At 41.7% G+C, this 142,887-nt stretch overlaps 1 protein-coding gene across 1 annotated transcript; it reads right to left on the reverse strand.

The window, feature by feature from the left end:
• Positions 1-7,283: 7,283 nt before the first annotated feature.
• Positions 7,284-107,239, reverse strand: SAP130 (Sin3A associated protein 130). Its single transcript, XM_070359927.1, is given in 22 exon segments — positions 7,284-30,237; positions 30,463-30,576; positions 31,662-31,765; positions 42,746-42,871; positions 43,055-43,303; positions 49,652-50,010; positions 62,025-62,129; positions 68,819-68,996; positions 69,802-70,104; positions 75,162-75,283; positions 77,439-77,580; positions 82,004-82,108; positions 82,310-82,400; positions 82,567-82,714; positions 90,719-90,843; positions 92,704-92,828; positions 93,858-93,896; positions 93,899-93,968; positions 95,178-95,336; positions 96,049-96,284; positions 105,334-105,451; positions 107,085-107,239. Coding segments are annotated over 21 exon segments (3,171 nt in total). The 5' UTR covers positions 105,446-105,451; positions 107,085-107,239; the 3' UTR covers positions 7,284-30,078.
• Positions 107,240-142,887: the final 35,648 nt, after the last annotated feature.

The raw sequence follows: 142,887 nt of genomic DNA on the forward strand, positions 1-142,887 counted from the left end.
CTTGCAGAATTTTGAGCATTACTTTACTAGCATGTGAGATGAGTGCAATTGTGCGGTAGTTTGAGCCTTCTCTGGCATTGCCTTTCTTTGGGATTGGAATGAAAACTGACCTTTTCCAGTCCTGTGGCCACTGCTGACTTTTCCAAATGTGCTGGCATATTGAGTGCAGCACTTTCACAGCATCATCTTTCAGGATTTGAAATAGCTCAACTGGAATTTCATCACCTCCACTAACTTTGTTCGTAGTGATGCTTTCTAAGGCCCACTTGACTTCACATTCCAGGATGTCTGGCTCTAGGTGAGTGAGCACACCACTGTGATTATCTGGGTTGTGAAGATCTTTTTTGTACAGTTCTTCTGTGTATTCTTGCCACCTCTTCTTGATATCTTCTGCTTCTGTTAGGTCCATACCATTTCTGTCCTTTATCGAGCCCATCTTTACATGAAATGTTCCCTTGGTATCTCTACTTTTCTTGAAGAGATCTCTAGTCTTTCCCATTCTGTTGTTTTCCTCTATTTCTTTGCATTGATTGCTGAAGAAGGCTTTCTTATCTCTTCTTGCTATTCTTTGGAACTCTGCATTCAGATGCTTATATCTTTCCTTTTCTCCTTTGCTTTTCGCGTCTCTTGATTGATTAAGGTCCTTAAACAATCAACTTTAGGTTAATGAAAAGGGGGATCATCCTGGGTGGTCCTAACCTAATCAGGGAGCCCTTTAAGACAAGGGTCTGCAACCCCTGGGCCACCAACAAGTACCAGTCTGTGGCCTGTTAGGAACTGGGCTGCACAGCAAGAGGTGAGCGGTGGGTGAGTGAGTGAAGCTTCATCTGTATTTACAGCCACTCCCTGTTGCTTGCATTACTGCCTGAGCTCTGCCTCCTGTCAGATCAGTGGCAGCATTGGATTCTCATAGGAGCGAGAGCCCTACTGTGCTTGCATCATCCTGAAACCACCCCCCACCTTTTGTCTGTGGGAAAACTGTCTTCCACGAAACCAGCCCCTGGTGCTGAAACAGCTGGAGACCAGCGCTTTACGAGGGGCTCAGGACACAGCTTTGGGCCTCCAAGGAACAAGTCACCAGGAGTTCAGTCCCTGGTGCCAGAACGGCTGGAGACCAGAACTTTAGGAGGGGCTCAGGAGACAGCTTTGGGCCTCGAAGAGACAAATCACCGGGAGGTCAGTCCCTGGTGCCGGAACGGCTGGAGACCTGTGCTTTAGGAGGCTCAGGACACGCCTTTGGGCCTCGAAGAGACAAGTCACCGGGAGTTCAGCAGGGATGAATTCTGCCAAAAAAAGGGAGCCTGGCAGAGGACTCAGAGGATATCCCAGCCCTGGATGATAGCATGATTGTTGCCTTTGAGACCCTGATCAGGCTCCCAGTTATGCGTCCTGAGCTCCTCAATCATGGAAACTGTATGTATCAGTACTTGTATGTGTGTGGTTGTAGAAGGTATTTATAGCTGCCTTCTTCTACGATCCATTCTGTATTCACTTTGCCTTCAGTGAGAACCTCAGCTGGTCCTGGTTCTTTACCTGTTGAGGTGACTCAAACCTTCATTCCTGAAGGGTCTGGGCCATAAGTAGTCATGCCTGGATTGAGTTATAGTTTTCCATTGACCTTAGTCACAAGGCATGGAAATACTGAGATGTCCTAAGAGGACTCCTGTATTCCAGATATATAATTCCTTACCTCCGTCATGGAGTAGTAGTCCGATTTCCTCTGGGCTGTTAGGATCAATCCGTAGAGTAACTTTCTGCCTCGCCAGTTGATTCAGAGTAACGAGGAATGCAGAGATCAGGTGGCAGTCTTCACTTTCAGTTCAGTGGAGCCATTGCTGTCTCTCCTGACGTAAGCATTCCTCCTGCTGAAACCAAGACCTCTAAGCCAGCAGGGCAAAGTCACAGGAATTGAAAGCAAAAGCGTTGCTAGCAGGTCACTAAGGGTAGCAGTGAGTGGGGCCACTTCCATTTCTACCCCTTGACCCCTAGGCCTGTGAGTCTGAGCTGTCAGAGAGATAGCATCATATACTGGACACTAATTCAGGGAAGACTGACACAGTCTTTGGAGAACCTAGACCTAGCCCTGAAAAGTATTGCCATAGCCAGCGCTGTAACTGAGTCTTCAAACAGCCATTCCAAATGCAACTAGAGATGATCACACTAAGTGAAGTTAGTCAGAAAGAGAAAGACACATCCCATATGATATCACTTATGTGTGGGACCTAAAATATGACACAAATAAATCTATTTACAAAACAGAAACAGACTCACAGGCATAGAGAACAGACTTCTGGTTGCCAAGGGGGAGGGAGTTGGGGAAGGGATGAACTGGGAGATTGGGGTTAGCAGGTGTAGGCTATTACATATAGAATGGATAAACAACAGGTCCTACTGTAAGGCACAGGAAATTATATTCAATATCCTATCATAAACCATAATGGAAAAGGATATTAAAAAAGAATGTGTGTGTGTATATATGTATATATAACTGAATCACTTTGTTAGGTGGCAGAAATTAACACATGGCAAGTCAATTATGCTTCAATTTAAAAAAAGTAATAAATAAAAGGGCATTCCACCATTCTATCAAGCTAGCTGCTTCAGGTTAGTGGAAGATTTGGTAAGACCGGTGACTTCTGGGAGCATGGGCCCATTGCTACACTTACTTTGCCATAAAGTGAATTACTTGATCTGAAGCAATGCTGTATAGAACATGGTAACAGTGTACAAGGCATTCTGTAAGCCCACGGATGGTAGTTTTGGCAGAAGCATTGCATACAGTAAAGGCAAATCTGTATCCAGAATATCTACTACAGTAAGAACAAAATGCTACTCCTTCCACTGTACAGTCTAATGTAATCAACCTGTCACCACGTGGCTGGCCAGTCATCCCAGGGGATGGTGCCACTTGGGGGCTCAATGTTGATCCCTGATGCTAGGAGCAGAGCGAGGTCGGCCTTGATGAGTGGAAGCCCATGCACAAAGTTCATCCCTGCCATCATGGCCACTTTGTTCATGAGCTCGTTGGGAGACAATAGTCTCCCCAGTCTCACTGGGGAGAGAGACTGACTGGTATCCATAAAACAGATCTCCCCAGTCTCACTGGGGAGAGAGACTGACTGGTATCCATAAAACAGATCTGCTGCTGCTGCTGCTCAGTCGCTTCAGTCCTGTCCGACTCTGTGCGACACCATAGACGGCAGCCCACCAGGCTCCCCCATCCCTGGGATTCTCCAGGCAAGAACACTGGAGTGGGTTGCCATTTCCTTCTCCAATGCATGAAAGTAAAAAGTGAAAGTGAAGTCGCTCAGTCGTGTCCGACTCTTAGCGACCCCATGGACTACAGCCTACCAGGCTCCTCCGTCCATGGATTTTCCAGGCAAGAGTACTGGAGTGGGATGCCATTGCCTTCTCCGAAAACAGATCTATAGAAGTCTATTTACATACATCCTCCCCAAATTTCTTAGTCACCAATTTTCTAATCATATGCCTTCCAAGTCCCTGATATCCAACCGAATCATTGGCCACAGCCATAAGTGGGTATGTAATCACACATCTGGCCGTTTCTCCTCCCAGGCAAAGTGGAGCAGCCAGGTGCACTATCTGAAGTTCTGGGAGGATTTACCATCCCCACTGTCCTCCAGGGATGTTCCATAAAGGGACTATCATACATCTGTCCACTTTCAGGTGGTGCCTGCAAGTCATATAGAACCATCTTTAGCTCGGACCTGAGACTTTTTCCTGTCAACTGATTGTAGGAAACAGCTCATGAGGCCAAGAGAGAGGTGGCCGTGAAAGGGAAGGCAATGTAAGAGGGGTGGGGACCATTGGCATTTGGGCGACTTCTTCATGCAACTTATTTTTGCCTTCAGGGTCTGCCCAGGCCCAATCACATAGATACAGCACTTTCATTTGATGATGGAGTGCTGTGTGCACACCCAACTTTATGGTTTGGTGTGTCAGATAACACTCAGTTCATGAGGTGTAGCTCAGGTCATATAGTAATTTGGTGACCCATGATCAAGCATTCAGTTTCTACTAAGGCCCACCAGGCAGGCCAAGAGCTATTTCTCAAAAGGAGTGTTTTTATCCATGGAGGATGGGAGGGTCTTGCTCCAAAATCCTAAAGGCCTTTGATGTATTTCACATACTAGTGCCTGCCAAAGGCTCCAGACAGCATCCCTGTCCACTTTTGACATTCGAACATCACTGGTTGTGATGGATCATAGGCCAAGTGGCAGAGTAGCTTAGCAGCCTGGACCTGTTGTAGAACTTTCTCTTGTTCTGGGCCCCACTCAAAGCCAGCAGCTTTGGGGTCACTCAGTAAATGGGTTAGAGGAAAAGACCCCGATGCTGGGAAAGGTTGAAGGCAAAAGGAGAAGAGGGCAACAGAGGAAGAGATGGTTAGATATTATCATCAACTCAATGGACATGAATTTGAGCAAACTCTGGGAGATGATGGAGGACAGAGGATTCTGGCATGCTACAGTTCATGGGGTCACAAAGAGTCAGACATGACTTAGTGACTAGTCATCAAAAACAACAGACCCAAATGAGAACTACGTTGCTTCCGAAGGCTAACTGGTCATTGCCTCTTTCTTGGTTATAGCAGAGGCTTTATTCTTTAATGTAGAAAGGGTATCTTGACATTCTGCATGCAATTGGACTCCTAACAAAGTCACTGAGGTAGAAGGATACTGGATTTTAATTGGCTATATTTATCCTCTGACACACGTCTCACCAATACGTCTAGAGTAGTGCCTACACCTGTGCATGTGTTCTCAGTTGCATCCAACTCTTTGCAACCCCATGGACTGTAGCCTGCCAGGCTCCTCTGTCCAGGGGAATCTCCAGGCAAAAATATTGGAGTGGGTTGCCACTTCTTCCTCCAGGGAATCTTCCCAACCCAAGGACTGAACCCGTGTCTCATGTGTTACAGGAGGATTCTTTACCACTGAGCCACCTGAGAAGTCTGAATAGTGCCTATTTCCTACTTACTAGGTCTAAAGAGCACAGTGTTGTCAATGTAATGGCCCAGTGTGATATCATCTGGAAGGGAAAGGTGATCAAGATCCCTTGGACTAAACTGTGACACAGGGCAAAGAATTGATATACCCCTGCGGTAGGACAGTGGAGGCTGAAAGCAAGCTGCTCTGACAAGCATTATGGACAGAGGGAGAGAAAAAGGCATCTGCCAGGCCACAAGTTGCGTATCAGGTACCAAGGGACGTGTTAATTTGCTCAAGCAATGTGACCACATCCACTGTGCAGCTTCAGTTTGAGTCATCACTTAGATAAGCTTGTGATAATCCTCTTTCATTCTCCAAGATGCATCTGTCTTCAGCACAGGCCACATGGGAGAACTGAATGGGGATATAGTGGGAGTCATCACCCCTTCAACTTTCAAGTCCTTAGTCATGGTACAGATCTCTGCAATCCCTGCTCGGATGTGGCATTGTTTTAATTTACCATTTTCTTAGGGTGAAAGTGAAAGTGAAAGTTGCTCAGTCATGTCCGACTCTTTGCAACCTCATAGACTATACAGTCCATGGGATTCTCCAGGCCAGAATACTGGAGTGGGTAGCCTTTCCCTTCTCTAGGGATCTTCCCAATCCAGGGATCGAACCCAGGTCTCCCACATTACAGGTGGATTCTTTAGCAGCTGAGCCACAAGGGAAGCTTCCTAGGATGAGGCAGTTCTAATTTGGCCTTTCCTACTATAATAGCCCTCACTCTGAAGGTCAGGGAACCAAAGTGGGTATTCTGCCAGCTGCTAAGTATGTCTATTCCAATTCTGCATTCTGGAGCTGAGTAAGTAACCACAGGATGGGCTTAAGGACTTACCGGGCCCACTGTGAGATGGACCTGAGTTAAAACTCCATTGATGTCCAGAACCCCATAAGCTTCTAATTTGGCTGGAGGGCACATGACATTTTGGGTCTCTTGAAATCAATGCCTATTCATAGCCAGTGTCCCTGAAAGGTCTGATTATTTCCTTTTCGTCAATGCATAGATGATCTGGTAAAAGGCTGTAGGTCCCTTTGGGAAAGCTGGGAGTAAGATTAACAGTATGTTTTTGGTGGTGTACTGGGGTTCTTCCTCAAGGGGTCTTGCTTCACCTTCATTCAAAAGATTCTGGGTCTGTCAACTGGCTCGTTTGGGAATTGATTAAGTGGGTGTGACTCTACTTTATGACTTGAGCTAGACCTTCTTTCACTTGACTTAGAACTTTTCTTTTTAATTAAAAATTTTATTTATTTTTGGCTGTGCTAGGTCTTTGTTGCTGTACGCAGGCTTTCTCTAGTTGCAGTGAATGGGCTTCTCATTATGGTGGTTTCTCTTGTTGCTGAGCATGGGCTCGAGGGCACTAGGGTTTCAAGCAGCACACAGGCTCAGTGGTTGCAGCTTGAAGGCTCTAGAATGCGGGCTCAGTAGCTCTAGCACTCAGCTTTGTTGCTCAGGAACACGTGGGATCTTCCTGCACCCAGGACTGAACTGCATCCCCTGCGCTGGCAGGTGTATTTCTAACCACTGGACCACCGGGGAAGTCCAGAACTTTCCTACTTATACAGATCAATTAAGAATGTAGTAGGTTTCCTACCTATTTCAATGTTCAGTAACCCCATGATTAACAAGCAAATGCCACAGATTTGTGCACCAGAGTGAGTCAAACTATAAAGATTGTTTCTTTGTCTCTGTTGTCTACTGAGGTAACTATGCCTACCTGGCTTCTGGAGTTATGAGGCCAGAAAAGCCCGCCTTTGGAGCAAGCCATCATGAGTTCAGTAGAAAACGAATTTTACCAAAAAACCACATGAGACTGAAAGAGGACTCAGATGATATCTACCCCTGGTGGATACTATGACTGCAGCCTCATGAGGCCCTAACCAGGCCCTATAGGGTTGCAGCTATATACTCTACTGGGTCCCTGAGCATGGACACTGAAATAATACTGCTTTTAAATGTTTGTGGCAATTTATCATGCGCCATGAAAAACTATGAAAGTGTGTACAAATGTAATGAGAAGAAAAAGCAGGGATGATTCACATCCTGAATGCAATAACTGTAGCACCCTGATAGCCACACATCCCTGAGAACACTTTAAAAGCACCAATCACATGCTATTAAAATGGTAGAAGTTAACTGATAAGTAAGCCTTTTAAAACACTTTTATGCTAGTTTGAATGAAAAGACTATATACGCGTTCCTTGTAAAGTTTCCATTTCCCCTTTGTAAAACAAAAAGGCAAGCTGTATGTGAATCAAGAATTTTATTAAAATCAGTCAGACCAACAGTCAATCACAAAAGGTGTGGACAAAATTACTGATATACACAAAACTGAAGGAATATTGTACCTTGAGTCCTTCCTGAGGAACTCATTAGAGAACAAGTTTCAGACAACAAAATGAAAAAGACGTTGACATAAGGACTGGAGGTAAGCACTAAATGCATAGTTACTGAACTAATACTGATGTTTACAGGGAGAGTGTAGTATGCCCCCTGCTGTTGATGTGCTCTGACAAGGCAGGAAGAGCACAGCTATTTAAAAAATGAGGGGAGACCCCTCAAGGAGCTGGAGCTTAGTCCCTCATCCCTTGAATGTGGGCTATACTTAGGGACTTGTTTCCAAAAAGTGGCTAATGAAAAGGAGGTGGGGCTAACTTTACAATTACACACTACACATAAAACATGTGTTTGTATACCTGTCTACTTAAAAAGTCCTAAAGACAATCACATACTCAATAGCAATAATCACCCCACTGCCTAGATTGTGATGTTTAAGCACCACTTTCCAGAAACTGAAACCAGGGACTCAGAGAAATGACCAGTTTGAGAAGCAGGAAATATACAAGATGTATTGGGAATATTTTGCCATACCAGAGAGCAAAATGATAACAAAGAGTTAGGAGTCAACCTGAAGATACTCCTACTGCCTGCTAACATTATAAAAAGAGATAAAATTAGGCAGTAAGTAACTCCTATGGAGAGAATACAACACTGCACATAGTCCTACCAAAATAAAAAATCAAATATGAAGTGACCAAGATTCTGGATCCAGAAAATAGAGAATCATGTCTTACTATACTATTAAGCATAACTGGCAAAAATTAGACTATGGAAAACTAAAAATTAAAGAATTGAGTCCCTTAAACAAATTGTAAGAAAAAAAGAACAGAAAGCCCATCTATAGATTGAAGATTTAAAAGGCATATCAAAGACAATAAGAATATAAGCAAGATAAACTGTAATGTTTAGATAGACAAAATTTATTAAAACCATAAACAAATGCAAAACTGTGATTAGTATAAATGTCAAGATAGAGGAGTCCATTAATAGCAGAGTTGATTTACTAAGATAAATCACATTCTGGGCCATAAAACACATGTTAGCAAATGTAACAGAACAGAAACCATATAAAGAACATTTTCAGACTACAGTAAAAGTAAAATAGAAATCAATAACGGAAAGTGAAAGTCACTCAGTCATGTCTGACTCTGTGACACCATGGACTATACAGTCCATGGACTTCTCTAGGGCAGAATACTGGAGTGGGTAGCCTTTCCCTTCTCCAGGGGATCTTCCCAACCCAGCGATCAAACCCAGGTCTCCCGCATTGCAGGATTCTTTACCAGCTGAGCCACAAGGGAAGCCCAAGAATACTGAAAATTCCAAAATATTTTGAGATTAAACAATGTACTTCTAAACAACACATGGGTCAAAGAAATTTCAAGAGAAGTTAAATATTTTTGAACTAAATGAAAATGAAATACAAATTTTCAAAATTTGCAAGATTAAATGAAAATGGTGTTTAGAAGGAAATGTATGGCTCTAAATACATGTAGTAAAAAAAGAAAAGAAAGATTGAAGATCAATAATCTAAGTTTCCACTTTAAGGAACCAGAGAAAGAAAAGCTATTTAAACCTAAATTAAGCAGTAGAAATTATAAAAATAACAACAGAAATCAATGAAACTGAAAACAAGAAATCAACAGGGAAAAACCAACAAAACCAAAAATTGTTTAAGAATAGATATGTAAGAAATAAAATTTGAATTAACAATCAAAGAACTTTCCTCAAAGAAAATCACAGGACCAGATGACTTCACTGGTGTATTTTAAAAAATGTTAAGGAAGAATAAATAGAAGTCCTTTACAAATTCTTCCACAAGGAAGGAGAGTGGGGAACAACTTCCCAACTCATTCTGAGGCCTCTATTTCCCTGATACCAAAATAGACAAACAAAAAAAGTACAGAACAATATCTTTAATGAATATATAATAAAAACCTTAAAAAATTAATAAATCACATCATGATCATCTCAATAAATGTAGAAAGAGAATTTGACAAAATGTAACACCCTTTCATGATTAAAAAAAAAACTCAACAAACTTAGAAGGGGACTTAATTTTTTAAATGGCATCTATGAAAAATCCACATTAAACACCATACATAATGGTAAAAGACTAAACGCTTTACCCCTAAGATCAGGAACAAGACAAGGATGTTCTCTCTCACCACATTTATTCAATAGTTACTGAAAGTTATAGCTAGGACAATCAGACAAAAAAATAAAAAATAAAAAAAGAAAGAAAGGTGTCCATTGGAAAAGGAAGGAAAATGATCTTTCTTTGGATATGACATGATCTTGTATATATAAAATCCTAAGGAAACCAAGGAGAAGGCAATGGCACCCCACTCCAGTACTGTTGCCTGGAAAATCCCATGGATGGAGGAGCCTGGTAGGCTGCAGTCCATGGGGTTGCTAAGAGTCGGACACGACTGAGCTACTTCACTTTCACTTTCCACTTTCATGCATTGAGAAGGAAACGGCAACCTACTCCAGTGTTCTTGCCTGGAGAATCCCATGGACGGAGAAGCCTGGTGGGCTGCAGTCCATGGGGTCGCACAGAGTCGGACACAACTGAAGCGACTTAGCAGCAGCAAGGAAAGCAATGAAAATTGTTAAGGCAAATAAACAAGTTTAGTAAGTTCGTAGGACACAAGATCAATATACAAACTGTATATAGATAAATACAAATTGTGTTGTGGGTGATATTCAGGAAGACGGCAGAGTAGGAAGCTCTAGGAATCTATCCCTCCACTGACCCAACCATCAAATTGCCAGGAACTGTCTGAAGCAACTCCCTTATAGAGTTGCTGCAAGTAGAGCACTTGTAGCATCCAAGAGAGAGCTGGATGAAGAGGCTGGTAGTTTTTGTCAATTTCAGCTTTAATGACATGGTGGCTACTATTACTTATTCTTAAGCCCTGGAGTAGGCAGTGATGGAAAATAGCCCACCCAAACTCCTGGTATGGCTTGCTGGACCCAGAGTGGGTAATAAAGGCTTTGTCCTCCAAAACTTGGAGTTGTCGGTTCTGACTGTTGTTTTTGATCAGTGATTGGCAGCCATGGAGGCTGAATGTTGTTTCAACCCTCAGGCTGAAGTGCCTCCCCGACATGAGAGAATCTGAAGAAACATTTTCTCTCTCTTTCTCTCTGAGAATCATTTAAGGAAATCTTTGTCAGGACACTGGCTGACTGTAGAGACAACAGAAGGGAAACTGCAGTGAACACACACAACAAAGGATATATACTTTGCAAAATATAGTATGGAAAAGCTACAAAAGGATGGCTCCAGCCATGAATGAAGGAAACTCCAGCAATCACTGGTGAGTGGGAAAATCAGATTTCCAGAAAGTTACCACAGCATGACGCTCAGAGTATCTACTTCTCAGCAAAAACTAGAAAATGTATGAAGAAATAGATCAGTATGTTCCAGTCTTGGGAAATAAAGAGCTTGACAGAAACTATTCCTGGGGAAGTCCAGATATTAGAACTATTAGTCAAAGATGTTACAGTGACTGTCTTAAATGTTAATCAGCTACAGGAAACCATGAACAAAGAACCAAAGGAAATTAGTAAGGTGATATCTGAACAAAATGAGAGTATCAATAAAGAGATGGAAACTATACAGGGTAGTCAAAAAGAAATTCTGAAGCTGAAAAGTACAATAAGTGAAAAACTCACAGAGGGATTCAACAGTAGATCTGAGCAAGTAAAAGAAAAATCAATGAATTTCAAGGTAAGACATTAGAAATTACCTAATCCGAGAAGAAAGAAAAAAAGGAATGAAGAAAAGTGAACATAGTCTAAGGGACCTGTGGATACTAGCAACAGAACAATATATACATTATAGGAATTCCAGAAAGAGAAGATACAAATGGGCAGAAGAAATATTTGAAGAAATAATGGCCAAAACTTCCTAAATCAGATGAAAGACATGAATACATACATCCAAGAAGCTCAACAAACCCCAAACAGGGTAAATTTAATGAGATGCATACCTTTGTAAGGGATACATTATAGTCAAATTGCTAAAACTCAAAAACAAAGAGATAATCTTGAAAGTAGCAAGACAGAAGTGACTCCTAATGTACAAAGCATCTTCAATAAGGTTAACAGCAGATTTCTCACCTGAAGCCATAAAGGTGAAAAGGCAATGAGAAGACATTCTTTAAGTGCTGAAATAAAAACCTGTCACCTAAGAATTCTATATCTGGCCAAACTATCCTTCAAGAATGAAGGAGAAAATAAGGCATTATCAGATTAAAAAAAAAGCTGAGGATGTTCATTACCAGTAATTTGCCCTATAAGAAATTCTAAAATGAATTATTCAGACTGAAAGAACACTAGAGAGTAACTCAAAGACATAAGAAAATATTAAAAAACACCAGTGAAGGTAAAACTTCATAGGTAAAGAAAGAAAGCCAGCGTTATTGTACTTTTGGTTTAGTTTATATTTACAGTGTCTCCATTTTCATGTGATTTAAAAGAAACATGCATAAAATAATTATAAATACATGACAATGGGTATATAATATATAAAGATGTAATCTGTGACAATAGCAACATAGCAACATAGAGAGGGAGGAGAGGAGATGTATTGGAGCAGAGTGTATACTATTATAATAGAACTATTATTCAAAACATATTACAATCTATGTTAATTGTAATCCCCATGGCAATTCCTAAGAAAATAACTTTAACAATATGCAGAAAAAGAAAGAAGGGAATCAAAATCAAACACTGAAAAAAACTTACTACAAAAAAGGCAGTAATGGAGGAAATGATGAACAAAAAACATAGAAGAAACACAGAAAACAGTAAACCCTTTATATCAGTAATCATCAGAGAAGGCAATGGCACCCCACTCCAGTACTCTTGCCTGGAAAATCCATGGACGGAGGAGCCTGGTAGGCTGCAGTCCATGGGGTCGCTAAGAGTCAGACACGATTGAGCGACTTCACTTTCACTTTTCACTTTCATGCATTGGAAAAGGAAATGGCAACCCACTCCAGTGTTCTTGCCTTGAGAATCCCAGGGACGGGGGAGCCTGGTGGGCTGCTGTCTATGGGGTCGCACAGAATCGGACACGACTGAAGCGACTTAGCAGCATATTAAATGTAAGAGCTTTAGATTGGATGTTTGTGTCCTCCCCAAACTTGTATGTTGAAATTCTACCCTCTAATGTGATGGAGAAGGAAATGGCAACCCGATCCAGCGTTCTTGCCGGGAGAATCCCAGGGACGGGGGAGCCTGGTGGGCTGCCGTCTATGGGGTCACACAGAGTTGGACACGACTGAAGTGACTTAGCAAGCAAGCAAGCAATGTGATGGTATTAGGAGGTAGGGCCTTTCAGAGGTAATTAGGTCATAAAGTGGAGTCCTCATGAATGGGATTAGTGTCCTTATCTCCATGAGAGAGAGCTTGCTTCCTCTTTCTCTGCTTTCCCCCATGTGAGGATAGAACAAGAAGTCATCGGCAAGCCAGGAAGAGTGGTCTCACCAAGACATCAGGCATGCTGGCACCCTGATCTTGGACTCAGCCTTCAGAACTATGAGAAATAAAAGTTTGTTGTTTAAGCCATCCAGTTTAGGGTATGTGTTACAGCAGCCCAAATTAAGATAGCATGTAAGTGGTGAGGAGACTGAATTAGTAATGAAAAACCTCACAACAAAGAAAATCCCAGAAACAGATGACTTTACTGGAAAATTATACCAAATGTTTAAAGAAGACTCAATATCGATTATTCACAAATTCTTCAAACAAATTGAAGAAGAGGAAACATTTCTGAAACTCACTCTACGAGGCTAGCATTACTTTGATACTAGAACTATACAGAGGCACTACAGGAAAGAAACAACAGATGAAAATCTTTATGAATACAGATGCAAATATCCAACAAAATACTAGCAAGCCAAATTCAGCAGCATTTGAAAAGGATCATCCCAGGATCAAGTGGAATTTATTTCTGAAATCAAAGTATGGTTTGATATATTAAAATTAACCAGTACAGTAAATCACACGATTAGAAAGAAGGAACAAACCCACATGATCGTCCTGGTTGTTGCAGAAACAGCATTTAATAAAACTTAATGTAAAAACAATAAACGAGGAATAGTAGGGCAATTCCTCAACATGATAAAAGCCGTATGTGGAAAACTCACAGATAACATCATACTCAGCTGTGAAAGACTGAGAGCTCCCTCCAAGATCACGGACAAAGCAACAGTGCCAAGTGTCACCACTTTGATTCAACACAGTTCTGGAAGTTCAAACCAGAACGACTAGTCAAGAAAAACAAATACAAGGTATGGAAAGGATGAAGTCAAGTTCTCTCTCACATCATGTCATGCAAATGACATGATATGACATATTGAAAAACCTAATGACTCCACAAAAATCTGTTAGAGCTAATACTAATAAATTAAGCAAATCTCTAGGATACAAAACTAACACACAAAAATCAGTTTTGTTTCTATATACTTGCAACGAACAAGTCAAAAGTAAATTGTAAAAGCAATTCAATTTACAATAGCTTCAAAAAGAATAAAATACTTAGTTAATAATGTAAAATGATACAGCCACTGTGGAAACTAGTTTAGTGGTTCCTCAGAAAGCTAATGCCAGAATCATCATACAATTCATAAATTCCTCTCCTAAATAAATATCCAGAGGAACTGCAACCAGGCATTGAACAGAGACTTTTACATCAATTTTCATTACAGCATTATTTATAATAGGCAAAATTTGTAAATGATTCAAGTGTTCACCAATAGACAAGTGGACAGAATAAAATGTGTTATGTATATTTAACAGAATATTTTCAGACATAAAAAGGAAAGAACTTCTGATGCCTGCTACAACCTTGATGACCCTTGAAAAACTCATGTTAAGCAAAATAATGCAGACACAAAGAGACAAATATTTTACAGTTCCATTTATATGATGGCTTCCCCAGTGGCTTAGGGATAAAGAATCTGCCTGCCAGTACAGGAGACACAGGAGATATGGGCTCAATCCCTGGGTCAGGAAGATCATGTTGGGGAGGAAATGGCAACCCACTCCAGTATTCTTGTCTGGAAAATCTCAAGGACAGACGAGCCTGGAGGACTCCATGGGGTTGCAGAGTCGGATACGACTGAGCATGCAAGCACACACTTAAAACAGGCAAAACCACAAAGACAGAAAATACTTTAGGGATTACCAGGGGCTGGGGAAGGGGGACTGAAGAGTTATCACTTAAGGCTGACAAAAGGGTAAAGAAAATATTTTGGAAATAGGGGTGAAGTTTGCATAACATCGTGAATGTAATTAATGCCACTGAATTGTATCTTAAAATGGCAAGTTTTATGCTATATATTACTTACTACAATTTAAAAATTAATACTTTAATATATAAACAATGAATTATACACTGAGTGAATTGTATGGTATGTGAATTATATTTGTCAAGCTGTTCCAAACTAAATAAGTAAGTACAATATCTAAAAATCAATTGTATCTGTATAGCAGCAATGAGCAATCAAAAAATGAAATTAAGAAAGTGGTTCTAACTATTCCCATTTGCAACAACATGGATGGACTTGGAGGGTATCATGTGTATTGAAATATGCCAGACAGAGAAAGATAAAAACCGTATGATACAACTTACATGTGGAACCTAAAAATTAAAACTAGTAAATACAACAACAAAAAAGACACACTCACAGATATAGAGAGCAAACTAGTGGTTACCACTGAGGAGAGGGAAGAAGAGGCAAGATAGAAGCGGGGGGTTAGGAAACAGAAACTATTATTTATAAAATAAATAAGTTACCAGGATATATTGTACAACACAGGAATATAGCAAGTGTTTTATAAATATAAATTAAGAATAACTTCTAAAATTGTGAATCATAATACAGTATACCTAAAACATATAATATTGTAAATCAACTATACCTAAATAAAAATGATAAAATAAAAAAAATGTTGTCGTTACTGTTCAGTCACTCAGCTGTGTCCAACTTTTTGTGACCCAATGGACTGCAGCAAGCCAGGCTTCCTGTCCTTCACCATCTCCGGGACCTTGCTCAAACTCATGTTGACTGAGTCGGTGATGCCATCCAACCCATCTCGTCCTCTGTAATCCCCTTCACCTCCTGCGTTCAATCTTTCCCAGCATCAGGGTCTTTTCAAATGAGTCAGTTCTTTGCATCAGATGGCCAAAGTACTGGAGCTTCAGCTTCAGCATCAGTCCTTCTGATGAATATTCAGGACTGATTTCCTTTAGGATGGACTGGTTGGATTTCCTTGTGGTCCAAGGGACTCTCAAGAGTCTTCTCCAACACCACAGTTCAAAAGCATCAATTCTTCAGAACTCAGCCTTCTTTATGGTCCAACTCTTACATCCATACATGACTACTGAAAAAACCATAGCTTTGACTCTATGGACTTTTGTCATAAAAGTAACATCTCTGCTTTTTAATATGCTGTCTAGGTTTGTCACAGCTTTTCTTCCAAAGAACGAGTCTTTTAACTTCATGGCTGCAGTCATCATCTGTGGTGATTTTGGAGCCCAAGAAAATAAAGTCTGTCACTGTTTTTATTGTTTCCCCACCTATTTGCCATGAAGTGATGGGACCGGATGCCGTGATCTTCTTCATTTTAATGTTGAGTTTTAAACCAGCTTTTTCACTCTCCTCTTTCACCTTCATCAAGGGGCTCTTTAGTTCCTCTTCACTTTCTGCCATAAGGATGGTGTCATCTGCGTATCTGAGGTTATTGATATTACTCACAGCAATCTTGATTCCAGCTCGTGTTTCATCCAGCTGGCGTTTCTCATGATGTACTCTGCATATAAGTTAAACGAGCAGGGTGACATTATATAGTCTTGATGTACTCCTTTCCCATTTTGGAACCAGTCCTTTTTTCCATGTCTAACTGTTACTTCTTGACCTGCATACAGATTTCTCAGGAGGCAAGTAAGGTGTTCTGAAGAATTTTCCACAGTTTGTTGTGATCCACACAGTCAAAGGCTTTAGCATAGTCAATGAAGCAGAAGTAGAGGTTTTACTGGAATTCTCTTGCCTTTTCTATGATCCGACAGATGTTGGCAATTTGATTTCTGGTTCCTCTGCCTTTTCTACTCCACCATCTTTAAGTCATAAAATAAAAAAATAAAACTAATTGAAGGGGCCTGCCACAAATATTTCTGCTATATGGAACAGATCACATTTTTCCTATACTTACTGATGTCAGCAATTATATGTCAGGGCAGGAAGCTGCAATGATATGAAGTCTCCTATGAAAAGGATTGTATCTTAGACTATAATTTCATCTGAATGTGTTAAATGAGTTGTATAATAAATAGTTAACATTTTTTAAAAAAGCTATTCCATTTATAGTAGCATGAAAAGAATATGTTAGGAATGAGTTTGACAACTGAAAAACTTTTACTCTGAATGTTACAGAACTGAAAGAAATTAAATTAGAACTAAATAAATGGAAAAACAGTCCATGTTCATAGATTGAAAGGCTTAATATGAAGGGGAAAATTTTTCCAAATTTATCTATAGATTCAATACAATACCTATCAAAATCCTAGATGATTTCCTTGTAGAAATTGACAGTCTGTTTCTAAATTCACCTGGGAATTCAAGGGACTCAGGACAGCCAGGACAATCTTAAAAAATAATTGCTAAATGTAGAACTCACACTTTCCAATTTCAAAACTTATTGTAAAGTTTTAGTAAATAAGACACATGTGGTAGTGGCCTAAGGCTAGATCAATGGAATAGACTCAAGTATCAAGAAATAAGCCTTTACAAATACAACTCACTTACCTTTGACATATTTCCAGGACAATTCAAAGAAGTTCGGTTCAGTTCAGCCACTCAGTTGTGTCCATCTCTTTGTGACTGTATGGACTACAGCATGCGAAGCTTCCCAGTCCATCACCAACTTTCAGAGCTTGCTCAAACTCCTGTCCATCGAGACGATGATGCCATTCAACCATATCATCCTCTGTCATCACCTTTTCCTCCTGCCTTCAATCTTTCCCAGCATCAGGGTCATTTCCAATGAGTCAGTTATTCTCATCAGATGACCAAAATATTGGAGCTTCAGCTTCAGTATCTGTCCTTCCAATGAATATTCAGGACTGATTTCCTTTAGGATTGACTGGTTTGATCTTGCAGTCCAAGGGACTCTCAACAGTCTTCTCCAACATCACAGTTCAAAAGCATCAATTCTTCAGAACTCAGCTATCTTTATGGTCCAACTCTTACATCCATACATGACTACTGGAAAAACCATAGCTTTGATACGAACCTTTGTCAGCAAAGTAATGTCTCTGTTTTTTGTCATACTATCTAGGTTTGTCATAGATTTTCTTCCAAAGAGCAAGTGTCTTTTAATTTCATGGCTGCAGTCACCATCGGCAGTGATTTTGCCCAAGAAAATAAAGTCTGTGACTTTTTCCTTTGTTTCCCATCTATTTGCCATGAAGTGATGGGACCAGATGCCATGATCTTATTTGTTTTTTTAATGTTGAGTTTTAAACCAGCATTTTCACTCTCCTCTTTCATCAAGAGGCTTTTTAGTTCCTGTTCACTTTCTGCCATAAGGGTGGTGTCATCTGCATATCTGAGGTTATTGATATTTCTCCCGGCAATCTTGATTCCAGCTTGTGCTTCATCCAGCCCAGTGTTTCTCATGATGTACTCTGCATATAAGTTAAATAACCAGGCTGACAATATATGTCCTTGATATATAAAGGAGTACAATATATGTACTCCTTTCCTAATTATGAACCAGTCTGTTGTTCCATGTCCAGTTCTAACTGTTGCTTCCTGACCTGCATACAGACTTCTCAGGAAGCAAGTAAGGTGGTCTGGTATTCTCACCTCTAAGAATTTTCCACAGTGTGATCACAGTCAAAGGCTTTGGCATAGTCAATAAAGCAGAAGTAGATGTTTTTCTGGAACTCTCTTGCTTTTTCAATGATCCAACAGATGTTGGCAATTTGATTTCTGGTTCCTCTGCCTTTTTTAAATCCAGCTATGTGAACATCTGGAAGTTCTCGGTTCACGTACTGCTGAAGTCTGGCTTGGAGAATTTTGAGCATTACTTTACTAGCGTGTGAGATGAATGCAATTGTGCAGTAGTTTGAACATTCTTTGGCATTGCCTTTCTTTGGGATTGGAATGAAAACTGAACTGTTCCAGTCCTGTGGCCACTGCTGAGTTTTCCAAATTTGCTGGCATACTGAGTGCAGCACTTTCACAGCATCATCTTTTAGGATTTGAAAGAGCTCAACTGGAATTCCATCACCTCTACTAGCTTTGTTCATAGTGATGCTTCCTAAGGATCACTTGACTTTGCATTCCAGGATGTCTGGTTCTAGGTGAGTGATCACAGCCTCTTGGTTATCTGGGTCATGAAGATCTTTTTTGTCTAGTCCTTCTCTGTATTCTTGCCACCTCTTCTAAATATCTTCTGCTTCTGTTAAATCCATACCAAATCCATACCATTTCTGTCCTTTATCGAGCCCATCTTTGCATGAAATGTTCCCTTGGTATCTCTAATTTTCTTGAAGAGATCTCTAGTCTTTCCCATTCTGTTGTTTTCCTCTATTTCTCTGCATTGATCAGCAAGGAAGGCTTTCTTGTCTCTTTTTGTTCTTTGGAACTCTGCATTTAAATGGGTATTCCTTTCCTTTTCTCGTTTGCCTTTCACTTCTTTTCTCAGCTATTTGTAAGCCCTCCTCAGAGAATCATTTTGCCTTTTTGCATTTCTTTTTCTTGGGGATGGTTTTGATTATCATCTCCTGTACAATGTCACAAACCTTTGTCCATAGTTCTTTAGGCACTCTAACAGATCTAATCCCTTGAATCTATGTGTCACTTCCACTGTATAATCATAAGGGATTTGATTTAGGTCATACCTGAATGGTCTAGTGGTTTTCCCTACTTTCTTCAATGTAAGTCTGAATTTGGCAGTAAGGAGTTCATGATCTGAGCCACAGTCAGCTTCCAGCCTTGTTTTTGCTGATTGTATAGAGCCTTCTTCATCTTCAGCTGCAAAGAATATAATCAATCTGATTTTGGTATTGACCATCTGGTGATGTCCACATGTAGTCTTCTCTTATGTTGTTGGAAGAGGGTGTTTGCTATGACCAGTGTCAAAACTCCGTTAGCCTTTGTCCTGCTTCATTTTGTACTCCAAGGCAAACTTGCTTGTTACTCCAGGTTATCTCTTGACTTCCTACTTTTGCATTCCAGTCCCTTATAATGAAAAGGACATCTTTTTGGTGTTAGTTCTAGAAGGTCTTGTAGGTTTTCATAGAACCATTCAACTTTAGCTTCTTCCACATTAGTGGTTGGGACATAGACTTGCATTACTGTGATATTGAATGGTTTGCCTTGGAAACAAACAGAAATCATTCTGTTGTTTTGGAGATTCCACTCAAGTACTGCATTTTGGACTCTTTTGACTGTGAGGGCTAATCCATTTCTTCTAAGGGATTCTTGCCTGCAGTAGTAGATACAATGTCATCTGAATTAAATTCTCCCATTCCAGTCCATTTTAGTTTGCTGATTCCTAAAATGGTGGTTTACTCTTGACATCTCCTGTTCGACCACTTTCAATTTACCTTGATTCATGGACATTGCATTCCAGGTTCCCATGCAATATTGCTCTTTACAGCATCTGACTTCACTTCCATCACCAGTCACATCCACTACTGGGTGTTGTTTTCACTTTGGCTCTGTCTCTTCATTCTTTCTGGAGTTATTTCTCCACTGATCTCCAGTAGCATATTGGGCACCTACTGATCTGTGGAGTTCATCTTTCAGTGTCATATCTTTTTGCCTTTTCATACTGTTCATGGGGTTCTCAAGGCAGGAATACTGAGGTGGTCTGTCATTCCCTTCTCCAGTGGACCATGTTTTGTCAGAACTCTCTAATGGTGAATGAATAGTCTTTTTGGAGGTTGGGGGAGGGATAAATAGGGAGATTGGGATTGACATATGCACACTAACATATAAAATGGATAACTAATTAGGACCTATGGTATAGCATAGGGAATTCTTCTCAATTCTCTGTAATGACCTCTATGGACAGGGAAATAAGGAAAGGAACCTAAGAAAGAGGGAAAGGATTTTCCTGATGGTTCAGTGGTTAAGATTCTGCACTTCCACTGCTGGGGGCACAAGTTTGAACCCTGGTTGGAGAACTAAGGTCCCACATGCCATGTGGTGTGACCAAAACAAACAAAAAAGAGTGGATATAGGTATATAGAGAACTGATTCACTTTAGTGTACAGCAGAAAGTAACACATTACAAATCAATTATACTCCAATAAAAAGTTAAAATATGACAAATAAATCCTCCATAAATTAACCTAAAAAAAAGAAAAGAATAGTCTTTTCAACAAATGGCAGTGGGACAACTGGCTGGGTATGTGCAAAAGAATAAAGTTCGATAAAATCCCTAGAAGAGAATAGAGGCAAAACATTCTCCAACATAAATGGTACCAGTGTTTTCTTAGGTCAGTCTTCGAAAGCAACAGAAATAAAAGCAAAAATAAACCAATAAGATCTAATCAAACTTCTTTGTACAGCAAAAGAAACCATAAACAAAATGAAAAGACAACCTATGGACTAGGAGAAAATATTTGTGAATGAAGCCACTGACAAGGACTTAATTTCCAAAATATACAAACAGCTCATACAATTCAATAATAATAAAAAAAAAACTCTATCAAAAAATGGGCAAAAGACCTAAATAGGCATTTCTCCAAAGCAGACATACAGATGGCCATTAGGCGCATAAAAAGATGATCAACATCACTAATTATTGTGTGTGTGCCAAGTCACTTCAGTACTGTCTGACTCTTGGCAACCTTTATGGACTGTAGACCGCCAGGCTCCTCTGTCGGTGTGATTCTCCAGGCAAGAATACTGGAGTGGGTTGCCGTGCCCTCCTCCAGGGGATCTGCCTGACCTGGAGATCAAACCCATATCTCTTATGTCTCCTGTATTGGCAGGCGAGTTCTTTACCATTAGCACCATCTGGGAAGCCCCACTAATTATTAGAGAAATTAACATCAAAACTACAGTGAGGTACCACCTCACACTGCTCAGAATGGCCATCATTACAAAGTCTACAAATAACAAATACTGGAAAGGATGTGGAGGGTGTGGGTGTGTATACTTTTGGGAGAGAATGTAAATTGGTGTAGCCACTATGGATAATAGTATGGAAGTCCTCAAAAAAGTAGAGTCACCATATGATCCTGAAATCCCACTCCTGGGCATACTGGAGGAAACTATAATTCAAAAAGATATATACACTCCAATGTTCACAGCAGCACTGTTTACAAAATCTGAGACCTGGAAATGACCTAGATGTCCACTGACAGATGAATGGATAAAAATGATTTGGTATACATATACAATGGAATGGACTTCTCTGGTGGCTCAGATGGTAAAGAGTCTGTCTGCAGTACAGAAGACCTGAGTTCAATACTTGGGTCAGGAAGATCCCCTGCAGAAGGGAATGGCAATGCACTCCAGTATTCTTGCCAGGAGAATTCCATGGAAAGATGAGCCTGGTGGGTTACAGTCCATGGAGTCGCAAAGGGTCGGTCACAACCGAGCAATTTTCACTCATCCAGTGGCATATTCCTCAGCCCTCAAAAAGAATGAAATAATGTCATTTGCAGCAACATGGACAGACCTAGACATTATCATACTAAGTCAGAAAGAGAAAGCCAAATACCATGTGACATCACTTATATGTGGAATGTAAGATATGACACAAATGAACTTATCTATGAAAGAGAAACAGATTAACAGTCATAGAGAACAGAACTGTGGTTGCCAAGGGGGAGGGGGTTGGAGGAAAAATGAATTGGGAGTTTGGGGATTAGCAGATGCAAATTACTATATACAGTATAATATACAGTATACTTGAATAAACAAGTCCTACAGTATAACACAGGGAACTGTATTCAATATTCTGTGACAGAAATATGAAAAAGAGTATGTATAAATGAATCACTTTCCTCTACAGAAGAAATTAACATATCATTGTAACTTAATTAACATAATACTATAAATCAACTATACTTCAATTTTAAAAAAAGGAATGAAGCTGGACCCCCTACTTCATTTCATACATAAAAATTAACTCCAAACAGATTAAACACCTCAATAGGAGTAATGGTTACAGGCTGCAGGGTTTGTTTGGGGGGCAATGAAAATATTCTAAAACTGATTATGGTGATGCTTGCACAACTCTGTGAATATAGCAAAAGTCACTGTATTTCACACTTCAAGTAGGTGAATTGCATGTTATGTGAGTTTTATCTTAATACACATTTTAAAAAATGAAACCAAAGATTATCACTACTGTTCCCACAGACAAGGAAAGAATAATTAAGGAATACCAAGAACACCTCTATGCCCACAAATTTAATAACTTAGATGCAATGCTCCAATTCCTGGAAAGATAGAAACTACCAAAGCTCACACAAGGAGAGATGATCTGAATAGGCCTATGTCTATTTTAAAAATTGGATCAATAATGAACAAATTCCCCCAAAAGAGAGTATACCAGGGCCAGATGCTTTCACTGCTGAGTTTGACCAAACATTTGAGGAAGAAATTGTATCAATTCTCTGCAATCCTCTCTTGAAAACAGAAGAGAGAGAACATTCCCTAACTCATTCTATTACCAAGACATTGATATAAGACTAAGACGTACAAAAAAGAAGCACAAACCAGTCCTTCTCGTGAACACAGATGCAATGAATTGTTGGCAAATTGAATCTAACTATGTGTAAAAAGAATTATACACCATAACCAAGTGGGATTTATTTCAAGTATGCCAGTTTGGCTGGTTCAATAGTAAAAAATTAATTAATGTAATCTAAGATACCAACATGATAAAGAAGATAACTCATATGATCATATTAGTGATGCAGAAAAGAATGACAAAATCCAACATTCATTTTATAACTGAAAACTTTCAGCAAACTAGGAACAGGAATAACTTCAACCTGATAAAGAACATCTACTAAAAAACCCTACAGCTAATTTTATACTTAGTGGTGAGAAACTGGACCTTTACCCTATGACTGAGAACAAGGCAAGCATATCCCCTTTTACCACTCCTACTCAAGACCTCACTGGAAGACCTCCTGGAAGGAGGGCATGGCAACCCATCCAGTATTCTTGTCTAGAGAATCCCCATGAACAGAGGAGCCTGGAAGGTTCATAGGGTCACAGAGTTGGACATGACTGAAGCGAACTAGCATAGCACAGCAGAGTATAAGGAAATAAAAACTATACAAACAGAGAAAGAAGAAATAAAGCTGTATTTGTTCAGAGACAGAATCACTGTTTATGTAGAAAGTTCTGAAGAATCAACAAAAAAAATCTGTGAACATAGCAACATCACAGCACACAAGGTTGCTGCTACTGCTAAGTCGCTTCAGTCGTGTCCGACTCTGTGTGACCCCATAGACGACAGCCCACCAGGCTCCCCCGTCCCTGGGATTCTCCAGGCAATAACACTGGAGTGGGTTGCCATTTCCTTCTCTAATGCATGAAAGTGAAAAGTGAAAGTGAAGTCGCTCAATCGTGTCTGACTCTTAGCAATCCCATGGACTGCAGCCTTCCAGGCTCCTCCATCCATGGGATTTTCCAGGCAAGAGTACTGGAGTGAGGTGCCATTGCCTTCTCCGGCACACAAGGTTAAAAGTAGATAAATGTGGATTGCTCTCGCACATACCACCAGAGAACAATTAAAATCTGAAACAGAGAATTCCCTGGAGGCCAAATGTTTAGGACTCTGTGCTTTTACTGCCAAGGGCCTGGGTTCAATCCTAAGCTGGGGAACTAACATCCCACAAGCCATCCCACTGACATCCCACAAGTGTGGCATAGCCCCCCCCACAAAAAAAAAAGTGAAATAAAAAATACAGCACCATTTACAAAAGCACACACACAAATGAAATACTTAGGTATAAATCTAATGAAATATGTACAGGCTGTACATGAGGAAAACTACAAAAGTGATTAAAGAAATCAAAGATCTAAATAAATGAGGAGATAGTCCAAGTTCACGGACCAGAACATTCAACATTATTAAGACAGCAATTCCTTCCCAACTTGATCTATAGAGTCATGTAATACTAGTCACAATTTCAGCAAGCTTTTTGTAGGTATTAACAGATTCTAAGGTTTATACGAAAAGACAAAAGACCTAGAATAGCCAATGCGATACTGAAGAACAAAGTTGGAGAACTGATATTTCCCACTTTAAAACTAACTGTAAAGCTACAGTAATCAAAACAGAGTGGCACTGGCAAAGGAACAGACACGTAGGCCAATGGGACCGAATACAGAACCCAGGAAAAACCTCCACAGTTACAGTCAACTGACCTCTGGCAAAGGAACAGGGGCAATTTAATTAAGAACAGTCTTTTCAAGAAATGGTTATGGAACAATTGGACATCCATGTGCACCCCCCCATACCCAAACCAAAACACTCCACACAGATCTTACAAATTTCACAAAAATTATCTCAAAATGGATCATGATAGCCTAAATGTAAAACACAAAACTATAAAACTACTATATCAAAACACAGGAGAAAATCTAGGTGACTGTGGGTTTGGCGATGAGTCTAGATATAACCCAAAAGCACAATTCATAAAAGAAAAAACTGATGTTGTACAGCATTAACATTAAAAACTGCTCTTCAAAAGGTACTATTAAGTAAATGGCAACATAAGCCACAGACAGGGAGAAAATACTTGCAAAACACTTACCTGAAAGAGGACTGGTATCCAAAATACACAAAAAAACCCCTTAAAATTCCATCAGAAAACAAAGAAGCTAGTTAAAATACAGGTAAAGATGTGAACAAATACTTCATCAAAAATGATATAAAGGTGGAAAATGAGCATTTGAAAAAAATGCTCAACATCATGTCACGAGAGATCACTACACACCTGTTCGAATGGCTAAAATGCAAACAGTGACAACACTAAACGTTGGTGAGGATGTGAAACAACAGCAACTCTTACTCTGCTGCTGGGAATGTAAAGTGGTACAGCTCCTTCAGAAGATAGTTTGGCAGTTTCTTATAAAACTAAACATAGTTTTACTTTATGACCCAGCAATCACATTTCTAGGTTTTTACCCAACTGATCTGAACACTTATTTTCACATGAGAACCTGAATTTGAATGCTCACAGCAGCTTTACTCGTAATAGTCAAGAGCTTGAAGCACCAAGACGTCCTTCAGTGGGGTAACAGGTAAACAGACTGTGGCCTAGTCACACAGCAAACAACTCAGGATACACTTAGCAGATGGAAGAACCTCCAATTATGTTGATCAAAATAGCCAGATACAAATAAGTACATGCTGTATGATACCATTTACATGAAGTTCAAGAACAGACAAAACCAATATATGACAAGGGGCAGCAGATCAGTGTTTACCTTGGGGGTTGGGGGTGGGTGCAGAAGTGCATGGACTACAAAGGAGCACTCTTTCTACAGTTATACAGTAATGCCATGGCTCTTTATTTGGATCTTCGCCATGGTTTAATGTATGTGTCAAAATACACAAAACTGTAAATTTAAGATGCGGGTATTTAACTCTCTGTAATTATACCACAACAAAGTTGATTATTTTGGAGTAAAAGTTAAGATGGTTATTTTAGAGGGAAGAAGAGGGCTGTGATTGGGATACAGCAGTTTGTGACTAGCAAACTTATATTTCTTACCCTGGGGGATCATTTCAAAGTTGTTGATCTTACAAGGCTATATATTTGTTTCCCGTACTTTTATCTATGCTGTCAAAGTGAAAATGAAGTCGCTCAGTCGTGTCCGACTCTTTGTGACCCCATGGACTGCAGCCTACCAGGCTCCTCCATCCATGGGATTTTCCAGGCAAGAATACTGGAGTGCATTGCCATTTCCTTGTCCAGGGAATCTTCCAGACCCAGGGATCGAACCCAGGTCTCCTGCATTGTAGGCAGACACTTTACTGTCAGCCACCAGGGAGAATTTTATAATAAAAAAGTACATCCTTTCAAAGGTGTCCCTTTCATCACAGGTTAGGTTGGACTATATAACCTCTAAAGTAACTTTAAACTCTCAAACTGTGACTTTTAATTACTATGATTAAAAAAATAAGGTATTCTCTAGTTAAAGATCTTTTGTAATACTCAGGTTTAAAAAAATAATATGATAAACTTGTGAGTAATAGTTTTCTGGACCATGAGCCACTGGGTGTCTGGACTTATCAGCACCATCTCTTGGTCATAAATCCCTGGAAAATACAACTAAGATAAAATCACCAGTTAAGTTGTATACCAAAATTTGTTCATACATCTGTAATAATGAAAATCTAACAACCTGAATGTCTTTCTACAGATGGACAGAGAAGCAACTTGTGGAAGGAATATACATATTCAGATGACAAAATGCTTGCCCTTTAGCAATAAAAAGCAACGAACTATTGAAATAAGCAATAGGAGTAAATTTCAGCATAAATTTCCACCATACTAAGTAAAAGAAGCCAGACTCCCTCCCTCAAAAAATAATGTATGATTTCACTCATATAAAATCACAGAAAATGCACACTAGAATGGCAGAAAGCAGATTAGTGTTTGCCTGGAGAGGGGTGGATGGCAGGTAGGGGTGAGAGGCAAGATGTCACAGAGGCACAAGAAAACTTTTGGGTCTGATTTCTTCCCTCTCTTGACTGTGGTAAATGTTTCATAGGTATTTACATAGACTAAATCTTATCAAGTTGTATCCTTTAAGGTGCTTAGTATGTCAATCGGTGCTCCATAAAGCTGTTTTTAAGTAAGTGTATACACAGATGATTCACTCCCTCCTCCATCCCTTTCCACCTTCTGATCACAGTCCTCATCAGGTGAGGGAAGACAGAAAACACCACTGTTCTCACCTGCCCTGACATCAAAGCTTGCACTGACAAGCTTCCTTTGACCAGGGTTATCGAAGTATTGAAGTTTTGTTTAAAGAGAAGTAACATTCCAGCCATGAAATTAAAAGACGCTTATTCCTTGGAAGGGAAGTTACGACCAATCTAGATAGCATATTCAAAAGCAGAGACATTACTTTGCCAACAAAGGTCCGTCTAGTCAAGGCTATGGTTTTTCCTGTGGTCATGTATGCATGTGAGAGTTGGACTGTGAAGAAGGCTGAATGCTGAAGAATTGATGCTTTTGAACTGTGGTGTTGGAGAAGACTCTTGAGAGTCCCTTGGACTGCAAGGAGATCCAACCAGTCCATCCTAAAGGAGATCAGTCCTGGGTGTTCATTGGAAGGACTGATGCTGAGGCTGAAACTCCAATACTTTGGCCACCTCATGTGAAGAGCTGACTCATTGGAAAAGACCCTGATGCTGGGAGAGATTGGGGGCAGGAGAAGGGGACAGAGGATGAGATCACTGGATGGCATCACCAACTCGATGCACATGAGTTTGGGTGAACTCTGGGAGTTGGTGATGGAGACGGAGGCCTGGCGTGCTGCGACTCATGGGGTCGCAGAGTCGGATACGACTGAGCGACTGAACTGAACTGAACTGAAATGAACAAGTCCTTGGGGTGGCAAAGAATCAGACACAACTGAGTGATTGAGCACACACACAATACTTGTAGAGAGACGAGATCTCTGATGTAGGATCCCAAATACCTGGGTCCTGTCCTTCACAAGCCAGTGCACCAAGCATCGCTAGGCAACATATACAATGAGAAACAGAGGCAAAGAAGCCCTGTTCTAACATCATCACTGGATTACATAGAACACTACTCTGGAGTCTAGCACACATCAGCAACGGCTTCAGGTCAGAACACTCTAGTGAAGCAGCCTTGACTGTTCTGAGGACCTCGTTAGCCTAGACTATGCAGACCATGCGGCCACACCGGAAGAAGGCAGAAAGCCTGCTTCGTTTCTCTTCCCCAGTCCTATACCAGATGAGAGTTTACCACTCCAGTTCAAGGAAAGGCTGTCTCAGGAGAGCCAGACTCCAGTTGTGGTGCACAGGCTTAGCTGCCCTGTGATAGGTGGGATCTTAGTTCCCCTGCCAGGGTTCTAGAGATTGTGCATCTCAATGAAGATCCCCCGTGCTACAAGCAAGACCTGACTCAGCCAAAAAAAGCAGCAAGCAAGCCTAGGCTACCTTCCCACTCCAGCGAGTTCACAGAAGGTAACCTCGTAAAGAAAATCCACTCTCCTGGAAGTCCTTCCCCCATTACCACAGCCTTAACTCCTATAATATGACCAATTTATAACATTGGTTCCAAAGACTGGATCAAATTTGGCATAGACTCTCAGATTTGTTTAGGACAAGGCAAAAAGCCAGCCTGGGGACTTTACTGGTGGTCTAGTGATTAGGAGTCTGCCTTCCACTCCAGGGGATGCAGGTCAGGTCCCTGGCTGGGGCACTAAGATCCCACATGCCACAGGGCAACTAAGCCTGTGCACCACGACCAGACTCTGTGCACGACAACTAGAGATCCCCCGTAACAGAGCCCCCGTGCTACAACTCAGACCCGACGCAGACGGAAAAGGGGAAAGCAAGCTGGGCTGCCTTCCCACGCCAGCGAGGTCACAGAAGGCAACCTCGCAAAGAAAATCCACTCTCCTGGAAGTCCTTCCCCCGTCACCACAGCCGTATTTTTTGTACTATAAAATGACCAATGTATATTTGCAATGAGGTACAATGTAGTCTCATATTTAAGATAATCAAAAGCCCACAGGCTTCACCATCTGCGACATCTTCAAGATACCAAGGTAAGTGGAACCTGTGTGGAGCAACCAAACTGTCAGAGTAGACTCAACAACGTGAGAGAAAGGCCAGAAGGGTAAACACTCAAGTGATGTGCAGTGTAGCACAATGAGCTTCATAAAATGATGCAAACTGCTTATGTACAAAACCTCTTTGAGTCCTTTATTAACATTTGGGGATGTGCCATACGTATAATTAACAGCATCACACCAGCTACAGAAGTACAGATAACCAAGAATGTACTTCGGAACAAGGATCTCAGAGCAACTTACGGTGTTGCCTGCTCTGCACCTCCACAAAAACCCAACTCTGACACACGCAGGACAGACAATATAACAATTTCACTTTGAAATGGTTCTTTAGAAAATGACAAGAATTGGCAGTTCAAACCCTTTAGAGTGAGATGTGGCAGGTCTTTCAAGTGCCATGGCACTGCTTTAGAAGGCCAGCGTGGGCATCTGAAGGTCAGACAGAGTTAAGAACCGACTAGGGCGAGGGGAAGAGGTTTGATTTTCAGTGTACAGAGAGAACAGATGGTCCAAGTGGATACTTTCAGTTCAGGCTCAGTATGGGTCCTGCAGGAATTCATCAGATAAATAGTTTATCAACTGGAAGGCTGAAAAACGCCAGCCTGTCACCTGTGTCACTGATTCCAACCGGGAGACCCTGTTGCAACAGGAGTCAGGCACGATGCAGTAAGCGTAAGAGGGAGACGCCTGAAAGAAGACTGGAGTCCACTGTCGGATCAGTTCTGACCCTTCCACATCACTGGATGTTCTGGGTCCCTCTGCTTTCACGTGTGAACTAAGGAACGCTTTCCTTCATCTCAATGTTCCACTTTGAAAATAACCAACCCTTCCCCCACCCCCAACATCATTCTCCATAAATTCTTTTTCCAAAGTCCTGATTCGGGGTCTAGACTTTTTCCTTTCGCTTCAATTTTGACACCTTCTTGACAGTCCCATTCTTGTTTAGAAGCTTCAGGACACGATCTTTATGATCTAAAACTTTAAGCATGGAGTCTCTGGCCTCACTGATTTGATCCATCACAAGTTTACACCTCTGCATATTTCCCTGAAACAAAAGACATGACACCATCCATCAGCAATCTTCAAGACAGCGTGGCTTTTAAAGAGCTTCCCACCTTTGAACTGAGCCATTTTGAGGCTTTCACATAGGAAAAAAACACTTTACTGTTTCTGGATAATGCAGGCTGAAGAAAATAATCGGTTTTTACCAAAGATATTAGTGGAGAGAGGGGAAGGGAGAAATAAGGGGAGGGAAAGGGCTCCTTCAAACCTGTATTAGTTCATTTATTCGGTGTAAATCATCATCAGTTGCTGCTTTTTTCTTTGGGATAATCCCTTCCTGCAGGTTGGTGAGTCTTTCATAAACATCATGTTCTAGATTTGTCTGCAACAAACAAGAAGGAGGGAATCATGACCTCAGAAATACTTTTCTTCATCAAACGCAGGCAAAAAACCCACCTTGAATCACCTGTGTAAACTGGTATCAGGTCTGTCTGGGTTATAAAATCATTTCTCCCAATGACTAAGATACAGTACAGTAAGGAAAGTTAATCAACAATTTACATCACAATTGGCCATAATTCAGAGTATCTTCTAGGATAACTCTTTTTTTGGCTGCACCACGCAGCACGTGGGATCTTAGTTCCCTAATATATCCAACCTGACCTCCTTGCAGTGGAAGCTCAGAGTCTTAACCACTGCACCACCACGGAAGTCCAAGGATGGCTTTTAAATTCTCCCCTAAATTCCCAATTTCTCTGAAAAACATGTCCATAAGTTCCATAAAAATATGCTTTTATGCTAAATTTAAACCTAGCCATGGCACTACTTAAAAAAAAAAAAAGACCATGTTCTTCAGATCATGGCTACTCCAAAGACAGAAAGACTTCGTGAGATTATTTTGCTCGGCTCCTCTTTACCTTGCTGAAGGAAGGAGTCTTGCCCAGGGGTTATGGAAAGGGCTGAACACAGAGCGCACTGGACAGATGAGATCAACAGCAGTTTACTCTTCAGTATGCTCGCGGCCCAGGGGAGGAGGACACTGCATGTCATGCTGAACCACAGGGGGGTGCCCTCCATGACAGAGAGAGCAAGAGGGAACAGGTAGGGGCTGCAGGAGGCAGGCTCCGTAGTGCAAGAGTACGTGGCGCCCCCTGGTGCCCCCCAGGAGGACATCACTGGCTTATCTGAGTGTCTCGAGCTGGAGGAGAACTGAAGCCCACTGCTTAGGGAGAAGTGCTAATATGCCTTACTCCCACAGTGAGGAGCAGTCAGAACGGGTTGACAGGCCCCCTCTGTTTCAGATGTCACAGCAACACATAATATGAACCTTAACTGTAGGTCTTGCACACATAAAAACTCCACCATGATCCATGTTAACTGGGAACGCTTCACAATCACCCCTAAAGAAAATGCTCTATGAACTCAGATGTCCTCAGCAGGACTAACAACTGCTAGAGTGCCACCTACCAGCTGTAGCAACTGGGCTGCACAGAGGTGAACCTTCCAGCCTTGAGCACGACACGATACTCCTTTCTGATTAGCTATTTCCTGCAGCATAGCTTTCTTCTCCTCTGGAACCATAAAAAAAAAAATAAATAAAAGTCACTGAGAATGTAAGTCACAATATCAATAAAAGCTCTTTTGGTTCACTCCAGCAAAATAAGACTTACTTTGCTAATCTAATGAGTTCAAAAGAGAGTAAGCTACTACTCTAAGGTTTTAAGTGAGGGAAACAGTTTTTAGTGGGTTGGAGCCTTGCTCATGCCTGATGTCTCCAAGCATGTGGAGAGTCTGGGCATTAAGCTTAAAAGCTCTGTGGTGTTATCTAGATCTTGGAAGAAATCATAGGACTCCAACTTGAGTAACATTTAAATTCAGGTGGAAAAGTCCACAAATCAGCACTGTAGTAAAATAAATATGAACTTTATCATTTAGACTGGGGAAAGACAAACTAGGACTGAGGGGCACCTGTCAGAGGTGAGTTTAGACGTATCTGTGAAGTTTTAACATTACTGCTCACCAGGACTTAAAATGGATTTACACATTACATGGATAATCACAAACTATTTTTAAAAAAATTACCTTATTGAAAAAATCAATATTTTTTTCTGTTTAAAATTTTGGCTGCACTGGATCTTTGCTGTGGCACTCAGACTTTCTCTAGTCGCAGAGCATGGGCTCTAGAATGCGTGGGCTCGGCTATCGTGCTATGTGGGATCTCAGTTCCCCACTAGGGACTGAACCCTCATCCCCTGCATTGGAAGGTAGATTCTTGACCGCTGGTCCACCAGGGAAGTCCCTAAAAAATTAATCTTGACAAAATCCTATCTATATATTTGTCAAATGCATAAGACCAAGACTGAATCTTAATGTAAATGATAAGCTCCGGGTGATGATTATTTCAGTGTAGGCTCACCAAATGTGCCACTGCGGTGAGGGACGCTGAGAGTGAGGGAGGCTGTGCGTGTGTGGGGACAGGGGATGGGGGGCAGACACGGGACATCTCTTTACCTCCCGTTCAATTCTGCTGTGAACCTAAAACTGATCAACTTTACTTCCTAGAATAATTAACAACAACATAAAACCCCCAAACTTATCTGGTAGGCAAAGATTAGCAAGAAAGTAATTTAAAAATCTTAAACTTTTTGAGATAATTATTGATTCATATGCAATTGTAAGAAATAATACAGAGAGGTCCTATGTATTCTTTATCTGGTTTCCCTCAGTGGTAGTATCTGGCAAAACCGCAGTGTAACATCACAACCATGCTACTGACAAAGTCCACTGACTCTCTTCAGCTTTCATCAGTTTTACATGGTCTTGTGTCTGTTGTTACGAGCATTACAAAAAAACTTTTCAGCTCAAAATAATTAGATTCACAGAAGCTGCAAAGATAGTATAGAGATATATCTGGTAAGAGACCTGTATTTAGAACATAGGAAGAATTCTTACCACTCAACAATAAAGACAAATGAATTAAAAAGGACAAAATATCTAAACACACATTTTTCCAAAAAACATATACAAATTGCCAACAAACATGAAGATATTCAACATCATGAGGCATTGCTGCTGCTGATGCTAAGTCACTTCAGTTGTGTCCGACTCTGTGCGACCCCACAGACGGCAGCCCACCAGGCTTCCCGGTCCGTGGGATTCTCCAGGCAAGAACACTGGAGTGGGTTGCCATTTCCTGTTTCAATGCATGAAAGTGAAAAGTGAAAGTGAAGTCGCTCAGTCATGCCCGACTCTTAGCGACCCCATGGACTGCAGCCTATCAGGCTCCTCCGTCCATGGATTTTCCAGACAAGAGTACTGGAGTGGGGTGCCATCGCCTTCTCCGTCATTAGGCGTTAGGGAAATGCAAATAAAAACTGCAGTAAGTACCATTTCAAACCCCTTAAGATGCCATAATAATAATAAAAAAAGAGTAAGTGTTGGTGAGGATGTGGAAAAATCAGAAGTCGTATGCATTCCTGGTGGGAAAGTAAAATGTATTTGCTTTGGAAAATACTCTCAGAGTTCCTAGAATGTTAAACATAGTTACCAAACAGCCCAGAAATTCCATTCTTAGGTGTATGTACAAGAGAAATGAAAACAAATGTTCCCACAAAAATGTAGACACAAATGACCATAGGAACAGTATTCATGATCAAAAAGTGGAAACAACCCAAATGCCTACTGAGTGATGAATGGATAAATAGTATGTGGTATACATCCATAAAATAAGAGTATTATTTGGCAGGAAAATTGACTGAAGTCCTGATACATACCATACGGATGACTCTTGAAAACATTAAATTAAGTGAAATAAACCTGTCACAGAAGACTGCATGGTATATGATTCTGTTCATAGGAAATGTCCAGCAACGGGAAATTTAAAGAGATGGCAAGTAGATAAAAGAGGTTCCTAGGGTTGGGTGTAGGGAGGAGTGAAGACGGCAGGACTGGTGATGACAGCTAAGGGTTGTACTAATAGTTAAGGGTTGTACTTGTTGGGCTAATGAAAATGTTTTAAAATTAAATGTAGAGATAAACACGCAACTTTGTGAATACACTAAGAATCACTGAATTGTACATTTTAATAGGTTAATTGCATGCTACATGAATTATAGCTCACTAAAGCTTTTGTTGGGGAAAAAAGATAGTAACGAGAGGTCCAGTATTCCCCTTTACCCAGTTTTCCCTCACTGTTTACATCTTAGTAACTGCAGTACAGTTATCACACCCAGGAAATTGCCACTGATGTAAAGTGAGTATATGTCATATATCACATGTAAATTTATGTAACTGCTATGTCAATCGAGGTTTAGAGCTACTCACCACCACAAGAGACCTCCTGTGCCACACCTTCATGGTCACACCACCCCTTGCTTACGATTAACCCTTGATCCACTCATTTCTTCTCTATGTGTATAACTTTGTCACTCTGAGATTATATAAACAGAGTCGCACGGTATGTGTCTTTTTTCCGGGGAAGGGAGAGGGTGCATGTTTTGAAAATTGATTTCCCCGTAAGCCTAAGCACAATGCCTAAGCTGCTGCATAATCAATAGTTCTTTCCTGTCCATTGCTGACAAGAGTCAACGGCTCGTTTGTTTAACTGTTTGATACCATCTGTGTTGTTTCCAGCTCTTGGCTAATACCAGAGATGCTGCTATGAACACCTCTATCCAGATTTCTGTGTGGACAGAGGGTTTTCATTTTTCTGGGATAAATGCCCAGGAGGGCAACTGTCAGGTTATATGGTAAGTGTATGTTTAGTTTTTATGAAACTGCCAAACTGTTTTCCAGGGTAGCTCAGTAATGTATAAAAGACAGCTGAATTGCAATACGACAATGTTCTGCTAAGCAGCTTCCCCAGTGGAACTGGAGAAATTAAAAAAAACCCTTTAAACCTCTGGAAAAAGGTCCTAAGGGCAAACAGCAAGGCAGAAACATCTATTCAAACAAATCTACTAAAAGGTGAAAGACCAGTAGGTCTGTGGCATTTGAACCAAGACTGATCCCTATCTCCTCCCTCTAGCTTGGAAGGTGGAGACTCTGTTCCAGATTGCTATAGCCCCAAGCACAGGGTTCCCTCTTCCCCAGTTCCCAAAAGGAACAGGGCATTTCCCATCCTGCTCCCTGTTGCTGAGGCTAAGTCTCAGGTCCTGAGTCTAGTCGACATGTGGGGGTTCCCTTCTTTTGCTTAATCCCCACTTGTAGAAGGGAGACTGTACCTTAGGCAAGGTGAGCTGAGAACACTGGGGCCCAGGAGCCCTTCTCCTGGCTTGTGAAGTGGTGCATCACCCTAGGAGAGGCAGGCCACGTGGAAGACAGGCTGCTCCCCATCTCCCCTCCAACGAGCACTCACCTGCTAAGTTGCCATTGGCCCACCCCCACCTCCAGAACCCTAGGCTCAGAGATTCTGCCTGGAGAAACAAACAGGCCATAAAACAGGAAGCTTCTAATCTCTTCCCAAAGGAGCTGGCTCCAATTTCAACAGAGTGTGAAGTTCAAACCTAAAGGTGCTCCCATGAGCAGTGGAGGGTGTAGATAAGGCAAGTGGGAGGAAATGTGCAGACACAGTGAAGACACAGCCTAGACTGTGGGCTGACCCATTTGCAGGAGAGAACAAAGAGCAAGAGAGCTGGCAGGAGCTCTCCTTGGGGTCAGAATGATTATCAAACACTGACCTCAGAAACCATTCTGGCAAGGAGCTACAATATGACTGGATTAGTTTGCAGAGGAATTTGTGTTTAAGGGCAAATTCCAGCACTGTGTTCTTAATAGATCAAATGGCAAGCAATAAGTGGGGTTTATCAGTTGAACGTGGTCAGGGGAACAGGAGGAGAGAAGCCTGCCCATGCCACTGTCCTCCCACGGTGGCTGTGGGTATACTCAAAGCTCTGTCTCCCCAAGGAGTAACATCAGAGGCTTACCACTTGGTGGTGCTGGTGGGGTGGAGCTGATCAGACTTCACTAAAAGAATCCAGCCAGTCACTAAACAGCTAAAAACGCAAATAACTATAGCGGGTCTTTGAGGAGGCAGCGAGACCAGTACCTGGAGTCGCTACATTATCTAAAACGTCCAGTTTCCAACAAAAATTATGAGGCATTCAAACAAACAGGGAAGTATGACCCATACATGGGGAAAAAGAAATAGGCAGCAGAAAATGCTCGATAAGAGTGACCAGATGTCATATTTAAAAGATTTCAAAGTAGCCATTATGAATAAATTCATAGAATGAAAAGAAAGTATGAGTGAAGAAGTAAAAGAAGGGATGATAATCATGTCACATTAAACAGAGTATCAACATAGAGACAGAAATTGTACACCGTTAAGAGCACCAACAGACTGGTTCCAAATAGGAAAAGGAGTACATCAAGGCTGTATATTGTCACCCTGCTTATTTAACTTCTATGCAGAGTACATCATGAGAAACGCTGGGCTGGAAGAAGCACAAGCTGGAATCAAGATTCCCAGGAGAAATATCAATAACCTGAGATATGAAGATGACACCACCCTTATGGCAGAAAGTGAAGAAGAACTAAAAAGCCTTTTGATGAAAGTGAAAGTGGAGAGTGAAAAAGTTGGCTTAAAGCTCAACATTCAGAAAACGAAGATCATGGCATCTGGTCCCATCACTTCATGGGAAATAGATGGGGAAACAGTGGAAACAGTGTCAGACTTTATTTTTTTGGGCTCCCAAATCACTGCAGATGGTGACTGCAGCCATGAAATTAAAAGACGCTTACTCCTTGGAAGGAAAGCTATGACCAACCTAGATAGCATATTCAAAAGCAGAGACTTTACTTTGCCAACAAAGGTCTGTCTAGTCAAGGCTATGGTTTTTCCTGTGGTCATGTATGGATGTGAGAGTTGGACTGTGAAGAAGGCTGAGCGCTGAAGAACTGATGCTTTTGAACTGTGGTGTTGGAGAAGAATCTTGAGAGTCCCTTGGACTGCAAGGAGATCCAACCAGTCCATTCTGAAGGAGATGAGCCCTGGGATTTCTTTGGAGGGAATGATGCTGAAGCTGAAACTCCAGTACTTTGGCCACCTCACCTCATGCGAAGAGTCGACTCATTGGAAAAGACTCTGATGCTGGGAGGGATTGGGGGCAAGAGAAGGGGACGACAGAGGATGAGATAGCTGTATGGCATCACTGACTGGATAGACGTGAGTTTGAGTGAACTCCGGGAGTTGGTGATGGACAGGGAGGCCTGGCGTGCTGCGATTCATGGGGTCGCAAAGAGTCAGACACGACTGCGTGACTGAACTGAACTGAACTGAAGAGCACCAATGCATGTATAATGGGGTACCAAAAGGAAAAGAGATAAAGGAGAAGAAATATTCAAAGAAAAAATGACTTAAGATTTCTCACATTTACTGAAAAACAGTAATGTATATATCAGGAAGCTCAAGGCTAACTCCAAAGAAGATACATGCATACAGATGTATCAAAGTAAAAATGTTGAAAGTCAAAGCTAAAAATATCTTCAAAGAAGTAAGATAAAACATGATGCATCACTTACAATATAATCCCATTAAAATCAACAGCTGACTTCTCAGGAGAATCAGTGGCGTCTAGAAGGCAGTGGGGTAACAATCAAAATGCTCAAAGGAATGTATAAGAAATTTAGTTTCTCTACATCCTCAGCAGCATGTGGCATTATTAGTATTTCTAATACTGTATTTCCTTATTGATTTTGTCTGGATGATCTGTCCATTGATGAAAGATGAGTGTTAAAGTCTCCCACTATTATTGTGTTCCTGTCAATTTCTCCCTTTATGGCTGTTAGTATTTGCCTTATATATTGAGGTGTTCTATGTCGGGTGCATGTATCATTTACAATTGTTACACCTTCTTGGATTGATCCTTTGATGATTATGTAGTGTCCTTTGTTTTCTGTAAGTCTAATTTTGCCTGGTATGAGTACTGGTACTCCAGCTTTCTTTTGATTTCCATTTGCACAGAATACCTTTTTCCATTCTTTCACTTTCAGTCTGTATGTGTCCCTAGATCTGAAGTGGTTCTCTTACAGACAGCAAACTCAGGGGCCTTGTTTTTGTATCCATTCACCAGTCTACGTCTTTTGGTTGAAGCATTTAACCCGTTTACATTTAAGGTAATCATTGATATGTATGTTCTTACTGCCACTTTGTTGTTTTGGATTGTTTTCCTAGTCTTTTTTCTTCACAGGTCTTCTCGCAGGTCTTCTTTTGTTCTCTTGTCATTTAGTGACTAACTTTAGCGTTGTGTTTGGATCCCTCTTCTAAGCGTGTATCTACTGTCGACTTTGTGGTTATCCTGAGGTTTTGATACAGCAGTCTATATACAGACAAGATTGTTAATAAGCTGCTGGTTTGTAAATTTCAAATGCATTTCCAATATCCTGTATTTGTGGTCTCCTCACAACTGCTGGTTGTGATATAATATTTGTGTGGATGTGATTTCCTACCTTTATTGTACATTTGCCTTTGCCAGTGAACTTTTCCATTAGCAATTTCCTTATTTTTAGTTGTGGTCTTTTCCACTTAGAGAAGTTCCTTTAGAATTCGTTGCAAAGCTAGTCTGGTGGTGCTGAATTTTCTCAGCCTTTACCTGTATGTAAAGCTTTTGATTTCTCCATTGAATCTGAATGAAAGCCTTGCTGGGTAGAGTATTCTTGGTTGTAGGTTCTTTCCTCCTACACTTTAAATATATTGCACCATTCCCTTCTGGCCTGCAAAGTTTCTGCTGAGAAATCAGCTGATAACTTTATGGGAATTCCCATGTATGTTACCTGTTGTTTTCCCCTTGTTGCTTTTAATGTTTTATTTTTGTCTTTTTGACAAAAATTACTATGTCTTGGTGTGTTCCTCCTTGGGTTTTTCTTGCCTGGGACTCTGCTTTCTGGAGTTGGGTGACTATTTCCCTTCCCATGTTAGGGCAGTTCTCAGCTATTATGTCTTCAAGTATCTTCTCAGGTCCTTTCCCTCTCTCTTCTGGGACCCCTCTAATGTGAGTGTTGGTACATTTAATGTTGTCTTGAGCTCTCTCAGATTGTTTTAATTTCTCTTCACTTGGTTTTCTTTCTCCTGTTTTACGGCAGTGATTCCCACCGTTCTGTCTTCTAGATCACTCATATGTTTTCCTGCTTCAGTTATTCTGCTATTGATTCCTTCTAGTGTAGTTTTCATTTTAGTTACTGTGTTGTTCATCTTTGTTCTTTAGTTCTTCTAGGTCTTTGTAAAACATCTCTTGTATCTTCTTAATCTATGCCTCTATATTTTTTCTGTGCTGGATCTTCTTTACTATCATTATTTCAAACTCTTTTTCTGGTAGGCTGCCTGTCTCCACTTCACTTGGTTGTTCTGGGGTTTTATCTTGTTCCTCCGTCTGGGACATGTCCCTCTGCTGTCTCATTTTGTCTAGCTTCCTGTGATTGTGGTTTCCATTCTGCAGGCTGCAGTACTGTGGTTGTTGCTTCTGCTATGTGCTTGCTGGTGGATGAGGCTAAGAGGTTTGTGCAGATTTCCTAATGGGAGGGCCTGGTTCCTGCCAAGGGGTGGGTGGAGCTGGGTTCTGTCTCTCTGGTGGTCAGGGCAGTGCTCAGAGACTTAAGCTGTCTGCTGGTTGGCACTAGTGGTAAAGAACCTGCCTGCCAATGCAGAAGATGCAAGACAGTCAGGTTTGATTCCTGGGTCAGGAAGATCCTCTGGAGTAGGAAATGGCAACCAAATTTAGCATTCTTGCCTTGAGAATCCCATGGACAGAAGAGCTTGGAGGGCTATACTCCATCAGATCACAGACAGGACTGAAATGACTTAGCACAAGCATGAGCTGGTGGGTGGAGCTGTGTTCCTGCCCTGTTGGTTATCTGGCTTGAGGCATTCCAGCACTGGAGCCTAGAGGTTGCTGGGGGTAGCTAATGGCAGCTTCTGGGAGGGCTATCCCAATGAGTACTCCCCAGAACTGCTGCCGCCAGTATCTTTGTCCCTATAGTGAACCACGGCCATCCCCATGTTTAATTCCCATGGGTTGAAGGTTTTTCTGTTATCTGTTATTGGTTTCTAGTTTGAGTCTATCATGGCCAATGAAGATACTCTGCTGCTGCTGCTGCCAAGTTGCTTCAGTCGTGTCTGACTCTGGGCAACCCCATAGATGGCAGCCCACTAGGCTCTGCCGTCCCTGGGATTCTCCAGGCAAGAACACCAGAGTGGGTTGCCATTTCCTTCTCCAATGCATGAAAGTGAAAAGTGAAAGTAAAGTCACTCAGTCCTGTCCGACTTTTCACAACCGCATGGACTGCAGCCTACCAGGCTCCTCCATCCATGGGATTTTCCAGGCAAGAGTACTGGAGTGGGGTGCCACTGCCTTCTCTGAAGATGCTCTACATGATTTCAACTCTCTCCAAATTGTTGAGGTTTATGATCCTAAATGGAGAAGGCAGTGGCACCCCACTCCAGTACTCTTGCCTGGAAAATCCCATGGATGGAGGAGCCTGGTGGGCTGCAGTCCATGGGGTCCCAAAGAGTCGTACATGACTGAGTGACTTCATTTTCACTTTTCACTTTCATGCATTGGAGAAGGAAATGGCAACTCACTCCGGTGTTCTTGCCTGGAGAATCCCAGGGATGGCGGGGCCTGGTGGGATGCCGTCTCTGGGGTCGCACAGAGTCGGACACGACTGAAGTGACTTAGCAGCGGCAGCAGCAGCATGATCCTAAATAAGGTCTATGTGCATCTTGAGAGAATATGTATTCTGCTGCAGTTCAAGTGTCCTATAAATGTCTACTAAATGTTGGTTTGTGGTATTCACTTCTTGCATATTCTTGCTGATTCTCTATCAAGTGCTTCTATCAATTGCTGAGACGAGTATGTTGATGTTCTAACTATAACCACATATTTGCCTACTATTTCTTTCAGCTGTTTTTGCTTCATATTTCTGAAGCTCTTGGGTTTTGCTGACTATTTTTTAAATCAGTATGTAATGCCTTTCTTCATTTCTGGTAATTTTCTTTCCTCTGAAGTCTATTTTATTTGATATTAATATAACCACTCTTTTAAAATCAACGTTTGCAACGTTTGGTCTTCCATCCTTTTACTGTCACTCTATGATACACTGTATCTGAAGCTTCTTACGGACAGAGTATGGTTGCATCTTTTTTTCATTCTCTCTGCCAATCTGTGTGTTAATTGATATGTTAGATTATTTACACTTAAGATAATTACTGATATGTAAGGCTAAGTCTGCCAGGTTATTATTTGTTTTCTGTTTGCTTCCTGTGCTTCTTGCCATTTCTTTTTTTCCTTTTCTTCAAGTGAATTACCTGTTTTCAGTATTCTGTCTTTACTTGTTTATACGAATATGACTTTACAGCTTAGGCAAAACAGTTCAATTAAAGTTTAATAGTCAAGAGACTTGGCACAAAGTGATTAATACATACATATTTGAACAGCAGATTTAGGAATCATCAATATTTTCAGCTGTCAAATTACCTTGAGATAGCTTATGAAGAGTGAATTCCAATAAGCAATAGGTATTTTCTTATAAGCCTTAAAATGTTACTAGGGAAACTGTAAATATTTTCCTGCTACAATATGGAATTCTGTGGTGTGAAGAAATGTTTGGTGGCTCATATCCTACTTTCACCAAAGGCCCACAGCCTCTGATTTCTCTTTGGAAGTCTCACCCTCTTTTCTAAACTCAGGGTACACTCACGAGGAAGAAAAGCAGGGCAGTGCAGCCACCTCTGTGCTCCCATTCAGAGACTGAACTGTCAGGATCTTCACTCCTGCTCATGGGCTTTAGTCTGCACCATCTAACTTGGACTCATCTTGAGGCTTCAAGGGAACCCTCAGAGAAGCTTCTAAATACAATTTATTTGAGGGAATAGGAAATATGGCAAATTCTCTGAAAACTCACACTTCTCTATGCAATGATTATATTTGAGACTAATAACACTTAAAGTCTATCCACAGAAATATTTGCAGATTCAAGCAAACTGCTATCATCCATTTTCACTGTAAGTGTGTTTATTAGAATGTTATTCTCAAGTTCAACAACCACAAAAACATTTACTGTGTGCTCACACTAGATCATCCCACATATGTTTGAACAAATGTTGAACAAAAGATCTTTTGTTTCACATATGTTAAACAAAAGGCCTTTTGGAAAATACACTTTCTAGGGCTTATGCTGAATGTACATCTGAGCAGCCCGGGACTACTGTGGTCTATGTCCCATAACAATCTAGTATAGCTCCTCCTCAACTACTTTAGGGGCTAAGGAGGTCATCTGTCACTACCTGGGGAGTGGCAACACAGTAGTCTTATTCATTAGACTGTGTTCTCAGTAAAGTACATATAGCTTTCTACAGCAAAGGATAATTCTCCAAATTTTATGCTCAACTGTATATTATGCTTAAGAGTAAACAATAAATTTATAACAAAACTGACGGGGTTCTTTTTGAAGCTGGAAAACTGTGATTCTGTCTTTTCATTCTACTGTGACTTTAACACAGCTGAATGAAAAACCAACTGCATGAGTCAACACTAACCATTTCTGGCAAAACTGACCTTTGACCCGGACATCACTGTACCGCTGAAAGTGGTGGTAAGCAGCTTTCCAGGGGTTCCGATAGTGACGGAGCAAAGTAATGGGAGGTCTTGGACGCACTGGGACATACCTTACACCTTCTTCATCTATTTAAACCAGAAGAAAAAGAAAACATTATATAGCTTACTATATATTTGCAACAATATTTCCTGGTACAATTTCTGCAGATGAGCTGTAAGTGAAATAGTTACTGTAAACAGCCTCAGGGATAAACTCCTAGCTTAAGTGGGAAGCTTTCCATGACCAAAGTTAACTCAAGTGAGCATTACCAATATACTCCTTGGGAGGAGACTTGCGCTTCTCTGCCTTCACCAGAAGACTCTTGGCAGTGGACTTCTCGTCATCAGTGCTGTTTGTCTCCATCATATCCCCTTCTTCTGTTGAAATCACATGCTGCTGCTTCCGAGGCTTTTTCCTTGGCGAAGCACCAGGGGGTAAGTCACTTGTAGGCATGGACAGGTTGTTAGCCAGCAATGCAAGAGACGGAGACACGGTGTTGGTAGCCAGAGGAGGAACTGCTGTCATAGGAAACAGGGTGCACGTGTATGAGAACCCAAACACGGTGGAGAGTGTCAGCTGACTTCCATCAGAGAGAGCGTTAACAAAGACAGAAAAGACAGCCAATATCTACACGTGCCCAGGACGCTGCTAAAGCACGCTAACTGCGGCAGAGGTTGCCTGCTGCTCTCTGACGCCTCACACCTTCATCTCCCTTAAGGTACAAGGTGCTCCTCACCCTGAAATGGGCACACTGCCACTCAGCTGAAAGACTATATTTACTAGTTTCTCTTACGGTATGGTATGGCTATTTGAAATTAAAATTCTAGTGCTTTGCAGAAATTTTAAGAACTTTCCTTAAAAGAACAAAGGCTTTACCCACTCCATGTCTTCTTCCTGTGACCCTGGAACTCAGATGGGATAGCTAGAGTTCCAGCAGCTATCTTGAGTCAAGAGCATTAGGGTCAAATTCTAGGGGTGGTAGAAGGCTGGATCCCTAAAGATTTTATGGAATCCACATAACATGGCTGGACTGTCTGCCCCAGGATTCACTTCAAGAGAAACAATAAAAACTTACATGTTCAAGCCACTATTTTTCAAGTCTTTCAACAGTAATTTCTAGGAGATAACCCATCACCTCATATAGGCTTCAATAATAATCTGGGTAAGCGGACAGTATTGCCCCTCAACTTAATGATGGGAAATGCGGCACACACCGCACAGAGAGTGATGGAGAGCTGGGTGGTGAGAGAGGCGGTGTGGCTTCAGAGCACAGCCAGTCCAGTGCCTCCAGACAAAGAGCATGCTAAGCACAAAGCCAACAGCGTTTGTTTGGGCTTGTATGGGTCATCTATCTGGTGACTTGCAATTCATGATAAAAGCTCACCTCAACTCTTCTACTGTATCCTTGGTCCGTCCTTTCCTTCTACCATTCCTCAGCCATCCATTCCCAACAGTCACAGCCTCAACTCTGTCATCTAATCTCAATCTCTAACATCTGACTTTCCAGTCAAAAGCAACTCTCTTTCCAGGTCATTTCTCTTAGCAACTCACCTCCAACAATTCTTATACACCATTAAGAACTATTTTCCATTAACCACAGTAGTTTTTTTGCTGTCATTCATCCCTCTAATATCTTCTCTTTCTGATCATTGGGTTTTAGCTCTCCTATCAATTTTATTTATTCACTTACTGTCCCTTCTCATGCTATACTGCACTCACTGAACAAAAAGCACAGCAGGTTAAACCCAACTCTCCAACTAAGTCTACAACTATGCAGCTGAGGGCAGCCAGAGGAAAACACACAGCAATGCAAACAGGCCTCCTGACAGCAGGCCGGCACTGCTGCTGGAAGATCCTCCTGCATCTGCCAAGTCCATTTGCCCTCCACACTTCCCATACTGCCCTTTCCCTCAGCTAATGCCTATGCTTTCTATTTGACAGAAAAACACAGAAATCATCAGAAGGAAACGTCCATAAATTCCCACCACATATACCCACTCACTTGCACGGTGACCAGGCACTTCCTTTCTCTCTCTGTGCTTTCAGGAAAGGCAGATTCCTTCACATTCAAGGTAGGTCCCACCCACTCTCATCTCCTCAGACATCGCCGCAAGAATTCATCTTTTTCCTGCATCATCAGTTCTTTCCTCTTTATTGGCTCATTCCCATTAACATACAAAACTTATTTGTCCTGTCTTAAAAATAACTTTGGGGCTTCCCTGGCGGCCCAGTGGTTAAGAATCCACCTGCCAATGCAGGGGACATGAATTCGATCCCTGGTCTGGGAAAATCCCACGTGCCACAACTACTGAAGCATACACGCTTAGAGCCTGTGCTCCACAAGAGAAACCACCACAGTGAGAAGTCTGGGCACCATAAGGAAGAACAGCAACCAGAGAAAGCCCACGTGCAGCAACGAAGACCCAGTGTAGCCAAAAAGAAAACTTGGCATCATTTCCCTTCAGTTATTGGCCTTCCTTTTTCTGGTGCTTTATAACAAGTCCCTCAAGTGCTGTTTATACTCAATGTCTCTCACAGTTATCTCCCAGCTTTCTCCTGAACCCACACCCCACCATGCTGTGACCCAATATGATTACATGGCAAATGCTCTTCTCAAGATCTGCATGACCTTCATGTTGTTATACCCAATGGTTGCTGCTCAGTGCTTACCTTACTCTATCTCTCAGCAGCTGCAACCCTTGTCCTGGCTTTCCAGGACATCACACACTCCACGTTTTATTCCTATCACTCCAGCCTGTCCATTTAGTCTTCTTTGCTGGTTTTGGACTCCTCTCCCTTCTGAAAACGGTGCAGTGCCCCAGGGCTCAATTTACAACTACTTCTGTTTCTTATCAGCACTCATTCCTCAGATGATTCTATCCATTACCCAGCCAGACTCATGGCTTTAAACATAATTCATACATATAATGGCAACTCCCCAATTTACACCGGCAACTTAATTTTCTTCTAAAAGCTAGGCTTACAGATCAGACTACTTGATGTCCACTTGAAAGTCTAACTCAAACTCACCAGAGCAAAAACTAACTCCTAATCTCTCCCTACACAATGGAGTCCCCCTGCTGTACTGAAAATGAGGGTTTCCAGTTTTGTGTTTGTACTCGGTCTCTCAGTCATGTCTGACTCTTTTGAGACTCCACGGACTGCAGCCTGCCAGGCTCCTTTGACCATGGAATTTTCCACACAAGAATACTGGAGTGGGGTGCCATTTCCTACTCCAGGGGATCTTCCTGACCCAGGGATCGAACCTGTGTCTCTTGCGCTTCCTGCAGTGGCATGTGGATTCTTCACCACTGTGCCATCTGGGAAGTCCTATGCTTCTAGTTACTAAGATCAAATCTTTAGTTTCCTCTGATGCTGTTCCTCATGCACAATATCCCTCTTTAAAGAAATCCTCTCAGTTCTTCAATAAAATATCTATACTCTCACCACGTCACACCACTGGTACTGCTACTTCCTTGGCTGAAACCTTCACTGGTCCCTGCTGTTAAAGCAGTAGCCTCTAAACACATCTCCCTAATTCTAATCTTGTTCCCAGTCTTTTTTTCTACAGAGTAACCAGAGTGGTCTATTAAAAACAGAAGTGAACTCAAGTTCCTCCTCTCCTCAGAACCCTCTCATAGCTCCCAGCTCCCTCAGCAAAGTTAAAGTCCTTCCAGAGGCTCCTAAGCTCTCACAGTCCTGACCCGTATCTCTGGCCTTCTCTCTCCCACTGCCCTCGCTTACTCAGCTCCATCTGTCAATGCCTCTGTGCTATGTGTTGAGCACAAGAGGCACGTTACTATCTTAGGCTTTTACATTTACTGCTTTCTTAGTCTGAAATGCTTTTTTTCCAGATACTCTCATGGCCAGCACTTCATCTCTTCAATGTCTCTACTCAAAGATCATTTCTTCAGTAAAGCTTTCCCTTTAAAACTCTTAAAAAAAAAATCACACCTCCAGCCCTAACTTTCCCTTACATTTTGTCCTTTATTTTACTTTTTACCACAATAAACTGTGGAAAATTCTGAAAGAGATGAGAATACCAGACCACCTGATCTGCCTCTTGAGAAACCTGTATACAGGTCAGAAGCAATAGTTAGAACTGGATGTGGAACAACAGACTGGTTCCAAATAGGAAAAGGAGTACGTCAAGGCTGTATATTGTCACCCTGCTTATTTAACTTATATGCAGAGTACATCATGAGAAATGCTGGGCTGGAAGAAGCACAAGCTGGAATCAAGATTGCCGGGAGAAATATCAATAACCTCAGATATGTAGATGACATCACCCTTATGGCAGAAAATGAAGAAGAACTAAAGAGCCTCTTGGTAAAAGTGAAAGAAGAGAGTGAAAAAGTTGGCTTAAAGCTCAACATTCAGAAAATTAAGATCATGGCATCTGGTCCCATCACTTCATGGCAGATAGACGGGGAAACAGTGGAAACAGTGGCTGACTTTATTTTTCTGGGCTCCAAAATAACTGCGGATAGTGATTGCAGCCATGAAATTAAAAGATGCTTGCTCCTTGGAAGCAAAGTTATGACCAACCTAGATAGCATATTCAAAAGCAAAGACATTACTTTGCCAACACAGGTCTGTCTAGTCAAGGCTATGGTTTTTCCAGTGGTCATGTATCGATGTGAGAGTTGGACTGTAAAGAAAGCTGAGTGCAGAAGAATTGATGCTTCTGAACTGTGGTGTTGGAGAAGACTCTTGAGAGTCCCTTGGACTGCAAGGAGATCCAACCAGTCCACACTAAAGGAGATCAGTCCTGGGTGTTCATTGGAAGGACTGATGTTGAAGCTGAGGCCACCTGATGCGGAGAGCTGATTCATTTGAGAAGACCCTGATCTGGGAAAGACTGAGGGCAGAAGGAGAAGGGGACGACAGAGAATGAGATGCTGGATGGCATCATTGACTCGATGGACAGGAGTTTGAGTAAACTCCGGGAGTTGGTGATGGACAGGGACACCTGGTTTGCTGCAGTCTGTGGGATCGCAAAGAGTTGGACATGACTGAGCGACTGAACTGAACTCTTACTAGAATGTAATCTTCAAGAAGATGGGAGATGTGCATGATCTGTACAAAGTGCTTGGTGAAAAGCCTGACAGAACCAAGGCTGGTGCTGAGCCCTACAATTTGAGGAAGAACCAGGGTCAGATTCCTAGTATGGAAAGGTAAGAGGAACTGTCTAGAAGGGTGACAGAGCAGATGAACAGCATTTCATTTCCCCTCCGGGGTGACCCATAGCATCTTTCAACAGAAGTGCTGAAGTATCATAGGGTGTTACCATAGGATGTTTCATGGCATTATAAATGAAAATAAATAAGCAAATAAATACACAGCAGATTTACAAACTGTAGGCACAGTATGACTACGCCTCTTAACTGAACGAATGTTATGGGAGGTGGGGGCCTTCATGTCGAAATGGTAGAGGGTAATAGTAGGTAACTACAGCACAAAGTGACTTGCTTTTCACTTTGGCTTTGTCTGTATTACATAAATTTCATACACTGAATGTTACTTTTATAGTCAGGAAAAATAAGACTCCACAATAAATTATGAAAAAAACAGAAAACAGGGACTTCCCTGGTGGTCCAGTGGTTAAGAACCTGCCTTCCAATGCAGGGTACATGGGTTTGGTTCCCTTGGCAAGGAGCTAAGAGTCCACATGTCACGGGGCAACTAGGCCATGTGCTTTAATGAAAGATCTGGCAGGCAACAATGAAGACCCTGAGTGCCACAACAGAGATCTCGTATGCCTAACCAAGGGTCACAGCCAAAAACCCGCCCCAAAACAACAAAGAACCCAACAAACAAACAAATGCCTAGAAAATCAAGCAAACAGAAAGCAAGCCTCTCAAGTGACCTGCCTTTCTACAAACTGGAAGTTTAGAGTTGAGAAGAAAACAAAAAGGGATAGTGGTACTTTTGAGATTTTACTAATCATAAATGTTTATCAAGAGACTAATTTTAACAATGCAAATCTTACTTTATTGCATAAACAAAGGCAAAGCATACTGGGAGGTAATCAACCATAAATTAATCAGCATTTAGCTATAATCACACTGAGAAATGGAGTATCATCTGCCTTATCAATCAACAAGGATGTCACACTCACCTAGCTCTCCAAGATAACCAGGAAGGAGAACTGTATCTGTGGTTTGGCAGCCGTCAGGCTGCAGCCACTCCCTGTGGTGAGCACTGAGGAAAAATGAAGGATCCTGGCCAGAGAGAGCTGAGATACATATGAAAGGAACGATTTCAGTGAGCCCAGACTCTCTGATCTTCCTACACATAGAAAAGCGCTAAATTCCTTAACTTGAGATATCTGGTTTTCTTCAATTCACAAAAATATTTTCACAGTTCAGACCACCTGTCCCGTGCTGCAAACTTCTATATAACCCGACTCCTCCCCCTGCCTCCTTATAGCAGTTCTTTAAGGGTCACTTGAGATGCTGTCTCCCAGGCTAAAAGTCCTAAAAATTTCCACTGAATAAAACATAAATCTCAATTTTTAGATTATGACTATTTTTTAAGTTGACAGTATTGTGATCCTCTTTATATGGTAATACTTCCTTAATTAATACAAGAAGCTATGTTTAAAAATACTCTTGGGGAAACAATCTTTTCATTGATTTGGGTGAGGAATAAAATTAGTTACAAAAATGGCAGCAATATGGTTTTAAGTTTGGAAAAGGATGCTTTCTTCTATTTATTAAAAACTAATGAAATGGAAATTTCAAATGGGAATCTAGGAGTCAGGCTTCCAGACTGAGGGTCATACAAGAGTTTGGACTCTTGAGGAGAGTAAGAAAAGGGGAAGAAGCAATTGCCAGCAAAGAGTATCCTACAAATGAACTTACCAGAAACTGGCCTCATGATGTCCATTGGTTCCACTTCTTCTTTAACTTTTATCTCTGGTACAGGAGGGCCCAAAACAGAAGATAGACTGCCACCCACGGCTGCTGACGGTGGAGGGGCAGCGGCAATGGTAGTGATGGGTGGAGTGATGGGAACTGCTCCAGGAATGGTTGGAAGGGCGACCGCTGGTTGTGATGGGGGACTAGCTGCTGCAATCATAGTTGGAATGGCTGGTGGAGGCTGCTGAGTGGTGGGTGGGACTGCAATGGTGGGCTGATCACTATTTTGACTGGACATGGTCTCCATAGACACAGTGACTGGAGTGGCCATTGATACGTGGATTTCTGACTTGGGTTTGGCACTGAAAAATAAAAGCAAAGATGATGTAGCAAACAACAGAAAATTTACTTAACTTGGATCATCTCAGACGTGAATATTTGTCCAACACACAGTACAACTAAAACTCTATTCCTTGATTTTAGAAGTTGAACTTTAAGGTAACTTTTACAGGGAATTCAAGTTTTAGAACCATTGCCATCAAGTTTTTATAGGCAGTAATAAAATTAACTTAGAAAACAAAGAGCAGTTTAAACAAATTACTGAAAGTCACTTCACTGAAAGGCAATCAGTTTTCATCAAGGTAGTGTATTTTTCCCTCCAAGAATTTGTTACTGTGTATGTTGCCTTGGGAGCTTCAAAAATTGAGTAGATGCAAAACAATACAAATTGAGAATAACTTCCCTCCACTTTGCATACCCAGCCCTCTACCCACAGGCACCACTCTTATAACCTTCCAGTATATGTTTCATCAGAGATACTTCAGACATCTACAAATATACTGTTCAAAAATGTATTGATTTTTGTCAGCTTTATACGACAAAATTAATGTCCTTACAAATTCTTCTCAAACATTTTTTTAAGTCAAATATTTCATTTAACAGCTGTAAAAGTTTGCCTATTCATATTACTACTACTGAAAATGCAAAAGTATCAAAAGCAACACAAGATAATACACTCAAGCTCAAGGCCAAAAACAATTGGACTTGTATAGGCAAAAAATTCAATATTGACTGAGACCTCAGAAAATGAACTAAACAGGAATCAGAAATCTAAATGCAAAAATGTAAAACCATGAAACTTTCATGATCAGAGTTCTTAGACATGATACTAAAAGCATAATTCATAGAAGAAAAAAAAACAGATAAATTGGGCATCATCAAAATTCAAAAAGTCTGCTATGCTAAAGACCATTACAAAAGGTTGAAAAAACTAGGCACAGATTGAAAAAAAAAATACCAAAAAACCATCTGAGGGGTGCATTTCAGGACATTGCATTAAGTAAAATAAGCCAATCACAAAGACAAAGACAGGTGGCACTCTATATACCTGGCAGGTTCCACATCTGCGGATTCAACCAGCAGGAAATGGAAAATATCCAGGGAAAAAAAATTCCACAAAGCAAAACTTGAACTTGCTGCATACTCGCTATGACTTACGCAGCAACGACACTGTATGTATTTAAGTAATCCAGAGATGCATAGGTTACATGCAAAGACTGTGCCATTTTATATAAGGGGCTTGAGCTTCTATGGATTTTGGTATCTGCAGTGGTGTGGGTTATGGAAACAATGCCCCAGGGATATCGAGGGGTGATTGTACTGTAGGACTCCATTTATATGAGGTACCTAGAGTAGTCAAATTCATTGTAAAAGAAAGCAGAAAGGTGATTTCCAAATGTGCACTCATCTCCTGGGGGAACACCAAAATCACAACTAGCTGCTGAACAACCACTGACAAGAGGATGTTTGCATCAAAAAAACGATACCCCATGTCCAAGGACAAAGGAGAAGCTGCAGCGAGATGACAGGAGGGGCGCAATCATGATAAAATCAAATCCCATACCTGCTGGGTGGGTGACCCACAGACTGGAGACCCACAATACCAAAGAAGTTCTCCCATTGCAAAGGATCTAGGCCCCACATCAGACTTCCCAACCTGGGAATTTGGCAAAGGGATGGAATCCCCAGGGAATCTGACTTTGAAGGAAAGTGGGATTTGATTACACAACTTCCATAGGACTGGTGAAAACGGAGATGCTTGTAGGGCACAAACAAAACAATGTGCGCACCAGGACCCAGGGGAAAGGAACAGTGACCCCACAGGAGACTCGAGTCAGACCTGCCTGTGAGTATCTGAGGGTCTCCTGCAGAGGCATGCATTGGCAGTGGCCTGCCGCAGGGACAGGGCACTGGCAGCAGCAGTCCTGGGAGGTATATGTTGGGGCAGATCCTTTGGAAGGTAGCCTTTAGCCTTACCATAGAGCCTGTCTGACTCCAGGACTGGCCTGCCTCAGGCCAAACAACTAACAGGAAGGGAGCACAGCCCCACCCACTAGCAGACATTGGATTAAAGATTTAATGAGCATTGTCTTGCCCATCAGAGTAAGACCTAGTTTTCAGGAAGGTTGCACAAGCCTCTTATCCTTATCCATCAGAGGGCAGACAGAAGAATCAAGTGCCACAATACCACACCTTTCAGAACAAAAACCACATCACAAAAAGCTAACAAAAATGATCACAAAGATCACAGCGTTGTCTAACCCAATGAAGCGATGAGCCATGACATCCATGCAGGGCCAACCAAGGTGGAGAGGTCATGGTGGAGAGTTCTGACAAAACACAGTCCACTGGAGAAGGCAACAGCAAACTACTTCAGTATTCTTGCTTCGAGAACCCAATGAACAGTGTGTAAAGGCAAAAAGATACGACACAGGAAGATGTGTGTGTATATATATATATACACCCCAGGTTGGTAGGTGTCCAATATGCTACTGTGGAAGAGCAGAGAAACAGCTCCAGAGAGAATGAAGAGGCTTGGCCAAAACAGAAATGGCACTCAGTTGTGGATGTGTTTGGTGGTGAAAGTAAAGTCTGATGCTGTAAAGAACTATACTGCATAGGAACCTGGAATGTCAGGGTCATAAATCAAGGTAAACTGGACATGTCAAGCAGGAGATGGACCAGAATGGGCAAATTTAATTCAGATGACCATGATATCTATTACTGTGGGAAAGAATCCCTTAGAAGAAATGAAGTAGCCCTCATAGTCAATAAGAATCTGAAATTCAGTACTTGGGTGCAATCTCAAAAATGACAGAATGATCTTGTCTAATATCCTTGGTTATATCACTGCTGGTGCTTTAATTTTGCTTCTCATAATCATTCTTCCTTGTATTGTCAGGATTCTTCGGCAGAACATTCAGAAGCTCATGACTGAGCTGCATCTGGCTGTTTTAAAAAATAAAAAAGGGGGAAATGCCGGTGGAGCTGGCGGTGAGGAGCTCCACTCATGGCAATGGTCATGAGGAAGGAGGCTCGGCATACGCAAAGGCAGGATCAAGCCTCAGGAGTTCCCCCCTGGAAATTCTCGAGCATCTACCCCCCAAAACCAGAGTCTGCCTACTTTCTGCTTTGTGCTCTCACCTACACCTCTGACTTTATGGGGGGATGTCCCCCACTACCTCTCTCTGAGGTTAACTTACAGCTCCAGTTAATAAAGTTCCTGGGTGTGATAGTGTTTCAACCTACAAACTCCTTTGGAAGTCCTCTAGCCTGCATGAATAGGTTTTTCTGGCCACATGTGATTGTTCGGAGCCTCCCAACTGTGAGAGGCATGAGATGTTCTAAACTGTCTAAATACAGATTCCTTTGAGCAGTTAAAAGATTGATTAGAAATTGTATTGGTGAAGGGATTTTCACTTGTTGGGCCAATGTTTGCTGCTAAGTTTCCATATCCCTTACCTGTCCCTGGCAGTGTTTTGATTTTGGTGTAAGTAGTAGCTTTAATGTTTGTGACCTTGGACCCTTGAGTTAATTCTTTTTCTTGTTATAGCCCACCACACCTTTGCCCTGTAAGAATGCAACTTTATCTAATGCTTTTGGAGGGTGGTGCTTGACTAATCACCTTTAGAGAAAAATAAGTTTTCTGAAGAAAGGGTCTTAAAATGTTAACAGGCCTCTGGGCCAGAAGATGATGCAAATCACCTAAACTTTTGCATATGATAAGTTTGCAGGAAGAAAGCCTGGCATACTGCATGACTCTACCCCTTCCCCCATTATCCTCTATGCATAACTTAAGGTAAAAAACTACTTTGGAAAATAAAGTGCGGGCCTTGTTCACCGAAACTTGGTCTCCCCATGTCGTTCTTTCTCTCACATTCTGGCAGAATTATTCAGCCTCTTTTCTCCACTGAATTTCCTCACTGAGCTATCCTTATTTAACCACTCTTTATATCTTTAATTAACATTTAAGTAAGCTATTGTTTCCTGATCGCTGAAGCCGTCTCCCCTTCGAAACCCCTGGATCCACCGGGGCTGGACCCCGGCAGTAAACCATTCAATATCACAGTAATCCAAGTCTATGCCCCAAATACTAATGCTGAAGAAGTGAAGCTGTACAGTTCTACAAAGATCTACAAGACCTTTTAGAACTAACACCCCCCCAAAAGTCTTTTCATTGTAGGGGATTTGAATGCAAAAGGAGGTAGCCAAGAGATACCTGGAATAACAGGAGCTTGGCCTTGGAGTATAAAATGAAGCAGGGCAAAGGCTAACAGAGTTTTGCCAAGAAAAAACACTGGTCATAACAAACACCCTCTTCCGTCAACACAAGAGGTGACTACACATGGACATCACCAGATGGTCAATACTGAAATTAGACTGATAATATTCTTTGCAGTCAAAGATGGAGAAACTCTATACACTCTGCAAAAACAAGACATGGAGCTGTCTGTGGTTCCAATCATGAGCTCCTTATTGAACAATTCAGGTTTAAATTGAAGAAAGTAGGGAAAAACCACTAAACCATTCAGTTCAGTTCAGTTTCAGTTCAGTCGCTCAGTCGTGTCCGACTCCTTGTGACCCCATGAATCACAGCATGCCAGGCCTCCCTGTCCATCACTAACTCCCGGAGTTCACTCAGACTCACGTCCATCGAGTCAATGATGCCATCCAGCCATCTCATCCTCTTTCATCCCCTTCTCCTCCTGCCCCCAATCCATCCCAGCATCAGAGTCTTTTCCAATGAGTCAACTCTTCACATGAGGTGGCCGAAGTACTGGAGTTTCAGCTTTAGCATCATTCCTTCCAAAGAAATCCCAGGGCTGATCTCCTTTAGAATGGACTGGTTGGATCTCCTTGCAGTCCAAGGGACTCTCAAGAGTCTTCTCCAACACCACAGTTCAAAAGCATCAATTCTTTGGCGTATGACCTAAATCAAATCCCTTATGATTATACAATGGAGGTGACAAAGAGATTCAAGGGATTAGACTTGACAGACAGACTGCCTGAAGGACAGACTGCCTGAAGAACTATTGATGGAGGTTTGTAACAAGGTACATGAGGTGGCGACCAAACCATCCCAAAGAAAAAGAAGTGCAAGAAGGCAAACTGGTTGAGGTCTTATAAATAGCTGAAAATAGAAGAGAAGTGAAAGGTAAAGGGGAAAGTGAAAGATACACCCAACTGAATGCAGAGTTCCAGAGAATAGCAAAGAGAGATAAGAAAGCCTTAAGTGAACAATGCAAAGAAACAGAGGAAAACAATAGAATGGGAAAGACTAGAGATCTCTTCAAGAAAATTAGAGATAGCAAGGGAACATTTCATATAAAGATGGGCACAATAAAGGACAGAAAGGCAAGGACCTAACAGAAGCAAAGAGATTAAGAAGAGGTGGCACAAATACACAGAAGAACTATACAAAAAAGGTCTTTAATGACCTGGATAACCATGATGGTGTGATCACTCACCTAGATCTAGGCATCCTGAAGTGTGAAGTCAAGTGAGTCTTAGGAAGCATTACTATGAACAAAGCTAGTTCAGGTGATGAAATTTCAGCTGAGCTATTTTAAATCCTAAAATACCATGCTGTTAAAAAGTGTTGCACTCAATATACCAGCAGATTTGGAAAACTCAGCAGTGGTCACAGGACTGGAAAAGATCAGTTTTCATTCTAATCCCAAAGAAAGAAAATGCCAAAAATGTTCAAACCACCATACAATTGCACTCATTTCACATGCTAGCAAAGTAATACTCAAAATCCTTCAAGCTAGGCGTCAACACCACATAAATCAAGAATTTCCAGATGTACAAGCTAGATTTAGAAAAGACAGAGGAACCAGAGATCAAATTGGCAACATATGCTGGATCACAGAAAATGCAAGGGAATTCCAAAAAAAAGTACTTCTGCTTCACTGACAATGCTAAAGCCTTTGGCTGTGTGGATCACAACAAACTATGGAAAATTCTTAAAGAATACCAGACCACTTCACCTGTCTCCTGAGAAACCTATTTGCAGGTCAAGAAGCAACACTTAGAAATGGACATGGAACAATGGACTGGTTCAAATTTGGGAAATGAGTACATAAAGGATGTATAATGTCACCCTGCTATTTAACTTATAGGCAGAGTACATCGTGCAAAATGCTGGGCTGGATGAATACCAAGCTGGAATCAAGATCTCTGGGAGAAATACCTCACATAGGCAGATAATATCACTCCAATGGCAGAAAGTGAAGAAGAACTAAAGACCCTCTTGATGGAGGTGAAAGAAGAGAGTGAAAGAGCTGGCTTAAAACTCAACATTCAAAATATTAAGATCATGGCATCAGGTCCCATCACTTCATGGCAAACAGAGGGGGAGAAAGTGGAAAATAGTGGCACAGTTTATTTTCCTGGGCTCCAAAATCACTGAGGACAGTGACTGCAGCCACAAAACTTAAAGACACTTGTTCTTAGAAGGACAGCTGTGACAAACCTAGACAGTATATTAAAAAGCAAAGGCATCACTTTGCCGACAAAGGTCAATATAGGCAAAGCTATGGTTTTTCCAGTAGTTATGTATGGATGTAAGAGTTGGACCATACAGAAGGCTGACACCGAAGAACCGATGCCTTCAAAATATGGTGCTGGAGAAGATTCCTGAGAGTTCCTTGGACTGCAAGGAGATCAAACCAGTGAATCCTAAAGGAAATCAACCCTGAATATTCACTGGAGGGACTGGTGCTGAAGCTGAAGCTCCAATGCTTTGGCCACCGGATGCAAAGAACTGACTCATGTGAAAAGACCCTGATGCTGGGAAAGACTGAAGGTGGGAGGAGAAGGGGATGACAGAGGATGAGATGGTTAGATGGCATCACCGACTCAATGGGACATGAATCTGAGTAAACTCTGGGAGTTGGTGATGGACAGGGAGGCCTGGAATGTTGCATTCCATGGTGTTTCAAGAAGTCAGACAAGACTTAGCTACTGAACCAACAATAGAATCATATATATTGATAATTGCCTTAGAGTAAATGGATTAAATGCACCAACCAAAAGACAAAAGCCTGGTTGGATGAAAATAAAAACAAGACCCATGTGAGACCTAGGGACACTTACAGACTGAAATTAAGGAGATGGCAAAAAGTATTCCATGCAAATGGGAATCATAAGAAAGGTGGAGTAACAATATTTGTATCAGACAAACTTTAAAACAAATATTGTTATAAGAGAAAAAGAAGGACACTGCATAATGTTCAAGGGTTCAGTCCAAGAAGACAATAGAACAACTATAAATACATATGCACTCAACATATGAACACCTCAGTATGTAAGGCAAATACCAACAACTATAAAGGGATAAATCGACAGTAACACAACAATAGTGGGGTAGTTTAAAACCCCACTTTCAACAACGGACAGATTATCTGGTAGAAAATTAATAAAGAAACTCAGGCTTTAAACGACACGTTAGATCAGATGGACTTAATTAATATTCATAGAACATTCCAACCAAAAGCAGCAGATACACATTCTTCTCAAGTGCACATGGAACATTCTTCAGGACTGACCACTTGCTGGATCACAAGGTGAGCCTTGGTAAATTTATGAAAACTGAAATCATATCAAACATCTTTTCTGATCACAACTGCTATGAAATCAGAAATAAAGTACAAGAAAAGAACTATAAAAAACACAAACACATGGCAGCTAAACAACATGCTACTAAACAAGCAATGGGATCACTGAGGAAATTTAGAGAAAATAAAATAATACTTAGAGACAAATGCAAACTAAAGCATAAAACTTATGGGATGCAGCAAAAGGAGCTCTAAGAGGGAAGTTTATAGCAGTATAATGTTACCTCACAAAAAAAGAATAATCTCAAATAAACTACATAACCTTACACCTAAAACCCCTAGAGAAAGAAGAACAAACAAAATCTGAAGTTAGCAGAAGGAAAGAAATCATAAAGATCATAGCAGAAATAAATGAAATAGAGACAAAACAATCGCAAACATCAATGAAATTAAAAGTTGGTTCTTTGAAAAGATAAAATCGATAAACTTTTAGTAGGACTCATGAAGAAAAAAAGGGAGAGGACTTACATTAATAAAATTAGAAATGAAAAAGGAGACATTACAACTGACTCCACAGAAATACCGAGAATCATGAGACTACTATGAGAAACAGTGTGCCAACAAAACGGACAACCTGGAAGAAAAGGACAAACCAATCAAAAGCAACGAAATTGAAATTGTGATTAAAAACCCCCCAATAAATGAAAGTTCAGGACCTGATTGCTTCACAGGCAAATTTAATCAAACATTTAGAGAAAAGTTAACATCTATCCTTCTGAAACTGTTTCCAAAAACTGCAGAGGAAGGAACACTTTTAAACTCATTTTTGAGGTCACCATCACACCCTAATACCAAAACCAGAAAGTGGGCAAAGAGGGTACATATCTTAACATGCTGCTGCTGCTAAGTCACTTCAGTCATGTCCGACTCTGTGTGACCCCATAGACGGCAGCCCACCAGGCTCCCGGTCCCTGGGATTCTCCAGGCAAGAACACTGGAGTGGGCTGCCATTTCCTTCTCCAATGCACAAAAGTGAAAAGTGAAAGTGAAGTCGCTCAGTCGTGTCTGACCCTCAGCGACCCCATGGACTGCAGCCTATCAGGCTCCTCCGTCCATGGGATTTTCCAGGCAAGAGTACTGGAGTGGGGTGCCATTGCCTTCTCCGATATCTTAACATAATAAAGGCCATATACGACAAACCTACAGCTAGCATCACATTCAGTGGTGAAAAGCTGAAAGCATTCCCTCTAAAACCAGGAATAAGACAAGGATTCTACTCTCACTTCTTTTATTCAACATAATTTTGGGAGTCTTAGCTACAGTAATCAGGAAAGAAAAGGAAGTAAAGGGAATCCAAATTGGAAAAGAGGTTGTTAAACTGTCACTGTTGACAAAATGACATGATACTATACACAGAAGATCCTAAAGATGCTACCAGAAAACTACTAGAACTCATCAATGAATCTGGTAAACTTGCAGGTTACAAAATTAACACGCAGCAATCTGCTGCATTTCTATACACTAACAACAAAAGATTAGAAAGAGAAAATTCAGGAAACAATTCCATTTACCACCACCTCATAAAGAATGAAATACCTATGAATAAACCCACCTAAGGAAACAAAAGTATAAGTACTCAGAAAAGTATAAGATGTTGAGGAAAGAAACTGAAGAAGACATAAACAGATGGAAAGATATACCATGATCGTGGATTGGAAGAATCAATATCGTCAAAATGACTGAACTACTCTAGGCAATTTACAGATTCAATGCAATCCCTATCAAATTAGCAATGGCATTTTTCACAGAACTAGAACAAAAATCTCAAAATTTGTTTGGAGACACAAAAGACCCCGAACAGCCAAAGTAATCTTGAGAAAGAAAATGGAGCCGGAGGAATCAAACTCCTGACTTCAGATTATACTACAAAACTAGTCATCCAAACAGTAAGGTCCTGGCACAAAAACAGAATTACAGATCAATGGATCAGGACAGAAACCCAAAAATAAGATCACGCACCTGTGGTCAATTAACCTATGACAAAGGAGGCAAGAGTGCACAACGTTGGAAAGACAGTCTCTTCAACAAACGGTGCTGGGAAAACAGTGACACACATGTTTAAAAAATGAAATTAGATCATTCCTTAACTTCATACACAAAAATAAGCTCAAAATAGGTTAAAGACCTAAATGTGAAACTGGACACTATGTAACTCCTAGAGGAAAACATAGGCAGAACACTCTCTGACATAAATCACAGCATTATCTTATTTGATCTGTCTCCCACAGTAATGGAAGTAAAAACAAAAATATACAAATGGGATCTACTTAAACCCAAAAGTTTCTGCACAGCAAAGGAAACAACAAACAAAATGAAAAGACAACCCTCAGACTGGGAGAAAATATTTGCAAACGATGCGACTGATAAATCGCAAAATTTACTAACAGCTCAAAACACCTAACAGCCTAAATACACATTTCTCCAAAGAGAAATCTTTATCTGCACTAGCAAGGATAAAGATGCTACTATGAAATGTGCACACAGATTCCAAGGATTAGTTAAGGTAGATAAGCTATCCCTGTAAGTGATACTGGCAAAAACCTCACATTAAAGGAACTCATGGAGAAAATTTACAATACTGAAAATACAAAAGATAAAATGTCAGGGCAGATCCAAATTTAGAAAGCAATATGACAATTCACTAAAGCATAGAAGGACTCTTGCACAAATTATATAATGTGAATAAGGCAAGCACTGTTCCAATTAAGTTGAGTTCCAATTAAGTCCCTTAGTACTCATCCCCCAGGGGATATGAAAATCCAGATACCAAATTTGTGGATGCTCAGCATGTGTTTATACCCTCGGATACAGAGGGTGAACTCTTGATGAGTTTTTACAAAGAAATAAAACATTTTAATGTTCTAATGTCTCAGTGCTTCTGATGTTCAAATTACAGTGTACTAAGTAAATTTTAGTTTTATTTATTTATTTTTTTTTCTATTTCCCTATATATTATAGGCTTTCTGGATGGCATCACTGACTCGATGGACGTGAGTCTGAGTGAACTCCGGGAGTTGGTGACGGACAGGGAGGCCTGGCGTGCTGCGATTCACGGGGTCGCAAAGAGCTGGACACGACTGAGCGACTGAACTGAACTGAACTGAACCGGTGGCTCAGATGGTAAAGAAGCTGCCTGCAACACAAGAGACCCAGGTCTGATCCCTAGGCCAGAGAGATTCCCTAGAGAAATAGGAAGAGCGTTTTTAATATTTTCACAAATGTTTTTAAGGTCACAAAAAAATTATAAGTAACCATGTACAGTTTCTGATTACATGGTTATTTGTACATTTTTGCACTAATGTACAAAATGGTGACTGCAAGTACTCCTACATCAAAGACCAGGTCTCGGCTCTTTCCTCTGCCCAACACAGTCTTACATCAGGGAACACGTGGCTCTTAAAACCTATGCTCAGAGAAGCCTTCCTGTAAGTCATCACCCCTTCTCCCATCACTTATATTCCTTTTACATTGGTTTCTTTTTCTTCACATGTTTATTACTTCTCTACATTCACTAGACGGCAAGCTTAAGGAATGGACCCTTTGTTTCAGTCACTTTTATTTCCCTGGATTCTGAAATGATACTTAGTACACACACGGCATTCATAATTTTTTGAATGAGTTTTATGAAGAAGTAGATCTAAATATATTAACACAGTAAGATATTACTGATATAAGTAAAAAATGCCATATAATAAACAATCAATAAAATCTTATTTTTAAGAACTTATCAGCCTATCTACACACGTATGTGGAAAGATACTTAACAAAACTTTAACCAATTAATATTACTCTGGGGGTGCTTTCCAGGTGGCTCAGTGTTAAAGAATCTGCCTGCCAATGCAGGAGATGCAGGTTCAATCCCTGGGATGGGAAGATCCCCTGGAGAAGGAAATGGCAACCCACTCCACTATTCCTGCCTGGAAAATCCCATGGACAGAGGAACCTGGCAGGCTATATAGTCCATGGGGTTGCAAAGACTCAGAGGCTAAAACAGTAACAAATTACTCTGGGGAGTGGGACTAGAGAGGTGAGTGGAGAATGGGACAAAGATTTTTACTTTATACTTAAATTTTTATATTGTCTCATTTTCTTTTCCAAAATACTACTTTTAGAATTAAGAAGATAAATAAAATAGCATGTATTAACTGTCATCATAATGCCGTTTTTGATAGCAACAGGAACTGGGTGCTTACTATGAGGCAGGCTCTATTCTAAGTGCTGTGAATACACAGGAATCCTATGAGGAAGATGTTATAAGTATGCCCATTTCAGTAAATAAGGAAATTAAGGACCAGAGAGGTTGAGAAATGTGTCCAGATCACACAGCTTAGAAAATGGGTTTTTCAGATGCACACAGACAAATTATGTGAAGTTTGTCGCATGTTACTAGACTGTCCTGTCCTCAATTATGTGCTCACCCTGCAGGCCTGGGCGACCCAGACGTACTCCGCATAGAGCTCTCCACGCGAGGGCTGGCCACGTCAGGAGGCTGAGGGGGAATGAGGGTTTTCCGCACTGCCATTCTAGAAGAGACAAGAGACAAACCCAGAATACAAGAGTCTGAGGGCATTCGAAGGATAAGAATGACACATCTGCTACATGGATCTACGGTAAAATTAAAGCACTATGTTGTCAGGTACTTTTTAATGGATTGAAAAGTTTTGTCAATGTAGTAAAGGCACATTATTTAAAAAGTCAAATAGTACTAAAGAGCTTTTAACAAAACACAGCCGATCTCTTTCCCATCCTTCATCACTTCCTGCTTGTCTCTCTTCAGGAAGCAACTATTTTGACTCTTACCTGCTTCTTCTACTTTCTACCTACACATTTCCTTTGTACTTAAAATTTAAATTCGTTTAGTATTCACAATCATTATTACACCTATGTATTCATACTGACCTAAGCAAGTTAATGGAAGCTGAGTGAAAAAAGTCGATTAAGATAGCTAGTGATCAAATGTGTACTGTAGTAGAGAGGCCACATGCGGCTCAGACCAGAGCTTAGTGCTGTGGAAATCATCAATGATCCTGATGTGTAATTCTGGCAGAGTGGTAGAAGCAAATGCTAGAAGAGAACTGGTTTGAGAGAACACGTCTAGAATGAGAACATACCATTCTGCAATGCAATGAATTCAGATACTGATCATCAAGACTGTTAATATCTCAAAAAAGGGTGAACAGCAGACAGCATATTTCTCCTGGTATAATACTAACACCAGGTTTCCCAGGTGGCCAGGGACAAAGATCCACCTGTACACAGGATATGTGGATTTCATTCCTGGGTCGGGAAGATCCTCTGGAGAAGGAAATGGCAACCTATTCCAGTATTTTTGCCTAGGAAAATCCATGGACCGAGGAGCCTGGTGGGCAACAGTCCATTGGGTTACAAAAATAGTTGGATGTGACTTAGCAACTAAACAACAAAACACTAAACTGCCAACTTATGAAGGAATTTTGCTAAACGGGGGGAAAAACCAAGCCTTTAGATTAAAGTAACAACTTGGAAAACGCAGAGGAGAATAAGTGAAACTAGCGATGGGAGAGGGGGGCATGGACTGTGTTCCCTAAAATGAGCCACTGGAGTCCTAATTTCTGGTGCTTGTGAATATAAAAACATAGGGTCTTTGCAAATGTAACTAAGTTAGGGATCTTGACATAAGATCATTCTAGACTTAGAGTCTTTTAGAAAAGACCCTGATGCTGGGTAAGACTGTAGGTCAAAGGAGAAGGGGGAACAGAGGATGGGATGGTTAGATGACATCACCTACTCAATGGACATGAATTTGAGCAAACTCCGGGAGACAGTGGACGTCAGAGGAGTCTTGCGTGCTGCAGTCCACAGGGTCACAAACAGTAGGACACAACTTGGCGACTGAACAACAAAAAAGTTATAGGGCTGGTCCTAAATCCAATGACTGATGTAACAGAAAGGAGATGGAGATCTGAGACAGACAGAGGCAAGGGCATGTGAATATGGAAACAGAGACTGGAGTGGTGCATCCACAGGCAAAGCAACGCAGAGGCCTGCCAACCGCCAGCAGACACTGGGAAGAGGCAGAGTGGATTTCCCTGAGGAGGGACTTCTAGGCATCGTGCTGTGAGAATAAACTTGCGTTGTTTCAAACCACCAAACTTGTGATAATTTGTTATAGCAGCCCTAAGGAAACTAATACAATGGGGATACAACTGACAAATTCAGGGAAAGAGATGGCGGGGGAAAGGGAAAACTCCACGGGACAAAAGAGCCGGTAAAAAAAGGGAGTGGATAGGCATACAGATGAAACATGGACTAAGTTAATAACTGAAGCTGGATTATGGGAATAAATTCTTATGTTCAAATTTGTATTATGTTTAAACTTTCCACATAAAAATAAAAAAGCAAGACCAACTCCACTCACCCCAGAAAACAAACAACTCCCCCCGCAAACCCATAAAGAGATATACTATAAATGTACAGAATGCCCAAACTTACAAAGGGTGCCAAATAACAAGTGCTGGTGATGACAAAGGCAATGATTCCACTGCTAGTGAGAGTGCAAATGGGTATAAAACCTCAACAAACTGCTGGCGTTACCTGTTAGATCTGAACATGAGCACAGACTGCTGCTGCTACTGCTGCTAAGTCGCTGCAGTTGTGTCTGACTCTGTGCGACCCATAGACGGCAACCTACCAGGCTCCCCCGTCCCTGGGATTCTCCAGGCAAGAACACTGGAGTGGGTTGCCATTTCCTTCTCCAATACATGCAAGTAAAAAGTGAAAGTGAAGTCGCTCAGTTGTGTCCGACCCTCAGCGACCCCACGGACTGCAGCCTTCCAGGCTCCTCCGCCCATGGGATTTTCCAGGCAAGAGTACTGGAGTGGGGTGCCATTGCCTTCTACATCCCAGCAAACCCTTTCTGGGGTACCACATTTATGGACACATCAAAGGTGATGTACAAAGATGTTGGGATAACATTACAGCCCCAAACTGGAAAAAACCCAAAGATCCATGGATAAATGATGCTATTCTTATATAAGGGTATTTTAAACAACAATGAAAAGTTACAATCACATGTAGTAACATGGATGAATTGTCCAAAACCAAGTGAAAGATGACAGATCACAAAAATATATATACGATTCTATGGGAACTCAGGAAGAGGCAAAAGAGGGTAAGAAGAGAAACTGCTTAGTAACCTCTGGGAGGAAGTACTAGTAATCACACAGATGTACATTGGGTTCCCTTTGTGCTAAGTCATTACACTGTACATACATTATCTGCACAGTTTCCTATACATCACTGAAAATGCTGAAAGAGAGAGAGAGAGACTGGAAGAAGTAGTGCTGGCAAACAGAGACAACTCCTTTATTTTCATTGCAAACAGGAGAAATAAAATGGGGTAGAGAATGGAGGAAAGTGGCCTAATAGAAGAATTTTTTTTTAAGATGGAAGAACAGACAGCAAGATTATACTTTTTATGTGAATAACCCACTTGCAAGAAAAAACTGATGAAGGAAGAGAGAGAACTGGAGCTGGAGTAGGTAAGAAAGGTTGTGATCAGAGCTCTGAAGAGGCACCCCTGGAACTCACCTGTACTGGGAAATGGAGGTGGAGCGGGGAAAAGAGGCTGGTAGGTGGGATGTGCAAGAAAAAACCAATGAAGGAGGAGAGAGAGAGAAGAGCTGGAGCTGGAAGAGGTGACAAAGGTTGTGACGGGAGCTCTGAAGAGACACCCCTGGGGCCCACCTGTACTGGGAAATGGAGGTGGAGTGGGGAGAAGAGGCTGGCAGGTAGGATGTGACAGCTAGTTTATGAAGTTCTCTTGCGCTTGTTGCCATTTTCTCAAGAAAGTAGGTGGCACTTTCATTAGCTACTAGTGAATGTGGGGAGAAGCTGTGGAAGCCTGGAAAAGAACAGAGATACCTGGTTGTCTGGAAGGGCGGTGGAAGAAAGCAGACAGTGCTGGTCCACCATGAGATCCCAGTGGAAGTGTGTGACGTTAGGCAGGACCAGGCGGTGTGGTGCTCCCTAACACACTGCTGCACATATGCAGGCAGCCTAACACAAATCAGGACTTAACTCTGGTTTTGACAAAGCGAAGAGGAGGGTAAGGAACCTGAGGATGGATGCAAGGGAATGACTGCAACGGACCACAGACTCTGAACCAGGGAGAGCAGACAAAGATGTCAGGAACGGCAGTTAGAAGAGTGAAAAGGTGGTTAAGGACCAAGAGGCTGCAGGCTCCCAGCTGGGTCTTGTTGAGTCACAGTTCTGCTGCCAGGGGCGTGGAAGGAGGCAGGCTGTGGGCCACTGGGGTACAGAAAATGCTGCTAAACTTCTGAGCCGTGGAATGCTTGCGCTCCTGGGGGTGCTCTGCTACGGAAGGGTGGATGCAAGAGACACATTCAAGCAACAGAGAGGCCACAGAGCTGGGAAATGTCAAATTTCTCTTTATGTTAAAAACAGTATGACAGCCAGCCAGTAGGTACCTTCTGAAGGACACACACAGTCTCTAAATCAAACCTGACTCTGTCCCAACAAGGTGGCTGCCAGTCACATGGGGCCACTAAACACTCGAAAGGCAGTAAATGCAAGTGACCAGCAGGACTTTTAAGAAAGTTTCATTTGGGGCTTCCCTGGCGGCTCAGACGGTAAAGAATGTTTCACTGAAGTTAATTTGAATTTAAAAGCTGGTATTTGACTAGAACAGTCAAATTCACAGAGTTAGAAAGTACACTGGTAATGCCAGGGGCCAGGAGGTGAAGGCACTGTAAGGGTGAAGGGACAGGGGGAATGGGGAGTTAGTATTTAGTGGAGACAGAGCTTCAGTTTAAGAAGGTGAAAATCTGGGAGGTGGATAATGGCGAGAGCTGCACAACAATGTGAATGTATTTAATGCCACTGAAATGTACGTTAAATATGGTTAAAATAGTATGTTTTATATTATGTGACTTTTACCACAATAAAAGAAACATTTAAAAAAACATAAAAAATTAAAACTGGTATTTGATCCACTTATTGGAAAACTTTTCAGTGTGTCTAGATGAACTTATGTGAAACTACTTTTTCAATAGCAAATTTTATGAAATTTAAATACAGACCTGGAAGCATATCTGCTGATGAGGAGTGGACTGAGGCTGGCGACGAGGCGCCAAGAGGACCGTCACCCCATCTCCAGGCACAGCGAGCGACAGGGAGGGATGGGGAGGAAGAGACAGCCACCCCTCTGGGGAGAGTCGAGGAAAAGGCCACTGAGACCCCAGAGAAGAGCCAGGACCCAGTTAGAGCAAAAAGCCACGCTCAGAGAAGCCAGGCCGCAGGGGGCTTGGATGGTAACAGGTCATCACGGAAGGTGCAGCAGAAGGGCCTTTGGACACGACAAAGCGTGGGAGAAAGGCAGGTCTCCTGCGTCCCGTGTTATGAAGCTTCTAAATATTTTATCCTGGAGCCAGTGTGTGTCTACTGCACATACCGCGCCAAGCATTTTGTGGTTTGTTAAATCAGGAAACGCTTACTCTTCAGTTCTGGTAATTTACTATGATCCCTCCTCTTCCAAGGCAGGATTCTCCTCAACTGGTGCTTTAATTTTTTGGTATTTTCTCCTCTTTTGTCTTTTTGTTCTACTGAGAGATCTCCTCAGTTTTACATTTCAACTTCTCTACTGAGTTTTCAATTTCTGCTCTCACACTTCTAAGTTCAGGACACACTCTTGTTCTCTGACTGTTACCTTTGAGAATCATGGCCTTCCCGTCTGATGGATGCAGTTTTTTTTTGTCCTTTGAAGATGGCACTGACGGTGTCTGTCTCTGTTCATGCTTTCTTAAGTTTTGTTTTTAGTTTTATTCTCTTTGCCTAGCCTTTGCATCTTTCAAACTGCCTTTTTCAGTGGTTTCTATCTTGTATTGTTAGAATCCCCAGCAGGCACCTCATATGCTGGGCTGCATGCTCATGATGAAGGAGGACTAAAAAGCTGATGGGATGCTCTGAGCTTGTGGCAGGGTTTGTCTACCTTAAGGGTGACCTGATCCCTGTCTGAAGGGTCCTTAAACCCCTAGTGTAGGTATTTTTAGATCCTTCCCATTGGGCTGATGGGCCCTAGGAGAGTAGAGTCCTCGTCTCAATTTCTCTTTAATTGCCAGGGTTGTGGCAGCCAAATGGGAGAAGTGGACAGGCAGTCTCAACACGCCATGCTGTCCAGGCCATCTAGTCTGCTTCTGGTACAGTGCCCTGTCCTCTGCTGTGCTGGCTGATCCTAGCGGGCCACCTGCAGAGTTCCCCGGGGCTGGGGAGGACGCACAGCACAGATCCGCTGTGTGGGCAGACAAGGCAGGGCCCTAACCACTTTTCAGGAGATTTCAGCCGAGCTTCCTTTCACCCTCAGTTCTTCCTGTTTCTGGTTCTTCTGAAGATTTACAATTTAAATGAGGATGGTTCTCAATTGTTCTCTGCAGACTTAATATCCACCATTCTCACTGCTAAGGGAGTGAGTGAGTGCTTGCCTATCTGCTTTCTAGCCTCCAAGTCTTATTGCTGTTGAGTCTTCTCCTATTCTCCCCATCCCTATATATTTATGATCTTTCAAAAAAGCCTCTTTACTAAAAGTTCTGTGGGGTTTTGACAGGAGGAGAAATTAAGAAGAGCATGTTCAATTTGCCATCTTCATTACAGGCTCTGCCTTGCATTTTCCTTGATAAGGTTACTTTATCATGAACAGACTTAGTATTTATTAAAAGACAGAGACTTGGATCTCTGTTTCACAGCAGAGCACGTATCTTCTGGCCGACGACCCATCAACTCAGAAGCTTCTATGACAACACGGAACACTATCTGCTACTAAATCTGACCCTTAATACACTTACTTGGAACACTGCTTGCATGAAGCAACAATTCATTTAGGATAACGAGGAAAAAACAGACAGCACACATTACTGTGCCTAACTAGACAGGCCCGAAAAATTCAGTACAAGCTAGGGGTTCCAGCATTAAACTCTCAGAACCACAGAGAACTCTCAAAGTAATTAATATGCAACAGATGTTTACAAACTGACACCCAACTGAACCCTGGATTCTTACCATCTTACAGTCTGAGCTCAGTAAGGCTCTACTGAACAACCTGGTTGGCAAGTTATTTTGGCAGAAATTGAGTTTGCTACAGCACTGGATTAGTGCCTACGGTTTATACCAATGATATCCAGAACTAGAGGTGTCATTTGACACTTCTGAGTCTACTCACCCATCTGTGGCAGGTTTCTTTCGGAGTATGCTTGGCCGTGGGGATGAGCCCTGGGCTGGAGCGTTGGTGCTCACGCTCTGGCTGTGAGTCTGCACCACAGTTGTTGCTGCTGGAGCAGCACTGAATGGGTTGCTGATAGGGTTGGCTACAATTGTGGCTCCATCCGCCAACACCACTGCTAGAGGACACAGAGGGGGCAGGAGAACAAGGAGAAGGAGGAAACAGAAGTAACATTACTAAAATGTCACACAAGACAAAGAACAATGATTAGACTACCACACTGAAGAGTACCCATGTGAGGACTTTCCAATTTCAAGCAGAGGGATAAGAACAAAAGCAGATGGCAAAATGGGAGAAGTTATAAAGCCTACTGATCAAAAACCACTTTTCTTTGCTCTACAATCATAATTACTAATAAATAAGATACATAAAGTACATACCATACTTCAAGAAATGTTCTCCTATAGATTTTTTGTAAAATATCACCGCTTCTCAATTCCTTAAGGGTACTAACATTCCAGTCTATCTTAACTTTATGCTTTACAAACAACTCCAAAAACAATCTTAGGAAATTCCTTGGCTGTCTAGCGGTTAGGACTCTGTGCTTCTAATGCTAGGGCCTGAATTCAATCCCTGGTTGAAGAACTAGATCCCACAAGCTACACAGTGACCCAAAAATATTAAAATGAAAAAGAAAATCCTAAAAGGGAATGTAAATACTACCTTTGTAAGGGTGAATGTACCCTCTCAACTAAGAGCGCTTCTCCCCCTATGCAAATGCGTATTAAGCTATTTACATATGTAGTTTCTAATGCTTACAATGATCCTGACAGGTAAGTTCTAAGCAACTCACATTCCAAAGAGGAAACTAAGATTTAGTGAGGTTACTTGAGACCACAAAACCAGCAAGTGGCAGAACCATGATATAAACCCTATGTATCTTTTCTCTCCATACCAAATTCCATGTAAAAAATTAAAAGTACCTGAAGTCTTTCCTTCCGGCTGAGGCTGCTGGGTCCCTATTGGTGCAGGCTGAAGTCCTTGGGTGCTGATGGGGGTTGCTGAGTGAATTCCCTGTGTCCCGATGGGGGCTGGCTGGATCCCCGGGGTGCCAATGGGGGCTGGCTGGATCCCCTGTGTACTGATGGGGGCTGGCTGGATCCCTTGGATATGTCGAGCGTGAGATGCATCCACTGTCATCAACTGCATGGGGTTCAGGTGGACTGTGGATGCCACCCCTACTCCAGTCTGAGCTGTGATAGCAGAGTTTGGAGCCTGAGCTGAAACTACAAATGATGCAGAAAGTGACAAGAATGTTAGCTCTGATCGACCTAAGGAGAAAAACACTCAAATCAAAACAATTTTTCCACGTTCAAGATCTAAACTCTCAATTAAAAAAAAAGTGCTATATAAATCTCTAAACACTGACGTTTTCTCCACCTTACTTTCTATTAATTTGAGATGATCTTTCTATAGAAATAGCATTAAAATGAGAAAAAAGCAATCATTTATTAAAAGCCAAATGTGAGCCAGGCAACTATGTGAATAATTAATACAAACTTTTGCGATCTATCCATGCCTCCTAGTCAAGAATCTTTGCTTTAATTGATAGAAGAACCACTATCAGAGGAATTTCTGAAATATAGTAGTTATTAATTTTAAATTCTAAAATATGCACTTAAGAGAACAATCAACCTGTCCTTTTTCAATCATCTACTGTGTACATTAAAAACTGACTCAACAACAAAACTGAAAACACAAACATTCCCAGGAAGAAACAAAAAAAGAAGAGATTTCTCACTATTTGTGGAAAGAAAACAAACAAAAGACTTTTCTTCTCAGAAAACAAATCTGGAAAAAGATGTATGTATCTTCCATGTTCCCTGCAGCATTACTCACAATAGCCAAGATACGGAAACAAGCCATGTCCACTAGCGGATGAGTACATCAAGAAGACATGGTATATACACACACTATGGAGTATTACTCAGCTATTAAAAAGGAAAAAAATCTGAAATACTGCTATTTGTGACAATATGAATGAATCGCAAAGGTATTATGCTTAGTGAAGTCAGTCACACAGAGAATGACAAACATCATCTGATCTCACATACATATGAAATCTAAAATGCAGAAAATCACAAACTGAGCCCCTGGATAGGGAAAACAGACCAGTGGTGCCAGAGGCAAGGGCAGAGGGCAGGTGAGACAGGCTAAAGTAGTGAGAAGGCACGAATTTCCAGTTAAAGACATTAAGTTATGGGGATATTATGCACAGCATAATGATTATAGTTAAATATACAGTATTGTAAATCTGGAAGTTCCTAAGAGTAGATCTTAAAAAGTTCTCATCACAAGAAAAAAACCAATCTGGAACTGTATAGTGACAGATGCCAGCTAGACCTGTGGTGATTATTCTGCAATATAGATTAAGTAATGAATCATTATGCTGTACATGTGAAACTAAGGTATGTCAATTATATCTCAATTTTGGAATTTTAGAATTTCTTGGCAGAAAAGCTACGACAAATCTAGACAGCATATTAGAAAGCAGAGACAACACTTTGCTGACAAAGGTCCATCTAGTCAAAGCTGTGGTTTTTCCAGTAGACATGTACAGATGTGAGAGTTGGACCATAAAGAAGGCTGAGTTCCGAAGAATTGATGCTTTGAAACTGGTGTTGGAAAAGACTCTTGAGAGTCCCTTTGACAGCAAGGAGATCAAACCAGTCCATCCTAATGGAAATCAATCCTGAATATTCACTGGAAGGACTGATGCTGAAGCTCTAATACTCTGGCCTCCTGATGTGAAGAGCTGACTCACTGGAAAAGACCCTGATATTAGGAAAGATTGAGGGAAGGCAGAGAAGGGGATGATAGAGGATGAGATTGTTGGATGGCTCAATGGACATGAGTTTGAGCAAATTCTGGGCAATAGTGAAGGCCAGGGAAGCATGGCATGGCAGTCCATGGGGTGGCAAAGTGTCAGACACGATTTAGTGACTGAACAACAAATACTTCAATTTTAATAATATAATTAAAAATGTTTTATAAATGACAAATAAAAAGGTAAATTATTATTATGCATTAAGAATAATGAAGTGATAGAACATGTAAACTTAGAAGTCACTGTTATAGTACAATTCTTCCTTTGTAGAATACACACATACACAATTTCCAGAGCATTACAGTTTCTTCCTGAGAAGTGTACCCATGTTATTTCTGTTACACAATAGTTTTTTGGTCATTTGCCTGCTGTAGAACCTGTAGTCTAGTTACTACTACAAGCCTTTTTAAGACCCAATCTTATTTCACACTTTATATTCTCACCCACACCATGTGTGCGTGCGTGCTCAGTCGTGTTCGACTCTCTGCGACCCTATGGGCTATAGCCTGTGACCCTATGGGCTATAGCCTGTCAGGCTCCTCTAATCATGGGTTTCTCCAGGAAAGAATACTGGAGTGGGCTGCCATTTTTCCTCCTCCAGGGGATCTTCCCAACTCAGGGATTGATCCTGTGTCTCCTGCATGGGCATTAAGGTTCTTCAGTACTGAGCGAGATCTAATCTTATTCCACACTTTGCATTCTTACTCACACTATGCTTCCACCAAAACAAAACCACTCTGGTTTTTCAAGCACATATTTTAGTTAATACTTTATTCACAGACAGAAATGTGCTTTTCTCCAGTCCTACCATGGCTCTGCCCTATCCATTCTGAAAGATGCTTCCCAAATGTCATTTCTTTTAGGAAATCATTCCTGACCTCCAACCCGACCTTCTCAAGTAGAAGTAACCTCTTACCTCAGAAACAGCGTGGCTTTGCTCAAGTCTCTCTTGTGAGCTTGAGCATATTACAGTATCTTTTCACATCTTATCTCCTTACTAGACTCTCAGCTTGTTGAAAGCAACATCTGTTTATAAGTCAATTTTAAAACAGAGCTAGCATAGGATCTTACATAGAATTTCAATAAATATTTGTGGAATTAATAAATGCATGAATGAATAAACGAATGAATGAAACGGAAAACATCTCTACAACAAGTGAATTTTCAGGAACAATATGAGAGGGATCAATTCCTTGCAAAATATATAGATTATATACCTATAGTCACACACATATATATACAGTTACATATATGTGCCGTCACTTCAATCATGTCCTAATCTTTGCAACCCTACGCACTGTAGCCCTCCAGGCTCCTCAATCCATGGGATTCTCCAGGTAAAAATACTGGAGTGGGTTGCCATACCCTCCTTCAGGGGATCTTCCCAGCCCAGGGACTGAACCTGATCTCTGGCATTGCAGGCAGATTCTTTACCACTGAGCCACTGGGGAAGCCCTATAGTTACATATAGTTATATATCTAGACTTATATATTCATCTTTCCACCTAACTTATAATAGACCAAAAAGATCTCATCTGTAAAAGCAACCAAGACCACGAACAACTGTTCTAATTACTATAAACTATACAGTAAAGTGATCCATATTTGGCAAGATCAGAGGCTATTATATACAAATTTTCCTGTTCTGTTCTTGACTTAAAAATATCTGTTTTAAAATAAGCTAATAAATTCATGATCCTTGAAAACAGGATACTGTCAGCTGGTTTCTAAATGACTTATTCATCTGTGTCCATCCATGTGCAGACTTACACGTTTGACAAATACTACACTACCTCGCATCTGCACCAACAAGGATGGTTTGATACTGGAAGAAACAAAGTACTGATTGTGCTATTTATTTTTCTGTGTTAGTGTCCATCAAGGCTACTGCAGGGGTGAAAAAAGAATAATGTAGACACAGATGACTGGCAGGTTCCCCAATACTTCAGACAGTGTTCTTATGAAGGATTTTTACAATAAAAGTTTATACATAAGTGATAGTGTCTGCATAGTCAGCTCTAGCTCAAGAGAGCCTGCATGCTCTTTTCAGTTGGTTAGCGTTCAGAGAAATATATAGTGGTCATGAATGATTGATGCCTTCTCCAGAAACGTGAAACAACCACACTGTTAGGGAAGTATCAATGGGCTGAGCTAGTGGATGAAGGAAGGAACCTGAAGGCAAGTGATATTACTGATAAAGAGACTCAAAGTTTTCAGCAATCAGTGTAACACACAGACATGCTTCTACAATACTTTTAGCATTCCACTTGTGGCAACAATCAATTAAACAAGATTTTACTTTATAAGATTGCTAATAAAGAACAGTCATGAATTCCTTTTAAAAAGAAAATTTTTAAAAACAAACATTTCCTCCCCCACCCTCAGCAAAAAAAAAAAAATCAAAGCACACACACAAAAAATGTAGAGGTGGAGGAACCTGTTTTCAAAGCTGTTTAAACATCACAGTGTTTGAAAGCTTTAGATTAGCGCTGTCCAACAAAAATATAAGTAATACACGCAATTTTAGATTTTCCAGTAGCCACATTAATAAAATATAGGCCAAATTAATTTTTATGACACATCTCGTTTAACTCAGTATGTCCAAAAAATGATAATTTTAAAATAACAATCTTACTAAGAGTTATTAGTAACGTGTTATAAATTCTCTTTTCCATATGTTTTCAAAATTCAGGGTATATTTTACTCTCAAATCACATTTCAATTCAGAGACTAAATTTTTATCAGAAATACTTGATTTCTATTTTGATTCCATAAAATCAACAATTTTGCAAAAAGTAGCTTCATACTGCTAAGTTGTTCCAAACATATTTGAAATTTCTCTCATTTTAATTTAAAACAAAAAATTCAGTTCTTCATTTGTGCCAGGTCGGCTTCAAATGCCCAATGGCCACAGGCAGCCCTGGCTGCAGCCCCAGAGGCACATGAGAAGGACAACGGCCATAGTCTGACAACCTGGCTTTCTCAGGCCTAAAGTGAGCAGAGGGTCTCACGGCAAAAGATTATACAAACCTTGCAGTTTAAGCATTGTTTACTTTGGATTGGCAAAAAGAACGCTATTAACAAGACTGGATGGTGAATGTTGAGCATAACTGGGCTAACATTAAAAATACAACAAATAACCCATGAAACAGATGACCCATAAGAGTACAGCTTTATTCATTTTTAACTGCACTACCATTTTAAGGGATAACAAAACTTACCATAATTATCCTCAGGGTGGGATAAAATCATGCTAATATCACTAATAAGTAACAACCTTTTACAGTCATAGAAATAGTGATTTACAACCTTAAAGCTTTAGATTTCAGCCTTATCTGACTCTGAAAATTGAAGCCAGAATCATTAAATTCATACTAGTAATACCCACTGATCAATTTCTATCTCATTGCTTGCAAAAACTAAAATGTTAAGTCACCGTAACAGTGGGGTTCATACCTGGATACTGTCGAATGGTGGACACAGAGCTGGTGATTGGGGTGTAGGTGTGAGCAGCCAGTGGGTATGCAGAAGGTGGGTACGTTGGGAGAAAGTACTGGAACTGAACAGGAACAGATGGTCTACAGACGGAACACAGATAATATGAACCAAAATGGTCTACTTCCTTCTTTCCCTTCAAATGGTCGTGTTGCCTACAAACTCTTCATACTTTTAACTGCCTTACCAACATTTCTCAAGTTGTGTCCCAAACAATTATATCAAAGGACACAGACCTAGAGAAAGTAGTATTTTAACATTGATGGACCTAGAGATTATCAATATTAAGTGAAGCAAGTCAGAGAAGACCAATGTCATATATCATCGATATTTGGGATCTAAAATGATACAAAGGAGCAAAACAGAAACAGGCTCACAGAGGCAGAAAACAAACCTGTGGTTACAAAAGGGGCAAGGGGTGAGGAGATGTAAACTGGGAGTTTGGCATTAGCAGATACCAACTACTATATACAAAATAAACAACATGGCCCTACTATGCAGTGTAGGGAAACATATTCAGTATTCTATAATAAACCATAATGGAAAATATGGGAAAAAATGTATACATACACATATAACTGAATCACTTTGCTATATACCAGAAACTAACACAACACCGTAAATCAACCATACCTTGATAAAAACAAACAAAATATCCCCAAGCTGATAAGCGTTTCTAGGGGTGGGATGGGGAGGGAGGTGGGAGGGAGGTTCAAGAGGGAGGGGACATATGTATGCCTATGGCTGATACATGCTGATGTTTGCTGGAAACCAACACAATATTGTAAAGCAATTATCCTTCAACTAAAAATACAAAAATTTAAAATATAAAAAAATAAGCATTTCTACACACCATAATAATCAAACACGAGTATTTAAAAAGGATCCAATCATGAAATCACTGCATACACACTCTGCCTGGTTTTCACTGTGAGGCAGGAGACGTGAACCACAAATACAGAACGTGGGAGGCAGTGGGGTTGAACCAGAGGCACCCGGATGCACTCGTGTTAAAAATGCTATCTACTTCCTACCTCTCCTGCTAAAGGGCCTAGAAGAAATGACAATCCAGTCAAGATAAACAGATCTAATGCCTAGATCTTGGTTCTAAATGATGAAAAGGAATCAGGGCTCAGAGAGATCAAGTTCAAGAGGAGCTACAAGTATTTTGTTGTGGTGAGAAGTAAGGAAGGGCTAGAATGACCAGGACAGTAAAACCCACAGGAACTAGTCCGAAGGGGCTCCCAAGGACCAACCTGGAGACAATTTGAGCATTAATACAGGTGACAGTAATGGATTATAATTATGATAAACAAAACCAAGTCCATGAGCCCATGTGGATTTTTAAAAAATAAAATACAAAACAAAAGAAATAAATGAGGATTGATAAAATTTCTCTACATGAGGATGCCAATCGATAAACATAAAGGAAATGATAGAAAAAAAAATCACTATCTTGCAACCATCATATTGCAAGCATCAACACATCCAGCCAATAATCAACAGAAGCAAAGACTACCGTGTAAAAGTTTACTGGGGAGTAGGATGTCTATAGTCTCAAGGTATTTCCACACAAATTAGTTATTTACAAAGAAGAAAGATATACCTTTACAGTAGAAAAATCTGACAAACATCAACTTCATGAAACAGTGTCGACACAACCAATAATGGGAGAACAGGAGAGCATGAGCCCTGTGGTATACAGCAACGAGAAGAGCTTATCCCCTAACGGCATTCAGCCCCAAAACGCACAGGCTGAATCTAACTATGCGGAACAATCCAACAAGCGCAAACTGAAGAATATTCTGCAAAAACAACTAGCCAATCCATACTCTTCTAAAATGTCAATGTATGAAAGAGACTGGAATGCTAAAGGATCATTTCCGATGCCCATACTGTGGTTAAATAAGAACAGTTTTGTTCTCTGGAGGAAAATGGGAAATTACACTTAGGTATAAAAGGGTCATGATGCTGTCACCCTTACATTCAAAATGGCTCAAAATAAATTAAACCGAGAAATACACAAGGCAAAAAAAACAACGATACTAGAACATTCATCAGAAGGAGAATGAGTAAATACAGCACAGCTTCATTCATAAAATTAAAGAAATCATATACTGTATTGGATTTTCAGGGGTAAATTTGAAAATAAGGAAATATATGCCATATTTGTGGGATAATTTGTTTTACTGAAAAATCAAAACAATTGGTGACATGATGGGGTACATTCCCTCCTACCTATTATCACTGCGGGTTTCCATGGCCACAGGATTTGGAGAGGCTCGATGTCCTGAAATGGGAATCAGGCTACTCCTCTCTGCAGGGTAGTCAGGCTGGATCCGAGGAGACGTGTGTGTGATTTGCTGAGGCACCACCTTAGCTACAAAAAAGTATCGTCCAATTACATTACTGCTCAAATGCTTCTACTGGCATGCTGAAACATTCTCGGTCAGGAACAATCTTAAGAATGCAAATGTTAATAAGAAGCCTAGATATTTAATCAAAATAAAAAATGAAAAGATGAGTACCTATGGGTTCAACTGAATTATTTCAATCTGATAATACACTGATACATTCACAACTGTTACTTGTCAAAGCAGGGTTCAATATTAATCAGATCAGATCAGATCAGTCGCTCAGTCGTGTCCGACTCTTTGCGACCCCATGAATTGCAGCACGCCAGGCCTCCCTGTCCATCACCAACTCCTGGAGTTCACTCAGACTCACATCCATCGAGTCAGTGATGCCATCCAGCCATCTCATCCTCTGTCATCCCCTTCTCCTCCTGCCCCTAATACCTCCCAGCATCAGAGTCTTTTCCAATGAGTCAACTCTTCACATGAGGTGGCCAAAGTACTGGAGTTTCAGCTTTAGCATCATTCCTTCCAAAGAAATCCCAGGGCTGATCTCCTTCAGAATGGACTGGTTGGATCTCCTTGCAGTCCAAGGGACCCTCAAGAGTCTTCTCCAACACCACAGTTCAAAAGCATCAATTCTTCGGCACTCAGCCTTCTTCACAGTCCAACTTTCACATCCATACATGACCACAGGAAAAACCATAGCCTTGACTAGACGAACCTTTGTTGGCAAAGTAATGTCTCTGCTTTTGAATATGCTATCTGGTTGGTCATAACTTTCCTTCCAAGGAGTAAACGTCTTTTAATTTCATGGCTGCAGTCACCATCTGTAGTGATTTTGGAGCCCAGAAATATTAATACTTTATTACAAACATCAGCAAGCGGGCCCTTTCCCCCTGACCTGGCTTCCTGGAAACTTTTTTTTTTTAAAGGAGAAGACTTAAAAAAAAAAAAAAGTGAATACAGAAATGGCAAATACTTTTGATTCTTCTCCAGGGCCCTTAACCAATTAGTAATAATGTAGCTAATTAGTAATGAGATTATTTCAAGCTCAGTTTTCTCATCTATGAGGAAGTCTTCTTTAGATGACCACTTTATTTTTAAAGTCTCTTGAGTGTCCTGTGATTTTGCATATTTTATGGCAAAAATAAAAATAATAGTTTTCAATTTAATTCCACCTGTATAAAGACCCAACCACAGCAATGACAGGCACACAAACAGCGGAGACTGGGCTGGCATCAGCACATCACCCAAAGAACAGCACACTGAGCACCAGCTCCCCACCCCCGCACCCATGCCCAACTAGCTTCCAAGGAAGGCAGCTGGGGAGTCTCTGCAGGAAGACGGTGGGATGCCCAAGTTCACCACTGAGGATGGCCCTGATGTCTAATGCAGACAGAAGTTGGCACGATGCGCTTTTCATCAGTAATAAGTAGAGTCTGTGCTGAGTAAAAAGCAATTAAGCCTTGTTTTGTCAGTATGCCCATAAAAGGGAGGAGAAAAAATAATGCTTCCAATAGGGAAGTACCTGTCATTTGGTAGAGTAGCTAAGCAGAGGTTGGTTACCACAAACACACACATGAAAAATATTTTTACTTTTTCCTAATTAAAAATGTCTTCAATTATTAAAAAAAAAAAAAAAAAACCCTTCAGGAAAATCACAATGCAGAATTCATAAATTGGGGCTATTTTCAAAGATGATTCCTGTTTTCTGAACACCATGATCACCTAATCTGAGACGACTGTCATGTGTAGAGAAAAATAAGGATGTCATTCCACTGGAAACAGGCATTTATGGCAGGAAGGAACCCTATGCTTACGGTTAATCAGACTTTTTCCCCTGATCCAATACTTTCCTAGTAATAACAATGGCTGAATCCAATACTTAATCTCACCTGGAGAAAGCAAGTGACACAGAAAACACTCAGGTGGCTTTAATACACCTCTTATGCCCCTAACTTGAAAATCAATACTCCGAGGGTTCTTATCAGGTATCCCTTCTGAATCGAGGCACTTCTATACAGGGATCCTATTATGATGTAACAAATATTTGGATTATTACACAAGAGGAAAACAAAACTAGAGCAAAAATCCTGATGGAACTTAGACAAAATCACATTAAGTGGCAGATGTTTAAATCTGTTTGGACACGTCTGTCAAATGATTTTCATATCTAGAATTTAGTAAATGGTGAAACATCGAAGATAAATGAGCTAGAGAATATAACCACAGACTACAGTTAGAGAATGTAACTGCAAATACTCAGAAGAGGCAGAATTGGTAGGTTCAGCCAAATGAATGAAATTTGTCTCCTAGTACTTTTGGTGAGTTTACTTCCACAATATTACTCTTAGGAAGATAGAGTGACATTAATAAAAACTGATCTCTAAATAATTCTTCACAGAGAGGGTTCAAGACACAACCAGAGAGCCCCTCCAGGGTACACAGCTCCTCTTTACTGGTCTGATTTTCTTCATAGCTACACATTCCCTAGTGAGACTCTCGACTATAAAATGAAAAGAAAGGGCTTGGCTCTGACTTTATACAGTGCTGAGGATGACTGATGACACTGTTAGGTGCAGCCAGAAAATAATCTGAAATGGCAACATGGAACAGTCAGCGATCTTCTTCAATGTAAGCGCTTTAATGCTAGATACGCCACCCCCAAACTTCACAGAAGTGATGTTAAATTCAGAGGGGTGGGAAAGAAGTTTGGGCTCTCTAATGCCAAGCCACAGTGAGCAGGAGCGTGAGAAAGACCACAGTATCCTCTCGCTAAGAGCGTGCTGTGGGGCTGAGCACCAGTTTAGGGGCTGGCACTCTGGCTTCTCTGAAAAACGGAGCAAGTTTCCTGGGTCCTACCGATATTCTGGAAATGTGCCCTCAAAGTTTGCTACGAGGGCTGTGGAAGCTCTAGCCTGTCACATGCACAAAGGAAGGACGCGGGGAGGGAGGGCCAACCTCAGAGCTGGGACACAGCAGGCTAGGGAGTCACCCTTGTGTGTCTGGTCACCAGGTCTCTACTTTGAAAAGCACAGCATGTTATAAATACAGCAGCTGTCTCGTATCTTTAGGAGTGAAGGAAGTAAGACGGCACACTCACTGTTACAGAACCAGGGCCCAGTCAACACTACCAACCTGAAACCTGTGACTTGTGGGTTAAAGAGGGGCGTGTTCTGCCGCACACACCACAGTTTCTGCTTTGGAAGCTCTGAAGTGAGCTATCAGCTCTGAGGACCGGTGTTGGCAACTCGCGGGCCAAACCTTGCTGTTGCCTGTTTTGGCCCATGAACGAACAATGGGTCTACATTTTTAAACGGTTGGGGGAAAATTAAACAGAAGAATATTTTGTGACAGGTGAAAATGATATGATATTCAAATTTCCATGCCCATTAAACGTCTTACTGAAACACAACCACACTCTTTTGTTTACCTAGGTGGCTTAGACGGTAAAGCGTCTGCCTGCAATGTGGGAGACCCAGGTTCGATTCCTGGGTCAGGAAGATCCCCTGGAGAAGGAAATGGCAATCCACTCCAGCACTCTTGCCTGGAAAACCCCATGGACGGAGGAGCCTGATAGGCTACAGTCCATGGGGTGGCAAAGAATCGGATACGACTGAGCGACTTCACTTTCACTTGTCTATAGCTAGGTGGCTGTACACACTTATGAGGCCTGCAGAACCTGAGGCATTTATGATCTGGCCCTATGGAAAAAGGCTGCCAATCTCTTCTCTCATTCACTCAAGTCTGGCTGCCAAAACCTTAACAGATGTTTTTCCTGGCCACACTGAATGGCTTACAGGATCTTTATTTCCTGACCAGGGATCCAACCCAAGCCCTGAGAGTGAAAGTGCTGAGTCCTAACCACGAGACCACCAGGGAAATCGCTCAAAGATTCTTAATAATGAAAATATACACATATTTAAAGGGGGAATAAACAAAGCCTGGAAGGAATTTTAGGGTGGTCATGAAGTACTCTGGGTGTCACTCAAGACAAGAATCTTGGGGAAGTGACTTGAGGTTTACCATTCTTCCCACTGTTGCATCACCCAGAGATTTTTCCCGAACAACCTATTAGTGTACAAGTTCCTTCCATTCCTGATTTTTGCTTCTTTCTTGCTTTTCCTATTGTTCCTCTCAAACTTTTACCAGTGAAGTTAATTTATTTTTTTAAAAGGTACACATAGAAGAGGCAAAGTTTGATGAGGAAGTCCAAAGTGGAGTTAAAATAGTTTATTTTGAGCTCTCAAAGACTGTTACCTTTTCTTGCTCTACCATCAAAATGCCAAATCTGTATGTCAAATAATATTCAAAGTTAAAAGTCAGCGTTGCTTTGAAAATTAACAGTAAAAAAAAAAGTCAACACTAACCATCTATATGAAGACCCAGTCAGATGGGCTGAAAAATTCCTTGTAAGCGTCTGTCTGCACATTGCATGACACTTACCAACTGGTATGTTTGAGGTGGTCACGGCAGTAGCATGTGACGAATGTGAAGGCATTGTCATGGTAACAATTGTACTTGTTGGAGCTTGTGTGTGTGATACTGATCCTGGAACAAGAGAGAAAGGGAAATTCTTCAACAATGGCCTCTGTGCATTTATTACATACTCTCAAAATCCCAAGATTTTGGGAAAAGTTAAGAGAATTTTTCTAGCCTAATTCTCATTCTCTGCCTGAAACTGAGAAGTAAAAATGGAACCCACAACTTATGCCTCCTTACCTGGCAGAAAGAGCAGGGTTGCTGACTTACCGGCCGTGGTTGCAGAAGGAATGGTGTTGGTTGCCAAAATAGGAGCTACTGTTGCTGCAGCCACTGGTGTGCCAGTACTGAAGATCGTTTTCTGTGTGTGGAACAGCCCATAACACAATTATAAACAAGAACTTCTCCCACTCAATCTCCTTTAAAAGCAACCATTCCCTTCAATATTGCCAGGCTTTAAGCCAGACTTGCACAATTCTGGTTTTAACCCACAGAGTATACAGATGGCTCTTCACCTCTGGTTTTACCTGCGCCATGGTATGCAGCTGCTGTTTTGGTGTTCCCAGCGCAGGGTGAGATGGCAGTGTGATTCTTGTTGTCACATCCCGTGACTGGGCAGGACGCTGAATACTAATTGCTGCAGACGGTGGATGCTGGAGAGACAGAGTTGGCCGACTGGGAAGACAGAAAAGACATGACAATCTATGACTTTTCTCCAGACATAATGCAGGCAGTCTTGTGTAAGATCAGTCAGAGTTTTACTTTTTCACACGTCTATGAAGTCCACAGGTGAACCAATAAACTTAACTGTCCATCGATTTTCTCTCTTTAAACTGCCATAACCTTTCATCTGGAAAGGTATCAAGATGTGTGCGATCTAAGTCGCTTCAGTCGTGTCCGACTTTTTGCAATGCTATAGACTGTAGCCTGCCAGGCTCCTCCGTCCATGGGACTCTCCAGGCTAGAATACTGCACTCAGTTGCCATGCCCTCCCTCCAGGGGATCTTCCCCCTCCCAGTAACCAAACCCATGTCTTTTATGTCTCCTGCACTGGCAGGTGGGTTCTTTACCACTACCACCACCTGGGAAGCCCACGAACCAAATAAATTAATCCTTAATCATCTGAGTATCTTCAACATTAATAATCAACACTCTCTGACAATCTCGAGCAAGTATTATTATAATAAACACACTTCACTCTGTGAACAAAGTGAAGATAAGGTTCTAACTGTTATGAGGGAAGATTACAGAAAACCCTGATTAAAAGTTTAACCTTGATCCCTGAAGCACTTCTTTCTTCCCCCAGTTTTATATCATCCCTTACCATATGATAAAGTTACAGTTATGAATGCCTAATTGAAAAGGATATCAACACAGACAGCATGTCAAATTAAGTGGCAGCAAGCTACTGAAATTACAAAAATGGTAAGATAATTGAAGCTGAATTCCAATTAGAGAGAGGGAGAATGGGCTATTTAATAAATGATGCTGGGAAGACTATGTAGTCATTTGAAAAAAATAAGACTGAATCCCTACCTTCACACAATACACCAGGATAAATACGAAAATAATGAAAGGTTTAATGGAAAAAAAACATACACATGAAAAAAATATAGAATTTTTTTTATAGCCTTGGAGTGGGGGAGAGCTTTCTAACAATCTAACAAAAATTTGAGATTTTTGGTCTCAAAATCCAAAAGCTATAAAAGATCAATGAACTTAACTCTAAACAAATAAGCAAAGTTCCTGAAACACACTACAAGCAAAGTATCATAAAGACTCATAGATGAAAGTGTAATCTTAATATACTAACAACTCCTAGAAATCCAAGAGAAAAATAACAGTCCAATAAAAAAAGAGGCCAAGGATATGAGTAGGCAGTTTGCTAAAAAGAAAACAAAAATGGCCCCTTAACAAAGTGCAAAGACTCTAAGTCTTAATCAGAGGAAGAGAAATGTAATTTAAAAGACACTGATATAGCATCATTCACCTATCAGATTGGCAAAAATCCTCAAAACTCACAGTGTACTCTGTTGTTTAAGCTGTAAGGGAACGGGAAATTTTAAATATTCTGGAGGCAGTGTGAATTGGTACAAACCCTAAGGAAGGCAATTAAGACACAGGTATCAAAATTACAATCACATTCATTTTGTGATCACTTTTGGGAATTTATCCTACAGATTTCTTGCACACATGCATTAGGACCTAAGTATAAAGTTATTCACTGTAATATGATTTATGATAGTACAGGACAGGAAACAAACCTCAAATCCTTTTATACAATGGATCATCATATTGGTCCTAAAAGAACAATGAAATTCCACATACTGAAAAGAAAAACTTTCAATATATGTTGCCATAAATATATATATATATATATATATAATATATATATAAAAACCAACCCAAAGAGGAATATATGAATTATGAGACTCACACGCAGCTAGCTGCAGTGAGAGCAGCTTAGGAATCCATGAATTATACAATTTTGGGGGTAAAAGGATAAAAGTTAAGCACTGCATTTGAGTTCAACTGCAGTTATGAAACACTAGAAGGATACCCCCAAAGCTATTAACATGTTACCTTACAAAGGCAAAGGGAAAGGATCACAGGAACCTAGCAGACGGGGGATAGAGGAGTGATACTCCTTACTGCACACCTTTTTATGCTTTTGGAACCATGTGAATATAGATTAGGAGGAAGAAAACATGAAAATTTAAGCTGTAAAGGTGATGTGACTGGGATCTCATGTATCCAAACTAAGCAATGGTTTCACCATAGGGATCCTCTCTCAAAATGCTTTAAAATCAGACCTGGTGGGATATTAGTGAATGGGTTTACAAACTGAATTTAAGAGATAAGACCCAGTATAGTTCTTCAAAGTGAGGAGTATACTCTGACCCAGTAAACCAAAATGGTCTGTAATAGTGGGAGATGACATTAAAGTAGAACCTGGACCCTGACCAGTTTCAAGATCCAAGAGGCAAGGCATGAACTAGGACTTGCACAGATACAGATAAGCTCCACAGGGCAACTGTGTGGTGAAACTCAGGAAGAGAGAAACTGCCATTTTCAGCAGTGCATTTTCATTGGCAAGAGAGAAGTAATGGCCAAAACCCCTCAAAACAGCATCCCGAGTCTTCAGGAAAACTTCTAACCCAGTACAGAGCTCGCCTACAAGAACCAACTACAGACGGTTGGTTGGTCCAGAGTAAGTTCATTCAAAGATTAGGATTCAGAAAAGCAGCAGCACAGTATCTACTTAAAGATGGTGCAAGAAAAAAGGTGGACAGAAGTGAGGGTGTCCACTGTAAATGTTCTCACCAGGCAGATGGAAACTGTGCCATGAATTAAGGAAGTGAATGTCATTCCTGCTTCTATGGAATGAAAACGCAAAGCAGAGACCTAGGAGCTCACTTGAAGTGACAACGAGACAACAGAAGACAAAATAAAAGGGCAGCACTTGAGAGAGAACCAGAAAAAAAACATTCAGCTGTGTCAGGAATGAAGGCAGAATTAGCAGTAGAGCTTGAGACACAGTCCTGAGGGTTTGGTAAGGGGCAGAAAAACCATGAGAAGAGTAAGCAGTCAAGAGAGGAAAAAAATAGTTTAAAAGGGTTAGACAAGGAAGTCATGCAAAAAGATCCAACAAGCACATCATCAGATGTTCCTCCCCACCCCAAAAAATAGAACAAAATTGAATAAATATAAAAAGATACAATTCACAAAAACTTTCATAAATACAGTGTTATGGTGTAGATTAAAAAGGCACATCATATTCCAGAACAAACCGATACATAATGGTAATGGTGAAACATGTCCTAATAAAGTTCTTGAAATTCAAAGACAAACAAGGTTAAAAAAAAATCAGGCTATAGACTATGCAGCTCTAGAAAGCAGAGGGAAAATATCTCATGAAAATACTCATGGAAAAAAATACAGAAACCAGGACTTCCCTGGTGGTCCAGTGGTTAAGAATCTGCCTGCCACTGCATGAGAAACAGGTTCAACCTCCGCTTTGGGAAGACTGTACATGCTGCAGGGCACCCAAGCGCATCTGCCACAACTACTGAGCTCACGCTCTAGAGCCCAAGAGCCGTAACTACTGCAGCCCGCACGCTCCAAAGCCTGTGCTCGACAACAAGAAAACCCACAGCAACGGGAAGCCTGTGCACCCCAACTAGCGAGTAGCCTCTGTTAGCCCCAACTAGACAAAGTCCATGTGTAACAATGAAGACCCAGTACAGCCAAAATGAATAAACAAATAAAATTTAAAAGAAAAAATAACACAGGAACCAAAAAAGTTCTTTATCTGCCAAACTATTTTTTAAGTGTAAGGATATTCATCTGGGAAACAATTTAGAGCATGTGAAAATTCAAAATATTGGATCTACAGATACAATATCCTTTCGGCCCTTGGCAAAAGAGAATAAATTTTGTTCCAGTAAGTGATGAAGAACAACAAAAAAATGATCAAAGAACTGGCAGACAGGACTGAATTTATTTAACAGATGAAGACATACCACTTAAATTTCTTTGGAAATTTCCTTTCTTTTTCCAGTTCTTGAACTAATTTAATTATCTTCCGTTTATTGGATCTTTTAGAGTGCGGTACAGTTCAATGAAATCATCTGGGCCAGGTGATTTTCTGGGAGATAGTGCTTTGAAATTTTCTATGTTTTTCTATGGAAATCGGTCTGTTTAAACTTTCTGTCTCTAGAATTTAAGTTTATTTGGCTGAGTCGGGTCTTAGCTGGGGCACGTGGGCCCTTCATTGCATCATGTGGATCTTTCATTGCCTAGTTATGGCACACAGGCTCAACAGTTGTGGTGTGCAGGCTTAGCTGCTCTGAAGCATGTAGGCTTCTAGGTCCCTGACCAGGGCTCAAACGTGCATCCCCTGCATGGCAAGATGAGTTTTTAACACTGGACCACCAGGGAAGTCCACCATCTATCTCTAGAATTTAAAGGGAATTAGACATTAGAATTGGTTTTACAAAAGGCAGAGGAACCAGAGATCAAATTGCCAATATCCGTTGGATCATCGAAAAAGCAAGACAGTTCCAGAAAAACATCTGTTTCTGCTTTATTGACTATGCCAAAGCCTCTGACTGTGTGGATCACAATAAACTGTGGAAAATTCTGAAAAAGATGGGAATACCAGACCATCTGACCTGCCTCTTGAGAAATCTGTATGCTGGTCAGGAAGCAACAGTTAGAACTGGACATGGAACAACAGACTGGTTCCAAATAGGAAAAGGAGTACGTCAAGGCTGTATATGTCACCCTGCTTATTTAACTTATATGCAGAGTACATCATGAGAAACGCTGGGCTGGAAGAAGCACAAGCTGGAATCAAGATTGCCGGGAGAAATATCAATAACCTCAGATATGCAGATGACACCACCCTTATGGCAGAAAGTGAAGAGGAACTAAAAAGCCTCTTGATGAAAGTGAAAGAGGAGAGTGAGAAAGTTGGCTTAAAACTCAACATTCAGAAAACTAAGATCATGGCATCTGGTCCCATCACTTCATGGCAAATAGATGGGGAAACAGTGGAAACAGTGGCTGACTTTATTTTTGGGGCTCCAAAATCACTGCAGATGGTGACTGCAGCCATGAAATTAAAAGATGCTTGCTCCTTGGAAGGAAAGTGATGACCAACCTAGACATATGAAAAAGCAGAGACATTACTTTGCTAACAAAGGTCCGTCTAGCCAAGGCTATGGTTTTTCCAGTGGTCATGTATGGATGTGAGAGTTGGACTATAAAGAAAGCTGAGCGCTGAAGAACTGATGCTTTTGAACTGTGGTGTTGGAGAAGACTCTTTAGAGTCCCTTGGATTGCAAGGAGATCCAACCAGTCCATCCTAAAGGAGATAAGTCCTGGGTGTTCATTGGAGGGACTGATGTTGAAGCTGAAACTCCAATACTTAGGCCACCTGATGCGAAGAGCTGACTCATTAGAAAAGACCCTGATGCTGGGAAAGATTGAGGGCAGGAGGAGAAGGGGACGACAGAGGATGAGATGGTTGGATGGCATCACTGACTCAATGGACATGGGTTTGGGTGGACTCCGGGAGTTGGTGATAGATAGGGAAGCCTGGCATGCTGCAGTTCATGGGGTCGCAAAGAGTCGGACATGACTGAGTGATTGAACTGAACTGAGACATTTGAAATTTATCATAGTTATGGATCATTTAAACAGAAAAAAATCATTTGATCATTACAGTTTATGTCTGTTTAACTCCCTAGTGCATTTCTAATGCCTAGAGTAGTGACTGGCTCAGAGGGGGTATACAACACATATTTGTTTTATGAGTGAAGAGATAGTGTTATATGCTGAAAATATATCTGACAAAGTTCAACATCCATTTTTTTAGTAAAAACACAATACACTGGAAAAGAGATAATTCAACATAGTTTAAAGAAAAAAAACCTAACCCTGAATTTCATCACACCATCTGAATGTATTAATTTTTTAAAGGTGCTATAAAGTTAACATGAATAACACAGTCTATTTTATAGTGGGCAATTATATCTCTTTGTACCTCAGACAATATAGTCTATTACCAAAAAGTAAAGTGTCTTCATTTTATTGAAAAGGAGACTAAGGATTAGATTAACTTTAAAACTTGCTGAAGGTTACACATGGAGAAGGAAATGGCAATCCGCTCCAGTGTTCTTGCCTGGAGAATCCCATGGACAGAGGAGCCTGGTGGGCTACGGTCCATGGGGTCACAAAGAGTCAGACACGACTAGTGACTAACACAGAAGTCACTAGTAAATGACACAACTAGCAAATGACAGAGCTAGTGGTTGAAGTTAAGTCCTAGGCACTTTCCTGCATTTAAGTGTCACTGTCTTCAGAGTTCTGTTCCAGGCCCTCTTCTCATTGTATTTATTCCCCCTGGATAGACTCAGTTACCTAAAGCTTCACTACAGCCTGTATTAATGACGTCAAAATCCTGTATCTCAGGCAAAGACATCTCTTCAATAACCTGTTGCCACAGCCACTTGATTAATCATTTCACAGATAAACTCAGTATCCCAAAACTCAACCTTCTCTCTAAAATCTGCTTTCTTTCCCTTGCCTTCTTTTCATTTACTTGGTCAAACAAGGAAGAAACCAAGAAGGCACCTCAGACTGTTTCCAACTGATAGACAAGTCTTACAGATGGTCTCTAGTTCTTGACAGCTCTGCTCTACACGTCCACTACCCCTTCTTTTGTTCAGCGAATCATTTCTTGTTTACACTGCCAAAAGCCCCTTCCCTGGCACCCACATAAGCAATGGCAAGAATCAAGACAGACCACTAGAATTCTGCATGCTCCCAGGAAGACTCACCCTGCTGCCTTCCCCCATGGCCCTCCAAGCATATTAATGGTGAAGGCTGTGAGGACAAATAACATCGTGTCTTATCCCTACTGAGTCATTCACAAAAAACACTGGTGGGCATCCCTCACTGACCAGACTCTTTCCTGTATGGTCTGTAAATCAACTGTACTATCTTCATTTTTCAAACATTCAATCTTTCCGCTATACCCTCTGGACTCACAATTGGTCTTTATCGAAATCCCCTATATCCTCAACCTCTTCTGTGAATATATCCCCTATCTTCCTGCCCTAATGAATCTTGGTCTTCCCTTGAGAACACCGCCTCCCTCAACAGACCTCTCAAGTGGAAGCCATTTTCTCTCTCAAAAACTTCTTCCTTATCCACGCTTTCTTCCTAAATTATATCGTCCAGAACTCTTCCATGGACCCCAGATTCACATGTTAACTTTTCTCAACATCTCCACTTGGGGGGCTCAGAAGTCAGCACAACCATAAAATGCCCCAAATCAAAGTCTGGAATTCCTGCCCCAAACCTGCTCCTCACATTGCTTCTCATCTCAAGTTAAGGCAACTCCACTCTCCCAGCTGCAGAGCCAACCAGTGCTGCCATAATCCTTACTGTTCTCATTCTCCCATAACCCCATACGTAATTCCTCACAAACCCTCTTGACTACCTGCAGAATTCTATTCAGAATCTAACTATGTCTTCTCACCTCCAACGATCATCTCTCTGGATTCCTGCCATCCCCTTCTAAACAATGTTTCTAACTTGGCCTCCTCGCAGCCTACTCTCTCCAGCAACCAGGCTGATCCAACTAATTCAGATTATGGTGATGCTTTGCTCCAAACTCTGCTAAGGCTTCCCTGTGCTGTCTCAGGGCCTTTGCTTTTACTGCTCCCACTGCCTAGAACACTCTTATCCCAGACGGCTCATTTACCGTATCTTTCCATTTTCTGTTCAAATGTATCCCTATCAACAAAGCCCTCCCTGATCACCTTATATGAAATAGTAAGCCCCTTTGCACTGCCTACCTGTCACTCCAAATCCCATTTGCCTTACCTAATTTTTTCCCAAAGCACTCTCTGCCACCTGAAAAAACATATATTTTTCAGTTGCATGTCTCCAGTCACAGTTTCAAAAAGAGAAACTCTATAAGGGCAGGAATTTCTTTTTATTTGTTCATGGCTTTAACCTCAGTATGGAGAACACTACCATGGCTCATTAAAAAAAAAAAGCACTCAATAAATATTGAGTAGAATGAAGGAATGAAAGAAGGAAGAGAAAAGAGGAGATAAGAAGGGAAGATGACAAGATGGCTGATCTTCAGATCCCCAAATATACCTAAGTGTGGAATCAGTGGCATGGGCTGCTGTCGTAGTAATGACTGGAGACTGAGCTCTGGTGGCTGACACGGTTGCTACCACAGCAGGAGGGATGGTATTAGAGGTGGTCACAGGTGGACGAGACTACCAAGAGAAGAGAAAAAAAAAATACTTCACTTAAAAAGCGAAATAAAGTATGCCAAACACTACAAGTATAATGTGAACCCTGGGCCTCTAATAAGTGTGTTTATACCCAAATGAAAGTAAACTCTAACCATTCTCATTAAGGAACTCTTTTTAAGAGATAGGCTGTTAGAAGGCAAAGAGTCAGAATTGTCCAAAAAAAACCAATTCTGACTGGACAGTACACAAGTCCCTCCTTTTCCAATATGACCAGATTCAAAATTCTGTCCTACTATTAGTACAAACTGGAAGCTAACCCTTCAGCTCTGGTTACCACAGATCTGGTGCTGGTCCGAGAGTAGACACTTTTCATGACTATGCAATCCTGCACAGAACTAGATGGAACTGCTGGCTCGCACGCTAAAAGTGAGTACCTGGAAACAGCATTCTTTACCCAAGGAAGATGCAGGTCCCAGATGCTCTCATGTGGATATACTTCCCTCACTCCTACGTCCGAGTGTCAAATCTTCACCTGCAAACTAATTCCACACTGGACTGCCCTTGTCTGCTGTCAGCTCCATCAGCTGAGCTCTAGAGCAGTCCCTCTTTCCCGATCCTGACACGTGCAGGCAGCCAGGCAGGCTCTGTCCACTCCTGCTCTGCTCCTCACCTGCAGACCTCTGCCCACTGCACTGCTCTTACGGTCTGTCATCTCACACTGGGTCTGCTGCACTGTCTTCTCACTCCTGCTCTGCTCCTCACCTGCAGGCCTGCGCCCACCGCCCTGCTCTTACGGTCTGTCGTCTCACACTGGGTCTGCTGCACTGTCTTCTCACTCCTGCTCTGCTCCTCACCTGCAGGCCTGCGCCCACCGCCCTGCTCTTACCGTCTGTCGTCTCACACTGGGTCTGCTGCACTGTCTTCTCACTCCTGCTCTGCTCCTCACCTGCAGGCCTGCGCCCACCGCCCTGCTCTTACCGTCTGTCGTCTCACACTGGGTCTGCTGCACTGTCTTCCTCACTAGCGAGCGCCTTACCTTGGTTCTCTTCTTTTTCCAATCCTTCCTAACATATACTTCTGGGGCCCTAGTCTAGTCTCCAAATGTTTTTCATTAGCCAGCAAGACCTTTTGTTTTAATGTGAATGCTCTAGGCTAGATATCGCTTACTCCACCTTCTAATCAGCACTTTCCTGCACTATCTTAAAGCTGTTTCACACATGCTGCCAGCCTTGCCCCTAAAGGCACTGAACTTCCATGTTCTGTATACAGTTCAGCCAGATTAAACTTTCAGAGATATTTCTTTGATCATCTATCACTGTATTTAAAAAATGAAGTAGCTCTCTACCATGTAAAAAACCAAGTTTATACTCTTAAGAGTCTCAAATTTAGAGACATGGTACCACACAGTATATTTCAGTAGCACTGAGGCCACAGATTTCCTTGAAAAAAGTGGAAAGGCATGAACCGTCTTCTTCAAAACAGATACATATGTGCATAAAAATGTGCTTAAAAAGTTTACAGGTTCATATATCCCTATCCAAATTAGAATTACTTAGTTCTAACTAGTGTTTACTCCACACTGTGTACAACCAACCACCAGCTTTCTTGCCTTGTTCAGAACACTGCTCTCTTCACTCCCTCTTCACTTCTCTGAATTCCCACTGCCACACCCATCCCAACAGAAAGCCTGGCCTCCCTACCTCTCTCCTAAATTCTCACAGCAGACCACATGACACTGTATATAATTCAGCCTGCTCTACATCCTGGCAACTAGATCGGAAGTCACTTAAAGTTTAAGGACTCATGCAGTGCCCAGCAGAGCGAATAGCTCAGAGCAGGCCCTTAACACTTGCTGGCTGACTCCCCGCAGCCCCGGCGTGCCTGGATGGGCTGGTGGATGATGTGCTGCACTGCTGGCTGAGCTGCAGCAGCGTTTGGCAGCTGCGAAGTGGGTCTCAGGACCGTGGTCACTTTAGAACTGGACATCACTGCAGCAGCAGCTGCACCTGGAGAAAGAGCAGTTTTTCATTAGTATGGCGTCTGGGCTCACAATTTAAACAGCTGCAATTATATCCCCCAGAAGCTCAGTATGTCAGTATTTTGAGTGTTTTATGTGTATTTCCCATTTCATCACGTAGGAAATTAAGAAATTAAGAAAATGTGCAGTCAAGGCCCGAAGTTGAGGTTAACAATCTGTATTGCTTCTTTGAGGATGTTCTTCAGTGAAACCGGCTTTTTGGTCTAACTACAGGTGTTCAGCAGTGCAGCACAGCACAGTGCTGCTGCCCTGGTTTAGGCCGAGGCTCCGGCAGGTGCTGCTGCCCTGGTTCAGGCCGAGGCTCCGGCAGGGAAACCACCGGGCAGCTGCATTTGCGTGAACCACGACCGCCCTGCACCGTCAGTGCCCACGTCAGCACAGAGAGGGCACATGTATTAGTTTTGACCTCACCAGCCTCCCCTGCAGTATCTGAACTTCATCCTGAGAACCACTAAGGTATGTTAAGAGAGAGCATCCACTAGCATGCTTCTGCCAAAATAATTTCATCCTCTCTCATAGGTGGTGACAATTTCTGACCAAGTAGTTGAAAACTCTCACTAAACTTAATACTGTAGAAACTATTAGAATGTAATGGTAAGAACAAATTCAGCTTATTGCCAGATGAACAAAGAGATCTGAGTAACCACTTCCACTAAACTTCAAAAATGCTCAGTATTAACATTTGTGAGTTATTTATTAAAAAGGAAGACCATATTTAGATTACCATAGCTTTTAGGAGCTCCTCATTACTAAAGGACAATTTTTAGACCATACTAAAAACCTGAATTGCTTTAAGTTTACACACAGACACATACTTGTTATTACTATAATAAGCAACTATTAGACCATGCTAAAAATGTGCATTTATCTAAGTTTATTTTTCCTGTCCTGCAGCTTCAAAAAGCTCATTCTGGATATGCTTTGTGTTACCGTATTTTTTACCAAATGTATACCTGTCATTGCCTTTCAAGAGTTTCAACAAAACACGCAGCCTTACCTCGAGGTAAATGAGAAGCTCCAATGTGAAGAGGGGGCCCGGAGCATTGCTGCGGATAATAGACATCTGTACATTTGTGGTCATGATGTGATGCAGGTTACTGGGGTGTCCCTTCAAAGAACAGGATGGGATGTTATTTCCAAGTGTCTGGTCTTAGCCATGAGTGCTTAGGCATTGCTTCTGGGAAGCCAGCTACCTCTAAACGTGGGTTGGGTTGCTCCTTGTAGATAGTGAGCACCCAAGGGATAGGACGTTAGCTTTCTTTACGCAGCACACTGCACGATGGCCTAGGCCAGCAGGCATGTGGTGACGGGGGACCCATCGGCTGCCTCGGGTCTAGCTGCTGCTACATCCCTGTCACTGATGACACACCTGACCAAATCCCTGCAGACACCCGCGTTGCCAGCAGTAGTCTTTCTCTATTTGTTTTCTCTATCTTGTTCTATCTTCTCTATCTTGGCCAATAGCTTACTTCTTCTTACTCTCACTATTTCCTCTGCATGCCACTAAATTCACGCATTCTTTATGCCAGCCAGGATTTCTAAGTAAATTGAGTCAATATCCAATGGGCATTCCCCTGCGAGTTCTTCAGCTCAACCCTCAGTGTCCCTTCCTCCCACTCGCCCAACCCTGATGCCAGTGCTTCTCAGGTGGACGTTTCAACACTTCTGGGAGTATTCAGCAGTGTGACAAAATGAAAAAACCACAGTGCGTCTTTTTGGAATACCGATTTTTTTCTCGTAAACTTTAAGGAGAAGTTCTGAGATTCAGTTTTCATTGGTAATTTAAAATTTTTAAAGAAATAAAATGCATATCATGGAGGAGGATTACAATTTTTAAAAATGAAGCTAAATATGAGACTTTAAAATAAATGTTCACGACTGGTAGGCTGCTGAGGGAACCTGTTAGTTCCCCAAAAGATACACATTATGCTCCTCAGAGAATAACCTAGAGAAGCACTGCTACTGTGAGGCTGTTCTTAACCCACTACAGTTCTGTACCTGTAAACCAAGCACAAATGGACTCTGAGCTCAAAGTCATGGGCTGTCTTATCTAGGTTTGTTTCTCACACTGCGGATGGAACCTTGCACAGAGCAGATACTCAATACATATGGGCTAAATGACAAGACCACTGTGCGTGTTGGCCTTACTCCCTATGCCATCCCTCTCTGTCAATTCTACTCTCGTCCTCTTGCAGATACTGTGACTAGTTAATTTTTTAACTTAGTCCAGGGCCTAATGTACTGCTGGCATTCAATAAATAATGATCAACACTCTGGCATCTCAGTTGGAAAATCAGCAAATTAAGAGGAAGAAAACCTGTTGTCCACTGATTGTTGCCACAGGAATGGCTGAAGCTTGAGGGATGCTACTCTCCATGGTAACGGTAACCTGCCCTGGAACCTTGGGGGGAAGTGACAAGGCAGAAGGTGGAGCAGGAGCAATGGGACGGCTAGGCATGGTGGGCTTCGGGGGCGGCTGCAAACAGAAAACCACATGAAACATATCAATAGCTTTTTACTAGTGATGCGTTTCATTCTATATACGCACACAAATCAAACCTGGAGAATGCCACGAAAGATGCTAGAAGCCTTGTATATTTTATCTCTTAGCATCACAGCCTTTCCATTGAAGTACTACCGTTTCCATTTTACAGATGTGCAAACATACAAAGCAAGGCTAAGTTCCTTGCTCAGAGCCACACAGACGGTAAAAACGAGAAATGGGAATAAAGCCCAGATCTGTATGGCTCACAGCCCACATTCTTTCTTCTATACTGTGCTGCCTCCCCAAGTCTGGATGGAAATAAACAAAACTCCCAGTAACTAAAACATATCCACAAGGTAATACACACAAAGCAATGTTCTCAGATATCCCCAAATTAGCAAATAAAATCTTGGAAAAGAATGCCACTCCAAGATAAAAGCTACACTAGTATGCCCATAACTTGTGAATAAAATTTATGTCAATATGGATACTAGAAAAGATCCTGTGATGCCAACTGCCCTGCAGCAGGGCACTAGGCACTGCAGAACGGCGAAACTCTGAGTTACAGGCAGGAGCTGGACTGATGGGTCAACAAGAAAAGGCTACAATCCAAGGCTCTAGCCTAAGACTTTGTGAGCATTGTCAGAAATACTAGCCAGTCTTTAGCTGCGGTTCAGTGTGAAATTTTAAACCTCTCCATTACCTTCATAAGTCCCTCCGAAAATGAGAGTGGCACTGCTGGCGTCAGGTGTGCTGGTGGGGCTGACACTGTGACAGGCGTGCCCGAGGCGACAGCATGGTGTGTAGACAGCATCTGCACCTGCGGGTAGGGCCTTACCACAACAGGTTCCTGCTTCTCTTCACGGGACTGTAAGGAGCTGCTGGAACCCATGTGCTCCCTGGCAGCGACTTCAGCGTCTCGACTAGATTCATCGTTGACTAGTGAAGACATGAAGGAGAAAGAATGAGCTCAAGTAGCTGAAACTGTAATAGGAGACGTAAGACAATTTCATTTAAAATATTTATTTAAAAAGTTATAAAAACTTAATATTAAAAAGATTACTTCAGTTCTTAAGTCTAAGAACATACAATATTTAAAAACAAATTTCCCTACAGAGTGAACAAGTAAAGCTCTACTGTTACTATAATGCATGCACTCTTTGAGATTCAACATTTCAACTTGTAGGGATGTATCTTTTTTTTTTTTTTGGGTAGAGGGCATGAATATTTAATATACGGTATATTCTGAAATAACTACTACAGTGAAGATAGTTAACATATTTATTAATTTACATAGCTATCATTTTGAGTGTGCATACCATGAAACAAACATATCTTATAGATATAGAACATATATATAAAATGAATTGCTGCTGCTGCTAAGTCGCTTCAGTCGTGTCTGACTCTGTGCGACCCCACAGACGGCAGCCCACCAGGCTCCCCTGTCCCTGGGATTCTCCAGGCAAGAACATTGGAGTGGGCTGCCATTTCCTTCATCCAATGCATGAAAGTGAGAAGTGCAAAGTCGTGTCCGACTCTTAGGGACCCCATGGACTGCAGCCCACCAGGCTCCTCCACCCATGGGATTTTCCAGGCAACAGTACTGGAATGGGTTGCCGGGTACAAGTTATTTGTTTCAACATTTTTATACCAGGAAAGAAATTGAAAAAACCTACATGTCCATCAACAGTGATCTGGTTATGTAAATTATGGCATAGTCACACACTACACTAGCATGCAAATATAAAAACAAAGCAGGAAAACTTTTTAGGTACTCTTATGGAAAAAATGTATAATATCTATTATGAAAAAGATACATGAAAATAGCCAGGTATAGCACAGAGAAATAAAATACGCACAAACATAAACACATTTATATTTGAACAGTGATCATGTACCTCAGCAAGCGGTGAGTGGGGGACAGGGAGAAGAGATACTCTTTAGTGTATACTCTTTTTCTTTTGGAATTTTGGACCATGAGAACTTGTAACGTATTTAAAAGTTAAAAAAAAATCAAGGAACTAATGTAAATGAAAGAGGAGAGACCGTGAAGATATTAATTTGCACTAACATTTTCCTAAAATAATGCTGTTTTTCTGAATATAAAGATTACACTTAAAAATTTTTTTTTAATTATTTGGAAAACTATACAGAAAGTAAAACTGCTCCCAAAGTCTATCGCCTAAAAGCTCCAAGTTACTATTTTGGTAAAACCTCAGACACTCCTCGGCTCTTTAATTTTAGGTGGGTTTTTATTTATTTTTGGTGTGCCGCACTGCATGTGGGACATTAGTTCCCTAAGCAGTGACTGAACCCGTGAACCCTGAAGTGGAAAACAGATCTTAGGCACTGTGCTGCCAAGGAAGTCCTTATTTAACTACAACCTTCATAAGACAAGTGTACAAATACTAATGTTATAGCTTAGTGAACTTTCACAAACTGAACACACTTGAGTTACCAGCACCTAGATCAACCAGCAGAATCCTACTGGTTCCCCAGAAACCCCCTGTTCAGCCCAATTCCAGTCACTGCTCCTCCCAATGATACTTACTATGCTGACTTCTAACACTACAGGTTACTGCTATCTTATTTCTGAGCTCTATATAAATACACTTATACCAAACGGTTGTGTCCTGCCTCTTTCACTTACAGGTATGAGACTTCATCCATGTTACTCCACGTAGCTGTAGATCTTTCTTTCTCAGTACAGTATGCCAATTCTTGAATAAATCACAAATTATCCATTTTACTGCCAGCAGGCAGTTAGTTTTCAGTTCTTTCACTATTGATGAATAGGAGTGCTAGGAATATTCATGTACGTCTTTTGGTGAACATTCATATCATTTCTATTAAATACATATATATACCTAAGAGAGAAATCACTGAGTAATAGATATATACTGTATCATTTTAAAAGGGCTAAATGCCCACTGTATAGTTGTACTATAGTTTTTTAAACCCTTATATCACGGACGAGCTTTTAGGTTATTTCCAAATTTCTGCTATTATCAATGACTATGGAATAAATAACCACATGCACTCTGAGCCCTTATTCGATGACCTGCTCAGGAAAAAATTAGAAATTTTTTTCTTGTAGGAAAAATGTGCTAGGAGAAAAGATTCAGTTCAGTTCAGTCGCTCAGTTGTGTCCGACTCTTTGAGACCCCATGAATCGCAGCACGCCAGGCCTCCCTGTCCATCACCAACTCCTGGAGTTCACCCAGACTCATGCCCATCGAGTCAGTGATGCCATCCAGCCATCTCATCCTCTGGCGTCCCCTTCTCCTCCTGCCCCCAATCCATCCCAGCATCAGAGTCTTTTCCAATGAGTCAACTCTTCGCATGAGGTGGCCAAAGGACTGGAGTTTCAGCTTCTGCATCATTCCTTCCAAAGAAATCCCAGGGCTGATCTCCTTCAGAATGGACTTGTTGGTTCTCCTTGCAGTTCAAGGGACTCTCAAGAGTCTTCTCCAACACCACAGTTCAAAAGCATCAATTCTTCAGCGCTCAGCCTTCTTCATAGTCCAACTCTCACATCCATACATGACCACTAGAAAAACCATAGTCTTGACTAGACGGACCTTTGTTGGCAAAGTAATATCTCTGCTTTTGAATATGCTATCTAGGTTGGTCATAACTTTTCTTCCAAGGAGTAAGCATCTTTTAATTTCATGGCTGCAGTCACCATCTGCAGTGATTTTGGAGCCCAAGAAAATAAAGTCTGACACTGTTTCCACTGTTTCCCCATCTATTTCCCATGAAGTGATGGGACCGGATGCCATGATCTTCGTTTTCTGAATGTTGAGCTTTAAGCGAAGTTTTTCACTCTCCACTTTCACTTTCACCAAGAGGCTTTTGAGTTCCTCTTCACTTTCTGCCATAAGGGTGGTGTCATCTGCATATCTGAGGTTATTGATATTTATCCTGGCAATCTTGATTCCAGCTTGTGATTTAAGGGCCTAGATCTGATAGATTAGAGTGCCTGATGAACTATGGAATGAGGTTCGTGACATTGTACAGGAGACAGGGATCAAGACCATCCCCATGGAAAAGAAATGCAAAAAAGCAAAATGGCTGTCTGGGGAGGCCTTACAAATAGCTGTGAAAAGAAGAGAAGTGAAAAGCAAAGGAAAAAGGAAAGATACAAGCATCTGAATGCAGAGTTCCAAAGAATAGCAAGAAGAGATAAGAAAGCCTTCCTCAGCGATCAATGCAAAGAAATAGAGGAAAATAAGAGAATAGGAAAGACTAGAGATCTCTTCAAGACAATTAGAGATACCAAGGGAACATTTCATGCAAAGATGGGCTTGATAAAGGACAGAAATGGTATGGACCTAACAGAAGCAGAAGATATTAAGAAGAGGTGGCAAGAATACACAGAAGAACTGTACAAAAAAGATCTTCATGACCCAGATAATCACGATGGTGTGATCACTGACCTAGAGCCAGACATCCTGGAATGTGAAGTCAAGTGGGCCTTAGAAAGCATCACTACGAACAAAGCTAGTGGAGGTGATGGAATTCCAGTTGAGCTATTTTAAATCCTGAAAGATGATGCTGTGAAAGTGCTGCACTCAATATGCCAGCAAATCTGGAAAACTCAGCAGTGGCCACAGGACTGGAAAAGGTCAGTTTTCATTCCAATCTCAAAGAAAGGCAATGCCAAAGAATGCTCAAACTACCGCACAGCCCCACTCATCTCACACACTAGTAAAGTAATGCTCAAAATTCTCCAAGCCAGGCTTCAGCAATACGTGAACCGTGAACCTCCTGATGTTCAAGCAGGTTTTAGAAAAGGCAGAGGAACCAGAGATCAAATTGCCAACATCCGCTGGATCATGGAAAAAGCAAGAGAGTTCCAGAAAAACATCTATTTCTGCTTATTGACTATGCCAAAGCCTTTGACTGTGTGGATCACAATAAACTGTGGAAAATTCTGAAAGAGATGGGAATACCAGACCACCTGACCTGCCTCTTGAGAAATTTGTTGCAGGTCAGGAAGCAACAGTTAGAACTGGACATGGAACAACAGACTGGTTTCAAATAGGAAAAGGAGTACATCAAGGCTGTATACTGTCACCCTGCTTATTTAACTTATATGCCGAGTACATCATGAGAAACACTGGACTGGAAGAAACACAAGCTGGAATCAAGATTGCTGGGAGAAAAGATTAAAGTATATTTTATATTTTGTTATATATTGATTTTTCTCCTAGATTTTTAAAAATTTTGATTAAAAAAATTTTTTTAAGCATTTTATTGGGGTATAATTTGCATACAATAAAACAGCTATTCTAAGAGAGTTCAGTGTTTTTTTTTTAAACATTCTCACCAACATCTGGTGGCACTAGTGGTAAAGAACCCACCCGCCAATGCAGGAGATGTAAGAGAAACGGGTTTGATCCCTGGGTCGGAAGATCCTCTGGAGAAAGGCATAGCAACCCACTCTAGTATTCATGCCTGGGGAATCCTATGGGCAGAGGAGCCTGGCAGGCTACAGTCCATAGGGTCGCAAAGACTCAAACACAACTGAAGTGATTTAGCACGCGTTCACCAACAAATCAGCAGATTGGTTAGGTCAAATAGTAAACTTTACACGAAACTGTCAAATTACTTTCCAAAGTGGTTGACTCATCTGAAGTTTCCACCAGCAGCATATTAGTAGTCCAGTTGCTCCTCATCCTCACCAATTCTTGATATGCAGACATTCTAGTGGGTGTGTACTGGGTATCTTATTGTGGTTTTAAGTAACATTTCCATGTTGAAGTTCGTTTTATATGATCACAGGTCATATTTCACAAAGGGAAATATATGTTCATATCTCTAGATCTTTTTTAATCAATCGGCCTTACTGAGGTATAATTTACATATAAAATCTACTAATTTGTTCTATAAAATTAAATGCACATAAACGTATTCAGTACTGTAATCACAACACAATCGCAACATAGAACATTGCCTATTACTCTAACAAGTTCATTCATGCCCCTCTGCAGTCAATTCCCTCCCCGCCCATCCCTACTCCTTAGAAACCACTGATCTGCATTCTATCACTATTATTTGGTCTTTTCTGGAATTTCACATAAATAGAACCACACAATAAGTGGTCCTTTGGGTCTGGCTTCTTTCTTTCAATAAAATGCTTCTGACACTCCTCCATTTTATTACATGTAATGCTAGTTTGCTTCTTTTTATTACTGAGTAGAATTCCACTGTATGGATCAAACCAAACTTTGCTCATCCAGTCACCAGTTGATAAAATCTGGGTTCTTTCCAGTGTTTGGCTATCATGAATAAGGCTTCTATGAACCACTGAGGAAATCACTGTATGTGTGATACATATTTTCATTTATCTTGGGTAAATACCTAGGAATGAGATTGCTGGGTTGTATGGTAAGCTCTTGTTTAATTTTTTAAGACACTGTATCAAACTGTTTTCCAAAGTGGCTAAATTATTTTGCATTCCCACCAATATATGGGTTCTACTTGCTCCACAAACATGTCAAAACTTGGTATTGTCAGTCTTTTTTAGTCATTCTGGTGGGTGTACAGTGGTTTCTATTGTTTTTAATTTGCATTGCCCTGGGATTAATAGTTTAATTTTTTTAATGTGTTTATTTGGCTTTTATACAGCATCTTTGATGAAGTGTCTATTCAAATATTTTGCCCATTAAAAAAAAAAACCAAACCGGCTGTTTGTCTTTTTGCTTTTGTGTTACAGGAGTTTTTAAAATATTTGGGATGTAAGTTCTTTGTTGACACATTTATCACAAATGTTCTCTCTCATTTGGTGGCTTGCCCTTTTATCTTACTTAATGATGTCTTTTGCAGAGCAGTCATTTTAGTACAACATATTAGTTGTCTCCTTTATAATCAGCATTTTTTGTGTCCTAAGCCATTTTTACTTACTCCAAAGTAACAAGTAGTTTCTTCTATGTTTTCTTTTATAAATTTTAAATTTTATATTTAGGTTCACAATTACACATTGAGTTAATTTATATGCATGGCGGACATAGAGGTCAAGGTTCATTTTCTTTTCATATGAATATTCTAGGGTTCTAATACTATTTTTGTCAATACCCTATTGAATTCTCTATGTACTTTTATCAAAAATCAATTAACCATTATGTGGTTAATAAACCATTGTGGTTTATTTCTGGATCCTCTAGTTAGTTACAATGATCCAGTGATTTATGCCAATTTAACAATATCTTCATTAGTGCAGCTTTATACCAAGTCTTGAAGTAAGGCAGCAGAGAAAAGGCAACTTTCTTCTTTTTTGTCCAAATTGCTTTGGCTATTCTAGATCCTTTGGTTTCTACATAAATTTTAGATTCAGCTGTCAGTTTTTGGAAAAGTACCTGATGTGAATTTGAATAGGATTTATATGAATCTACAGGTCTCTCTGGGTAAAAGAAAATACTGAGTTTTCCAATCTATAAACGTGACAGATCTTTTCTTTACCTAGATCTTTAATTTCTCTCAGCAATGTTTCACATAGTTTTCTAACCCCAGGTCATACACATATTTTGTTAATTTATTCCTAAGTATTTTTTAGGTTTTTTTTTTAATGCCACTGTCGGAGAAGGCAATGGCACCCCACTCCAGTACTCTTGCCTGGCAAATCCCATGGACAGAGGAGCCTGGTAGGCTGCAGTCCATGGGGTCGCTAGGAGTAGGACACCACTGAGCGACTTCACTTTCACGCATTGGAGAAGGAAATGGCAACCCACTCCAGTGTTCTTGCCTAGAGAATCCCAGGGACGGGGGAGCCTGGTGGGCTGCTGTCTATGGGGTCGCACAGAGTCGGACACGACTGAAGTGACTTAGCAGCAGCAATGCCACTGTAAATGACATTTTAAAAATTTCACTGTTCATTACTAGTATTTAAAAATATAATGATTTCTGTACACTGAACTTTTATCTTGCAACTTTACTAATTTCACTTATTAGTTCTAACAGCTTTTTAAAACATTCTTTAGTATTTTCTGTATATACGATGACTGTGATAAAGACCACTTTACTTCTGTCTTTCCATTTTCAATTGATTTTTAACCTTCCTGACTACCCAGATTTTCCTCTAAGTAAAATTTTAAAGAAAATGGACAATTTCATAACTTTCTTCCAAACCTATTTGTCCAGGAAGACTTTGATTTTTAACACTTTTATTAAGTTATAATGCACTGATCATTTTCCATTAAGCTCTTTTTGAAACCATTTATTGTTTCCTTCCAGGCATTTGCAGTTATTTTCATCAGAAAGAAAAAAAAAATCTTCAAGCAGTAGTTAAGACAACTGATTGTAATCTATACTTTTGAACTGTGAACATGTACTTAAAATCCTGACACGCTTAGGATCCCAAATTACTTCTTTCAATAAATGCAACAGGAACTACAGAAAGATATCTAACCACGTAAGGAAAACTTTTGTTTTCTTTCTTAGACCAATTGAAGGAAAAAAGATACACGTTTCAGAAGTAAAATTACACACAATTTTGGCCTAAGTCAATGATTTCCTTCTCAACAAAATCTGAGGGCAATTATTGCTAATTGATATCCTTCTTAATGAGCAGTATAATTCTTACAAATTGATGTTCAAAACTATTCTCTTCATTATGCTCCTTTAAATTATTCTGGTGCGGGAATTCCCTAGCAGTCCAGTGATTAGAACGTAGTGTATTCACTGCCATGACCCAGGTTAAATTGTTGGTTGGGGAACTAAGATCGCGCAAGCCACACAGCTCGGCAAAAAAAAAAAAAAAATTCTGCTGTGAATTTATACCAGAGAAAACACTGTCAAAATATTTGTTAAACAGTAAATAACTTGAGGCAGCTCTATAATAATTTGTTGATGTCTACACTGTAGCAAGAATAGCACATGCAAAGGAATATGGACAGATAAGTCCTGGCTTTCTTTCGAGGAGGAGGTCCTACCCTGAACTGCTTGCTGTGGATGATGAAGTCAGTAAAGACTTCCCAAAGAAGAGTGATATCTGAGATGAAACCTCAGGAAAGAACAAAGAATATCCAGATAAGTAAGTGTGGAGAGGAAAAAGTAAGACTGTAGCCAAAAAAACACAAAAAACAAAAAGCACAAAAACCAGACTATGTAAAGTCCCAAGGTCAAGAAAATTGGGAACTTATTGCTTATTCAGAAAATGTCAGCAGCTACTCTTAAGTAGGAGTAATACCATGATAAGGAGCACAGAAATCAGGCACTAAAGAAAGGAATAGAAAAAGGGAGTACTTTATTTCACTTTGCCAACACAGAAGTAATAATACTTTTTACTTGATATATATAATATACAGATTATTTGAAGGAGTAATCAACTTCAGTACTGCTGATTAGACTGATACTTTGTTGGGGGTGGGGAGGGCTGTCCTGCATAATGTAGGATATTCAACAGCATCATCCAGGGACTCTAAATAAATATCAGATGCCAGTAGCACCCCTACCTGTGACAACTAAAACTGTATCCAGACATTGCCAAACATTCCCTGGCCAGCCAAATCATTACCAGCTGAGGCCACTCACTGATCTACAGCACTCAGAGCATACAGTTAAAACCCAAACTGCATATATGTGTGCATACACATTTTAGAAAAATCTCTTTTCCTAAACAGTAAGTTCCTAAAAGGCAAGTTTCTAAAAGCTAAGTTCCTATAAGTTCCTATGCCTCTGCCCACCCTCATGGCACTATTATTATACTTCTGGGCCTTAGTTAAATAACAACACATTGATACATTTAAAAAATGTATCTTATAAGCATGCTTTAAGTTTCACCTATACTCTGGCACATGTGAATCAAGTGATTAAAACAGGATGGAAAAAAAGCCTTATGTACATTAGTATTGTAATATATCCTTTCTTCAAATTCAATAACCTAGTATTTACTAAAACCCCACCAAGAATTTGCTAATTTTTAAGTTGGAAAACCTGCAATATTTTAAAAGCAGAAAGCAATGCAGAAAAATATCACACATCTCACCTGTTGCAGCCGGGTTTATCAATCCTGCAGAACCACTGTTGGCTATCTGTGAAGGAGCCTGGCTTAGCCCGGTGGAAGGGGTTCCTAACCGAGGAAACTGTTGAGAACTCATTTCCACCTGCAGTGCATAGTCACATGGTTATTACTGGATTCTGAGATTAGAACCAATAATGAGAAATTAAAACATTTTTAGTACCTATACCTTCTTTTAGGAAAGCAAATGCAGCATCATTGATTGAAAATAATACTTGTGTTCAATATACAGTGCAGAAATGGTCTAAATTGTTTAAGTTTTCCATGTACATAGGTTCAATTAATGGTAAAATCACTTATATGATACTGAGGGATATTATGACTCCCCCCCAAATACTTGTGAATTGCCAAACGGAAAAGTCGACACTACATCGTGCGCAACAGCCACATGACATGTATTAACACAATACATATATTTCTCTGTAAAGTTTCATGACAAATGGCTTGTGCCTTTGAAAGCCAAGCCTCACACCAAGGTGTACAAAACTGTCATCAGTGTGTCAAAGGAGGAATCGGAGGCAGATGCCCTGTCCTAAGAAAGGACCAGAAACCTTACATCAAGACCGGATCCAAAAGGAATTCTCATGTTTTTCTGCACAGGCCTTCAGTGACGGATTTCATCCCACCCCTTTCATAGACGGCCATCGAGCCAAAGGGAACCGAGACCTTCACCACCTTCCCTAAAATTGACCCTCACTTTCCTCTCAGGAGCCAAGCAAGCTCTGCCGATATCCTCGATACACCCGCAACCCTACCCCCACCCAGAAGCCCATAGCTAAGATCGGAGAACATGGGTCTCCAGACACATGGGGTCTCTAAGACTTCTCCGGAGAGGGGTTAGGCATTCTGAGGAGCTCAGGACCAGTATGCCTCTTTACCTGAAGCCGCCGCCCGCCGCCCGCCCCTCCCGACTCCACCTCGCCAGGCTGAGAGGGCCGCGGAGGACCCATCTCAGTGGCAGCGCTGGGGTCCGAGGTCGCCGGGAAGGCTTGCGCCGCAGCGCGCCTCGAGCCCGCCGCTGTCCAGCTCCTCTGGCCCCGCTCACCCGGGCCAGCCGGCCACCGCTCCGCTCCAGTCCTCTTCCCCCGAACCTGCCCCTACCTCCCCAGTCTGCCCATTGGCCCCACGCCGGGCGCGTCACTCCAGTGCCCAGACCAATCCACCGCGGTCTGCCAGCTCTGATCCCGCCCCACCCTCCCGCCGACTGCCAGCCAATCAGGCGCGAGCCTCGCCGGGGCAGCCCAAGGCCCTCGAGGCTGAGCCAATAGCAGAGGAAGACAAGCGCTGCCGGCAAAAGGGGCGGGGAGCTAGGAGGCCCCGCCTCGGTCGGGGTCTGAAAGCGGCGGGCGCAGGGCCCGGATGTGGAGAGTCACTTTAAACTGCTCCAGGAGCCAAACTCCTTGGGCCGCCCGCCCGCCCGCGCTCCCCCGGCCTCTCAGCTTCCCCGCCAAGGCCCACGCCCGCCACGCCCCCACGCCCGGATCAACCCAGCCCTCCCGACGCCTCTCCTTTCCTTGCCGCAGGACACCGGGCCTTTGCCGCCGGGCCAACTGCCATGCTCAGCTCGCGAAAAAGCCCAGGTCTACGCCGCAGAGACGAGGCACCGCTGCCCTTCCCCGGGGACGCGCAGCGGGACGGACGCTGCAGCCCGGCTCGGCCGCCCCGCCCCCTCGTCTCCTCCCCTCCCCTTCGCTCCCGGGCGCCCGTCCCGCCATTACTTGAGTGCTGCGCCAAGTGGCCGCCGCGCCACTTCGAGCTTGCTTCCGTGCGCTCTCCGCCTGTGGAGCCGACGTCCTCGGGCTCCGGGACCCGCCGCCACCGCCGAGGCGCTAGCACTCTGCCCCCCACCCCTCAACCCAGCGCCGCTGCTTCCGCCGCCGTAACGAGCCCCTCACCCATTGGCTGGATTAGGCCCCGCCCTCCTCCGAGGAAGCCAGTCACCGCGCAGTGTGAGCGGAGAGCGGACCGGCCAGCCCCTCGGGGCCGCTGAGGCCTCTGGGAAATGTAGTCCCTGATGCGTAGAGGGCGGGCCTGGGCGGGGCGTCCTGGTGACCCGGCCGGGCAGCACACCCCTTTGCTGTCTGAAGTCGATTCTGCCTTTTCCGTGTGCCTAGTAAAAAGGTCCCACCCTTTTGCTTCAGCTGATGGCACCAGGTTTCATTTTCTCGAGGGAGGTGCCTCGCGGGAAAAGAGTAATGGAGGCCGACTACAGTGGGCCGAAGGAGCTGCAGGCAGGGCCGAGGGGTTTTCTAACTGTACTTGATGTTCGCACCGAGGCCATGGCCCGCGAAGCCTTAGCGTCGTGGGAGGATCAGATGCAAGAAACTGGAGCGACTCTGTTGGGTTTACGCTGGACTCTTCGTCAGGAGCTGCTCATCGGGCCGGACCCACCAGAGAGCTGAGCTGAGCACTCTCAGGTTTAAAGCCGGCTCGGAGAGGCGAAGGACTAGGACACGTTGTACCTGCTTGGTTTTTCCAGATTACGAAGAAGCGGAGGGAGTGGTGGTGGTTTGTTGTTTTATTTAGAGTGGAGGGATGGCGTTTATACGGCTGTGCAAGACTTAGACAAAACTGCCGAAGCAAAATCTAAGTCTGATAAATAGAGATCATGTTTCCCTCCTTCCTTCCCAGATGGTAATTTAGGTCTGGAGTTTTGTGTTAAGAAATAAAAAGGGCTCACATCCTTCTTCCTTTCATGCACAGCTATGTTCTTGCTAGGAAGAGCGTAGCTTGTGGCTACAAGAATGAACCTAAAATACCCCTGTCCTTCCTCAAGCCACTTTCGTTTCTCACTCTCTTCCCTTCTCAAATTTCTTCTAAAAGTAACTGATGTGATATACCTTAGCCTCCTCTCCTTAGGCAGTTGATTCTGCTTCTGCCACTGCTTCTCAAACTGCTCCCCCTAAGTTTCCAGTGACCCTCTCACCTCTCAGCTTGTCTAGTTTACCAACAGTAGTTCCTCCTTAAAATCTTCTTCCCTATGGGGAAAGAATCCTGAAGAATAGATACATGTATATGTGTAATTGAATCATCTTGCTGTTCACCTGAGACTAACACAACATTGTAAATCAACTATACTCTAAAAAAAAAAAAAAAAAAAAAATCTGACAACACTGTAAATCAACTATAAACTCCTTTGGTCTCCAGAAACACACTCTTTCCTGATACTACTTCTGTCTCTATTAAGCTCCTTTATGCCTTGTCTTTTCTCACATGTACAGCATTCTCCAAGGCTCCAGCCCTCTATCAATGCTATGCCATCTTCCTGACTAGTTTAATGCACCCTTACAGTTTCAAATATCATTTTGAAAAATGACTCAGTTTGATTGACCTGGTGACCTCTCTCATGATTTGTACACCTACAGTTCGATAAATATGTCTTACAAACCCCTGAGACTTAACATATTGGACACTTTTGTTGATTTGCCTCACCTCTGTACTCCTCCTGATTTCTGGGTTTGGTTAATGGCAATGGCATCACCATCCATCCTTTCTGCCTTTGGTTTTATTCTTGTTGGTTTCCACTCTTCCATCTTCCAGAGTCAGCCTGTGGATTTCTGTACTTCCTTTCCTGTTGCATTCATAGACTTGGCTCAACGTTTCATTAATTCCTGTCTGGACTTTACTAGTGTTGCCTCCACTTAGATCTCTTCCTACCCCCAACCTGTCCTCCATAGAGTTCTTTTTCTAAAGCATTCCTCTGAATCTGTTATGCCTATCCATGATGTTCCAGTGACTTCAGAATCTATTAATATTCCAAATCCCTAAACCCAAATCAAAGGCTGAGTTTAGTCCCTCCTACCTCTCACATATGGTTGAGTACTGTCTCAACCATAATTTCCACTTGTTCTCCACACAGCTTGGCTTCCAAGCTTTTGCTCAAGCTTTGCCTTCTGCAGGCCCCACGTTTCAGGCGGCGTATAGCAGAGTGCTGCCCATTTTACAGTGCCTGAGTGGGAAAAAAAAGGATTTATCTTCTCCAAGAAATCTTCCTTGAATTCCTCTCTTTCCCATACACTACGGGATACTTCCTTAGATATTTCTTCAGTACCACTATTATAGCACTAATATATCTACCCTGTCTTCTTCCTGGATTAGGCAGAGAGATAAATTATTCCTCTTTATATCTCCCATCAACAGGAAGGATTCAATAAATACTTGCTAAGTATAATCCCAAACACATCCATAGTACATGAATGAAATCCAGATTTTCATTAGTTACTGCTTTATTCATTTATGTCTCTGGCCCTTCACATAATGGATACTTGAAGGAAAATAGATGTTTCACCCCTGGTTGAGTTGCTAGGGTTTAGGATTCCCATTCACTGAACTTGGTGTGCTGAAAACAGCCTCTGTGTAGCACATCCAGGTTGAACCTTCTACACTTTGCAGGTCTTCAAGCACCCCCTGCCAGTTGCAGGGGCTTATTAGTATCTTGGGTTCTTGAAGAAAGTAGTTTGGATGGATTAAACAGAGACACCATTAGGCACCACATCTGCTGGGTGGTTCTCTGGTAACAAAGAAGGAAGATTTTCAGTACAAGTGTTCTGTAGTGGTCAGTCAAGTGTCAGTGGGTGATCTGCACCCTCTGGTCTGCAGGTACTGGTGAAGCTGTCTTTGGCCTCTGCCGCTGAACCCCGTTGGCTCTCAGTCCACCCTGTGGGGTCTGATGATATGACTCTTTGGTTCCTGTAGGTCTAGATACTCTCTTTGGTCCAACCCCCCAGCCAATAAAGTATAGTTCTTCCAGTTAACTCATCTGAAAAATGAGAGTATCGTTGTTGTTATTTGATCACTAAGTCGTATCCAACTCTCTGCGATCCCATGGACTGTAAGCCTCCAGGCTACACACATAAAGGACGTGAAGGATGTGAGCTTACTCCCAACCATTGTTTTTATTACCTTGATCTGGTTTGTTACCCAAGCCAAACTCAGACTCTGTCTCCTCCAAAGTATGGTGGACAGATGCTAAAAGTGAAGTGAAAGTTGCTCAGTCATGTCCGACTCTTTGTGACCCCATGGACTATACAGTCCATGGAATTTTCTAGGCCAGAATACTGGAGTGGAACCCAGGTCTCCTGCACTACAGGTAGATTCTTTACTAGCTGAGCCACAAGGGAAACCCAGACAGACTCTTGAACGACCTCTAATGATCCCACTGTTGGCGTTCATGTCCTTTTGTAATCTCTTTCCATTGTATGTGGCAGGACCTGTGACTCTTCTAATAAATAGAATATGGCAAAGGTCACTTCCTTTACTGTGTTACATTGTAGAAAACTTTCTCTTGCTGCAAAACAGTCTAGGGGTTCTCATACCTGGCCTGAGGAGGCAGCTGTGCAGCTCACATGGCAAGGAACCGTGGGTGGCCTCTAAGGACTGCAAGCAATCTCTAGCGGTTGAGGGTGGCTTCCACCCAAACACCTGCAAGAAGTTGGACCCTCAGTTCCACACATCAAGGAAATGAGTTCTGCCGACGACCTGAGTGAACTTGGAAACTGATTCTTTCTTCATTGAGCTTCCAGATAAGAACCTAGTCCATATGATACCTTAATTGTAGCATGTGAGGCCTGATCAGAGGACTGACCTAAAGCATGCCTGGACTCCTGACATACAGAAACTGTGAGATAATCAGTGTGTGTTGTTCTTAGTGCTAAGTTTGTAGTGATTTGTTATGCAGCAATAACTAACTAATACACCCAGAGTAGGATGGCATTTGATCCTAGGGCAGCTGTTCTTACTACAGGCTGTCTGGAAGGAAAGTTCTGTCCAAACTAGAAAGGATGCAATTAACCAACCTTCTCAATTCTCTCCAGAATGGGATTACTATCTTCTGCTCTGCCAAATCTCACCTACTGCCTCATCACCCAAGTCGGCAGCAGCAGCTCCAGCCATCTATTCTGCTTCCACTCTAAATGGTCTAATGCTGAGTGGACTGTAGTTCAGTCCTGATACTAACCACCCAGAGTTAGCACAGGCCCAAAGATTGAGAACAGAGTTCTCCACAGGGTGCCCTTCACTTCAGGTGTCAGCCACAAGTCTCAGGGGCTCCCCAGGCCATCTATACTTCTGGCTCACTGGCTGCAGCCATGAATCTGTTCAATAGTTCACCTGAATGACTCACAGAACTCAGGGAAGCACTATACTTACTATTACAGTTTTATTATAAAGGATATGCATAGGGTGAGGTCTGAGAGGGAGCATAGAGCTTCCATGCCTTCTCCTCATAGAACTGGGTGCGTCATGCTCCCAGCACATCAGTGTTTTCACCATTCCAGAAATTCCTCTGAACTTATAGAGTCTCTACTGGAATTTCACTTTAGGCATGATGAATTAAGTTATTGGCTATGTGACTGAACTCAATCTCCAGCTGTCGTTTCTTCCCTGAAGGCTGGGCAGCTGAAAGTCCCTACCCCTCATTCTAAAGGTATCTAGGTACTATATATAAAAGAGATAAATAATAAGGACTGACTGGGGCTTCCTGGATGGCTCCATGGTAAAAAATCTGCTTGCCAGTGCAGGAGACACGGGTTTAATCCCTGGGATGGGAAGATTCCCTGGAGGAAGAAATGGCAACCCACTCTAGTATGCTTGCCTGGAAAATTCCATGGACAGAATGGCCTGGCAGGCTACAGTCCATAGGGTTGCAAAGAGTCAGATATGACTGAGCAAGTGAACCTGCAAGAATAGCCAATCAACAGTGTTGTGATAGGTTCTGGTGCACAGCAAAGGGCCTCAGCCATACGTATACACGTATCGATTCTCCTCTAGACTCCCCTCCCATCCAGGCCGCCATATAACATGGAGCAGAGCTCCCTGTGCTATACAGTGGGTCATTGTGGGTTGTCCATTTTAAATATAGCAGTGTGTACATGCTGATTCTGAACTCCCTAACAATCCCTTCCCCTGATCCTACCCCCAGCCCCGGGTAACCATAAATTCATACTTGAAGTCTGTGGGTCTGCTTCTGTTTTGTAAATATGTTCATTTGTGAAGATATTATTTTTGAGAAAGGAGGGAAGATTTGCTATTGAGTAGGCAACCAGTCGGAGAAGGCAATGGCACCCCACTCCAGTACTCTTGCCTGGAAAATCCCATGGATGGAGGAGCCTGGTGGGCAGCAGTCCATGGGGTTGCTGAGGTTGGACACGACTGAGCGACTTCACTTTCACTTTTCACTTTCATGTATTGGAGAAGGAAATGGCAACCCACTCCAATGTTCTTGCCTGGAGAATCCCAGGGACGGGGGAGCCTGGTGGTTTGCTGTCTGTGGGGTCACACAGAGTCGGATACAACTGAAGTGACTTAGCAGCAGTAGCAGCAGCAGGCAACCAGTAGTATTTGCATAGACCTTACCTAAGGTGAAAGTGAAGTCGCTCAGTCATGCTGGACTCTTTGCAACCCCATGGACTGTAGCCCACCAGGCTCCTGTGTCCATGAGATTTTGCAGGCAAGAATACTGGAGTGAGTTGCCATTTCTTTCTCCAGGAGATCTTCCCAACCCAGGGATTGAACCCAGGGTCTCCTCCATTGTAGGCAGATGCTTTACTGTCTGAGGCACCAGAGAAGTCCAGACCTTACCCAAAGGATAGAATAAACACAAAAGGTAGAGAGTTCTTTGACGTTATGGGAAGTTGAGATATCAAGGAACCACTACATGGGAACATTGTGTCCTGGAGCAGCGTCCTGGGACCCATTCCCAAGAATGGCTGCCAGATCAGAGCCGAGCGTACCCACATCAGAGCCTAGGTTATTGCCTGTGGTATGAGCAGGGACAAGAAAGATTATCCTAGCAGCCAGAGGTGAAGACAATGGCACATGTCCCATGGAGCAGACAGGAAGAGTCACCCACTCACTGTACCAATAGACTGAGCGGCAGGGATTCCACAGAGGCTAGGTGTGCAGAGCCCAACAAAACAGGTCCATTGCCACCCTTAGGAACCATTACATACGTACAAAAACCTGCCCTACAAAGAGGTGAAGCCAGACTATAAGAACTAATAATTCATGACCATTACTATAACAATGCTTTTATTCCCAGGCCTGTGTGGACTTGGAAATCTCAGTTAAGAACCATGGTTGAATGTTGCAGTGAGCAACTGGGGTTTCAGACTGATCCATATTCCTTCCTGTTAGAAACTACTCATCTTCACAACCCTTGAGTGTAATTCTGACCATCACTTGGCCCTGGCCCCTGACCACAAGGAGGAGTGTGGGCCGCACTGGAAGAGTGAATCCTTTCTCATGAACTGGAGACTTGCATGGAGCCCAGTCACTCATGGCAACCCCTCAGGGGTACACAGAAAGCTGGGGTGCCTGGGCTCCTGCTCCCACCCCCACCCCTCTGCCCCATCCATGCCTTCAGCTCTTCCTTTGGTTGTGTGCTCTCTAGTATGCATCTAGTTTTCTACTGCTGTTAAAACAAAACCCCACATTTACTATCTCATTGTTCTGCAGATGATCCAGGAGGTACCAGTCAGGCTGCTTTCTCTTCTGCAGAATCTAGAGGAGAATCCATGTTCTTGATCCCTAGGACATATACTACCTGATACCATGCCTTTCAAGACCTTACTATAAAGCTACTGTAACCAGGCCCATGCAGCTGCTGCTGCTTAGGCACTTCAGTTGTGCCTGACTCTGTGCAACCCTATGGACTGTAGCCTGCCAGACTCTTCTGTCCTTGAGATTTCTCTAGGCAAGAATACTGCAGTAGGTTGCCATTCCCTTCTCCAGGGGATATTTCCGACTCAGGGATTGAAGCCTGGTCTCCTGCATTGCTGGCAGATTCTTTACCACTGAGCCACCAGGGAAGCCCGATCAGTACCATATGGTATTTTATCTCAGTAAGGATGGATGTGGGGGCTTCCCAGGTGGCGCAGTGATAAAGAATCTGCCTACCAATGCGGGAGACACAGGGGATGAGGGTTCAGTCCTTGGGTCGGGAAGATTCCCTGGAGCAGGAAATGGCAACCCACTCCAGAATTCTTGCCTGGGAAATTCCATGGACAGAGGAGACTGGCAGGCTACAGTCCATGGAGTCACAAAAAGTCAGACATGACTGATCCATGGATCAAGTATGCAAGTTTAAATGTGCCATTTGTGGAACAGAATAGTCTAGAAATAACTCCCTCTAGTATATGTTTAATTGCATTTCAGAATGGTGCAAAGATTATTCAATGGGGATATATTTTGGTTGGCCAAAAAGTTCCCTTGGTTTTTTTAAGTAAAAAAAAAGACACATTTTTCATTTTCACCAACAATTTTTTTAAACTACATATTTACCATTTTGTTCCACTACCTTATGCCATTTTGCAGGCAATTTCATAATTGCCTCTTCCCCAGACTTTTTATCTTTTGAGCAAAGAACTGTTCCAAGTGCCTTTTATAGTCTTCCAGGGAATTGAAATGTTTTCCATGTAGAGAATTTTGTAAAGATCAAAAATAACTGGACACCTGAAGGTGCAATGTCTGGTGAATATGATGAATGAATCAGAATTTCCCAGCCACATTGCAACAGTTTTTGCATGGTCATCAAGGAAACATATGGTCTTGCGGGATCCTGATGGATCCTGATGGAAAATTATGCATTTTTTGTTGACTAATTCTGGACGCTTGTAGTAGAGTGCTGCCTTCAATTGATCTAATTGGGAGCGGTGCTGGAACAAATTATTTGTTTTTTCTGGAAGAAACTCATAACAAAGGACTCTCTTCCAATCCCACCATATACATAACATCACCTCTTTTGGATAGAGACTGACCTTTGGTATGATTGTGGTAGTTCATTTCACTGGCTGCACAATCTCTTCCATTCCACAGTGTTGTACAATATCCACTTTTAATCACCCTGCACAATTTGTTTTTAAAGTGGAATTTTTACATTTAAGTAGAGAATCATTGGCAGGAATACAATCAAGAAGGTTTTTTTTTTTCACTTAACTTCTGTGGAATACAAACATCAAAGCAATTAACATAACCAAGCTGGCACAAATGATTTCCAATGCTTGATGCCGATATTTTGAGTATGTCAACTGTCTCCCTCATGGTATAACATTGATTGTTTTTGAGTACTGTCTCAATTTGATCGCCATCAACTTCAACTAGCTTATCCCACCATGGAGCATTGTCCAGTGAGAAATCTACAACACGAAACTTCACAAACCACTGTTGATGTGTTCAATTATTCATAGCACCTTCTCCTTACACTGCAAAAAACATTTTTTACATTTCAGTTATGTTTTTACCTTTCTTGAAATAATAAAGCATAGTATGCTGCAAATGTTGCTTATTTCTTCTATTTTCAATATTAAAATGGTGACACAAAAATTCACCAATTTTGGTAACTTTTTAAAAATTGCATGCTGATATGACAGCTGTCACAATAGTTTCAAATGAGGTCAAAGACAACTAAGTGGTACTAGAATCATCTTACAGAAAAAAAAAATGAATGAACCTTTTGGCCAACCCAATAATAATCTTTTCAATAACAATTGCTGGAACAATTGAATGTTTGTATGGAAAGAAAAATGAATCTTGACTTCTACCACAGCATATATATAATTAACTCCTGTTGAACAAATGGATAAGCCCTTTAAATATCAATACGTTAAAAGAAAGAAAAAAATAAAATTACCATCCCAATTTCTTATCTGTTATATAAATATTAGTGAAAATACCCTTTAAATGTCACATTTAAAGACATATTCTGTCACAAAGAAGAGAGAATATAAAGTACTACTCTCCCATCATGCATGGATATAAGACATTTGACCTTTTATAAACAAAGTAATACATTTGAAGATATCTTTAAGTGACAATGAACTATTTTATCTCATCTGTGCCACTGATAAACATTTAAGAATACATATAGAATTTTTAGTCCAACTCGATGAGAACAATGAGGGTGTAATTTGTACAACTCTTTCAAGTTAGTATCTGATATGTGTGGCAAAACTGTTGTATGGAGTATTTATTTGTATATTTATCACATATTGTGTGCCTAGTGTGAGCCAGGCATTACTCCAAGTGCTGGGGATATAGCAGTGAACAAAGCAGACCTCTTCTTATGGTGCTTATTAGTTAGTACTATCTACAGTTACCCTCACAACATTGTAAATCAAATATACTCCAAGATAAAAAAAAAATTTTAAGAATAAAAAAATACTAGATGCTTATGATAGAGAGTATATTAGAAACCACCCCATGGGCCCCCTAAGCCTTTCTTCAAAGCCAACCCAAACATTCTCCTTTATGATTTTATCTTTATTGTTGCTCTAACCACAGCATCTTGCATTTTATCTCTTATATTTGCCCTAAGATAAAATCAATAAACAGTTAAAAGGTAGAAAATTAACCTTAAGTACAAATGGAAATTTATAGAATTGGAAAAGTACAATGTTGAATAATACACATTAAATTTAAAATGTAATAAAAGAACGAGAAGTTATGTACACTTGGAACTAATACAACCTTGTTAATCAACTATACTCCAATATAAAATAAAGATTTAAGAAAAGAATGAGAAGCTATGGAGTGGCAAATATTATGAAAGAACAAAGCGTAGATAACTAATATCTATGCTTTTGACCTGTGGTGTTGGAGAAGATTCTTGAGAGTCCCTTGGACTGCAAGGAGATCCAACCAGTCCATTCTAAAGGAGATCAACCCTGGATGTTCTTTGGAAGGAATAATGCTAAAGCTGAAACTCCAGTACTTTGGCCACCTCATGTGAAGAATTGACTCATTGGAAAAGACTCTGATGTTGGGAGGGATTGGGGGCAGGAGGAGAAGGGGACGACAGAGGATGAGATGGCTGGATGGCATCACTGACTCGATGGGCGTGAGTTTGAGTGAACTCCGGGAGATGGTGATGGACAGGGAGGCCTGGCGTGCTTCGATTCATGGGGTCGCAAAGAGTTGGACACGACTGAGCGACTGAACTGAACTGAACTGATGCTGCCAATACCAATGCTGATTGGAATCACTATTTTACGCATCATAAAACTCTGGTATCCAATGGAATTTTGCCAAATCCCTGGATGTACTGACTAATAATGTGGCATTGTTAATTTTATTAAAGTAAGGTTTCTGAGTAGCCAAATTTAAGACACATTCTCATCAGAAGCTGGGGCAAATTAGACCCACTCATTATATCCTAGTCAAGTCATTGTTAGAAACAGTTCTAAGCATTGGCTATGAGTGCTAGAGTGCGAAACACATTTTCTAGTTGAAAATCAATCTCTTGAGACAGATATTATAAAGATGATATTTGGGGACTTCCCTGTTTGTACAGTGGGTAGAAATCCACCAGCTGACGGTGGGGACATTGGTTCAATCCCTGGCCTGGGAATATTCCACATGTCACAGAGCGTCTAAGCCCATGTGCCACAACTAGTGAGTCCAGGCGCTAGAGCCTGTGAGCTGAAACTAAAGAGCTGGTGCACCCAGAGGGCTGTTCTCTGAAACAAAAGGAGCTGCTGAAACGAGAAGCCTGTGCATGGCAATTAAAGAAAGCCCTTGCACAGCAACAAACACCCAGCACAGCTAAAAATAAATAAATAAAATATAAAAACCAAGCCAATTTTTTCAAAAGATGATATTTAGGCAACAAAACTGGAATATTTAATTTTTCCATTCTTTTAAACTAAATTTGAAACCACAGAGAAATATGATTTCAACAAATTCAGGATGTTTAAGATGCTAAGTTTTTAAAACTTGTTACAAGTTAAAAAAAAAAAAAGTGATTGCCCTAGCTACAATAGTAAGAAAATGTTACAAAGAAGGTATGAACAAACAGTTAGAGAAATTGTTACATCTCACATCATATGTCTCAAACTTCTGTTCATTACTTTCCAGAAGAAAAATCTGAAATGTTAATGTAAACTATTTAGATAAACTATCCATTTGCTGATAATTGAGTTAATTTACACTGAAGGATGATGCTAAGACATTAAGATGAAAAAAATTCAATTATCAAGTGCAAAAGAACATATTATTACCATAATCACTGTTCTCGGGGACCTATTAGCATGAATGATGATTTTCAACCCTGACCTGATAAAATCAGAAGATGGACTTCCCAGTGCATCAGCTATGCGTGTCACATTGTCCCAAGTGTCTCAGGCCATACTGAACTCACCAACAAGCAAGCATATCCACTGTGATATACATAACATCTTCTTAATTTGTTTTTAGGGGGAGAATTTACCTATTGTATTTAATCATTAGTAAATAACATTTAATATAAATATAGGTATGTTTTTACTATATGTCATGAGCTGAATTATGTCTTCCCTTTCCTAAATTCATACTCTGAAATCCTAAAACTGTCAGTACCTTGAAATGTGACTATATTTGGAAGTAGGGCCTTTAAAGAAGAGATTAAGTTAAAACGAGGCCATTAGGATAGCTCCCAATTCAAACTGATTGGTGTTTTTACAATAAAAGGAGATTAGGACCTGATGGGCTGCCATCTATGGGGTCGCACAGAGTCGGACACGACTGACAGCGACTGAGCAGCAGCAGCAGGACCAGTGATATGCTTGCACGGTGAGATGGTAACCATCTATAAGCCAAGGAGCGAGCCCGCAGGAGAAATCTGCTGACACTTTGATCTTGGACTTCCAGCCTTCAGAATTGAAAGGAAACAAATTTCTGCTGTTTAAACTCTATGGTCTGTCATATTTTGCTATGGCAACCTTAGCAAACTGTGTACTGTACATATACTATGTATAGTCAGGTATTGCTTTGTGAAGTTGTAGTTGCAGTTGTGTGTATGTGCATTGGGTCTCATTGCAAAATGCATTTCTTATTATGGGCTGTAGGCCAAAATGTTTGAAAAATACTGAGGTGAAGGAAATGAAGGATTTTGCATCCCAGTTCTGAAATAAGCCAATTGAACTAAAACTTTCTACTAGGCAAATCTAGAGAAATCCTAGCTCCACTTTTCCCAGGAAGGCTCTAAGGAAAAGAAACGGCCTCTAGGACTTTGGGTTCCTCGTGAAAATAACTCTAGAACAGTGTTCTGGAGTGGAGTCTGGGGACAGAATTTGCAGGGTCTGTGAACTTGGACAGAGAAAAGGTACATGTTTATTCTCACTGATGTGTACCTGAAAGCAACTGCTTCCTTTCACTGTAAGTAGAAGTGATAAATTTTAGTAACATTGGTAGTACTTATAACTCTGTCACCAAATGAAATTATGTATATTTTCATATCACATTACACAAACTCTACTTTAAAATACAAATTGCAATCATTCCTGTATTGAAAGTATATTGGTTATTAGATTTATTGACAGAGCTTGTTATTTAATATATTAATAAAGGAGCACATGTATTATAATGCACAAATCTGTTTTTTAAAATATATTTTGAAAAGGGAACCCTCTTACACTGTTGGTGGGAATGCAAACTAGTACAGCCACTAGGGAAAACAGTGTGGAGCTTCCTTAAAAACTGGAAATAGAACTGCCTTATGACACAGCAATCCCACTGCTGGGCATACACACCGAGGAAGCCAGAATTGAAAGAGACACGTGTACCCCAGTGTTCATCGCAGCACTGTTTATAATAGCCAGGACATGGAAGCAACCTAGATGTACATCAGCAGATGAATGGATAAGAAAGCTGTGGTACATATACACAATGGAGTATTACTCATCCATTAAAAAGAATACATTTGAATCAGTTCTAATGAGGTGGATACAATTATACAGAGTAAAGTAAGCCACAAAGAAAAACACCGATACAGTATACTAACACATATATATGGAATTTAGAAAGACGGTAACGATAACTCTGTATGCAAGACAGCAAAAAAGACACAGATGTATAGAACAGTCTTTTGGACTCCATGGGAGAGGGAGAGGGTGGGATGATATGGGAGAATGGCATTGAAACATGTATAATATCATATAAGAAAACGAATCACCAGTCCAGGTTTGATGCAGGATACAGGATGCTTGGGGCTGGTGCACTGGGATGACCCAGAGGGATGGTATGGGGAGGGAGGTGGGAGGGGGGTTCAGGATTGGGAACACGTGTACACCCGTGGCAGATTCATGTTGATGTATGGCAAAACCAATACAATATTGTAAAGTAATTAGCCTCCAATTAAAATAAATAAATTAAAAAAAATAAAGTAGGTAGAAATAAAAAAATATTTTTATAATAATCATGTTTGTATGTAATCTGTTTCCCCTGAGACCCTAGGTACTTTATCTTATGTGTTTAAGAACATTTTTCTGAGAAGAGTCCATAGGTTTCATAAGACTGCCACAGGTGGTCTGTGGCAGATAACTGGTTAAGAAAATCTCTACTTTTAATAGACTCAGGTCCTGCCTTTGCTACATTTCATCTGAGGCCTTTCTTACCTGTTTCTTTCCACTTCCATCCTTTTGGTTATGACCCAGACTCTCATTGTGACTAGTTTCTTTTAACTGAGGACTTCTTTGATTCTAACTTTGACCTGACATCTTCCCAAAGGCTGCCTCTTCGCTTACTGCTCTGCAGCTCAAGGGCATTGGCTCTGTCCTGATACCTGGCCCAGGAAACTGACCTAGATGGCAATGATTTCCAGATTGCTGAGGACCAGGGAGAAGGTGTCTTCTCCACCCAAGGTCACAAGGCCACCCAAAGAGTTTATGACCTCTAGAAAACCAGGTAATAACATAAGCAGCACAGAATGGGAACCCTTCAATCCAGGCACTGTAGACCTGTTCCAACCCCCTGAGGGTGTCTGGCTTACATTTGTGGCTTCCTTCATCACTTCATTCCCTATGAAGACTTCCAGCTCATGACCTGAATTTGTAGCTCCAAAGGCCATCCAGACCCAGGAGGTCCACATTGCCAGTGCCCACCATCCATGGCCACATGAAGCTTCACTCCCCACCGTGTGAAATCTGTCAGTTCACAGTAATTGGGGCTTTCACTCCCTGTGGATTCCCCAAGCACGCAACACTCTTATCTGGGCTCACCCACCTGGCCAACACTGGGGGCATTCCATACTCCCACAGGGAACAGAATGACGTCCTCCAGGGGTGAGCAAGGACCACGCTAAATCTCCTCCTCTCACCCTCTTCTTGAGAGGGATGGATCATCATGAGCAGTTGGTCCCTGCTAGGCCATTGTGTCAGTAGCACAGGCTGGCCTCTAGAGGGAGCCCCATGAACGATGAGGAAGAGGAGCCACAGCTCTGAGCATTTAGGGAATGGGGGGATGGAAACCTTGAATTCCACCTGTCCTGGGGAATGGGGCTCATCTGGGCCACATACCCTAAGTTCATGGATATCCTTTAGTGTCCTTTGGGCAGGAATACCCGATTTATTTTACTCTGTCTGGTCTGGCTTCCCACCAGTCCCTGCCCACAGCCCAATGTTTATCTATGTGGAGATCATGATCCAGATCGGTTTTTAAAAATCCCTTTTATTTTTATTTACCACTAGTAAACAATTAGGAACTAAAATAGGAAGGTATCTACAAACAATAAATGCGGAGAGAGTGTGGAGAAAAGAGAATCATCCTACACTGTAGGTGGGAATGTAAATTGGTACAGCCACTATGGAGAACAGTTTGGAAGTTTCTTAAAAAGCCAAAAACAGAGCAACCATATGACCCAGCAATCTCACTCATAGGCATATATCTGGAGAAAACCATAATGTGAAAGGGTGCTTGCACCCTGATGTTCATTGCAGTAGCCAGGATACAGAAGCGATCTAAACTAAATGTCTGTTGACAGAGGACTGGATAAACATGTGGTATCTGTCAGTTCAGTCGCTGAGTCGTGTCTGACTCTTTGTGACCCCCATGGACTGCAGCACGCCAGGCTTCCCTGTCCATCACCAACTTCTGGAGCTTGCTCAAACTCCTGTCCATCGAGTCAGTGATGCCATCAAACCAACTCATCCTTCAGTCCTTCCAGTGAATATTCAGGACTGACTTCCTTTAGGATGGACTGGTTGGATCTTGCATTCCAAGTACTAGGTCTTCTCTAGTGGCTCAGTTGGTAAAGAATCTGCCTGCAATGCAGGAGACCTGGGTTTGATTCCCAGATTGGGAAGATCTCCTGGAGAAGGAAATCGCAACACACTCCAGCACTTTGGCCTGGAAAATTCCTTGAACAGAGGAGCTGGGCAGGCTATAGTCCATGAGATCACAGAGTCGGACACGACTGTGAAATTTTCACTTTTCCAACACCACAGTTCAAAAGCATCAGTTCTTTGGTGCTCAGCTTTCTCTTTAGTGCAACTCTCAAATCCATACATGACCACTGGAAAAACCATAGCCTTGACTAGACGGACCTTTGTTGGCAAAGTAATGTTTCTGCTTTTTAATATGCTGTCTAGGTTGGTCATAGCTTTTCTTCCAAGGAGCAAGCGTCTTTTAAGTTCATGGCTGCACTCACCATCTGCAGTGATTTTGGAGCCCAAGAAAATAAAGTCTGTCACTGTTTCCATTGTTTCTCCATCTATTTGCCATGGGACCAAATGCCACAGTCTTAGTTTTTTGAATGTTGAGCTTTAGGCCAACTTTTTCACTCTCCTCTTTCACTTTCATCAAGAGGGTTTTTAGTTCTTCTTCACTTTCTGCCATAAGGGTGGTGTCATCTGCATATCTGAGGTTATTGATATCTCTCCCAGCTATCTTGATTCCAGCTTGTGCTTCATCCAGCCCAGCATTTCACATGATGGACTCTGCATATAAGTTAAATAAGCAGGGTGATAATATACAGCCTTGACGTACTCCTTTCCCAATTTGGGACCAGTCTGTTGCTCTATGTGGTATCTATATCTATATCTAAATCTATATATGGCTTCCCTGGTGGCTCAGAGGGTGGAGAGTCTGCCTGCAACACAGGAGACCTGGGTTCAATCCCTGGGTCAGGAAGATCCCCTGGAGAAGGGAACGGCAACCCACTCCAGTATTCTCACCTGGAAAATCCCATGGAAGAGGAGCCTGGTGGACTACAGTCCATGGGGTCACAAAGAGTTGGATATGACTGAGCGACTTTCATTTCATTTTCATCTATATATAATGGAGTATTACTTAATCATTAAAAAGAATGAAATGCCATTTGTGGCAACATGGATGGGCCTGGAGATTATCATACTAAGTGAAGAAATTCAGAGAAATATCAAATATCATCTGATAGCCCTTATATGCAGAATAAAAAAAAAGATACAGATGAACTTGTTTATAAAACAGAAACAGACTTACAGACTTAGAGGATGAACTTATCGTTACTAGGAATGGGGGAAGGGTGGGGAGGAAGGATAGACTGGGAGTTTGGGATCCACATGTACAAACTGCTCTATTTAAAATAGATAACCAACAAGGACCTACTGTAAAAAAAAAAATAAATAAAATAAAATAAATGAAGAAAATGAAATAGGAAGGTATCACGTTTTACAACATTTTAAAATCAGATATGATTAGATGGCAAGGTTTATACACCAAATAGTATAATTATACACCAAATACATGGAGAAGGCAATGACAACCCACTCCAGTACTCTTGCCTGGAGAATCCCATTGATGGAGGAGCCTGGTGGGCTACAGTCCATGGGGTTGTGAAGAGTCAGACATGACTGAACGACTTCACTTTCACTTTTCACTTTCATGCATTGGAGAAGGAAATGGCAACCCACGCCAGTGTTCTTGCCTAGAGAATCCCAGGGACTGGGGAGCCTGGTGGACTGCCGTCTATGGGGTTGCACAGAGTTGGATACGACTGAAATGATTTAGCAGCAGCAGCAGCAGCATTATAATACAATGTTGAGAGACATTAAGGCAGACTTAAAGGAGGTACATGCCATCTCCATGGACTGGAAGATGCTGGGTGAAAATATCTATTCTGCCCAAAGTGATACAGACTGACTACCATCCTGGTCAAAACCCCAGCAGGATCCCCCTGCCACCCCTGCTGCCTACAATGTGGGAGACCCGGTTCAATCCCTGGGTCGGGAAGATCCTCTGGAGAAGGAAATGTCAACCCACTCCAGTACTCTTGCCTGGAAAAATCCCATGGACAGAGAAGCCTCGTAGGCTACAGTCCATGGGTCACAAGGAGTCGGACACAACTGAGCGACTTCACTTAGAAGTAGTAAACAGCACAGGGCAAAGGCTAATAGAATTTTGCCAAGAGGACGCACTAGTCACAGCAAACACCCTCATCCAACAACACGAGAGAAGACTCTACACATGGACATCACCAGATGGTCAACACTGAAAACAGATTGATTATATTCTTTGCAGCCAAAGATGGAGAAGCTCTATACAGTCAGCAAAAACAAGACTGGGAGCTGACTTGTGGCTCAGATCATGAACTCCTTATTGCCAAATTCAGACTTTAATTGAAGAAAGAAGGGAAAACCACTAGACCATTCAGGTATGAACTAAATTAAATCCCTAACAGTTATTCAGCAGAAGTGAGAAATAGATTTAAGACACTAGATCTGATAGACAAGAGTGCCTGATGAACTATGGATGGAGGTTCGTGACACTGTACAGGAGACAGGGATCAAGACCATCCCCAAGAAAAACAAATTCAAAAAAGCAAAATGACTGTCTGGGAAGGCCTTACAAATAGCTAAGAAAAGAAGAGAAGCTAAAGGCAAAGGAGAAAAAGAAAGATATACTCATTTGAATGCAGAGTTCCAAAGAATAGCAAAGAGAGGTAAGAAAGCCTTCCTCAGTGACCAGTGCAAAGAAATAGAGGAAAACAATAGAATGGGAAAGACTAGAGATCTCTTCAAGAAAATTAAAGATACCAAGGGAACATTTCATGTAAAGATGGGCTCAATAAAGGATAGAAATAGTATGGACCTAACAGAAGCAGACGAGATTAAGAAGAGGTGGTGGGAATACACAGAAGAACTATACAAAAAAGCTCTTCATGACCAAGATAACCACAATGGTGTGATCACTCATCTAGAGCCAGACATCCTGGAATGTGAAGTCAAGTGGGCCTTAGGAAGCATCACTACGAACAAAGCTAGTGGAGGTGATGGAATTCCAGTTGAGCTATTCCAAATCCTGAAAGATGATGCTGTGAAAGTGCTGCACTCAGTATGCCAGCAAATTTGGGAAACTCAGCAGTGGCCACAGGACTGGAAAAGGTCAGTTTTCATTCCAATCCCAAAGAAAGGCAATGCCAAAGAATGCTCAAACTACTGCACAATTGCACTCATCTCACACACTAGTAAAGCAATGCTCAAAATTCTCCAAGCCATGCTTCAGCAGTATGTGAACCGTGAAGTTCCAGATGTTCAAGCCGGTTTTCGAAAGGGCAGAGGAACCAGAGATCAAATTGCCAAAGTCCACTGAATTATCGAAAAAGCATGAGAGTTCCAGAAAAACATCTACTTCTGCTTTATTAACTATTCCAAAGCCTTTGACTGTGTGGATCACAATAAACCCTGGAAAATTCTGAAAGAGATGGGAATACCAGACCACCTGACCTGCCTTTTGAGAAATTTGTATGCAGGTCAGGACGCAACACTTAGAACTGAACATGGAACAACAGACTGGCTCCAAATAGAAAAAGGAGTACGTCAAGGCTGTATATTGTCACCCTGTTTATTTAACTTATATGCAGAGTACATCATCAGAAACGCTGGGCTGGATGAAACACAAGCTGGAAGCAAGATCTCTGGGAGAAAATCAATAACCTCTGATATGCAGATGACACCACCTTTATGGCAGAAAGTGAAGAAGAACTAAAGAGCCTCTTGATGAAAGTGAAAGAGGAGAGTGAAAAAGTTGGCTTAAAGCTCAACATTCAGAAAACTAAGATCATGGCATCCAGTCCCATCGCTTCATGGCAAATAGATGGGTAAACAGTGGAAATAGTGGCAGACTTTATTTTTTTGGGCTCCAACATCACTGCAGGTGGTTACTGCAGCTATGAAATTAAAAGATGCTTACTCCAAGGAAGAAAAGTTATGACCAACCTAGACAGCATATTCAAAAGCAGAGACATTACTTTGCCAACACAGGTCTGTCTAGTTAAGGCTATGGTTTTTCCTGTGGTCATGTATGGATGTGAGAGCTGGACTATAAAGAAAGCTGAGTGCCGAAGAATTGATGCCTTTGAAATGTGGTGTCAGAGAAGACTCTTGAGATTCCCTTGGACTGCAAGGAGATCCAACAATTCCATCCTAAAGGAAATCAGTCCTGGGTGTTCATTGGAAGGATTGATGTTGAATTTGAAACTCCAGTACTTTGCCCACCTGATGTGAAGAGCTGATTCATTTGAAAAGACCCTGATGCTGGGAAAGATTGAGGGCGGGAGGAGAAGGGGACGACAGAGGATGAGATGGCTGGATGGCATCACTGACTAAATGGACATGGGTTTGTGTGGACTCCGGGAGTTGGCGATGGACAGGGAGGCCTGGCGTGCTGCAGTCCCTGGGGTCGCAAGGAGTCAGACACGACTGAGCGACTGAACTGAACTAAACTGAAACAGCCTCTATCCCACAGAGCCTGCTGAAATTATGTACACGTGCAATCCTAAATGTGCTTAGCCTGCTGACCCTGCTTCACCAATTCCTTCCCCTGGGAACGGCAGTAAGAGCTCTGCTCACGTTTCCCCTTGCTCTCTCTGCCTCCTGGCTGACCCTGGGGCTTCCCATGTGGCCCCGCTTGCTGCAGCATGTCCTCTCACCTGGGAACTGTGAGAGACCATCTCTTCAGTAGCAACTATTTCCTGACCTGTTGGTTTCACCATACCTGAGTGATATTTAAACCTACATTTGAAAACAATTTTGCAGTTATAATTGAGGAAAGGTATGGTAACAACAAAAACAAGACCAGGAGCTAACTGTGGCTCAGATCATGAACTCTTTATTACCAAATTCAGACTTAAATTGAAGAAAGTAGGGAAAACCACTAGATCATTCAGTTACGACCTACATCAAATTGGAAAAAGCAAGAGAGTTCCAGAAAAACATCTATTTCTGCTTTATTGACTATGCCAAAGCCTTTGACTGTGTGGATCACAATAAACTGTGCGAAATTCTGAAAGAGATGGGAATACCAGACCACCTGATCTGCCTCTTGAGAAACCTATATACAGTGGAAGTGAGAAATAGATTTAAGGGCCTAGATCTGATAGATAGAGTGTCTGATGAACTATGGAATGAGGTTCGTGACATTGTACAGGGGACAGGGATTAAGACCATCCCCATGGAAAAGAAATGCCAAAAAGCAAAATGGCTGTCTGGGGAGGCCTTACAAATAGCTGTGAAAAGAAGAGAAGTGAAAAGCAAAGGAGAAAAGGAAAGATATAAGCATCTGAATGCAGAGTTTCAAAGAATAGCAAGAGATAAGAAAGCCTTCCTCAGCGATCAATGCAAAGAAATAGAGAAAAACAACAGAATGGGAAAGACTAGAGATCTCTTCAAGAAAAGTAGAGATACCAAGGGAACATTTCATGTAAAAATGGGCTCTATAAAGGACAGAAATGGTATGGACCTAACAGAAGCAGAAGATATCAAGAAGAGGTACAGCAAGAATACACAGAAGAACTGTACAACAAAGACCTTCACGATCCAGATAATCACGATGGTGTGATCACTGACCTAGAGCCAGACATCCTGGAATGTGAAGTCAAGTGGGCCTTAGAAAGCATCACTATGAACAAAGCTAGTGGAGGTGATGGAATTCCAGTTGAGCTATTTCAAATCCTGAAAGATGATGCTGTGAAAGTGCTTCACTCAATATGCCAGCAAATTTGGAAAACTCAGCAGTGGCCACAGGACTGGAAAAGGTCAGTATTCCAATCCCAAAGAAAGGCAATGCCAAAGAATGCTCAAACTACTGCACAATCGCACTCATCTCACACGCTAGTAAATTAATGCTCAAAATTCTCCAAGCCAGGCTTCAGCAATACGTGAACCATGAACTTCCTGATGTTCAAGCTGGTTTTAGAAAAGGTAGAAGAACCAAAGATCAAATTGCCAACATTCGCTGGATCATGGAAAAAGCAAGAGAGTTCCAGAAAAACATCTATTTCTGCTTTATTGACTATGCCAAAGCCTTTGACTGTGTGGATCACAATAAACTGTGGAAAATTCTGAAAGAGATGGGAATACCAGACCACCTGATCTGCCTCTTGAGAAACCTATATGCAGGTCAGGAAGCAACAATTAGAACTGGACATGGAACAACAGACTGGTTTAAAATAGGAAAAGGAGTACGTCAAGGCTGTATATTGTCACCCTGTTTATTTAACTTATATGCAGAGTACATCATCAGAAACGCTGGGCTGGATGAAACACAAGCTGGAATCAAGATTGCCGGGAGAAGTATCAATAACCTCAGATATACAGACGACACCACCCTTATGGCAGAAAGTGAAGAGGAACTAAAAGCCTCTTGATGAAAGTGAAAGAGGAGAGTGAAAAAGTTGGCTTAAAGCTCAACATTCAGAAAACGAAGATCATGGCATCCGGTCCCATCACTTCATGGGAAATAGATGTGGAAACAGTGTCAGACTTTATTTTTCTGGGCTCCCAAATCACTGCAGATGGTGACTGCAGCCATGAAATTAAAAGACGCTTACTCTTTGGAAGGAAAGTTATGTGCAACCTAGATAGCATATTCAAAAGCAGAGACATTACTTTGCCAACAAAGGTTCGTCTAGTCAAGGCTATGGTTTTTCCTGAGGTCATGTATGGATGTGAGAGTTGGACTGTGAAGAAGGCTGAGTGCCGAAGAATTGATGCTTTTGAAGTGTGGTGTTGGAGAAGACTCTTGAGAGTCCCTTGGACTGCAAGGAGATCCAACCAGTCCATTCTGAAGGAGATCAGCCCTGGGATTTCTTTGGAAGGAATGATGCTGAAGCTGAAACTCCAGTACTTTGGCCACCTCATGCGAAGACCTGATTCATTTGAAAAGACCCTGATGCTGGGAAAGATTGAGGGCAGGAGGAGAAGGGGACGCCAGAGGATGAGATGGCTGGATAGCATCACTGACTCGATGGACGTGAGTCTGAGTGAACTCTGGGAGTTGGTGATGGACAGGGAGGCCTGGCGTGCTGCGATTCATGGGGTCGCAAAGAGTCGGACATGACTGAGCGACTGAACTGAACTGATGGTAACATAAGTCCTCCCCTGGTGACTCAGTGGTAAAGAATCTGTCTGCAATGCAGGAGACCCGGGTTCAATTCCTGGGTTGGGGAGATTCACTGGAGGAGGGCATGGCAACCCACTCCAGTATTCTTGCCTGGAAAATTCCATGGACAGAGGCGCCTGGCAGGCTACAGTCCATTGGAATGCAGAGAGTCAGACACGACTGAAGCAACTTAACAGCAGCAGCAGCATGGTAGGAATATGTATTTGAGCAAACTCCGGGAGATAGTGGAGGGCAGAGGAGCCTGGCATGCTGTAGTCCATGGGGTCAAAGAGAGTCAGACCTGACTTAGTGACTGAACAGCAACATGATAACACTGCGGATGAAGTTAAACCTAGAAGTTGCACATCTGTGTAAGTGAATTTAGGGAGAATTGCAATGGGTTATCCAATACTAGATGAATTCAGTTAAATTCCTGTCAAGACCAAATGGCAAACTGAGATTCGAAGTCAATGAATATAACATGTGGATTTCTCAGGTAAACCGATCATTTAAAAGATAAAAAACAGAGCTAATCATTTGATTTCTTTACTCATAAAAGGAAATTTAACAGTTAAATCTTAACAGATTTTCTTTCTGTTAAGACCAGTACAGAATATGGCAGCTAGTTCCATTCAGAAATGCATGTCACTTACAGGTTCAACGTAATCTGTATCAAAATCCCAACTGTCTTCTCCCCAGCCAATCCTAAAGGAAATCAATCCTGAATATTCATTGGAAGGACTGATGCTGAAGCAGAAGCTCCAATACTCTGGCCACCTGATTCGAAGGACTGACTCACTGGGAAAAACGCTGATGCTGGGAAAGATTGAGGGCAGGAGTAGAAGGGGACGACAGAGGATGAGATGGTTGGGTGGGATCACTGACACAATGAACATGAGCCTGAGTAAACTCTGGGAGATAGCAGAGGACAGGGAAGCCTGGCATGCTGCATTTCGTGGGGTCACAGAGTTGGACACGACTTAGCTTCTTAACAAAAACAGCAAAGCTATTTTAAAAGTGTGTAGCTTACTTATCTTAGATGCATGAAAGATATATTCACACCAAAGCGAACCATTTCCATTTCATGATAGAAAGAATATTTCAAATTCAAGGTAGCCTTTAAGTTTCTTATTATTTCCCATTATATTTTAGACATAATAGGTTATTACATATAACATACTATTTTACTTTATTATCTTGTAGTTAGGAAAATAGTAATAGTTGCTTGGGAGATTATCATAATAAGTGAAATAAGTCAGAAAGAGAAAGACAAATAGTATATGATATTGTTACTTACATGTGTAATCTAAAATATGAGACATATGAACCTGTCCATGAAACAGAAACACACTCACAGACAGAGAGCAGACTGTGGTTGCCAAGGGGATGCGGCATGGGAGTGAGACGGACTGGGAGTTTGGGATCAGCAGATGCAAACTGGTATATATAAAATGGGTAGGCAAGGTCTTTCTGTACAGCCCAGGGAGCTATACTCAATATCCTGTGATAAACCATAATGGAAAAGAATATGAAAAAGAATGTATATTTATGTATAACTGAGTCACTTTGCTGTATAGCAGTAATTGCTACTGCTGCTAAATCGCTTCAGTTGTGTCTGACTCTGTGCAACCCCATAGACGGCAGCCCACCAGGCTCCCCCGTCCCTGGGATTCTCCAGGTAAGAACACTGGAGTGGGTTGCCATTTCCTTCTCCAATGCATGAAAGTGAAAAGTTAAAGTGAAATCGCTCAGTCGCGTCCGACTCTTAGTGACCCCATGGACTGCAGCCTACCAGGGTCCTCCATCAATGGGATTTTCCAGGCAAGAGTACTGGAGTGGGGTGCCATTGCCTTCTCCATAGCAGTAATTAACACATTGTAAATCAACTATACATCAGTCAAATTTTTAAAAAATCTATTATAGTTAAAAAAAAACACCTGCAAAAAAAAGTTGCTTGTAGAAAGTTATCCACAGTGGCCATTTAGTTTTTATTCTGCAAAACTGAACTTTGTAGAGCTGCCTAGTGTAAATCCATCAGCACAGCTCAGTACAGCACAAAGGCAACCAAAACCCAGGTACCATCTCCCACGCCCCAGGCGGGTCTCTTCACTTAGAATACTAGGCAGGTTTACTTCCTCTGGTGTTTTCCCATTTTTGTCTGTATTAATTGTCTTGCTCTCATTATTATAGGTGTCTATGTTAAATTTAAACCATCTTCTGGGCTTCCCTCGTGGCGCAGTGGTAAAGAATCTGCCTACCAGTGCTGGAGACACAGGTTCGATCCTGATCTGGGAGGATCCCGCATGCTGCAGGACAACTAAGCCCACGTGCCACAACCACTGAGCCTGTGTTCCAGAGCCCAGAACTGAAGCTACTGAGCCTGTGTGCAACTACAGAAGCGCGCATGCTCTGGGGCCCATGGTCTGCGACAAGAGAAGCCACCATCATGAGAAGCCCACACCGCACGGCAAGAGAAAAGCCTGCTCAGAAACAAAGAACCAGCACAGCCAGAACCAAATAAATAAATAAAATGATAAAAAAATTTAAACCGTCTTCTGAGAGGTACAGGAGAAGGAAGTTCTGGAGAAGGAAAGCCTAAGACAGGAATATTGGCTGTTAGAATGTCCTTGAATTTCTCTATATTTGCTGCAGAGTTCTTCCAGGAAACTTGCTGTACCTCTTTGCACTTGTGATCTAGGTTGCCTGTTTTTCTTTATCTTTTCGTTTTTCAGGATTTGCCCTCACTCTGTGATGTTGGTGCTCATTCTTTTTATGAAGCAAGTATAGTAGTGATTCTTAGGCCCCTTTCAGAGTCTAGGATTTTTCAGGCAGGTATTTATCTGTAAAAAGGCTATACTTCTGAAAGAAAGAGAAAGAGGTCTAAACACCAATAGCTTTGCCCTTGACTACATTCTTCTGGGCTTTTTTCCGTGGTTCTGTGTTGCCTTTTTCCAATTTCTTGGCTCTGAGATTTCATTTCATTCTCTCTCTAAGCTAATATGCTAGCCTGTTCCTATTTCATGGGTGCTGGCAGAAATTACCAGACTCTTGGATCAAGCATCATTGCATGGATTTATGCAGACAGCATAGCAAGCAGCATCAGCATTATATGGCATGATTTTTTTTTCTCACCACCGCCTCCACAAGTCCCATGGGGATGACGCAGTGTGGGCCTGATAGCTTTTGTGCACACGGTGAGTTTTCATGACAGTTGAGAAACACGGAGCTTGGAGAACTCACTATTTTGTAGCAAGCAGTATGCAAGCCTGCTCTCTGCCCCAGAGAGAAACAGTCTCACATCTCTTAGGGCTGCTTGCTGCAAACACAATCCTAAGAAATGGCCTGGGATTAGTCAGGGTAGTCAGGGACTTGTGTTCTTGGCATAGTGTTATAGTGTTAGTGACTCAGTTGTGCTAGACTCTTTGCGACCTCACAGACTGCAGCCTGCCAGGCTCCTCTGTCCATGGGATTTTCCAGGCAAGGATACTGGAGTGGTTTGCCATTTCCTTCTCCAGTGTTTTTGGCATACCCAGCAAGAAATGAGAGACACATGGAGAACTGTCTGTCTCAACATATTGCTCCTATTTCCCATATGTGTTGACCTCCCAAAAGGGCTCCCCTAGGTAATCCACCATCTAGGAGCTTCCTGGATGGCTGTGCTAATAATGTGCTAACAACAAGCATGAAAGATAAACCTTTATTAATGCTTCCACCAGTGGGGACTGTCAAAGGAGAAGGGGCTTCATCAGCTGGAGGCAGGTGATGACAGAGTCATGGGAGGGCAGCCAGGTTACAGAAGCAAAGCTATTTATGCGTTAATTAGGGCTGGGTTACATTTTGCACAAATTCTTCCCTGACTGGCTGGATCTGGATCCTAAAAAGCTCTCACAGGTGCCACCGAAAAGGGAGCATACATATGAGTTCAATACCTGTGAGGTACAGGGGTGTCAGTGGGTGAAGGGATGGAGGACATGCAGATGGGGGAAAATTGCTGGGCGACCCAGAGTTAAGTGGGATTTAACCAAGCTGAAGTGGGTCTTAGGAAGCATCACTATGAACAAAGCTAGTGGAGGTGATGGAACTTCAGCTGAACTATTTCAAATCCTAAAAGATTATGCTGTTGAAGTGTGCACTCAATATGCAAGCAGATTTGGGAAATTCAGCAGTGGCCACAGGACTGGAAAAAGTAAGTTTTTATTCCAATTCCAAAGAAAGGCAATGCCAAAGAATGTTCAAACTACCATACAATTGAAGTCATTTCACATGTTAGCAAGATAACTCTCAAAATCCTTCAAGTTAGGGACTTCCCTGGTGGTCCAGTGGTTAAGAATCTGCCTTGCAATGCAGGGGACACAGGCTCAGTCCCTGGTCAGGGAACTAAGATCCCACATGCCATGGAACAACTAAGCCCATGTCACAGCTGAAGATCCTGCATAAGTCAACAAAGATGCCACATGCTGCAATTAAGACATGTCACAGCCAAATAAATAAATAAATATATTTTAAAAATTCTTCAAGTTAGGCTTCAATGGTAGGTGAACTGAGAAATTCTAGATGTACAAATGAGATTCAGAAAAGGCAGAGGAACCAGAGATCAAATTGCCAACATCTGTTGGATCATAGAAAAAGCAGGGGAATTAAAAAAAAAAATCTGCTTCATTGACTACGTGAAAGCCTTTGACTGTGTGGATCACAACACACTGGAAAATTCTTAAAGAGATGGGAATACCAGGCCACTTTACCTGTCTCCTGAGAAACTGTATGCAGATCCAGAAGCAACAGTTAGAACCAAACAAGGAACAATGAACTGGTTCAAAATTGGGACAGGAGTCTGTCAAGGCTGTATACTGTCACCCTGCTTATTTAACTTCCATGCAGAGAGTACATCATGTGAAATGCCAGTATGCCAGAATGCCAGAAATGGATGAATCACAACCTGGAATCAAGATCACTGGGAGAAATATTAACAACCTCAGATATGCAGCTGACACCACTGTAATGGCAGAAAGTGAAGAGGCGCTAAAGAGCCTCTTGATGAGGGTGAAAGAGGAGAGTGAAAAAAGCTGGCTTAAAACTCAACATTCAAAAAAATGAAGATCATGGCATCCAGTTCCATCACTTCGTGGCAAAAAAAGAGGGAAAAAGCAGAAGCAATGACAGATTTTTTATTTCTTGGGCTCCAAAATCACTGTGGATGGTGACTGCAGCCATGAAATTAAAAGACGTTGCTCCTTGGAAGGAAAGCTATAACAAACTTAGTGTATTAAAAAGCAAAGACATCACTTTGCTGATAAATTTCTGATTAGTCAAAGCTATAGTTTTTCCAATAGTCATGTACGAATGTGAGAGTTGGACCTTAAAGAAGGCTGAGCCTTTATTGAAACCTCACTAAATGACAAGAAATTGACTTTCCATTTCCCTTCAGCTCATGATTGGTCTGCTCTCCTGCTCTGTTGATAAACCTGGAGTGAACTGGGTACTTCTCTTATTTTTGGAGATGTTAGGCATCACTCCCCTCTCCAGAAAGGCATTAAGACATCAGGACATATTCACAGAGTTATGACTGTCTTATTTTGAAAATTTTGCAACCCCCCATTGATTGTCTAAGTATGTAGTACCAAATTAGGCTCTTGGCTTATGTCCTAGTCAATCAGTAATTTCCTCCAAGCTTGCCTGTCTATTATAGAAGGCATATCAGAAATTCCTTTCATAGAGATAAAGTGGCCCAATGAATAGTACTATATGAGCAGGATTAAAAGCAGTGAGGGGACAATTCTCAGTTCCCGCAGCCTCCTGTGTCCTTCATTCCATGCCGTTTGCTGGGACAACTGCCTTTGGGGAGGAGTCTCAGAGGAATCAGGCGGACATGGGAAATGGTGCAGCCTACAGTGCTCTGTCTAGACTACACTGCTTCACAGTTGAAGTGAGAAGAACACAAGTGAGAAAAACTTCAGCCAAGCCTGAATTAGCCTCTGTAAGTTGGCTGAGGCTCAATCACATATGACCCAGAATCCTGGGCTAGACAGAACAAAAGAGAAGTTGGTAGAGCTCGGAGACCCACGCCTCACGCGGAAAGATGAGGGGGCCATGTGGCTTGCAACTACTCCGTTTCTCATAACTATCTGTGCTCACAAGCCAAAATTACTTTTTTTTTTTTGGCCTCACACCTTACAACAGTGAAAGCTTGAAGTCCTGACCACTGGGCTGCCAAAGAATTCCCCCAAATTACTTTTTTTAATGGCGACTGTGGTTCTCCCTGTTGCTAGTTTCCAAGGGGCAGAGGTCAAGCACAGGCCAAAGACCGTTATAAATAGAATTGCAGCACAGTGTGCATGGACGGAGCAGCAACCAGAACGGTTTCACTCAAGAAATCCTTGCTGATGGGTTACAGAACGTGATATAATACGGAATAAAATATATGAAAACTCCACTAAAGTTGTAGTTGCTATGAAGAAGCAAAAATGTTTTACTTGTGGCCTCCACAGACCTGATTTGAGCCAAACATTGTAGGGTGATTTTCCATCACCCGATTCTCACACTGAGGCAGTTTACAGCCCCAGGGCCTCTTAAATTGAAGGGGGAGGAAATCTCTCTGAGGAAAAATCCTGCGAGACTTCCCTGGTAGTCCAGTGGCTAAGACTTCCCGCTCCCTATGCAGCAGGGCCTGGATTTGATCCCTGGTCAGGTAACCACTAGACCACTCAGGTATGACCTAAATCAAATCCCTTATGATTATACAGTAGAAGTGAAAAATAGATTTAAGGGACTAGATCTGATAGACAGAGTGCCTGATGAACTATGGACGGAGGTTCACGACATTGTACAGGAGACAGGGATCAAAACCATCCCCCAAGAAAAAGAAATGCAAAAAGCAAAATGGCTGTCTGAGGAGGCCTTACAAATAGCTGTGAGAAGAAGAGAAACAAAAAGCAAAGGAGAAAAAGAAAGATATAAGCATCTGAATGCAGAGTTCCAAAGAATAGCAAGAAGAGATAAGAAAGCCTTCCTTCCTCAGTGATCAATGCAAAGAAATAGAGGAAAACAACAGAATGAGAAAGACTAGAGATCTCTTCAAGAAAATTAGAGAGACCAAGGGAATATTTCATGCAAAGATGGGCTCGATAAAGGACAGAAATGGTATGGACCTAACAGAAGCAGAAGATATTAAGAAGAGGTGGTGGGAATACACAGAAGAACTGTACAAAAAAGATCTTCACGACCCAGATAATCACGATGGTGTGATCACTGACCTAGAGCCAGACATTCTGGAATGTGAAATCAAGTGGGCCTTAGAAAGCATAACTATGAAGAAAGCTAGTGGAGGTGATGGAATTCCAGTTGAGCTGTTTCAAATCCTGAAAGATGATGCTGTGAAAGTGCTGCACTCAATATGCCAGCAAATTTGAAAAATTCAGCAATGGCCACAGGACTGGAAAAGGTCAGTTTTCATTCCAATCCCAAAGAAAGGCAATGCCAAAGAATGCTCAAACTACCCCACAATTGCACTCATCTCACACGCTAGTGAAGTAATGCTCAAAATTCTCCAAGCCACGCTTCAGCAATTCATGAACCATGAAGTTCCAGATGTTAAAGCTGGTTTTAGAAAAGGCAGAGGAACCAGAGATCAAATTGCCAACATCTGCTGGATCATAAGGAAAAGAAGAGAGTTCCAGAAAAACATCTATTTCTGCTTTATTGACTATGCCAAAGCCTTTGACTGTGTGGATCACAATAAACTGTGGAAAATTCTGAAAAAGATGGGAATACCAGACCATCTGATCTGCCTCTTGAGAAATCTGTATGCAGGTCAGGAAGCAACAGTTAGAAGTGGACATGGAACAACAGACTGGTTCCAAATAGGAAAAGGAGAACGTCAAGGCTGTATATTGTCACCCTGTTTATTTAACTTATATGCAGAGTACATCATGAGAAACACTGGACTGGAAGAAACACAAGCTGGAATTAAGATTGCCAGGAGAAATATCAATAACCTCAGATATGCAGATGACACCATCCTTATGGCAGAAAGTGAAGAGGAACTCAAAAGCCTCTTGATGAAAGTGAAAGAGGAGAGTGAAAAAGTTGGCTTAAAGCTCAACATTCAGAAAACGAAGATCATGGCATCCAATCCCACCACTTCATGGAAAAATAGATGGGGAAACAGTGGAAACAGTGTCAGACTTTATTTTTCTGGGCTCCAAAATCACTGCAGATGGTGACTGCAGCCATGAAATTAAAAGACGCTTACTCCTTGGAAGGAAAGTTATGACCAACCTAGATAGCATATTCAAAAGCAGAGACATTACTTTGCCAACAAAGTTCCATCTAGTCAAGGCTATGGTTTTTCCTGTGGTCATGTATGGATGTGAAAGTTGGACTGTGAAGAAGGCTGAGTGCCGAAGAATTGATGCTTTTGAACTGTGGTGTTGGAGAAGACTCTTGAGAGTCCCTTGGACTGCAAGGAGATCCAACCAGTCCATTCTGAAGGAGATCAGCCCTGGGATTTCTTTGGAAGGAATGATACTAAAGCTGAAACTCCAGTCCTTTGGCCACCTCATGCAAAGAGTTGACTCATTGGAAAAGACTCTGATGCTGGGAGGGATTGGGGGCAGGAGGAGAAGGGGACGACAGAGGATGAGATGGTTGGATGGCATCACTGACTCGATGGATGTGAGTCTGAGTGAACTCCGGGAGTTGGTGATGGACAGGGAGGCCTGGCGTGCTGCGATTCATGGGGTCGCAAAGATTCGGACATGACTGAGTGACTGATCTGATCTGATCTGACCATACAAGGATGGCTCAGCAATAAAGAATCTGACTGCCAATTCAGGAGACACAGGTTTGATCCCTGGGTCGGGAAGATCCCCTGGAGAAGGAAATGGCAACACATTCCAGTATTCTTGCCTGGGAAATCCCATGGACAGAATAGTCTGGTGGGCTGTGGTCCAGGGAGTTGCAAAAGAGTTCAACACCACTTACTGACTAAACAACAACAAGGAGATTGTGCATGCATGCCAAGATTTTTGGTTTGAAAAAATGTAGACTCCTAAATTTGTGAAAAAACCGACTTTGTTTTCTGCAACCAGTTTCTTTGTTGACCTTAGATTCTTAAAGTTCCTAGCCAGTTTTGTATGATACATTTAAATTTAGCCAAAGGTATACATAGAGCCCCCTTAACAGTGATTTCAGTTTCCTGCAGATTTGCATTGTGGGTTCTGTGTAACTCCCACTGCCAACTTTATAAAAGCTGTCTCTAATTGGTATAGATTGGAACTGATTTTTTCACATTTATTTTATTGACATATACTTGAGTTACAATGTTAATTTTCACAGTGTTAATTTCTACTGTACAACAAAGTGATACAGTTATCTACATATATATTCATATTGTTTTCCATGATTTTTTTAAAAGTCTTTATTGAATTTATTATAATATTGTTTCTGTTTTATGTTTCGGTTTTCTGGCCTCAAGGCATATGGGATCTTGGCTCCCCAACCAGGGATCAAACCCATGCCCTGCACATTGTTGAAGTCTTAACCACTGGACCACCAGGGAATCCCTCCATTATGGTTTATCCCAGGATATTGAATGTAGTTCTCAGGACTATACAGTAAGACCTTGTTTATCTAGTCTATGTAATTGTTTGCATCTGCTAATCCCAAATTCTCAAGCTTCCTCCTCCTCCCTTCCCCCCTTCCCCCAGCCATTTGGCAACCACAAATTTTAGAACCTGGTTTCTGGCCATAAGATATTCTCTGAATGTTGTTCCCCTCACTCTCTCTGAGTATATCCTCCTGCCCCCAGACACCTCCCTTTTCGTTGGGCAATTCAAAGTTTAATTCCTTCATCTTTTTAATCTAGTCTTGCATCCTCCTCCAACAACTTAGTAAGACAGAGGAGCTATATGACACTGTATCAGGTTCAGTCACTCAGTCATGTCTGACTCTTTGCAACCCCATGGACTATAGCACATCAGGCTTCCCTGTCCATCATCAACTCCTGGAGCTTGCTAAAAGTCATGGCCATCCAACCATCTCATCCTTTGTCATCGCCTTCTCCTCCTGCCTTCAATCCCAGCATCAGGGTCTTTTCTAAGAAGTCAGTTCTTCACATCAGGTGGGCAAAGTACTGGAGCTTCAGCTTCAGTATCAGGCCTTCCAATGAATATTCAGGACTGATTTCCTTTAGGATGACTGGTTTGATCTCCCTGAAGTCCAAGGGACTCAGTGTGTTGCCATGCCCTCCAGATCTTCCCAACCCAGGAATCAAACCAGGGTCTCCTGCTTTGCAGGCGGATTGTTTACCAGCTGATCTACTAGGGAAGCTCAAACAGATATGTGACACTGTACAGAAGTAGCTAAATAAGTGGCAGAGACTTTAAGTGCTAAGAGTTCCAAGGACAAATGTGGACCAGATTTCCTTACACTAAATAGGCACTTCAATGCAGGAGCATGTGAAGATTACATAAGTGGACATATACATTCAGACAAGGAATCACAGGTTAGGAAATGGGGAGACACAAGGGCCCAAAAAGGCCCTTCGTGGAGCAGAGTGGGGACCAGTGATGCAGACCAGACACTGCCCATCAAGTTCTCTGAAGTGATAAAATTAACAACTGAAAAGTCCCCCAGGAGCTTCAGTTCCTTTTTATAAATTAGGGATGCCATTGTGGGGCCAGTCAATAAAGAGAGAATAAGATGCTGGATCAAAGATGTAAAATAAGAACTGATTTGACAGAAATACAAGTAGAAGAAAGATGTAAATGTAATCAAAGATAAAGCAGTGTCAGTTCAGTTCAGTCGCTCAGTCGTGTCCGACTCTGTGACTCCATGAATCACAGCACGCCAGGCCTCCCTGTCCATCACCAACTCCCGGAGTTCACTCAGACTCAAGTCCATTGAGTCAGTGACGCCATCCAGCCATCTCATCCTCTGTCGTCCCCTTCTCCTCCTGCCCCCAATCCCTCCCAGCATCAGAGTCTTTTCCAATGAGTCAACTCTTCGCATGAGGTGGCCAAAGTGCTGGAGTTTCAGCTTTAGCATCAGTGTAAAAATACTTAAAAGGTAGGCATTTACAGTTAACTTATATATGACTCCTCCGTCCTGATAGGCTACAGTCCATGGGGTCGCAAAGAGTCGGACACGACTGAATGACTTCACTTTCGCTATATATGACTATTTTTAGATATTCTATCTTTATTGTGTTTATTAACTTACTTTTGGGCAATTTCTTTTGCCAGATGGTGTGGAGCCCTATACCAAGGTCACAGGATAAAAATCTCTGGAATTGACCAACCCCGATAGCATAGCAACTGTTGCCATGTGCCTCTGGGATCTAAACCAGCTAGTTCCCTGATCCCATATTAGGTAAACTATCCACCCTACTGTCCACCCTATAGCATCCTCACCAATCACCTAATGCCACCATTTCAGTAGGAATTTTCTCTGTCTTGAGGCTATAAAAACTGGGTGCAAGGCTGTGAAAGGGCTCAGTTCTCCCTTGAGTTAGCCCACTATTCTAACAGTATCTCCCACTTTAATAAACTTTATTCTCCTCTCGTTCTGCCTCATGTTTGGAAATTCATTTCCAACCTGTGTACGCACCACGACAGGTCGTTCTTTGTTGGGAACTCTAGTAAAACAACTCTGTAAATGCAAAATATATACTAGTTCAAACAGTACAAAAATAGTAAAATATCTTAATGACATTAAAAATAACTGCACATTTAAAGGCCCTTGTTGCCTTACAAGGACCAGGTGGCCTGGGTCTGCAGGGCCAGCACCCCTGAGGACATAACTCTCCCATTAGGTCTGCCTACTCTTGAGTCCTGTGTTAAGAGAAAAAGCACACAGAGTCAACAGTGGGCTTTCGTTTCTGGAATTACAAACAGAGCTTAAAAGTTGGTAGAGTCTATGCTCTGTCTCTTAAATAGTTCAAGGAGACTCACTGATCTCATGTCAGGTCCTTTGCCCACAAGCTGACAGGGTAAGAGCAGTAGCAAGGGCAGAACATCTCCTTGGTTGAGTATGTTCACATAGACAGAGGAGGGTGATGTGGCTGGAGTTCATCATCAGATGTTGCGTGGTACTGTTCTGGGGGTAAATAAAGTGGGTAAATGAGAGAGAAGGTAAAGATTGGGGGAATCTACTTTAGGTGGGGAAGTGAGGAAAGTCCCTCTGAAGAGTTGATGTTGACTGTGACCTAAGAGTATGAGCAGACCTTGTGGAGAAAGGGGAAGAAGACAATTCAGTCCTGGGGTGAGGACATTGCATGGAACTAAGTAATGTCCTGTAACAGGGAAGAACAAAATCTGACTCTGTGCTGGGTCTGTTTCTTTTACTTTAGCCTTTGCTTTCCCTTGCTTTTGCTACTATAATCACTGGAAGAATGCCATGGATTCTATGTGTATGCTACAAGCATACACAGTGGCCTGCCTTGTGGAACCCTGTCCTTCTGCCTTGATGTTGAAGTACCTTTGTTCAGCTCACAGGGAGACACGCTGACCCTGCCCACCTGTGAATGGCTGCAGAAAAGAAGAAACTAACAAGCCCTCTCCACAGGCTGACCACACCAGGAGATATTTTGCAAGACTTTCGGTGGTTTTATTTTACTTCCTCCTCTCCTTCCCTCTCTCTCTTCTATAAAAGAAACTGGTATCCAGATCATGATAAAATGGTACTCTAGGACTCTAGTCTGTCACCTTCTCTGACACCCGGCTTTCTGAATAAAGTCATTATTCCTTGCCTCAATGCTGCGTCTCTCAATTATTGGTCTGTGGTGCAGAGAGCAGACTGAGTATGGATTTGGTAACAAACCCTGTGCTTGTGTGGTGACATCTAATAGGGTATAGTAGACCATAAACAAATATAGAATGGAAAAAATAAAATGGGTAAATGAGAGAGAAGGTAACAGTTTGGGGGATCTATTTCAGGTGGGGAAGTGAGGGAAATCCCTCTGAAGAGTTGATGTTGACAGTGACCTAAGTCAAGAGTATGAGCAGACCTTGTGGAGAAAGAGGAAGACAATTCAGGCAGAGGGGACAACACAGCAGGGTGTCTGTGCGTTCAAGGAGCAGTCCTGGTGAGGAGTGCATTCAGTTTACTCTTAAGAATTTTTTTAATGACAGATAGGGTGGTTAGCAGAGTCTATGGCTATTGAGCCCTTAACGTGACTGAATTGAGATATGTTGTAAATGCAAAATGTATACTAGATTTCAAACACTATTACAGAAAAAGAGTAAAGTGTCTTAATAACTCTTAAAATAACTGCACATTTAAATGACAATGTATTAAATATACTGGTTAAGTAGAATATGTTGTTAAACTAATCTCACTTATTCTCTGTACTTTTTAAACACTTTTTATTGAAGTATAGTTGATGTGCAATGTTGTGTTTAATTTCTGCTGCACAGAAAA

This window comes from Bos mutus, chromosome 2, assembly GCF_027580195.1.
Source record: "Bos mutus isolate GX-2022 chromosome 2, NWIPB_WYAK_1.1, whole genome shotgun sequence".
Taxonomy (NCBI): domain Eukaryota; kingdom Metazoa; phylum Chordata; class Mammalia; order Artiodactyla; family Bovidae; genus Bos; species Bos mutus.